Genomic DNA, 127,863 nt, shown 5'->3' with positions numbered 1-127,863 from the left:
ATTCGCGGTTTCATCAAAAGAATTCTCAAAACGATTTCAAGAACCCCGAGTTGAGAACAGCTCAAGGATCAAAAATTTCAAAAAAAATACAGTAAAAATCACTAGAGAGGCATCTCTTAATTATTCCCACCTCAAAGATCCAGAAAATCCCCAAGATTAACGGAAAAAAAAAGAAGCTTCGATCACTCTTTTTCTTTGGAGAACACACTAGTTTTCGATTAAGAGACACAGACCTAGAAGAGTTCCAACCGGATCTCGGGCGAGAGAGAGAGCGCGCGACGAGGGGAGCAGAGAAGTGGACAAATAAAGGAAAAGGTTGAAGGTGGGGGAGTGGCGAGGTACTGCGACCTTATCATCTACTCAATTCCCGAAATGCCCCCTTTCCACTAATTGTAGTCTCAGAATGGGACTCATGGTTTCAACGGCTCTGATCGTACATCCCAGATCTGTATTACGGAAACGAGCGTAACCTCAGGAATGCCGTTCTCATCTCCTGTGGAGCCCACCAACGTTGTTTGCCGGACTAACCAATCAAAACTTACAACGTAATAAGAGAACGGTGTAACTGCTTCGGGAGGAGCAACCCCGTGGAAGGGCATTTTGGTAATTTCAGGAGCGACAGGCGTCATCAGTTCGGCACGAGGAAGGACCAGCCGCCGCTGTCGGGTCCACCGGCGTGCTGCCATGGTCTCCATCTCGGTTCGAGGCTCCGGTCTAGCCCGCCGAAACCGTCTGATCTCATGGTACATCTCGAGCCCACTAATCTAAAAGCTGGACCAGTGACTCGTTTGAACCGTTTAATTAATAAAAAATTCCAATTTTCTATTACTATTACGATTCGTTTAGTGCGGCGCTGTGCATTTGATGCGACGCGTATCTCTATCAATGATCATCAATGATTATAGGCCGTCTGATTCATGGAACCCTGGTAGTGGAACGAAATACAACAATTAGAAGAGGTAATTTCGTCTTTTGGTTTGATGCCACGTCAGCACTTATGTAGGCTTGTCGTTGCGGGCAAGATGTTAGGCATAGGATTATGCCACGTAGAAGAGCTGCGACTTCTGGCCGTTGGATTTTCACGTGCGCGTTTCGGAAAGAGACGTGGCACGACAAATCCGACCCAGCACGAAAGAAGATAGCGAGGGGCGAACGGTTCAACCGCTTCCGCTTGGTTTTGGTTTTGTCAACAAGCCTGAGACAATTGTGCATCCAAATGGAATCATCAAAGTAATCTTAAATCATTAATAATTCTTATCTTGAGTAATTTAATCTTTGATCATCGTGTTTAATACACCATGTTTCAACAATTAAAGATTTCTTGAGTAACCTGTAATCATTGGCCATAAATACCAAAACTATCATTAATATATTCCATAAAAATATATTTATTAATTTATTAATAATATAAATATATTATAGTATAATATATATCATAAATATAATATATATATATATATATATATAATATCTCTCTCTCTCTCTCTCTCTCACACACACACACATATATATATATATATAAATAATTGATATAATATATTATTAGCATGTTGATATATCAATTTTTTTTCTGAATTGAAGGAATTTTTATTCTCAAATTTCAGGCCTAGATCACTCTTCTAGAATGCTCTTGGATCCCGACCTCAAGGACTTGTATTCCATCACTGGGTTTGATGGTGATTTGAGTGGAGGCAATTTGACATCGGTGCTATGTAGAATTACCATGATGCAACCAAATATCATTCTTGATCTTGGAAAAATTATTCTATACCAAATGCTCTCAGAAACGTTGAGGAGAATCATATTTTTCTACGACAGTTTGAAATTTTTGCAACTTTCAGCACCAGAGGTCTCTTAATATGTAACATTAGAAAAATGCAGTCATATGAGCTCAATGGAAAACGATTTTAAGTAGGCAAGTTGCAAGGATATCGATATATGATACGCAATAATAAATCTTATTTGATTAACTTCCTGGCTTTACAAATCCTTAAGTAAACTCTGAGAACATAGAAGTGCAACTGAAATTTTTTGAGTGAGCCATCCTAGTATGTTAAAAAGGGTTTTTGAGTTTGTTTACTTTACGGTAATTCTCCTGCGTTGGTGCCAAATGTGAAAACGAAAGCAATGCCATATGATTTCCTTCCCTTGAAAAAAAATTAATGCTTGTATAGAGACAACCTCTATGAAATTTCCATACAAGAGCATGATCCACCACGCGCCTTGCACTGTATGAGTATATATATAAACAGCCAGATGGATATCCCTTTACTTGCACTTAGTATCCCAATTTCTTAAGCAGTAGCTATTGACTTGCTGCCTCCGTGGCTTTTTTTTTTTTTTTTTTTTTGGCTAAAATGGTTGATTCATACAATTTTAGTATGAAAATATTCAAAAAAAAAATATCATAGAGCGCTATAGGCAGCTCCCTCTTTCCAATCCACAGGACACCTCCGAATGATTGGCCATATACAAGACCACCTACTTCGTTGCTCCGTTAGCCTCTCTATAAATATACATGGCCTGGAATGCCATGCCTCCACTAACCATAGTTCAGATGTCTTGAAGCAAAGGATGACACCCACCCACACTGTCGATGCCTTTCTGAATCCAACCGATCACCGTAGCCGAATCACTCTCCAGCATGATTGCTCGAGCCCGCAACACGCGTCGAGCATGGCCCCGCCCCGCCCTACCTTTGTGGTATTTTGCATAAGCACTCCAAACACTAGAGATCACCCTTCCATCAAAATCTTAGCGAGGCTATGGTAGCTCAAAAAAATACTCAAAAAGAAGTCCCTTATGGGAGACAAGTTACAAGGCCAATTCAAAAAGGTGCAACGTAGAATGGCGTTTTTGATCTCTGCTTTCTTATGTCTTCTCTTTAATTTTAATTTTAGTTCTACTTTTTCGTAAATGATAGAAACGAAAAGGTATATATATATACACACACACACGAGGATCGCGCATGGCATTTTTTGTGCTTGTGTCCTCATGCATGGATGCATTTTTTTTGTTTGTGTTTTTACTTTTAATTTAAGTTCTTTAATACATGAGAGAAGCGTGATCACTCTCACTTTTTCATAATCTTTTCGCCACATCATTTGTTTTTTTTATTTATATAACGTCCAATCATTGGTGATGATCTCATTGGCACGTAAATCTCTCAATATTAGTAGACTTGGGGCCTAAGTAATAGTACAAGCATGTGTGTCACCAAGTACAACAACCTTGGGCCTCAAGCAACAAAGGAGCAAGAAATCTATTTTATAACGTATCCATTTATTCTACTGGAAGTTGCATTGCGCCCATGAGATCAGATAGGTGAATGACGAGCCAGCGACAGAATTTGATAGATACGCGTTAACGTCAAAGAGCCATGACAAAATGTCGGTGTGGAATACAGCTAACACACAGTACCAGATCATTGTCCCTATTTTTTATACTCTATTACATACTTAGCTTCATCAAATTTTCACCTTAGTCACTTGATCCTACAGGGCCTGCATCTTTCTTTTTTTTTTTTTTTTTTGGTGCAAAATAGGAGGGGAGGGGGAGGGACCAGCCCACCCGCGTAGCAGCTCCCACTGGGCCCCCCTTCCATCAGGGAATGTTCGATACAGGTCGCAGGTTTCGCGTGCCTTCTCCGACCCGTGGGCTCACCGCCACACGTGTGGGTACGTCACCCTAGCGTCACCTTGGTACAAGTGGAAGGAAAGCATAATCGCCCCTAATTTAATCGACGTCCGTGCGTTTCGAACCCGGGCAACTTGGACGGAATTATCATCCCCTTACCACTAGACTACCACGCCTGCATCTTTTGGCCATCACATCATTTATTTTGGAGACAAATAATTTTTATTCATTTCCACAATATAATAAGATATCGTTAATATACATATCATATTATGCAATGAATGATGTGGGTGCGAAAATCGCCTTATAAAATTTTTTGGACCATATGATGATATTCGAACCCTAGACCACCTCCACAGGTAGAAGAGCACCAAACTGGTAGGCTTTGATCGATGATATGCAAAAATATTTAATGAACAACTGTGGTTTTCTTTTACCAAAAGAAAAAGAGTGAGGTTTTCTGTACTCATCAAATATATATAATGCTGTCAAGTGACAAGTGTACAGTCCAATATTCGGACTGGGTCGGAGCTCTTTTTTCCTTGCACGCGAGCATTTAACCTAAAATGTTGGGAGTTCAGAAGCAAGTCACATGTACGAGCATTCAGATGTGTAATCGACCGCTCATCTAAATCAAATGATTGAGCGTCCAAAAAGTCTTCCGGATAAACAATTTCACGTGATGATGAAGGCAAAGCTTCCCACTTCCCCTATTTCAGAAGCGTCCGATGGAGGTGACGCATTCGATGATGCTGCTTCCTTCTTTCTTTTTCTTTTGGTAAAAAAATTTGCCCGCTCAAAACAAATCATGAGTAAAACACTATTCCACGTCGTTCCCAAACCGTGGCGAGAAAGTATTGAAAAATAATGTGTTAAAATAAGATTTATTTATATATTTTATATTTTCTTATATTTTTTCAGTGCTATATATATATTTTTTTAATAGATGAGCACAACATGTAAAATTTTTAATAATAAAATTAAAGAGTGTAAAAATATAATACGAACTCAGGATCTCTGCTTTGGTACTATATTAAAATCATCATTTATCCCAAAAACTTAAGTAGATAGATAAGATAAATTTATTTATATATTCTATATTTTTTTACACAGTGATTCTAAGTATTTTATTAAAATGTTGTAGATGCATTCATGCATGCATCTTTCAACGTGCGTTCACGGATGCATGCATGTATGTGTTTTGCAACATAGTCTAAAACAATGTAGGCACATTCATCACAAGCTCGCGCATACATATATGTATGTATATAAGTATTTTGCAATCTTTCATCTTGCATGCAAACTGAATACAAAACCTAAGTCATGAAAATTGTTGGCAAGGAAGGCCGGTCTGTTTGTACCTTCTTCACTTTTCATGGAAGGCGAGATTTTGTTTAAAGAAGACGCGAGAGCTTCCGCTTGAAGCAGAAGCAACCGCGTCTGTTGGGCCCAAATGGAGGTGCATGTTGCAATCTGGGTAATAAGTGGCAACCAGGTAATGTTCCTTGCTAAATGCTCTTTTAAAACTCTTCCGTCATCAAAGTTTCAGGCATGATCTTTGGTGGCCATTGCAATGTTTCTTTTTGATGTAATAGATGAGGAATTTAGAAAAAGTTTGATAGTTGGTGCGTGTAACAAATTAAATTTGATTAGCTTAAAAAATGTAAATCTGGATTGTGAGATTAGCATGGACATTGAGATTCATTGCTTATTCGTTAAAATTCTATTTCTAGGTTTATTATACAAGAATATTTATCCTTTAGAGATTTTTTGCATGAATATCCTCCTAAATATTGATTTGCATGTATATCCTCCTAAAACACTTGTTTTGTTGTTTTACCTTTTTTTTATCCCTATTTTTGCATGTACCCACACCATTTAATGCCATTAAAAAATTAACGATTTCAAATTAAAATAAATAAAATATTCTTAATAGGTAGATGTGCAAAAGAAAATATTTATAAAGCGATCGTGATGGAGGACAAAAAAATAATTTTGAAATTTTATTTTATTTTAATTAAAATAAATATGATTCATATTAATGGTGTCAGAAGAATAGGAGTATTTGTATAAAATAAAAAATAAGAGAGTGAAAGTTGTCCTTCTTGGTAAAAAGTGAAAGAGAGTTTTTTTTGTATGATTCAATTTTTTAATTATATTTTTTTTCTCCTAATTAGTTTTCTTCCAACATCTTTTTTCTATTTTTTGTTTGGTATTTGTTCTATATTTTGGGTCAGCACAATCGATCTACTCCATGTAGCATGTTGTAGGCATTCGTTGACAATGAAAATTTTCATATATATAATTATGAACATTCTGTTAATCACTTTAGTTGAAGTTTTATATTAATTCAATCAAAAATATTGTTTAATACATCTGAGGGCACGTGAAACCTATGTATCACATTTCTTTTACTAAGAAATACATACATGCAAGGCTCAGGTCATGTTGCATCTATAGTGTGTTGTAGTTTGAATGCAAATATTTGTGAATTCGAACCAAGTGCATCGTAAGATTAACTATGTTCTCTTAGAGTTATCTAACAAACAATGAAGGGTCAAATCAATTCAACAAAGTCTGTATGAGCGTGTTTAGTTGGTTGTTTATCCATTTGGATTAGTAGGTTCCAAATCCAGGTGTCACAAATGCACATTTGTGGTTTATACTTCATCTTAAGGAGATCAAGAACAATGCCACCAATAAGACTATGCTTATTTGCTCATCAACGGGAAAGCATCAAAACAAATACACAACATTGTCCCATTTAACGAAAGAACTTCAATAGCAACAAAATAAGGAGTTTATGCAGCATGACTATTTAGTATATAGAAAAAGCTCATTCGAAAAGCTCTAAAATGAAGCTTCTTTCAAAAAGCTGTATTCAGCTTTCTGAAAAAGCTAAAATAGTTTTTCGAAAATTCTATCAAACATCTCTATTTTATATAAAAGTACTTTTGAAGGGCTATAAAGTGCTTTTTGGCTCTCCAAAAACTCCTGTAAATGAGGCCAAAACACTTTTACAACGATATCGGCAACTTTAAACTCATCCTTTGGAATACTTTTCTGTGTCCAGCTACAAGCCGTGGTCTCACGCTTTGCCCTATCGGTCTTATACATTTTAGCAGCAATCATTGGCGCGAGAGGGTCATCTAGATTTGGGTCTCAGTAAACATTTATGTACCATATTGAGATCAAAATTTTAGGACGCACTGTGACCCTTTTGCATCTTTACTAAGGTTCTAAGCTCAGTCTCATTCCATTCAACAACAACAACAAAAAAAAAAAAAAAAAACCAACCAACGACACCATGATCTAGAAGAAAACAAAAACAAAAAAAAATGCCATCACAAACACTTCAATAATGAATAATCTGATTATTTATATATATTTTGAGAAGTCATCCATCTACTTAAAAGATCCATAAATATGATATCCTTAGTATCACTTAGAGGCAGGATTTGTCATCCACGGAGTGTTGTGATCATTTGTTCATGTAATTATGACATATTCTGATCGAAAAAATTTAGCTAAAATGCTATGATGTATCAATTGCGCTTATCCCTCGTCACGCCGTACGGTGCCTACCGAGGGATATAAACGCAATCGAGTCGCAGGCTGGCTAAAATTTCCCGTGGAAAATGGATCGGGTCGCATCCAATCTCTCGTTTTCTACGATGCTTTTCCCGATGTAACTTGGAAGATCACGGGAATCACAAATCGGATGGATGCACCGAATGAACGGCTTGGATTGTACGAACGAAAGTTGACTTTGTGAGAGGCTTCGACGGGCCTATCACCGCGATATCGCGTCTCGCAGCCCTGACAAAGAGCCGTTAGATGGGTTTTGAAGCGGAAATTTCACGCGGCTCTTGGTGATCGCAGTCGAATCGCACCTCAAGAACTCGTCCTTCTTCCTCCGATCCGAGCTCCGTCCATCCTCGAGCTTGGTTTTAGGGTTAGATTTCGTCCAGAATTGCAGTTAATTGGCGAATTTGTTAATCTTTTTGGTTCCGGGGATTCTGATCGCTAAGCTCGGGTTTGTTCCTGCAGCTTTAGATCTCGGAATCGGAGGGCACCTCAAGAATTCGTCGTTCTTCCTCCGATCCGAGCTCCGTCCATCCTCGAGCTTGGTTTTAGGGTTAGATTTCGTCAAGAATTGCAGTTAATGGGCGAATTTGTTAATCTTTTTGGTTCCGGGGATTCTTGATCGCTAAGCTCGGGTTTGTTCTTGCAGCTTTAGATCTCAGAATCGGAGGGCACCTCAAGAACTCGTCGTTCTTCCTCCGATCCAAGCTCCGTCCATCCTCGAGCTTGGTTTTAGGGTTAGATTTCGTCAAGAATTGCAGTTAATGGGCGAATTTGTTAATCTTTCTGGTTCCGGGGATTCTTGATCGCTAAGCTCGGGTTTGTTCTTGCAGCTTTAGATCTCGGAATCGGAGGGTTTCTTTCTTCGGGGCATTTAGGTACTCTTGATCTCTGATGTACTGTTGGATTAGCGTTCGATCCATTCATTCTTTTTTTCTTTTTCAGATTTTTCTTGTATTTGCATGAATTAGTCGTTACGTTGTCAGATCAATGCGGCGTATGTGTGGATTTGTTGGGACTTCATTGTGTCTGCCATAATATTCGTGTCTGGAGGATTGGGTAGCTTAGACTAATATTACCTTTCTTCGAAACAAATTGGTTGATATGTTGGCCTATGAAACTTGTTGTGATTTCTTGATTTGTCTTAGAATGAATCATGTTTCTGTCAATAAATTTGAATCCTGATGGATTACCACCATTTTACTCTATGTTCCTGTTAAAGTTTGAATACTTTTTCCTCTAATATATGCATAACATGAGATTCTTGTCAAGGAATATAATTACTTCGATCGTTTAGTTAGTAACATACGAACCATAACTATCTGACACGCCTTCTAATGACTGCAGCAAGAGACACAAAACTGGGTGCTGAATGGAGAGGTTGGATTAGTTTTGTTGATTTGTTGTCCAGCTGAAATATGGATGGAAGGAAGAAGAAGAATAAGAAAAAGAAAGGCAGTCAGAGTAAAGCTGCGGAAGATGCTAATGCCAATGCAGGAGAAGTGACAATGCAGGAGCAGAACCATAGTCCGGCCACTGAGGAGAATCACCATGCACACAGTTCGGGTAATGCAGATGTTCAAATTGCCGGGGTGTTGGAATCTGACATAGAGCTGGAGAAGCATAAAGTCTACGAAGAAAAGTGTGTAAGTGCATCTTATATACAGACAAGATCCCTCTAAGTTAAGTGGAATTGATAGTGCACCAACTAGAAATTTCTAGTATTGGCTTGAGTATTACAATGCAGACAATTGATACTTCTCAATGCTTTTATTTATTTCTCGAACACATTTAGCCCCTGCTTGGATGCAGGTTCCTGAACCTGCTTGATATTTCTCACACATGGGAGTTGCCAATAAGAGAAGGCTAAGGAAATGAACAGGTGGAAAGGGTAACTCATGGTTGTTGATCCCCCAATTCCTGTATGCTCAAAAGCATGAATTTTTAAAGGTGACTTTTAGTAACTTAAGATCATGTAATCACAGTCTCCTCTGGATCCTTCTGACTTGCAATTTTCCAACATCCTCTGTTCAAATCCCATGGCACTCAGGCATCAAAATCAGTCCTTAAGAAACCAACAATATTGATATCTAGTATATCTTTTTTATCGATAACAACTATTTGTAATGAACTGTTAATCGAAGAGACCATATTCAAAATACTAGGTTATTGGCAGCACTCCAATTTCTTAAATTCTTCAACGAGCTTACTCATTTTATGTTCCATCAACTCATAATTTATTAATAGATTTATTCAGGTTGTCCTTTTATACAAATTTCTTTTGAGAGTGTCCATATGGTTACAAACTAGGCCATAGCCTAGTGGTTGCAACCCTCCTGTCAATGGAGTAGTTTCTGTGTTCAGATTTTGGCAGGTGTTACACCAATTGTTTGACTCAGTAATTCATGTTGGCACTCTCATCGTTGTTTTTTTTCACGAAAAAGAGTGAAAAAAGTGCAAACACTATTCGACATTCAAAAACCAAGTATTTTTTTTCCAGCATGTGTTTCACGCAACCTCATGATGAGGTGAAAGATGGCATTGACCACTACCATGATCATCAATCATTTTCCCTAGTAATTCAGGTTAGATTTATAATCTTTGGTCCACAATAATTCCTATTAACTATCAAGATCCCGCTCCCCCCCCCCCCCCCCCCCCCCAAAAAAAAAAGACCAAAAAAAACTATATGTTTTCTGGTTTTACCGAAGTTTTTCCAAATCCTTTCTCACAATACCAGCCTTATTAGCTTAGATTCCCCACACCTCTTTCTGGAACCTTAAACAAAACTATGAACACCTCTCAATACCGACATCTCCGCAAATCTTTAGCACAAGTGTTTGTACTATCTCCATCACTTTGTCTACAACCAGTACAAACTCCTATGCCTCTTCGAGTATGATCATTCTTCACCTTACCCTTCCTAACTTACATCCATCTCCTCTATTGTAGAAAGATGATGTTGGTAGATTAAGTAAAATGTTTTTACTCTGGATGTTAAAAGTTCTGAATATCTGAGGATTCATTAGGGGTTTCATCATACTTCAAAGTTTAATCAGTAGTTTAGGGATATTGACATCTATATATTTATTTTTTTTCCAAAAAAAAAAAAAACACAATCATCCATGTAAGAAGCTTAGGAAGGCTATATTATGAAAAAAATATCTTTTCGTGTTTAATATTCCTCAAGTCTTGAGGTTCTTGTTGTGCCAAGTTTGTAACCAAGAATGTGCATGTGTTTTGAAGCTCTGAATATGTTCTGGATATATTCTTTGAGGGTATTTCCTTTTGATTTCAAATAAATCTAGCTTGACATAGTAGTGCATGTATTTTCCCTTTTGCCATATCCTAATACATCCTTTTATATTTTTTCTTGAAATGTATGCCTTACAGGTCAGGCTACAGGAAGAAATTAGACAAATAGAAGACGGGAAGAATTCTTGGCTTCAAAAACAGGTACCGTTGGTGTGTTTGTCTTTCATTCTCGGAACAATGGTAATCAACTATTTAGTGAAAAAGTTGAATGAATGAGCATATCATATTATATATGGTTTAATCTAGATAATCTTCTTGTTTTCTTTTATGGTGCACCCCTGCTCCCTTCCCCTTCTCATCCCTACCCCTACTTGCTTCCCCCTCTCCCATTTTTCCAACCATACTGTAATAAAAGTTTGCTGATTGTCCTGAGCTATGCATATGAGGCGTACCAAACTGGACCAGTAGGAACTGAGATCGTTCAACCACTTAATTTGATCTCAGGTCAAAACAAGCATGAACCGGGTTGAACTATTTGGTTCTGCCTGGTTTCAAGGGGTTTTGGGTTGTTCTGAAGCTGAATTGGGTTCTTTTTTTTTTAATAATCCTCCCCTCCCCTCTCTCTTCATGCTTCTCGGCTTTGGGGACTCCTCTCCTCTATTGCGACTCCATTCACTAGGGTTAGGGTCCACCACCACCACTACTGCCACCGATGATAACGACCATCGTCTTTCTCTTCTCTCTCTCGCTTTGCCGCTCTCTCTCTCTCTCTCTCTCGTTCTCTCCATCATGCTGCTGCCACTATAGACAATGACATGTATCGGGGGCTGGAGATCACAGATTGAAGATCGGAGGTACTCCTATCTCTCCCTTCCTCCCCCTCCCTCTCCCTCTCTTTTGCCCCCACTCTCTCGCTCCCTTTCCCTCTCATTGGTTCGAGTATGCCTTGGGTCAATACCGTATGGTATTGTTCTGTACCAACTACTAGCCGGTGGTACAATCCCTAGTACTGGTTCTTGTATAATATAAACCCTGATTTTATTTTTATTTATTTTGGAGGTGTGGGGAGAATACTCACAAGAAAAGAAGGAAAATATTTTACTTCCATTGTTGTTTAGAGTTAGGAGACTGGACTCACTTAATACATGTACATGCATACTTTCTCACATGCATATTAATACACTTTAATGTTGTTGTTATATTAATAGAATTTTTGGCTATAACTCTAGCACTGAGGCATTTGACACATATACTTGTAAAATTTATATTACAGGTCAACTTGGAAGAGAAAATTAAAGTTATGCAAAATGAAGTAGACTCTTGTTCTCAGAAGGAGGTAGTTGCTATGACATTTATCTTGTATTTTTTTAATTTTACTTGAGAAGCATGTAGTTTGACTGGAAAAAAGAAGTGCTGAATAGGGAGAACTCAAGGCTTCATTCATACTTCTTTCTTTATCGTTTTGTTTTCCTTTTATGTGTGCTTGTGCATTTTATGATTTCTTTTACAACCAAATTAATTGCAGTAAGGAATTTGTTTACTCCCCCCCCTTTCTTCTTAATGCAGGCTAGCTTAGAGGCAAAACTCAGTGATTTACAGATTGGAAATGATTCAGTGACACAGAAGGAGGTAATTGTTTACGATATCATTGTTAACCATTTATTTATCTAAATATCGTGAATTGAATGTAGAGCAAATTATCTTGAGGTTGAGGGAGCAACCTATTATGTACATAGCTTCCAGACGCCTGTATCTATTAGAATTGTGTTTATGTATAGATGAGCCATAAGCTGGAGCAGGAGGGGGAAATTGCTGATCGGAACAAATGAAGTGAATACACTCTGGAATCATCTAGTTGATGATGAATACAACTTATTTCATAGATGCATTCTTTTTTCTATTAGTAAACTCATAGGTAGTAGCATGCTGCACGATTCGTTTTTTCAACACAATATTAAGTAAAAGTGATATTTATGGGCATAGTAAAACGTGGCAGCAATAGGATATGCTTAATCATAGAAGTGGTTGGAAATATCAGGCTCTTTTTACAATTCATTATTCTACTTGTAGGAATTCTACAAGATCTGGTCATGGTTTCTATTGCTGAAGTGAATCTAATGCTCAGGTTATAGAAGCTAAACCAACTAGATAAGAGCCACTTAGGAGATAAAAATCAGCAGGCACAGGATGAAAAAAATGTTTTGGACCATAAATAGTACTTATTTTAGTCATGTTGTTGCATAAACATTCAAAATACCCAAGATTTGTTGAGTGACTTGAGTCATTGTTTTGTTTTAAGAAATAAAGCATGGCATTGAGCCTTTCAGTGCTACACACTTCATAGTTCATAAAAAGATTGACATGTAAAACAAATATCTATCTAAAGTAACAATTGTTAGTTTCTGTGTTTATATATGAATATTTTTTATGTTTCTGTAGGACCGTGCCTTCTAGGCTCTGCAGAAAATTGTTTCTCCAACAGATGTGATGCTAATTCCATTTTTGAACAGGCCATCTTAGAGGACAGAGTCAAGGATATAGAGGCCATCAAAGACATCTGGGTATTAAAGGAGGTAATTGTTTGGATTTAACATGTCCTGTATATATATTGTTTCCCTATTGCATATTGGACATTATAAAGTTAAATATCTGAACTGGTAAGTTAATCAGCTACAGCGAGAGGTTCTTCTCTTTTTGTTTTTAAAATTATGTTATGCATTTTATTCTCTCAATAATTATATTATGCTTTTTTTTTTCTCTCAAAAATTATGTTATGCATTTTTCATTAAGTATGGTAGTTCACTTGACACTCTGTATCCTGGTTACTTTGTGTCCCTCACTTACCCCTTTCGCCCCCTTCTTCATCCTTCTTTGTACTGCCTGTACCCTTACGTCTCCAGCTCTCTTGAGTCCACTTTTATTTGCCTTCACCTCCCTGTTTCTTAATTCTGCTTGCTAGACCCTCACTTCAACCACACTACTACCACCCCTTCTACCCACCTTGGCCTCGCCCTTCCCCGCTCCCAAGCCTCCACATCCCACCCTCTTCATATAAATCCCCAAGAGTAAACAATAGGGACTGGTGTGACAATAGTGAGATCTTGATGACTGAACTGTTGCAAAGAGGAAAATTGCAGCAGCTTCCTTCCAGATCTGGTTCAGATCTGTCAAAACATTAATCCTATGCTTGATTTGCAGAGCTCCATGACAGTTGGCTGCAAAAAATAAGTTTAGAGAGCAGAGAAGAGAAGATAGAAAGGAACTTAAGGAGAACTTTGAGAAAATCTAAGGAAGAACGAAGGAGCAAAAAATGAGAGAAGAAAAGATATTAGAGGAACAAAACTAAAAGAAAAATAGAGAGGAGGAAGAAGGGAAATAAAATTACTAATGGGAGAAGATGAGAACAGTGAGAGCACGTAATTGTGGTTGCCATCTAAATCTAATAGAGATGGAAGGTTCAGATTGAGGTTTCATTGTTTTATTTGTTAGTGGGCTTAACACCGAAGCCAAACTAGAAAGCAAACACCCGACTCCTTTTTGTATTTTTGGTCTGGTCGGCCACCTGATAACTTTCCACTTTCAGTTTATTTAAGACTCTTAAAAGGAAACAAAGCTAACTTCTATTGGCATCCAATTCTTAGTGATTTGAGCATCCATTACATCTCTATACAATCCCTAAAAATCTGAAAATGGAATCCTATTGCAATCTAAAAATAATGCAACTAAATACGACCCAAAGTATATCACTTCAGGCTCAAAGTTAAGACTGTAAAAGCCCTTTTTGTTGGCCTTAGCTGCACCAGAGCTTTTGTTTTTGTTTTTTTATCAAAATTTCAATTAGGTCAACCAAACACAGAACAATTGAACTATTGGATATTTTGCTAAAAGTGTTTCTGTTGGTTGTTATATTATTCATTCACATAGTGTTCCTAAAACATTGTAGCAAGCCAAACAGACCCTTAGTTGATAAACAACAATATAATCTGGCACCTTGTATTTCTTTCAAGTGCATCTTTGCTTGTGCATTAAGCATCTGTCCTTTCAGATTCTCTAGGAATTATGCTTGCATAGTTGCTTTAATAATATCTCAACTATGCAACATTTGGACATCTCCAACTCCTCACAACACATACCAAGCTCTAGGAGGACAATTTTTTCAAACATGCATCATGATTAAGTCATCCATACCACCACCATCATGACACCTTGTTTTTAGTCTTTCTCTAAAACCTTCTAGAGATAAGCAGCACTATATCCAATAGCAACCATAGCTTTTCATTGATGGGTAAGTAAATAAAATCAAGAAAAGAAATGATGGGTTTGTTGAGCACCACTCTAAAATGCAGAAAACTAGTTATCTGATCATTGATTTGTTATAAGTCTATACTAAATAAACTGCAGTCCTCCTTATAAGTCTATATGAAAAGTTGCCTAAATCCAATTTAATGTCTTGATTACATGTGAAATTTCAGTTTTGTGAACATCTCAATCTAGATCTTGATTTCCTCAACACCCAACCTTATGGGTCTAGGGAGGATTGATATTTACACAAGTGTCTTGAAGAAAGCTTGAATCCTTTACGGGATTATTCGTACTTTCACCATGCCCTTGACTATTAGAGCATAGGTAAATGAAATCCTCTTGCAAACTGCTTCAAGCAGTACATAGTGCAAAAACTGACTGAACTTTTTCAGTTTTTGCGGTCAACTAGCTTTGATGTCATTTACTCTTGAACCCTTTATATTTGCATCTGTGAAATGAACAAGAGTATGCAAGACTTATCTGCCTGTGACATAGTCAAAAGCGAAGGGACAGAGGAGATATCTATTTGGATTTTTAGCTTCGCTTATACATCTTGTACATTGTATTACCTGTATAATCCAATCTTACCCTAATAGAAAATAAATAAAGAGATATGGGTGTTCTCCTAAAATTGGAATTGAGAGTTGTCAAGAGCTAAGTCCACTTGTCTTATTGGGGTTATATACCTTCCTGTTGTGACGATGTTGGGATTGACCTTTGCTAGTTATTTCTCTATTGTTGATTCACTATCTTATCAAAATCTTAAACATTTGGGAAACTGTTTCATATATATTATGTTATTGTACAGTTTTTTGTTAGTTTTCATCTATAGAGCTCCAAAATATCCCTATTTGTTATATTTTATTGTTTTGAATTGTTTTTGGGGCTGCCCAGACTTCGATGTGGGAAATGATTGCTAGACTGGAAGAAGCCAACATTGGTCTTCAAATGCAGGTACACTTCCACTATCTTGGTATCCTGTCCTCCTACTTGGTTATATAATAAGATTTACAATTTTCAAGCATTCTCCACATTATCATATCTTTGCTGTCTCATGCACATGTATCATCTAGTTGGTTTTTCTTGAACTTTTATTTTTTTTAACTTCTTGTATGGAAGTAATGGAGTACAAGGTAAATCTCTAGATGGAAGGCTATACATTTTCCCTTTGGGACAAAAGATGACAGTGCAACAACGAGATTTTGATATGTGCTCCTTTTCCATATTATGATACTTATATGAAATACTGTATGGACACATGCGAACACATAAGCAGAGGTGAGGGGTGAGTGCCTTGTGCTGCTACAATTCCATGGATAAGAGATTCTATTGAGGTATCATTATCTCTTTCCATGGAAATTTCAAGGATTTTAAGTACTCTATTTTGTATCTTTTCTTTATCCTTGGGTCCTTGCAGATTTGTTTCTTGATGATATTCTTCTATTCCCAAAACCACGTAATCTAAATTGATCCAACAATTGTGTCTTCTCTGCTTCATACAGGGCGACCTTCATGAGGATCGGACCTGGTTGCTCTAATGAAGTGTGCACATATTGATATTGTTGGCAATTCTTAATCTCATTAAGTCAGATTAGAGCTATAATTATTTAGGCTATTTGGTTCTTTTGTTATTCCATTAACTCATGCCATTACTTGTAGAGCTCTCACAAGTCAGCCAACATTGGAAGGAGAACATTCAACACTTAGGTTGTGTTTGGTATTGCTTCTGTTTTAGAAAAAAGAGGATAGAAAAAGGGAAAGAGAAGCTAGAAGCTACATTTTCTAGCTTGTAATAGAAGCACTTTTTTGACTTTTCTTCTTGCAGTCACTTTTTAAATGATGTTACCAAACAATTTTCTGCGAAGTGTTCCTTTGATTTAAAAGTCACAAAACCACTTAAGCAATACCAGACACACCCTTAGACTAGGATGCTCTGCTTCTTGTCAGGGACAAAGTTCCTTATGGGCACAAGCATGTTTGTATGTATAAAACCCTCGTTAATGGCTTCTTAAATAGATGCAAGTTCTGGATAGTTTTATTTGTGCAAGAGCCTTGTGTTGACTACAAGAATTACATTTATCTTGGAAATCTTTACCTGATTTGGATATGCGGTTTTGCAAAATATCTATCTAAGAATGTTTGTATACAAAACTTTTGATCTTGATATTTACTACCTTAAGAAAAATTTGTCAGCTTTGCTGTGCAGTGCATGATTCCATTCATGGCCTGGTTTGAAGGCTGGTTCCTCTGCCATTGCTTTTGATCATGCATTGACCTTATCATCTTTGTAAGGAACAAATGCTTCTACATAGGTCTTCTTTTATTTTGATGAGATGACTTTCATGGGTGATAATTTCATTTATATCTGCTTGGCAGTAAGGTATGCACCATAGCTACTTTGTGGGGCTTGGTGTTGCTTTGTTCTTGCTACAAGTAATGTTTTTTTTGTCCCTCGTGCTCGCCTAACTAAAAGCTTCCTATAATTTGATCAAGCTTAACCACGGGGTTCTTTTGTTTATGAGGGCACCATCCTAATTCCATAATCCTTCTTGATGGTAGCTTCATCAATTTTGATCTCACAGCCCCTTAATATGCAGTTCCTCTTGGCATACTCTATTGGTGGTTTTCCTTCAGATTATTCAATTACTCATATGTTACGTCAACATGAAATATTCCTTAACCTTTGTTTTCATGATTTTTTTTTTTTTTTTTGTGTGTGTGTTTTGTGGGAGGTTGTTCTATTTCACGTTTTAAAAAAAACATCTTTGCTGTATGACTGAGTTTAACTGTCAAATCATGGCTTAAATTGATGCAAAAGTTCTACTTCCGGGTTGGATGTAGGTTCACTATTCTACTTTTAGCACCAAAATATTGTGAGAACAGGATGTTAATTAAATCATGGATAATTTAACAGACAAATAAAACAGGGCCTGAGCATCAGTTTGTATACTGCCTTCTCACCAGGTTATCCATGTAACTTATCCTCTTGTCAGCTGGCAGATGTCTTCCTAAAATCTGATACTACTAGTCACTTGTTTTTTCTAGCGAGCAAGCATGTCTGTCCTTGATCTTGAGAGATTAAGCACTACTTGGTTTGCACTTTTCTGCATTATAATTGTATAGGTTGTAGGGAAATTTTATTATGTTATAATCATTTTGCCTATGATTTAATGGTATCAATCGTAAACAGTCTGTGTCCTTTGTGTTTTTACATGATATTTCTGCTTTCCACACTCATTTTCAGTATCAGTTTGTGAATCTAAAGATTCATTCTGCAATAGTTTTTTCTGTAGTTTTTCAAGTTACAAATCCCCTTATATTTCATTCATCTATTTTATTGTGGGATATGGAATTTATCAGAATGTTTTGTGGCATATGCCAAAACAATTTTCAAAATCAATAATCATCTTTTACGTAATCCATCCAAGCTTGAGTTAGCCAATCCACTGAATGCAATAATAAAGGCTGGCCGTATCTTATCAAATTGGTTGATTCAGATGTAAATCTGGAGTGATAGAATAATTCCTGGGTTAAAGCATGTTGATATGATAGAGTTCCCTCAATCTTGGTATATCTTAGTGGGTGTTTGATTAGTGCTTTAAGCCTTTAACATACAACAAAAGTGTCTTGCCATGTGCACGTCATGCATCGACCTAATAAGTTACTCAACTAGATTACTGTCTGTGTTTCTGATATGACTATTAAATAACAAAGCCTGTCAGGTAAGGGAGTTGGAAGAATCTAGAAGCAATATTCTTCAAGAAAACCATCGGTTAGTGGAAAGCATATCAGAATTGGAATTGCGGATACGACGCCTTGAAAGGGAAGCTTCTGCCTATGCAACTTCGAAAGTGATGACAAAGGTTAGTTTGCACCTGCTTTTCGATTGCAAATGCTCTTTAAGTTTATTTTGCTCTTTATATACTTGAACTTCGTCAAATCCATACATGTTTGTCAAAACTCGAAAGAAAGAAACTACTTCAGTCCATCAGAAATTCCTATGATGCAATTATTTTGCTACTCATTACCATGAAAGACTGGGCTTGTACTCTGTCCAATGCAGTGATCCACCATTGACTGGTCTATTTAAGAACACGTGCTAAAAGAAGTAAGAACTTTGTAATTGAAAGGTCCCTCCAAATTTATATTTAACTTGTGCGGGCCATCTAATCTGATTGTAGCTTGTTATGCTACATGGCAAAGTGCAAAGTGACAAGCAGTACCTTGTTATGCTATATTGGCATTTGAAACTTGAATTATATGAAATTTTGCATTCCAATTACTGAATGTGTTAACCCTTTCAAATTCTAATATTAATGTTCTGTAAATAAATCAGCCAATATAATCCTTTTTGCCGAGCAATCGGCTTTCTAAAGAGGATTGAGGGTGAGGGAGACACATGCACATGCACACAGAAAGAGAGGGGGGGGGTGGGGTGGGGTTGGTTCTGAATGGTTGACAGGGAAGGAGGGAGGAAACAAACTAATTTGATAGGTGTCTGATCTTAGGACACAAACTGTGACAAATATTTTGGGAACTGCTTCTCATTCCAAATCTATTGGCATGAAATTTCTTCTTGCGACTGCAAAACTCTAAATTGCTGGTTGATGATTATTATGAAAATTACTTGAAGTGAGTTTTTTTCTTTCATTCTTTGCGCTAATTAACTTTGTAAACTTTGACCTGTTTTCTTGAGAAACTATATCTGAAATCAGAGTTATGGTTCTTTCCTTTCTGGTTGGTCGAAAAATTATCTGAAACAAGAGTTTAGCATTTCCAAAGAAGTTTGTGGTTTTTGACATCATAACTGAATTACTTTTTTCTCTTTTCTTTTAAAAAAATAAAAAAAAGCTAAAGATGGCAGCTAAGGCCATCAGACTTCTATCATATTGCCATGCTTAATTCTCAATTAATGTGGGAAGAAGATAACCCTCACTGTATGTGTCTTTGGTGGTTCTTGTATGCTACCTGTCAAACTTTAGTTTGCCTGGCATCTATATATGTTAGCAAAATTTGTATGAAGATTATCCTCAACTACACCCCCCCCCCCCCCCCCCCCCCCCCCCCCCCCCCAAACCCCCCCCAAAAAAAAAAAAAAAAAGCTTATGAAGATAATCGTTGGAATTGGGCCTCCTTCCTAGCCGATCGCCCTCTCCTTTTAGCATTTTTTTGCTGAAAACTCCTTTTAGCATTAAAAGTAACAGAATGTCTTGTGTTTGATGCAGTTCCCTGAAGAGAGAAAATCCCTTGATCGGATAGAAGCAGCCCATGCATTAATTGAGAAGCCAGATTCCGGAATTGGGGAGTTTGCTGGAAAGGTAACAATGGGAGGTTCAGACTATTTTCTCTGTGCTGCTTTCTTGATATATTCGAGTATATTCTATTTTTCACAATAGCCATTTCTTTAAATATTTAGTATTTTTGCATAGTTTGTTGGTATAATAGTATTGGATTCTAAACTTGATCCTTTCTTTCTCAGCATCTGATTCTTTGCCAATAGAGTGTGAAATATTAGGATTGAATTAAGTTTTACAGTGATCTGCCTTAACCTTGACGTTCTGTATCACCAACAGTTCACAAGCACATATTAGATCCTTCAATATCATTTTTCCCATGTAATTTGAACTGTAGTGATTATACGAGTAAATAGTTTGTGTACATCTCAAGGTGGCCATGATTTTCTGCTCAGGTGACCGAACATTACATGGAGCCAAATCAACATGCTGCTTCTGCTGAACATTCAAACCCTGAGCTTAATCATGAAATGACCCAAGCGAGAACTTCCACAGATAACGTATCAGGGTATGGTGAAAAGATATCTGAATTAGGCGAAAAGGGTCAACCTTCAGTTGGAATTCATGGGAGATTTAACACTAGCAATGGAATTGGGGACTTTGTTGCTGATCCTGGAGTACGATCAGCACAGCCTCCGGGATTAGATGAACCAAGGATTAGCGAAGATATTGTGTCAGTTCCACTGGATGAGATCCAAATTCATGAGGAAGATTTGCAAGGCATGAAGAATAATGAGAAAGCTCCAGCGGTTCCACTCTCAGATGCCCCTTTGATAGGGGCACCATTCCGCTTGATTTCTTTTGTTGCCAAGTATGTCAGTGGCGCTGATTTGATGAGCCAAGACAATTCTTAATCGAGCTGGTCAGCTGTTTGAGATCGAGTTATTGGAAAAGAAAATTTTTTTTTTTTTTTTTTTGGAAACGATAGATTTTTTATTTGTTTTATGCTATTATAGATATTATTTGTAACACTAAAAATTGAATTTGTTGCTGACCAAGATTTGCCTTCCATGCATTTCTGAAGGTTTGTGTAGTATGGGAAAAATGGAGCTGTTATGATACCTTCTTTTGCCAGGGAGGCTGTTGAAAGACGAGCTATGTTTGTTGAATACCAGTAATGCAAGTGTCTGGATTTTCCAAAAAAATACTCGGTGGCCGCGCACACACATACAGGTAAAGAAAGATTTACTCCTGGTAAAGAACCACTAAGAAGAGCTCATATATTAAACCCATATACAATTGTACAAAGTTGTACGAATAAATGAAATCAAAATTAAAGAGTATTAAGTCTAAAACTAAAGCATTTATCGTGCAATGAGCGATCATACTCATAAACGAGGAATTTTAAGCATGCATGTATTAGTTGTCATTTTGCAGCCGCTTGTTAAATCCACTTAATTCCATAGTCTCCATAAAAATAATAATTCATCGGGGCAGAAACTAGTTGAGGGCTTTCCATAATCATCCTCCTTTGGGTCATCCGCGGCTGTGAGAGCACAAGGTTATACCTGCAGACATTCCTGAAAGCAGTTGTGTTTTAACTGTTATCAGTGTGCTCCTGTCTCTTAATAAAACTACCAGAAACTTCATCCTTGGATACGTGAAAATGAAAATTACCAATCAAATTATGCACGAATTAGTACCAAAGTTGTCGCACAACTACCAAGCCCGACGCCAGATGGAACATGTTACTGGCTCTGCACGCTCCTTTGTGCACAGCACACCATGCATAGATTCAAGCATCCTTACATAATTGAAACTCTCTAATGGAGTCAAATCAGTTGTCTTAAAATGAAATCCAGAAGCAATGCCATCTCACTCACCCCTCATGATGTTCGCACAACGGAGTCCTCAGGCTCGCCTTCCAAGGATGGCCGGCCTTTTGAGCCAAACTGCTGGATCTCCCCGATCATCGTAATCACCTCCTCCATTCTCGGGCGTTGTTCTGGAGTTCTCGCTACACAACTCATTGCAATCTGAAGCATCTGAACCAACTGTTCCTCGATGTTCTGATACCTCAACAGCTCCACATCAAAAACTTCAGCAGTCCACTCCTCCCGGACCACGGATTGGACCCACCTTGGCAGATCAGCAACATCGTCATGCCCTTGGCCCTGAAGTGGAGCTTTCCCGGTGAGCATCTCAAGGAGAAGGACCCCGAAGCTATAGACATCAGACTTCTGAGTGATCTTTCGGGTCTCTATGGTTTCAGGTGCACGGTAGCCCACCACGACCCGGGAGAGGTTGGCAGGAGGATTCATAAGAGGAGAGAGGCCATAATCAGAGACAAAAGGGTTAAGGTCATGATTAAGGAGGACGTTGGAGGATTTGATGTTTCCATGGACAAACTTTGGACCACCTTCAGAATGAATGTGTGCAATGCCATGTGCTGTTCCAAGTATGATTTTCACCCTGGAGTCCCAGTCCAGTGGAGTCCCTTCAGTGCCTCTGTTTCCTGTCCATCATCAACATGTAAGTCCAGTGAAGGGATTTAACACATAGCTGGTTATATTTACATTAACAAAAAATCTTCTGCTATACCTTTGAACTCAAATGCAAATTAAAGTATGGCTAGCTGAAGTACCTCATACCAGTAGGAGTATATATTATTAGTTCAGATCTACAAATAGGTACTTGGATAACAAACTAAAATGTAAGTCTGCATGATCTAGACGTCATTTCAGCTTCGAAATTATCTTCATTTAATTTTATTATACTAACAAGCTTCTAATTTATACAAGTGCATTGGTCCATATCCACACAAACTAGCAAGAAACTCTGAACCTAACATGCACACAAGATTTTCTAGATTCCAACAAATCAGAAAACAAGAGACTACTCTCAGGACCAAAAGAACAAGGGCATAAACAAGCAGTTTCTAACAAAGTTTTCACCAGAGTCAATGTGCAAATGACTACCTCAGTCTGCATCTAATACAATCCTAAAAATAATCTAAATAAATAGCCATGAGCTAAACAATGTAGGTAGCCCTTCCCAAATACCCCTAACCCCCCAACCCCAGTAAACATGGGTTTTGAACCTAGGCTCCAGTACAACTACTAAGAGACTTTACTAGCTTGGTAAGCTGACATCTTCAACCTATGGTTGGCATAAGGTTTGTTGGTTATGGCTATTTTTATAATAATAAGTTAGGAATTTAATTGACAAGACCAAATGGCTCGGATGGTACATATATAGGTCTTTACTAATACCATATCTTCATATTTTTGATTTTCAAATTATTTGTTTCCAACCATTAACCACAAAATTTGATAAAATATAAGCATCATTACTTGTACACATTTTTATGCCAAAGGTATTGAAACAAGATATACCTTCTTAAAAACTCGTCTTATATTCCAAATATGGCAGTATTTCATGCATGTATTTTGGGCAGCATATGACATTACACTTCAAAGTAGGTCAGATATCAGACTTAAATTTACACAAAGTAGGTCATGCTTGTTGAGAGCTGCACAAAAGCCTTCTGTACTTAGCTAAGAAAAAATTGTGTTCTGCTTATCAAGATTGCCTCCAATTTAGCAAACGGTCGAGGATCTCATGCTTGGTCCTTAGAAAGTTGCACATACATTTTGAGTCCATCAATTGCTTCAAATTTAAGTCCAATATGTGGATCTAAATGAATGAGTAATAAGCTTCAGATCTTGATGAGTGGAAGCAATGAGGAGAAAATCTGGGCTAGGCATGCCATACTTTTCAGTTATCATAATCTTTGCCAATCATTGAGAGGCCTGAGATCACCATGAAATCATCTATGGAGTGACAATCTTATTAGGTGTTCTAATCTACTTAATAGGAACGAGTCACCTCGTGTCAAATCATTTTGGAGATTTCTGTTCTTCCTTTTTGCTTAATTTATTATCAGAGAAAAATGAAAAAAAAATAGTTGGTTTTACTGTATTTGGTCCAGACCTCGAGGGGAACATTTGACAGTTAGTTTCAAAATGTGTACTTGGAAAAAAGGCAACAATTTTTTTAATTTCAATTTACAGCTTGAAAGATATCCCAAAGATTGTTTTTAGTATATATTACGGGGATTGGGAAGATTGTCAATAATGTTATTTAAAAACATATATCTACATCTAATATCAATCCTACATAAGCTAGGAGTATTCACAATCTTACTCTGGTTCATTCAAAGGACAATTTTTAGTGCAGCAAGCATTTCATAAATCAAACTCATGCACTTACATAATCTATACAACAATAACAATGAAAAAAATACAAACATCAGGCTTTTAGAGAGGCATACCATGCAAGAGGGTAGAGAAGTTGCCAGTGGGAACATAATCATAGACTAGAAGCTTTTCATCTTTCGAGTAGTAATAAGCACGAAGTGGAACAAGATTAGGGTGCTGCCCAGCCCTTTCCATTATCTCCATCTGCTGTTCAAAGTCTCTCTTCCCCACCACCACCTCCTTCAACCTCTTCACCACCACTGTTGTGCCATCCTCAAGAGCAGCCTTATAAGCTGTTCCATAACTCCCCTTCCCAAGGACTTCAGCAGAAGCTCTCAGCAGATCCTCCAAGTCAAAGTTATAAGCACAGCCCTCAAAGTAAACCAACTTATTCTTCTCAGCCATTTGAACTCCACTACTGTACTCCTCTTTAGGCTTTTCAACATTGGAGCCCTTCTCCTTCGATCCTCCGCTGCTTCTTCCATCCTTCCTCCTTGAAATGCATATAATTAGAACCATTGCAAGTAGCAGCAGCAAGGCCAATGCCCCAGCAACAATTGCAATTATAAATCCTGTACTAATTTTTTTCCCAGATTTTTTCTTATGATTTTGGGGGAATGCTGGTTGGGGTGACAAGGGAGGAGAAAATGGTGAAAATGGTGAAGGTGAAGGAAGAACTGCAGAGCACTGAGGTAGAGGTGGGCCACATAATTGAGGGTTTCCCAGGAATGAGTCATTTGGAAACTTTTGGAGGGAAAAGGGTATGGAGCCATTTAGATGGTTGTAGCTCATATTCATATGTTTTAGCCTTGGGAGTTTCAGGTCAGGGATGGGTCCAGAGAGAGAGTTGTTTTGTAGATTCAACAAAGAGAGTTGAGACAGGTTTTGAATTCCCAGGGGAATTTCTCCTGTAAAGGAGTTATATGAGAGATCAAAGGAGACGAGGCTGAGAGAAAGTGAGGCTGGTATATCTCCAGATAAATTATTGTGTTGCAGGTAAAGATATTGCAGGGAAGGAAGTGACATGATATCAGATGGGAGACTTCCATTTAGATGGTTAGATCGGAGGCTCAAGACTCGGAGGGCATCAAGCTTGCCAAGTGTATTTGCGGGGATTGGGCCGAAGAGCCCAACCCCTGGTAGCCTGAGGGCAAGGACACGAGTTTGGTCTGCTGTACATGTCACTCCAATCCAAGAGGAGCAGACTGAGGTGTTGGAATTCCAGTTGAGTTTGCGGCCATGGTGGACTGCATCAACAAATGCAAGGAGAAGTTGCTTATCAGATTTTAGGTCACCAGTTGCTGCAGAGGGAAAGCACAGTAGGAGGAAAAGAAAAGGAACGGATGGAAAAAAGAAGCATCTGCAGTTGAGGTAACCCATGCCAGTTTTCCGAATCGGAAAAAGGAAAAAGAATGGGAATTCTAACTTTCTGAAACAAAACCAAAGAAAATGACTGGGAATTTCAAGTGTTGGGCATCTTCCTCTCCTTCTGCAGTGATAAAAAGCAAGAGTAAATACATGGCCCAAGCACTAGAAACAAAGAACAATCAAATCATACTGTGTTTTAACTTAAGATATGCTCCAAGAATAGTTTTGCGCATCCAAACACACACACCAACACACACCAACACACACACACACACACACACACACACACACACACACACACACAAAAAAGCATGCCGTCACAGAGAGAGAGAGAGAGAGAGAGTTGACAAAAGCAACAAAGCAACAGGCTTTCAGCTGTCACTTGCTTAAGGGTAGGTGATAAAAAGAGACATGATTCTCTTGTTACTATTTCCTAAATCCACAAGCTAATCTCAGTTGAGTTGTTGAGTCCTCTTTCGAAATCCACTACGTCTAAACATGTCCCAAAGAATTGTCAAGAAGAAAAGGACACCACTTTGAAAGAATACCGCCCACTCAAAGAGAACCAAACTTTTCTGGAAAGCATGCTATTAGTCCAAAAGCAAAAGCTCATCTTATTTTCACTTACTAGCAAATTAAGAGGTGCTTAAAACACAGGAAAATGGAAGCTTTCCATCCCTCTCAAAAGGCAAAGAGGAAACCAAAGGCCCACCAAAACTTTCAAAGAAGAGAAGCTCAATTCCTACCCAACACTTGGATCTCACCTCGCCTACTTTTTTGTGCTAATACAGAGCAGCACTTAAATCAAGTAAAAGAAATGAAAAGGAGCTATGACAAAGGAAAAGCATCAACATTTTACTCCGCAAAAAGGAAATTATAATAAAAAGTAGGGCTATCAAATGCGCCACCTTGGTACGGCATTAGACGCACCCACTAAGCGGATATAGTAATTAATAACAAGATATTCAGAGAACTCGAAAACAACAAAGGGAAAAATTATTTAGCCTTACTAAAATGAATCCTTCAGCTATAAACCCAAATCTCACCGGACTCAAAAAAAGAAGACTCCATTTCTGGAAAGAATAGCCATTAGAGCACCCAAAGTTCAGCTAAATCTTCAGTTTTCAAAGAATTCTACTTAAACAATTAGGAACGGAGAGGTTGCAATCAAAGAAAGAAGCAAAACAGTTGGGACCTCGAAACACTGGAAATAATCAAGTACATTAATATCTACACTGCGATGAAGGTAAAAACTGATAAGGCCAGCATTTGGACTCCAAGGAACAAACCATGGCCGGAACAAGAGCTAAACAACTTGAAATCAAAACCCTATATTTAAAAGTAAAGAAAATTTTGAACCTAGAACATTCTGTTCAAATAGTGAATAAAAGTGGCTCGTGATTACTTTGAAAAAGAGCTTAAGATCAAGCTTTTACGATCTAGGCAACAAAGAAGCACTTGGTTACCCCTAAGAACCCGTCACAAACGCCGCAAGAATTCAAAGAACAGCAGGAAAAGACTGGAACTTTCACCAAACCGAGACGATAAGACAAGATTTTCATCTAAATTCGAATAAAAATTCTCAAAATTCCAACATTGCAGGCTCCAAAACCTCCCTTATAGCTAAAACCGTAGCCTCCAGTTCGAAAACCGAAGAAATCCCCGCAAAACCTCAGGGCATTCCAGTAACAATCCAAATGTTGAAGCTCAAGACCTACTATTTTAGCTGAACTCAAGGAATTAACAGAAAATACCTAGAAATTTCTCACCGGAACCCAGGCATCCCTCCAAGAACGCGCCGCTGGAGCGCCCCCGGCGGCCCGAGCTTGCACCCAGAGCTCCACCCGCCAAATCTCGAGGCTCTTAGAGCGCCGAGACCTCCAATTGAGCCGGAATCGGGGTTACACTATCTGAATGGCGCCAGTTTTAAGGCCCTTATAGGATTCAAGACGGGGAGGGAGAGAGAGGAGGGGGGAAGAGAGAGAGAGAGAGCGCTCGCGCTTTTGGCTTCGATGCCGACGAAGTTTGGAGGACGCGGAAATAGGCCGTTTTGAAGAATTAATAGGCTAAAGCATTGTACGGAATTACTAATATGCCCCTTACTCATGTCACGCGAATCGCGCGTGTTAAGAGGAAGCGTGGAACCCATGATCGGTTCCAGGGAAACACAAATAGCGGCTGTTAATTCCAGTCTTCGACTGCACAAAAATTTTAGGATTCGATAATATAATGTCAGTCCTTGGCCTGATGGAATGTAACAATAATTAAATAACCAAATTGTTGTCTCAACCAAAAAAAAAAAAAAAAAAAACCCACATTGTTTCATTATATTATTTCTATTAAAATTTATATTTATTTTTATATTCTCATAAAATACTATTTTTATACAAATACTTCTAATATAATGGTTCTCCTAACATCGTTAATAAAAATCATATTTATTTTAATTAAAAATAAAATAAAATTTTGATATTACTTTTTTATTTTTTTTGCACTTCTACACATTAAGAATATTTTAGTTTTTTTAATTTGAATCATTAATTTTTTAAATGGTGTTAGATGGCGTAAGTACATATGCAAAAACGAGGATAAAAAAGGTAGAATAGCAAAATAAGTGTTTTATGAGGGTGTACATGCAAATATTACTTTCGGAAGAATATTCATGCAAAATTCGATATTTAGGAAGGTATTTATGCAAAAAAAATAATAATTTAGAACTAATATGGAGATTTGAATTGAAGGAATGATTTCTTACTACGGCGGAGAAGTTGTATAATATTTAGTTAAATTCCTGTTAGATATGATACTCTTTTTTTTGAGTATACTTAACTTTAAATCTTTAGGTATAGACTAGTATACGGCAATCTTTGTATAATGTCATGGCTCGAAACATTTACAATTACTAATAAGACATTGCAGACTTGAATATAATAAACTCTTTTCTCAATTTTGTAAGGTTGATATCCTTATAAGAATAAACTATGAAATAAATTATATCAGTAAAATTAAAAAATAAAAGTTAGCACTTAAATTTAGAAAAATAATGTGTAGAAAATTATTTTGATAGTTTCCAAAACTACTAAGATATAAAGAGTTGTAAAGCTGAGGTGCAACCTTTTATCCTAGACTACCAAAGCACTTTTCTTGACATTACATTGTGCCTATAATTAACATTGTACAAGTTGTAAAAAATAGGTGCAGCAGAAGTAATTTAGCATCAATATTTTATGAGTTCTATGTGTAGTGCAAGAATCACTCTATCCATTACACTCTAGTCTCAAGATGCCTCACTTGATTTATGGTGCACACTGCATGGTCCAATTTTCTTTGTGATAGTTTCATTCCTGCTTTGGTTGTGGCCTCAATCTGTATTTAAATCTTGCAGACACCCATGTGTATAATTAAAGGCTAGCATTAAAAAAAGGTCCCCACAATATGGCCCCATCAATAAGTATTTCACCAACTAGTATCGCTTGCTAAGGTTTCTAGTTAATGGTTAAGTGGGTGCATGCAGTGCAAATAATAATTAAAAAATTTGCAGGGACCTCATCAACCTCAAATATTGTATAGAGTAGGGTCATCATTAAATCTGAATTGCCTTGTAGTTATAGGTACATGCATTTATTACAAGATGGCTCCACATTTGCCCCATGCTCCTACATAGACGGCGAGGTTGATGAGACCCCCAACCTGCCCAGCCAAATTCCAGAAGGACTGGCGGAGGCCAACCTCGGTCAAGACTAAGACGCAGGCCAAATACACTATCCGCCCAAAAGATGGTTCCGCAATCATCTTCTTCATCCTCCTCAGCAGAAACTTGGTGTGGGGTTTGGGACCGCAACGCCCCGCGGGCCAACATAGGTCAAATGAATCAATTGGCCATCCATAGAAGGTTAAGTATGAAAGAGAATACAATAATACCATAGGATAAACTTAAATTATGATGTTATTTTATCTATATATATTTATGGATATATTAGTATAAAAATTATACTTTATTCTATCATAATTGGAAAGACCGATATCAGTTAACAACCATTATAATGGCTTGGAGTAATTGATAAATAGATATTTCTTTTTTTTCCTTTGTTGAGAAATATAATTGGGATGCTACCATCTTTCATTTATCTAAATTATATTTATAAAAGTAAACACATAATATGTTTATGTATTATATCTAAAATCAATAAAATTATTTTTGGTTTGTATAAGAGCATTGTAGCATTATCACCATCACTAGTTATAAACCATAACCACACTCTTATATCATTAGGTTTGCTTGCTAATTGATGAATCATTGATAAAATATTAACTTGGAGCAAATAGAAAGGGGACTTTGGTTTTCTTCTCAATATACAAAATATTAACCTATCTATACTTGTCAGTCTCTGAAGGCAAGGAAAGCAAGTAACAAATTTTGTATCCATCGTCCTATCATGCACTTTATCCATGTTAAAACTTGCACATGAGACTATTTCATATATAAAAGCTGAAAAAAAAAAGAAAAATTCTTTCGCAACGTATGTATATATCTTTTGTTGCTAATAGAGAATCCTTTGCGGATTGACCTAGTCCAATTTGGGACCATATCCCATAACTGTATCTCTTATTCATTTAAGAGCATTGACTGGAGGTGACGCTGATCAAATCAAGCCCATTGTTTGGTTTTCAATTGAGCAGACATAATTGATCATGGAAGATGGAACAAAGGGGACCAATCCATTATCCACCAACCATGGAGAATTATTATAAATATTTTCTTCTTTCTAGGTAAGCTTATAGGCATGATTGGCCTTTAGTTTATGATTAGAATTTTTGGTGGTATGACAATCTTCTCTTGTTTGACAATTAGCTTTGAAATGACCTACAATCAAAAATATGCTCATATATATTGTTTCAGCTAATAAAGTGTCACTCTCGTAGCACCAAAAATATTACATAATAACAATTCTAGTTCTAGTCAATGCAAGAAACTCATGCAATAAATTTTGAACATACCTTTTGTCCTCAACTTCATGCAAATTTCTTCTTATACATGTTATGATTGGTTCAAGAAATTTATTTGACTAATATTACTAATTTGAACCATGTATTGTATCAATTTTTATGTATTATATCAAGGCTCTCAAGTCACATCATAATAGAATACACAAAACAGACATCTCCTACAATTTCATATCAATTAATAGTTCCAAGTCTACTCGTATATATAGCCTTCCAGCGAGCTACTTCTGTCAGAAAATTTGTTGTTGATGGGGAGTTTGGTTATGGTTCTCTTTTTTTTTGTGTGTGTGGATGCGCATAGAGTGTGCCCCATGTGTGTGTGTGGCTAAGGCTAGTTCTACTTTAATTTTGTAACTTTATCTAAATCATGCTTTCTCTAAATTCTAATAGGTTCGATACAGTTAAAATATTTATACACATGTGTGTATGTATGTATATATGTATATATATATATATATATGTATGTATGTATGTATGTATAAAGAATTTTTTATTTATATATCTTGATAAATATTGAAGATTACGGGCACATCCTTGTAAATTTACTATCGATATTATATTCTCACAAATTTTATATATATATATATATATATATATATATATATCTTTAAAAATTATTATCTTTACATAAAATATTTTTTAAAAAAATTAATTTAAGAAATTGATATACTTAAGAATATTATAAATAAGAATATATCAAAACAAATAATGAATATTTAATATAATTAAGTAAAAGTAGGTGAGGGGATGAGGTTATTGAGATAACCAAAAAGATTAATTTAAACAAGGCTTCATTGAATTGAAAAAGATATTTAGGGTAAGGGTGTGTAGCTTGATTTTGGGTAAGGTTGGATCGATGTTGAGTTGAGCTAAGTCGGAAAATATAAAACTAGAATCTAACTTAATTTTAAATATGGTTCAATTTCGACCCTAACTCAATCCGCGAGTCTTTCGAAAATAGATCAATCAAGTCTAATCCATTTGGGATTGGATCAGATCACAGATTGATATAATCCATTTATTATCCTAACTTATAAAAACAAGGATCAAAGAGAAAATAGGTTTAGAAATGAAATAAATTAATTAGAATAAATGGATAAATTTACACATTGTCTTTTTCATTTGAGGATAAATTATTTTATTCTCCATTGTGGATCAATTAATTTAATAATTTTTTGCCTGAAAAAAAAAAATCAAATGATTTTTACCCTCCTCCGTCTCCCATAATAACATAAAAAAAATCATTTTGGCACCCGGTCGCTTTTTATCGTGCCCAAAATTCCCTCGCTCTCATCCGACCACCATCAAAAGTCCAACCTCCTGGCGGACCGGGCGCTCCCTCGGCAGCTGCGGAATCTCTCTTCGTCCTCATGGCTCTCGCCTTGTGCTCTTCTCTCCCCTTCTCTACCTCCACCTCTTCGCCGCCCTCCCTTTCCCCCCGTCTCCGAACCTCGCCGACGGGATCCTCCCTAATTACGATCCCTTCTCCCCAACGGATGCGAGCCCGTTCCCTCCGCGCCCGCCCGTCTCTCCGGCCGAAGGCCACGGTCGCCGTCGACTCCCCCGCCGCCGGCCCCGACGCTCCCCGTAGCGGTCCGCCTAGGGTTTTGCTGGAGGTGAAAGATCTCAGGGCCGTGATCGCGGAGTCGGGGCAGGAGATCCTTCGTGGTGTCAATCTTACCATCTACGAGGGCGAGGTGGCTCCCCGTGCCTCCCTTTCTCTCTTAGTTCGTTTCTAGTAATATATCTTCCGCAAACTTTTAAATTTTTAATCCTTGGTTTCGGTTGAATAGGTTCACGCGATTATGGGGAAGAATGGGTCCGGGAAGAGCACATTCGCAAAGGTGATTCTTTTATATTCTTTTTTTTTCTTATAATTTTAATTTCGCTCAACCTTGATGAATGTCGAGACAACCAGTGGTGTTAATACAATGGCTGAAGTTGATATATTTGGATTATATAAGAACGGATTACTAATCAAAACTGGAATTTTGTCATTCTAATTAGTAATTATGCATGTAGAGCGAATTAGAAAGAGAAGAGGAAAAATGGAATAGCATAGGCTTCCACCATGTATTATTGGGCTGCGCTGAATAGTGCATGAGGCTCCATGATGCTGGTATGTTTATTTTTACTAATATCGGGCTTAAGTTAGCATTTACAAAGCGAACATTGATGGTTAGGATGAACCTATAGTAACACAGTTACTACATGGTTTGAACTTAAATTTGTTGCTGGACACCTGAATAAATTATTGCTGCCATCTTTAGTGTAGTTACTAAAGTTGATGTTAACACTGAGTTTTCACACCAAGACAATGAGGTGCACCTAATGCAGAACTCTTGGAGGAGAGCCAATCAGCTAAAGATATTAAAATAATGAACCTAATGTAAATTCTTGTCATAACTTAGTAAGAATTCCTCTCCTATAAATCGTTGCTTGTGATCCTACTAATGTACATTTGGCATTTTCAGCTATTTTGTACAACCAGAAGCGAATCTGCTTGTCTAGTCTGCAACTATGTTTCTGCATAGCTTCAAAATCTATTCATCAAATCTTAGGCAAACTATATGGCATTGGCTTTATGAATTCCTCATCATCCTTCCTTTGTATTAAGATTACACCATCCACCCTGTCATCTTGGGTTTCCTTCTGTTGATACATATGTGGTTCTTGACAAGGCTCATTAGATTCTTGATGCGTGTGCTCTTTCTTATATAGTTGGTTTCCATCTATTAGCTATAACTTGTGCAACTCCTGCACTTAACATATTCCTAACCTTATTCATCCTTGTTTTATCACACATCAAACTATGCTCTTCCCTCTCTCTCTCTCTCTCTCTCTCGCCCCCTCCCTCCCCCCTCCTTGCTGTGTGTTTCCCTAATCTTGATCTTTGTTCCGTCATTCTCTCTCATATCTCTATAGCATAGCTACTCTAATTTAATTTCATAATAATTGATGTAATATTGTGGGTCAGGGACATCTTCATAATGCTAATACTGTGATACTTATCTAATCATCTGATGTTTTTCTCTATTCTCAAGGTCATGTTAAAAAGGCTAGTTAACCAAATCAAATAGTCTCACTCCAAACCTTAAAGTATGGCTCAGATGCATCACATTAGAAATGATCTTTGAGCACTTAAAGAGTAGTCTTGTTTGATGAGACAATTGGACTTATTGACATGATCTCGTTTCTTCTTGACTTCAAGTTTTTTATTTTTATTGCTTTACAGATTTTTGAGGATGGTCTTATGTATACAGGTTCTCGTTGGTCATCCGGATTATGAGGTAATTGGAGGAAGTGTTATCTTTAAAGGCGAGAACTTGCTAGAGATGGAGCCAGAGGTAAGGTCTCATGCTGGGCTTTTCATGAGTTTCCAGACCCCTGTTGAGATACCAGGCGTAAGCAACTTTGACTTTCTGAACATGGCATATAATGCTCGAAGAAAAAGGCAAGGGCTACCTGGACTACCTCCTCTAGAGGTTTGGATTCTTTTGCATTATTGTTTGGTTCCAGTAGCTATGACTATCTTGCTCTTATTGTAGTGATTTATATTTCTTTCTTATTTTGAAACATATGAACCTGAAATATTGTAACAAGCACTGCTTTGGAGTCATCTTTGGCATACCATGACTGTCCTATATGGATATTGTGCCTCTGTATTTATCAGAGTTGATAGTTATTTTTGCTTGAATGAATGCAGGAAATGAATGACTCTACTACACAATTTATCTCAATCTAAAATTTATTTTGTAGTGACAAGAAAGCATTCTTCCTTGATGCCATGCTCTGCATGGGCTGGCTTCTGATCTCTGTTTAACCATAAAGTAAGAATTATCTGAGATGGTGAGTAAACATTATTTTGAATTTAGAGAGCCAGCTAAAGTTACCGTGCCTGTTGAGCAGATTTTCTTTTTCTTTTTCTTTTTAAATTTTCTGCTCAAAGTATTTGCATACCATCTTTTTACTAGGCGCGTCAAGGTAAGTGTTTGCTTTACCTGGATTCAGTCATGCTTTACAAGTTTGAGAATGACTGGCAAAAATATTAATACATATAGAAAAGGAATTAGTGTGTTATTTGCCTTGAAAGCTGAAGATACTGGTTCTTTGATACTAAACATTATTATGACCGTCATAATTCTGATGTTATCAATGAAGATGCTGTGCATCAGTGATTCCTACCTGTCATTGTCCTGTATAATAGAAGATTGCTAGCTAATGCTTGACTATGTGTAAAACTTCCATGTATCCTTCCATTTTCTGCTTCCTTAGCTATATAAGTGAAGGGAAGAATTTGTATCTATGAATTTTATATTGTTATTGTCTTTTGTTTGCTTCTTCTTCTTTTTTTGAATGTGGATGTTTTAATTTCTAGTTGTCGCATTTTTACAGTTCTATAGTTATGTGTCTCCCAAGGCTGCTGCTGTTAATATGGATCTAAGGTTTCTGGACAGAAATGTGAATGAAGGGTTTAGCGGTGGTGAAAAGAAACGCAATGAAATTTTGCAACTTGCGGTATGGAATCTGATCTTTGCATTAAGCAACAAAACTGAGTTATTTAACCCACAAAAAAATCATACCAATTTTTGTCTTTGACTTCTGATGATTTTTCATGATGGGGGCATCTTTTTCTTACAATGTGCACGATTACATTCTGAGGAATTGTTTTAGTATAAATCAGGTTCACTTTAACTTCAAAATCTCACTTTCCCCTTTTTCTTAGATCTCATAATATTTTTTGCATCTTTTCTCAGCAAATACCTTTATCTGTTCTCATATGATCATAGAAGACTTGTTCATCATTATATAACTTAGTAACACAATTTGGCTGATTCCACTTTAATAATTTCTTGAATATTTCTTTCATAAATACCATTTGATATGCTCCTTATGGTAAAATTATGATAATCAAATATGTAACTTGATAAATAGGCTAAAGCTGTTACGAGGAAATAAATTACACCCTTTTTGATGAGAAGGAAATAAAATGTCATTTGACTATATTACTATAACATGTTTTGGAGGAAGCGAATATAGAGAGACCTGATAGCTTTCATTGGTTTGCAAAGAGTTTCCACTACCAATCATTGATGTGCAACATAACGATGACTTCAATTTCAATGTTCCTCCATAAACCGATTTTTTTTCCAATTTTATGAAACACTTAAATTATTAGAATATAACCATCTTAATCTAATTGTAAACTAGATGATTTAACTTTGATTTATGAAATAGACATTGGTGAAAAATATGGTGTATAAAGTTTAAGTACAATTTCAACATTTTTGTTATTTGAAGAGATGGAAAGAAGACTCACTGTGCATATCTAATATTATGGACTCGTGCCAAACTCCAACTACTTTACAGTCACAATAGCTTCAAGTTACTTTAGCTTGATGATTTGAATTGCATCAGCTTGTACTGAAGTTCCCAATCTTGTGGAGTTATGATAATCCTGAGAAGAGTGTAATTGTAGCCTGAGATTTACCAACCCAGTAGTTTTTAGAAATCTCGGTGATCATTTTTCACACATCCAGTAAGTAGATTGAGTAAGCTCCCACACTGCATTCATATTCTTGGATATCTTGGTCCATAATGAGAAGTAATTTCTCTTAATTGATTTTCTAGAGTTGCAAGTGGGTACCGTAGGGAAGATGACAAGGGCACTTGGTGGGGGCACCTTTGTGCCCCACAATGGAGGCATCTGATTTTGCTTCTACTTCCAACCATGGCAGTGTTCTTTAAAATGACTCAACGCATCATGGTAAACAAACTTCGGGAGAGCTGAAAATGGAAGGAATCTGGGAATCAGAAGTTGGGCAAGGTTATGGTTTATGGATATATTATACACATTCTCTTTACAGACTATACAAGACTCCATATTTCAGTCAATACTCTTATAAGTGAAAACTCTATTGGCAAAAATTGTGATCATTTTTTTGCTTATGTTTTTATAATTATATCGTTTAAGTCTTGATACTTACCTCATTTATGCTATAATATATTCAGCATCATGTTGGCTTCCTGTGTTTTCAGGTTCTTGAGGCAGATTTAGCAATTTTAGACGAGATTGATTCGGGGTTAGATGTTGATGCACTTCAAGATGTAGCAAAAGCAGTTAATGGGCTTTTAACACCCTATAATTCAGTTTTGATGATCACACATTATCTACGCCTTTTGGATTGTATCAATCCCAGCCATGTCCATATCATGGTAAGAGACATAGATTTAGAATCAGAGAATAGCATGAATGGTTAATTGCTTATTTTTTTTACTGACTATTATTCTGTCAAATTTGTCATACCACTTTCGCGTGTTTTTTTTTTTTTTATGTAACCTGTTCGTGCTTTTTTTATACTGCTGCTACCTTTCAAAGAATGGGACTTTTAGGCTGTTTATCAAGAAAATGTTTACTTGCCATCAAGATGGTATATTCCACTTTGAATCCTATTCCTGGCATGCAGAATATACTAATTTGTTCCAGGACTTCCTGGCTATTGTGGTGTCTTAACCTGAGTTGCAAATTCTGAAAAATGTTGTATTGTCTTGCAAGTATTAGTCTATGTGTTTAGGCCTCCTATTTGCAGTATCTGAAGAATGTTTTGAGAGTTGACTAGTTAAACAAGGGCTTCAACCACTTAAGTAAACTGAACTGCAAATGCTATCTGCAAATGATAGCATATGCATCTAGACATTTTTTTTTTTCATTCTTCTGGTATTCTTGGGTAGTCCAATGTTCAGGTCCTGTACCCTCCTACATTATCCTGTCTATAAATCTTTTGCTTCTTTTCCCCCTAGTCCAGTATTCACTGTCCTGACAAACAAAGCCCCATAGCATGTGAATTGGGTCCATTTGAAATTCATTTAATAGTTGTGTGGTCTTGATCAAACAGTTGATGGTAAATTGTAGTTGCTGCATCTATGTTATTTTCTGCATTAGTTTATGGTTATATTACTATAACACAAAGCCTTTTTCTTCACCTGGATATGTTCAGGAGGAAGGCTCAATTGTAAAGACTGGTGATGTTTCACTGGCAAAACAGCTTGAGAAGGAGGGCTACAAAGCATTTTCTGTTTTGTGATTGTGAAGTTAGTATCCAAATTGACCTAGCTTATTCGTTTTCTGCCTTTTCCTGATTAAGAATTGTAATTTTTTGTTGGACTACATGCATAAAGTGATCATCTCATTTGGGTACATGATTTCAAAAAACAGATAACGTGACCATACATATTGTTGCCAGATATCACAAACCATATGTATAATGTATTTGATGCATCAGTGGAAAGAAATGTTATCTGATGTAGTGTTTAATAATTTATCATTACTCTCCATCCTTTTGAAAAATTTGATAAATTGTTGGCATCAAAATGAATTGGATGACTACATTGTGATCCACGATCGAATAACAGGAATAATGCATTCGTAAATCATTCTGTTTTCCTGAGGTATTGCAGGCAGATTTCTCCAAGTCCATATTCTCTGTAGTGTTTGGAACTTTTGGATATCAAACAGCAATCAGTAGCTACCAACTGTTGCAAACTAGTGATAATTGACCCTTAACAATTTAGCCAGCTAAAGCAACCACTTATATGACTAGTCTTGTTTAGTACCCATCAATAGTTTACCATGTGTTTGCCAAGTGTTGACACCATGCAAGAGCACCAAGCATGATGCACTCGCTATCTCCTTCAATCTCTTCTCTCCTTCAATTGTTGATTGTTGATTGTTGATTGACTGGGGCAGAATATGAAGACCATCTTTCCTTTTTCAAGTCCATATATCGGAGCACAGAGAAAAAAAATCCTTAAATTTCATATTCCTGTAATCAGTATTTTTTTATTCAAAGTCTCTTTTTTTTCCTTCTTTCGCTGCCCTGCTGGTGCTGCCCCTGAGTAAATTAATAGGCATCACTGTTCTGTTGGTTTACTTTTCATTATCTTGCATTTTGGTGAGTGAATCAGCAATGTTTATTGTAATTTAGGTAAAGATTGCTCCACTCATGATATTAAATAAAGGACAAACCACAATGGTGACTGTAATTTAACTAATGGTCACAAACCACAATGGTGACTATAATTGTAGTTTTAAGGCATTTTTTGTTAAAAAAAAGGATTTTAGGGCACCTACAGTACATTTTTGAACAAAAATAATGACCTAACAGTGGTTATTTGTAGGCTGTTATGTATATGCTATTTTGATTGTAACAGTGCAATGTTTGTTAAATATTTTGATTTGATTGTTGCAATGGCTTGAACATAAAGATCTTAGTAGTTTTTTTTATTTAGTTTACTAATATTTGATATTTATCTACCTTGTCATTTTTTATATACAAAGTAAATTTAATAAATGTAAAATGCTATAATGTTCATCATGAATCAGCAATCAAAGGATATTAAAAAGTTAAGTTTGTGCAACGTTGAAATAATGATCAGTTGTTTGCAATGTTTCAAAATCATGGTTCTTGCACAGCTATAAAAACCAAAGGAAAATAAGTGAGTGCGCACTTGGACACACATTGACTGACTCAAATCTTTCTTTTACTATAGTTTTTTTGCTCTTTGTTGGCCATGTGTTCGCATCTTTCTTTTTCAAAAAAACTTGTTTACTAAATGCACACCTTCTGTTAAAACATCTATCAAACATGAGCATAATGCATTAAAAGACTTCTATAATAATTTATAGAATTATAAGAATACACCTAGAATTGAATCTTCAGAAGAAAATCTTAAAACATAAATAACATAAAAGGAGAAGATCAGCAATTACAAAATTACAGGGGCAGCAAAACCATATCTCTCAAATAAGGCTGAAAGGTTCTGGCAGTGGCTCGAATCGATGATCGAACACAGGGCTCTGGTTGCAATTATCTTCGATGCTGTGCAGCCAATTGAAGTTCTTGGAATCCTCTTTGAGCAGAATCGCATCATATCGGGAGCTCTCATAGATATCCAGCTCATTCACTCTCACAGCACCAGACTCCCTCTCTGCAGAACCAACCACCGCCTCCCCATCCTCCGAGATGGCCAAATTGCTGTCACTGGAGATCATTCCATTATGATTTCCATCCTCTCTACCGGTCAAGTCCGACATTCTTTCATCATCATGAGGTGCTGCTTTGTCAGCAGTGGGAACAGGCAAGGCTTCTGAAGTAGTTGGGCGAATGCTCTGGGGGAAGAGAGAGGCCCCACGAATGCCCCCCATGCCTGGGCGGATGTCCTAGAATCAAATTAATTAGAATGCTTCAGCATTAGAATGTTGATGATTTCACCAAGTATGCGTATCTAAGGAGCCTCACCATATGCCTGAGAGCCATGTCAAGTGACTTCTTGGAGATTGTCCTTCCGAAACCAGTGCTTTCTGTGGATGAAGATGGCTTGGTTGGTCTCCCGACAGCACTCTCTGATGCAACAGACTTATGGATTTCAGGTAGCCTGACATCTTGCCCATTGCTGCATGGTCGTTCCTTTGGTGAATTGTGTGAGAGCCTGCCTCGATTCAAGCTCATGGAAGCTGCTGCCTCCAAATTCGGTTTTGCCTGAACTGTTAATGGCGCTCCTGGTCGCTGCTTGCTGGCAGAAGAAATGGGTCTTTCAGGCAGCTTCGTCCTGGGATTTGGTTGAACCTTGTGCAGGAAATCTGGGAGAGCTAGCGACTGTGCTGGAGGAACTCGAGCTCGCGGTCCCGGTGAACTAGGACGTAATCTGGGGGCAGGGTTTCTGCTATTTGTTGTCGGAATCCGACCGGCAGAAGGGCAGCGAGCCATAGCTGGAGCTGGTGCTGGCATTGGGGTGCGGCGATTCGGAGTCGACGGTCTGGAGTTCGAGGTAGTTGGAGCTGGGGCCGGGGTAGTAGGGTTGCGACGTGTTGGGGTTGATGGCCTGGAATTCGAACGAGCTGCTGAAGTGCTTGAACTAGAATCTGAACTAGTAGAACGAACATGAGGCCGGCCGGTCGGAGTAGAGGGTCTCGAATTTTGCAATTGTCTGGGTTTATCTCCAGAAGAGCTGGAAGATGTTCGAGTTTTGGAAGGGGTGGATGGACGTAATGGCACCGGACGGGAGGCTGGGGCCAGATTTGCCTTTGTGGTGGATGCAGTGGTTGGGCGTTTGCCAGGGGTTGTGGGTCTAGAGGTGAGTGAGGCTGAGCTAGCATTGAGGTGTGATGTTCTATTGTTATTAGAGAGAAAGCTGGGGGAGTTTGTACTAAAGAGAGAAGGACGAGTGGCTGAACTACTTCTGGTTGGTCTAGTAGATTGCCCATTCTCTGATTGAGACACAGATAACTGCATGAGAAAATGGAGATGTTGAGATCCCAGTTCTTAAAGGTAGGGAGTCCTGATTTGGTTAGATAAACAAGCATACATTTTTATCATACCAAAGGAAACTTAACAAGTAGGTATCAATTAAGAATCGCAAATTGAGTATAAGCAAGTCATGTCCCATAAGAAACAAAATTGAAGTTTAAATGTAAATTATATTGCAGTAAACTAGTTGTTACAGTTATATCGCAAAATTATAGAAGTCTTCAAGGTAACAGAGGGAGTTGAAGCATACCCTTGAAGCTTTTGTGGTAGTTGAGACTGATCTGACATTGGAACTGCTCGTTGGAGCTGTTGAGGACAGTTGATGTTCGCTGGCATCTGAAGAAGAGAAGAGAGGAGTGCCAGGGGGAGTCAGAAGCCTGTTCATTGAAGTCAGATGAAACTTGTGCTTAGCTTCCAGATTCTCTATAACAAATATATCTATGTATTTATTTATAATTTTTCTCATGAATCTATGAAGTGCAGCATATAAAAAAGAAACAGTTTGAAAAAATTAACATTAAGTTGGTAAAAAGAAACAAATTATTGTCAATCGATACAATTACGTATAAATCCAAAAATTTCAAATCTGGATTTCCAGAGAGCAAAAAACGAGAGTTATTTAATAAGAAAGGTTTGTTTTTTTTTAAAAAAAATTAATTACCAATCATAATCGCTTTTGCCAATGTCAGCCGATAAGAGATCGTCTGCTCCACTCCTCGCCAACTTTGCTGGTCCCATCGATGTCTCAAGCAGTCCTGCAGCCGATCACCATCACTACCATAATTCATTATGTCATGCAGGAATATGAATAAAATGCTTGAAACATAATTCAATCTCAATCTAACATAAATGCATAATAAATCTTTGTTCCGAATGACAACGTAATACTTCAAAAAGCAAAAAGAAAAAAGGAAAAATATAGAGAAAAATGCAGCTAAAAAAAAACAAAATCTTTGTCCATAAAAAACAAAGCAATCTAAAGAAAAATGCGAGCTCCAATGATCACGACCAGTTGCAGTAGAACATACCCGAATTATAGAAAATTCTGGAAGACAATGAATCTTGATAGAACAATGTAACCAAGATTTAATGTTATAGTGGAAGACAATGATATTTTGATGACAGAGAAATTCTGGAAGACAATTTTGTCGATTCTGAGAGAACGGAGCAAAGATTCAGGAAGAGGAAAGGAAGAAAGCATGGATCCAAACCATTCTGGCTGCTGGATTCGGTGGAAGAGCTGATCAAAGAATTCCGGCGGATCCTGGCGAAGAGATCCAAGCTCTCGTCTCCGTCCCTCGACCCCCCTCCGGCGGCGAGCCCCCTCCCTCGCCGGAGATGCTGCGGTCCGCCGGCCGCATTCCTCCCGCCTGGAAGATATTCCTTCGATATCCGACTCATCATCACTCCAGCTCTCTTGCTCGCATCCTCATCATCTTTAAGACTGGAGACAGGCAGAAATTAACATAAGATAGATTTTTTTCCCCCTCTTTTGGTCAGATCTGACTGAGAGGAAGGACAGGGGCGAGGGAGAGAGCATTAAATGGAGCAGAGGAAAGTTTTGAGAGCGGCGCTCTTTTAACTGTCACTGGCTCATTGCCGTTTCTTTGTACGGTAATTTCCCGGGTTGAAACAAGGTTTCTTGTAACGGCTATTGTGACGGTCTCGACGAGTTGTCGTTAGATTACAGCATTCCTCCGAAATCGCCCACTTCAAGTAGGCGAAGCGTTGATGCAAAAATTAACATAAAATAAATCCAATTTTTAGTCTGATATTCGACCAAGTCTCCACTTTTATTTTTTTTAAAAAAGACTATAACTTTGTTGCAGCTGTTGAATATACATTACTGGTATTTAAAAAAAGAACACACCATTTAGGTGCTATTCTGCTAAATTGGTCGTTATTATAATTAGAAGGATGGGAATCAATTAATCTTATTTTATTAAAGTATTATCTCTTTAAATCAAAATTTCTGTGTTAATTTGTTCGGCAATTTTTTATTAACAGAATGGTGATATGATCGAATAACATCATTATTTACTACTATTTTCTATTATAGCACTAATTTAAGCGATCATTTTTTATTTCAAGAGATAAGTCGAGGATTTTATCAAACAAAAGCGACCTTGGTACATGGTAGGAGTAAATGATGTGTTATTAAAATCTCATGACCAAACATTTTATACTAACTACTATATAAATATATATTATGTTTTGCCAAAATAGTTTTATATAAATAAATAAGTTTTCTTTCGGTAGTGTTTATTCAGGTATAAATGTTCCAAATTCAAGTATTGGATAGCGATTTTTTAAAAAAAATACAGCTACATCCATACACAAGAGACTGTTTGTAAATATTTTTTGGCATGTAAAGAGTTTTTTTAATATAAATTATCATCTCATTTTTTTTAAAAAAAAATAAAAGTTTAAGGCTGGACTGAGTAAACAACAATTTTTCTTTATAGCCATCAGACTGATCAACTCTGATGGATTGTGAACGGCGTTAGAGAACCCTACGGTTGAGAGGGGTAACGTGTCATGCTTGCCTCTACCTAAAACGGAAAAAGAAAAGAGAAAAAAAAGGAAAACCTTCGTTTGGACGGTTCAGATGGCATCTTTCTTGTCCAGTTGCGTTGGGCCTAGTCTTTCGGCAAGTCACGTGCGTCCATCACTATTTTTTGGCGTCTAACTCTGGACATGTTCTCGTCGACCTTAAAGAACGTCAACGCAGTCCAGCGATCACGTGGTCCAACACATCCACACCGTAGAGATCATAATCGACGCCGCGCAGCTCGTGGATGAGCTGAACCCGTCAGTCGGTTGCCGAGTCTGTAGTGGGTCGACTGTGACTTGTCAGCCATACGATGCTCGTCGGATGGTCCCTGATCGTGACCGCCATATGGTGGTAACTTCGTCTTCGTACTGCGTGAATCTTATCCGGGTCTAATCGCATTGTTGGTTCATTTCCCCAACAGCCTTGCGCCATATCACTGTTTGTTTTTTTCTCACAAGTATGCAGTTGTTGTTATTACAAATTCTCATTGTTGGGAACCCATGAGTTCGCTTCACTTTTTTTTTTTTTGGTTGAAGCTATCTCATACAAATCAGGTACAAATACATCCAAAAAAATATCAAAGAATAAAAAGTTCCAGCATGCACTGAATAATCTCCTCTCTTCTAGCCACAGGATCTTTCTAGAATAGTTAGCCACATATGAGGCCACCGAATTTGCTGCCCCATTGGCCTCACGATACACGTGCTTTGCCTACAGTGCTATTCCACCACTGATCGTAACCTAGATATCTCTGAATAGTGGGTAGTGCTCGCCCATCTCCTTCACACCCTGCTAAATTCAACCAATAACTATAGCCGAATTGTCCTTGAGCACGACAACATGGGCTCGCAGCTCACGCCACACGTAGCACATGCCAATTCAGGCTATTCACAGTTTTGCTCCGAAAACCGAAATATCGAAGATTTGGAAGCCCCAACACTTTACATACTCTCTCTCTCTCTCTCTTTTCAAAAAAAGAAGAGAGAGAGAAAGGTTATCTTCATTTAATCATCTAGATGTTGACAAAATTTGAATATATATATATATATATATAAAGGTGGTAAAATAGAGTGTACTTGTTATTTATATTACTGTTGCTATCACCGTCGTTACTATCTTATTTACATTATTTAAATGCTCGAGCATAAGAATCTAATTCCATTAGGAGGGTGGTTATTAATTTCATAAGACGCGGTTTACTACCCATTGCTACAGATGGATTGAGTCGTGGATTCACTCGGTGATTCTAGAGAGGTAGATTGCTTTCGAACTTATGATTCTCTCTTAAGTAAGGGGGAAGGCAACAGCTACAAAAGGTGTTAGGGACTTGGGAGACCATAAGATGGGATCGAATGCGATGTAATTGTCATGAAAAGAAGATCATAATAGATCTTGACGAGTCATGCTCAAGTGGACAAAGCATTCAATCCTTCTTGCATAGGCCTAGGGGGATGCATCGGTGGTAACCCTATGGATCTCCGAGGATTTGGGGAAGATGCAGATATTAAACCATTTTAATAATTAAAAGAATTTTAATGAGCTTATAAAAATGAATTTCATACTTCTGTAATATTAACTTGTCTACAATACATATAAGTTGTAGAGAATAATACAAATGTATGTATACAAAGATGACAGGATATATCTCGAGAGGGTTCTGCTACAATTATTGATTGGTTATGGGGGATAGATCGATCCGGTGACGGTCATCCATTGCTTCGTGAGACTTGAAGATTGGTCGAGGGAATAGATTTCTTTCACGCAGCTCATGTATATCGGAAGGCAAACAGTGCGGCGGATTGGGTCGCATCCTTTATTGCTTGGCATGCTGGAGAGTTTATATGGATGGGTGTTGCAGATATACCCTGTCCTCTGTTTCTGCTTCTTTTTTTTTGACTTGACATGTTGTACTCACGTTAGAGTAATATAAATGCCATTTTCACAAAAAAAAAGGGAAATAATTCATCGGCTATAGCGTATGAGACATGGATTAGCCGGTTGGCACGTAGCTCTCGTCCGTTGTAAGAGGATTTAAAACATGGATGATGGCATTTCTATCATGTAATGTAAGCTTAAAATTAGGTTTCGTTTGTTACTATGGAGTTCGATGTTGATGCTAAGGCTCATGATTAAAATGTTTGTAATTCTGCATTTAATTGATGAAAGCTAGCTGCAGCTCTCCATTCATAATTGAAAATTGAGCTGAAATGGATGCTTTTGTTCTTTATCATGTTGTTCAACAAGGACATGTTTGCACCAAGGGCTTCTCAAATTACCTTGGAAAAGAAAACCATGTAACTCGTGTCTCATCAAGCATGTGATGGAGATCTATAACGCTGTTGCAGCGGGCCAACGGAGAAGATTATGTAGAGGAAATACCGAAGCCTATCACCAAATAAATCCTCTCTCTCTCAAATATTTTGTTTCTATTATTTTTTGTCCCAACCACCACAGTCCTCTCATGCCTCCACGGTTGCTGTCTCATTATTGAATGCCTTATTTCACAGCTTGCGTTCATATCTATTCTTTGGATCTACTGTAACTATCCATACTTATCCTTGGGATAAAGTGAGAAGAAAAAATTTTGTAATTGGACCAACGATTTATCATCCTATTTATAGGGAGGGCAGGGGAGGAGGGGAGAGGCTAGTGGTAGATCTCGGAACAGACCACAACTCATACAAAAGGCCGGCCAACCAAAGCTCACCATGAAGCTTTTGGATCACCAACTAAAATCCACCATGTGGCAAGCCCAAAAATGAGCAGCTAATTTCAAATTTTAAAGACTCTCCATAGTTAGCGACACATTGGTCGAAATCTCGAGCAGCCTTTGCAATCACGCCAGCTAAATGGGTATTCGATTTATGTGCTCGAATTTTGGGGCGAGCTACTCTCAGAGGACCTTTCAAGTAAGTGCTCACAGATCCTAATAAACCATCAAGAACCTCCTCTATTTTCTGAACATCCTAACTTAGGCATTGGAGGGTTTTCCGTCAGTCACACTCCGGCAAGAGGGCTGGTTGCGGCCAAGACTCCGATGGCAGTTCATTGTTCCGAATTGTAGCCTTGCATGACTGGAAGAGTTCGTTGCCTAGTATTTCAGCATCTCTCTCGCTCGGCGCCTGGGATAAGCCGGATTCTGGCGGCAACACTATAGTTGATTATTGAAATAATACTTATCCTTGGGATAAAAGATGAAAATGTGCATTATTTTCTGCACTAAAGCGGTAAATGAGGATAGTTTTTAATCATTTCAGAAACAAAATGGGTTTAACAAGAGACATCTATAAAGCTGATTTAAATGGATTTTTACCATGCTAAGTCTCTTATCCAACCCTTATCCAGACTCAACCCAATTACTTGCATTGAGCTTTAAAGATGCTTGCTTATACTCTCCTATTATCATACCTTTGTTCCCTTTACAGCAAGAGATTTGTTCATGTAACCGGTGTACCTCTTGCAGAAATAATAAGAACCTCACCTTTTGGACAACTTTGCTGTGGGTCCTATGAATCCCTGTCATGAAAGGCATGAGAAAACATTCATCTTGGATCAAAGGCTTTTCTCCCTTGTTAGAAATAAATATCTAAATAAATGCTGTCAGGAATACTTAATTCTTCATAGCTGACCTTTGCCTATTCCTTGGCAGCCACGGCATCCCTGGACACTGAAAAGGTCCATGTTTTCAGGGGACTCATGGATGGAGATAGGCCCCCTAAATGAAATGGACATCACAACACAGTAGTTCCTCCCTCACAAGCTATCATAAATTGCAGTGGAAAAAGTAGGCACATAAATAAACATCAGATAAAGGGAACAAATTTATGATAGAACAAATTTTAAACAAGAAGCCCTGACCATCATGCTTTCATGCTTGGGGAAGTAAAATCCAAGATAACATTTGAAAGTCTCATTTGGAACCGAGATTATAGGGCTCGTTTGGTTCGCAGGAAATATTTTTCCTCCATAGGAATCATATTCCTAGGAAGAGGATACCTAGGAAAGTACTTTTGGCATGTTTGGTTGACCATGAGAAAGTGACAAATTTCCAAAGTGCTTATGTTTAGTTGACCATCCATTTTCCTGTAAAAATTATGTATAATTCTTATTATGCCCTTAATAAAAATTAGGTCTTTAATGCTTCTTTAATGCTGAAGGGTCTTTTAGGAAAAAAAATAAAAAAGAAGTGATTCCCACCGGGTGGTTCTATATACACCCCCCCTATTGCTCAGGACACCCCCCAAAAATTTAAAAAAATTAAATACTCTCTACACCCCCCCATTTGCTAAGGACACCCCTAAAAAATTAAAAATTCCTAAATTACCCCCCACCCTTCCCACCCCCTCACCTAAATTGCTCTCTACACCCCCCAAACCCCCCCCCACCCCGCTCTTCCCCTCCAAAACACCCGCCGGCTTCTCCCTTCCGCCCAAAAAACCTCGCCTCAAGCACCTCCCCGGCCATCTCCCGAGCAACGAGCACCTCGCCGGCGGAGGAGGAGGGGGGAGGCGGAAGAGGAGGACGGGGAGGCGGGGGGAGGCGGAGGGGGAGGTGGGGGATGGGGAGGAGGAGGAAGGAGGACGGGGAGGTGGGGGAAGAGGAGTGAGAGGAGGTGGCGGAGGAGGAGGGGGGAGGCGGAGGAGGAGGACGGGGAGGTGGAGGGGGAGGTGGAGGGGGAGGACGGGGAGGGGGAGGACGGGGAGGTGGAGGGGAGGAGGGGGGGGGGAGGAAGCGGGCGCAGGGGGGAGGGGGGGAGGAAGACGAGGCGGAGGGGTGATGGGGGAGGCGGAGGAGGAGGAGGAGGAGGCGGAGGAGGAGGACGGGGAGGTGGGGGATGGGGAGGAGGAGGAGGAGGGGGAGGGGTGATGGGGGAGGCGGAGGAGGAGGGGGGAGGCGGAGGAGGAGGACGGGGAGGTGGAGGGGGAGGTGGAGGGGGAGGACGGGGAGGTGGAGGGGAGGAGGGGGGGGAGGTGGGGGATGGGGAGTGTTAGGGTTTCCCAGTGCCCTAGGGCGCAGCGGAAGATACGGGATTATAAAATTTTCTTATAAAACCCATTATATGAAACCCTAATAAGCCAAGATCACCTTAATAGTATAACCAAATAATGTAGAAAATATAATCTTGGTATAGAAGAATACCTATCACGCTATATCCAATATGTCTGAAGATGTCCTAAGGTGCCCAAATGTTCACCCTTCGATGTTGATCCACACAGGAATGGGTTCAAGACTCTAGCTCCACCAAAACTTGATTCTAATTGTTCAATCCTTCCAAAGGATTTAATTGGCTGATTTTCCTTCACTTCTTCCTTTCTACCTCTAAAACATTCACTAGCCTTTTTGTCCTAAAGAAGACCCTCTTGTCTTGGGTTAGGACAAAAGAGAGAGGCTTGTAAGAAAGAAGGGATAAGGGAGAGAGAAGGAGAGGCTTTTTCTTGGATGATCTTTAGAACCCCAAGGCACCTCCTATTTATAAGAGATGGAGGGATGCATCATAAAGGGATGCATCCCATCCACACACCTCATCATGATGAGGCATGTGCCAAGAGATGCATCCCATCATGATGGGGTGCTAAGGAGAAGGGTGTATCAACTTCTTTCTCACATCTCCCTCTTAAATTCTGATGATCCAAGGGCCCAAATGCAGTGAACCAAAGCCAATGGTCCAGATCTAGGTGCCATCTAATGGTCCAGATCAAGACATCATCATCCAGGGTGCCATCCAATGGTCCAGAAGTAAGATGCCATCACCGATGGTCCAGATTCAGGCGCTGAGCAACGGTCCAGATCTTTCATCCAGAGAGCCATCCAGTGGTCCAGATTCAGGCGCTGAGCAACGGTCCAGATCTTTCATCCAGAGAGCCATCCAGTGGTCCAGATTCAGGCGCTAACCAGTGGACCAGATCCTTCATCCAGGAAGCCATCCAATGGTCCAGATGAAGGCGCCAACCAGTGGACCAGATCCTTCATCCAGGAAGCGATCCAATGGTCCAGAAGTGAAGGCCCTATCAAACCCAATCCAATTGGGTTTAACCAACTTAAAGAAAACATTAAACCTAATCAAATCAGGTCTAATTAAAGCCAAATGGGTTTCAACTCTTGGCTAACCCATATTAGGTCATGATCTAATCATATTAGATCAACCAAATCTAAGAATCATATTCGAATTTAATTTGAATCAGGAGCTAGGGTTTGCAATACGTGCTAGCATGTTCATCTTGCAAACATGATCTAATCCAATTAGACCCTTGATCAATTCCCTTGTGTGTGACCCATTGGGTTCCTTATCTTAGCCAGCAGTAGGTGCAGGTGCAAGTTGACCTAACCTGATTAGAATACCTCTAATCCAATTTAGGTTCAATTTAGTGCTAAACCTGACTTAGCAATCAGAACCTTTCTGATGCTTTGATCTAATCAAACTCTTTGATCCGATCAACCCACAAGACATGATTGACGTCTAGCAACGTATCATGTCTACCCGGAAGATGAGGAATGTATTGGACAAATCCAAACATACCCTTCAGTGGAAAGTTACTGTGCAATTCAATCCCTCAGTCATACTACATCCTGAATAAGTGCTCGAGTATGGATCAATATCAAACTCAATCACTTATTCATGTCTCTCTCAATCTTTTATATGATAATTCAAACAATGAAACATTAGAAACTCTTTCTAATATTCATTTTGCTTTGATCAAAGGCTTCGTGAATCATCATAAGATTAGAGTAAGTAGGATGTTACCTTCTCTTACTAGAAGTGACTGATTCCTTGTTGACCTACTCACAACCTTCGTACAAAATCCACCATATCCAGAATACCCCGTACACAACGCAATGTCGTGAATGAGGGTAAACCAAAATATAGCTTCAAGTGCACAAGGTACCATGGTGATCTCAGGTCTAAGGATCACTTGCACAACTCCCACTATGAGAACCATCTTTTGATAATTAAGTAAGAATCCATAAGATGTTCTCATGGCTGGTCATTTCAGTGAACTCATTCCTCTAATGAGCACCCACATCTTTGTATTAGTGTCTGACACAAGTGATTGTGAGATCAATCACCCTCTACATTGAGCATACATAAGATGTGCCAGTCTTTCCGGTAATATTGATCCCCGACTCAATATACCAATTTGACTGGGAATATTCTAAATTAGGATTTTAGGATTTTAGGTCTCACTGGTATAATCTCATCATAACCCTAAAATCAATGTCCTAATTTATGGGGTTCATCATCCAATAATAAAATAGATAAGCAGCAAATGATGAAACACAATGCCTTTATTGATATATATCGAGTGTCAAAGTACATGATTTGGAGGATTACAAAGAGAAACCCATCAAATGATTGGCTTATAGGGCATCTACTCTTTCAATCTCCCACTTGCACTAAAGCCAATCGCCCTTATATTTTAACCCCATACAATCGAGGTGACGATTGAATTGCTGCTGTGGTAGAGCTTTAGTAAATGGGTCTGCTATATTGTTCTTTGTGTCTACTCGTTCAATCTTGACGTCTTGTCTTTCGATTATCTCTCGAACAAGGTGGAAGCGTCTCAAAATGTGCTTGGATCTATGATGAGACCTTGGTTCCTTAGCTTGTGCAACTGCTCCAGTGTTATCGCAATAAACTGGGACTGGTCCGACAATCTCAGGAACTACACCCAGCTCTGTGATGAACTTCTTCATCCAGACTGCTTCCTTAGCAGCTTCACTAACAGCTATGTATTCTGCCTCAGTGGTTGAGTCAGCTACAGTTTGCTGTTTGGAACTTTTCCAACTCACAGCTCCACCATTCAAAGTGAAGATATATCCAGAGATTGACTTGCTATCATCTGGATCAGATTGAAAGCTAGAATCTGAATAACCTTCTAGTTTCAATTCTGATCCTCCATAAATCAGAAAAACATCTCTAGTCCTTCTCAAGTATTTGAGAATGCTTTTCACAATTTTCCAATGATCCTCCCCGGGATCTGCCTGAAATCTACTTACCATACCTAAGGCATAAGCTACATCAGGCCTGGTACATAACATAGCATACATGATCGACCCTACTGCTGAAGCATAGGGAATAGAACTCATTCTAGTCCTCTCTTCAGATGTCTTAGGAGACATCTTCCTAGAGAGTTGTATGCCATGTCCTATGGGTAAGAAACCTTTCTTACTTCCATCCATGCTGAACCTCTTCAGCACATTATCAATGTACCTAGACTGGGACAAACCTAGCATCCTTTTAGATCTATCTCTATAGATCCTTATACCAAGTATATAGGATGCTTCACCCAAGTCTTTCATGGAAAATTTCTTTGATAACCAAGTCTTGACCGATTGCATCATTGGAACATCATTTCCAATGACCAATATATCGTCCACATATAATATCAAGAAGACAATAGCACTCCCATTAGTCTTCTTGTACACACAAGGTTCATCTATATTTTTAATGAAGGCAAACTCTTTGACTATCATATCAAAATGGATGTTCCAACTCCTAGATGCCTGCTTTAATCCATAAATGGATTTCTTAAGCCTACATACTTGATTTGCTCTCCCTTTTGAGACAAATCCCTCTGGCTGTGTCATATAAACCTCTTCCTCAAGGTGACCATTAAGAAAGGCGGTTTTGACATCCATCTGCCATATCTCATAATCATAGTATGCAGCTATAGCAAGGATAATCCGAATAGATTTGAGCATAGCTACTGGCGAAAAAGTTTCATCATAATCAATGCCTTGTTTTTGCCTGAAACCTTTTGCCACTGGCCTGGCCTTGTAGGTTTCTACTTGGCCATCAGCTCCTATCTTCTTCTTGTATACCCATTTGCACCCTATTGGAATCACTCCCTCAGGTGCATCAACCAAAGTCCACACTTGGTTTGTATACATAGAATCTATCTCGGATTTCATGGCGTCTAGCCATCTGTCAGAGTCCCTACTCTTGACAGCTTCCGAATAGGTCAGAGGGTCATCGTTATCAATGATGTGGGCTTCATCATTCTCAATGATAAATCCATACCTCTTAGGTGCATTTCGCACTCTTTCTAACCTTCGGAGAGGAGTAGTGTGTAGTGGTTGTACCTCTTCCATGGGTACATCTGGTTGAGGATTATTATGTGTCTCACCTTGTAGGTCTTGAACTTCATCAAGTTCAATTCTTCTATCCTTGCCTTTTTCTAAGAAAAACTCTTTTTCCAAGAAAGTGGCATGCCTAGCAACAAATACCTTTTGTTCGGTAGGATCATAGAAGATATATCCTAAACTGTCTTTAGGATAACCTACAAATATACATTTGTCCGATCTAGCACTTAGCTTATGTCCAAAATTTCTTTTGACATAAGCATGACAACCCCATATCTTAAGATACTTAAGATTAGGTTTCTTTCCTTTCCATATCTCATATGGAGTGCTAGATACAGACTTAGATGGTACTCTATTTAATAGTAATGCAGCAGTTTCTAGGGCATGTCCCCAAAAGAAAATTGGAAGATTTGTGAAGCACATCATGGACCGTACCATATCTAATAAGGTACGATTCCTTCTTTCAGCTACACCATTTAATTGTGGCGTATATGGAGGTGTCCATTCAGAGAGTATACCCTTTAATTTAAGATAGTCTAAAAATTCACTAGAAAGGTATTCTCCTCCTCGATCAGATCGAAGGATTTTAATACACTTTCCAGTTTGTTTTTCGACCATACTTTGATACTCTTTAAATTTATCAAAGGCTTCGGATTTATGTTTCATTAGATACACAAAACCGAACCTTGATAAGTCATCAGTAAATGTGATGAAGTAAGAGTATCCATCTCTAGCTTGAGTTGACATAGGACCGCACACATCAGTGTGTACGAGTTCTAACAACTCACTTGCCCTTTCTCCATGTCCCGAGAATGGAGACTTGGTCATTTTACCCATAAGACAAGATTCACAAGTTCCTAATGATTCAAAATCATAAGGGTCAAAGAATTTATCTTTATACAACTTATGTAACCTTGTCTCACTAATATGACCTAATCGGTAATGCCAGAGGAGGGTATTATTAATATTTTCTCTTTTTCTTTTATTATCTTTGCCAATATGAAACATAACATTATTAAGACATAATACTAAAAGACCATTTTCCATAGTGCCATGACAATAATACTCATTAGATAAAGAAATAGAGCAACCATTGCTCTTTCCATTTATTTCGAATCCTTTCTTAAGCAACAAAGGAATTGAAATTACATTTCTAATGATTTTTGGCATAAAATAACAGTCTTCTAGCTTCAAGAACTTTCCGGAGGGTAGCTCCAGTATGTAGGTGCCAACAGCTTCAGCCTGGATGGATTCTCCTCCAGCGCCATATAGCTCGAAGTCACCTTTCTTCAGACTTCTAATTTTCTGCAGTCCATACAAAGATTTGCATATGTGAAAACCACAACCGGTATCCAATACCCATGAATTAGAATCAGAAGAACTTAATGTCATATTGGCATGTAATAAAAACATACCTTTTGATGCAACACTTGCATCAGGCTTCACACTTGCAAGAAAGCTCTTGCAGTTCCTTTTCCAATGCCCCGTCTTGCCACAGTGGAAACAGGTACCGGGTCCAGAGATTTTCTTTCTCTTCTTCTTTTTGATGCGACTCTTAGGGTTTAGTTTTTTCTTTGAACCCTTGTTGCCCGACTTCTTCTTTGAGCTCTCACCAACAAGAAGGATCGGACCCTTGTCCTTCTTGATGTGAGACTCTGCTGTTTTCAGCATATTTAGAAGCTCAGGCAGGGAGGAATTCAGTTTGTTCATGTGATAATTCACGACAAACTGCGAGAATGAGTCGGGTAGTGATTGCAGGATCAAATCCTGACTGAGCTCACTGTCCATAGCAAAACCAAGTTGACTTAATCGAGTGATTAAGTCTATAACCTTTAAACAGTGGTCTTGCACAGATGATCCCTCGATCATTCTAGCACGGAACAACTGTTTAGATATCTCATATCTAGCAGTTCTGCTCTGCTCACCATATAACTCCTTTAAGTTAAGGAGTATGGAGTGAGTATCCATGCTATCATGCTGCCTCTGCAATTCATTATTCATAGAAGCAAGCATGATACATTTGACAGTCAAACTATCATTTTTCCACATACGATATGTGGCCAATTCCTCCTCAGTTGCATCTTCCCCTGCTGACCCTAGGTCAGGGGTTTCAAGAATGTAGGAAAGTTTTTCTTGTGTGAGAACAATCTTTAAATTTCTCAACCAATCCACATAGTTGGGACCAGTCAATTTGTTTGTATCTAAGATACCTCTAAGTGAGAGTGAAGATGCCATTTTTGCAGAATTAATCTATAATTACAAAGAACACTAATATAAGCAGACCAATCATGATGACATGTATTCAATCAGACAAGGACTTCTATCTAATTGTTACTCCCACTATTTTTATCGAATGTCATAACCCTCAAGTATGATGAACGAGAAAATACTAATTTTCTTAGTGGGGTTGAGATCCAAATTCCTTATAAAAGACCTTGTGGGAATCACAACAAGCCCTTATAAGTTCAAAGGTAGGAAACTCTTTCCAATTGTATCCCATGCAATTCCCAACTTTATTCTGTCCTCTAGCACACATATAGTCTTGTGGGAATCACAACAAACTATTGTGTCTAGTTAAGTCAAACCCTTCATTTTTATACAGTCATATTTGAATAATGCTGCCCTTGTGGGAATCACAACAAGGCAACATATTAAAATATGCCATATGCATCATATGCACCAAGATATTACAATATCAATCCCTAATACTAGCCTTGTGGGAATCACAACAAGCTAGCGTAGATATTGACATAATAATATCTAAGCATGAAGGAAGGACCTTTATAGTGTTATATCAGCAATTAGCTTTTCCATGGAGGTCAATCAAATAGTTGGCCAGGTAAGCAGATGGGAGGCTCTCCTTACTTAGTAAGGTCCTAATTAAATAACCACCTGTAGCCTCTTTCCTAGACACCAACTTAGTCAATTGATTCAGAATGGCTCAGCTTAAAGCAATTAACACTACGACTTAATTATGAATTTAGTGAGGGCTTTCAAATAATAGTATCTTACTAACATTAAGCTCAACCATAAAGGACAATCAAATAATTGGCCAGGAAAGCAGGTGGGAGGCACCCCTCACTCAGAGAGTGAGGTCCTAATTAAGTAACCACCTGTGGCTTCCTTCCTAGACACCAACTGAGTCGATTGTTCCAGAATGGGTCAGCCCAAAGTTTTCATACTACTATATTGGTCTCATTGCATATTCTATAATTTAGTACTAGCAATTATACTGTGCTACAACATGAATATAACACTATCTCATAGCATAAACTAATCATGCATACAAACAACCTAGCTATCTCATAGCATCAAGATAATAGCATGTATTATCATTTGGTTAAACTGATTAAGGGTGGCTCTGATACCACTGTTAGGGTTTCCCAGTGCCCTAGGGCGCAGCGGAAGATACGGGATTATAAAATTTTCTTATAAAACCCATTATATGAAACCCTAATAAGCCAAGATCACCTTAATAGTATAACCAAATAATGTAGAAAATATAATCTTGGTATAGAAGAATACCTATCACGCTATATCCAATATGTCTGAAGATGTCCTAAGGTGCCCAAATGTTCACCCTTCGATGTTGATCCACACAGGAATTGGTTCAAGACTCTAGCTCCACCAAAACTTGATTCTAATTGTTCAATCCTTCCAAAGGATTTAATTGGCTGATTTTCCTTCACTTCTTCCTTTCTACCTCTAAAACATTCACTAGCCTTTTTGTCCTAAAGAAGACCCTCTTGTCTTGGGTTAGGACAAAAGAGAGAGGCTTGTAAGAAAGAAGGGATAAGGGAGAGAGAAGGAGAGGCTTTTTCTTGGATGATCTTTAGAACCCCAAGGCACCTCCTATTTATAAGAGATGGAGGGATGCATCATAAAGGGATGCATCCCATCCACACACCTCATCATGATGAGGCATGTGCCAAGAGATGCATCCCATCATGATGGGGTGCTAAGGAGAAGGGTGTATCAACTTCTTTCTCACATCTCCCTCTTAAATTCTGATGATCCAAGGGCCCAAATGCAGTGAACCAAAGCCAATGGTCCAGATCTAGGTGCCATCTAATGGTCCAGATCAAGACATCATCATCCAGGGTGCCATCCAATGGTCCAGAAGTAAGATGCCATCACCGATGGTCCAGATTCAGGCGCTGAGCAACGGTCCAGATCTTTCATCCAGAGAGCCATCCAGTGGTCCAGATTCAGGCGCTGAGCAACGGTCCAGATCTTTCATCCAGAGAGCCATCCAGTGGTCCAGATTCAGGCGCTAACCAGTGGACCAGATCCTTCATCCAGGAAGCCATCCAATGGTCCAGATGAAGGCGCCAACCAGTGGACCAGATCCTTCATCCAGGAAGCGATCCAATGGTCCAGAAGTGAAGGCCCTATCAAACCCAATCCAATTGGGTTTAACCAACTTAAAGAAAACATTAAACCTAATCAAATCAGGTCTAATTAAAGCCAAATGGGTTTCAACTCTTGGCTAACCCATATTAGGTCATGATCTAATCATATTAGATCAACCAAATCTAAGAATCATATTCGAATTTAATTTGAATCAGGAGCTAGGGTTTGCAACACGTGCTAGCATGTTCATCTTGCAAACATGATCTAATCCAATTAGACCCTTGATCAATTCCCTTGTGTGTGACCCATTGGGTTCCTTATCTTAGCCAGCAGTAGGTGCAGGTGCAAGTTGACCTAACCTGATTAGAATACCTCTAATCCAATTTAGGTTCAATTTAGTGCTAAACCTGACTTAGCAATCAGAACCTTTCTGATGCTTTGATCTAATCAAACTCTTTGATCCGATCAACCCACAAGACATGATTGACGTCTAGCAACGTATCATGTCTACCCGGAAGATGAGGAATGTATTGGACAAATCCAAACATACCCTTCAGTGGAAAGTTACTGTGCAATTCAATCCCTCAGTCATACTACATCCTGAATAAGTGCTCGAGTATGGATCAATATCAAACTCAATCACTTATTCATGTCTCTCTCAATCTTTTATATGATAATTCAAACAATGAAACATTAGAAACTCTTTCTAATATTCATTTTGCTTTGATCAAAGGCTTCGTGAATCATCATAAGATTAGAGTAAGTAGGATGTTACCTTCTCTTACTAGAAGTGACTGATTCCTTGTTGACCTACTCACAACCTTCGTACAAAATCCACCATATCCAGAATACCCCGTACACAACGCAATGTCGTGAATGAGGGTAAACCAAAATATAGCTTCAAGTGCACAAGGTACCATGGTGATCTCAGGTCTAAGGATCACTTGCACAACTCCCACTATGAGAACCATCTTTTGATAATTAAGTAAGAATCCATAAGATGTTCTCATGGCTGGTCATTTCAGTGAACTCATTCCTCTAATGAGCACCCACATCTTTGTATTAGTGTCTGACACAAGTGATTGTGAGATCAATCACCCTCTACATTGAGCATACATAAGATGTGCCAGTCTTTCCGGTAATATTGATCCCCGACTCAATATACCAATTTGACTGGGAATATTCTAAATTAGGATTTTAGGATTTTAGGTCTCACTGGTATAATCTCATCATAACCCTAAAATCAATGTCCTAATTTATGGGGTTCATCATCCAATAATAAAATAGATAAGCAGCAAATGATGAAACACAATGCCTTTATTGATATATATCGAGTGTCAAAGTACATGATTTGGAGGATTACAAAGAGAAACCCATCAAATGATTGGCTTATAGGGCATCTACTCTTTCAGGGAGGAGGAGGAAGCGGGCGCAGGGGGGAGGGGGGGAGGAAGACGAGGCGGAGGGGTGATGGGGGAGGCGGAGGAGGAGGAGGAGGAGGCGGAGGAGGAGGACGGGGAGGTGGGGGATGGGGAGGAGGAGGAGGAGGGGGAGGGGTGATGGGGGAGGCGGAGGAGGAGGAGGAGGCGGCAGTGAGGAGGAGGGGGAGGGGAGGAGGCGGCAGTGAGGCGGAGGAGGAGGAGGAGGAGGCAGTGAGGAGGAAGGGGGGGTGTACTGAGAAAATTTCAAGGGCAATATGGTAATTACACTAAAGGTTAGTTTGGGTATTTTTTTTTTGGTTTTTGGGGGGTGTCCTTAGCAATAGGGGGGGTGTATATAGAACCTCCCATTCCCACCTCATGGGAAAGTTACTTTCCCATAAAATATGGGAATCATATTCTCATGGAAATACAACTTTCTCATCTCTCTCCTTTGAAAACTCCAACCAAACAAGAGGCATCTCATTACTTTCCCGTTGACCACACTTTCTCTCCTTTTCCTGCAAACCAAACAAGCCCATAATTTGGGGTTTATCCCTGTCTATCCCTAGGATAAGTGGCAAACACATTGAGCTGTCGGGCAGGATAAGTCTATCCCTGTTTTCATCTCTCCCTTAACCCCAAAACCGAGTGTAATCTATACCTAAGGTCTCCAAGGATAATTGGAGAAAATGATAGTTAATTACTACCCTCAATTTGTGTTACATCATAGCTATGTAAATATTACTCAAAAATTAGTAATATTATATAACATGTTATTATTATTCTACTATAGTTAATAATTTAAACTAATTCATCACCTCAAAAAATTATCCAAACACATTCACTAATACAATGAACGAGGAATGGTGGGGTTTAGAAGGACAAACTTGTCCGGTTTCTGAAGAAATCACCTTTATCTCCAAAAAACATCCAAACAGTATTATGTTATCCTTGGTCTGCATCCAAACATTCAAGCAAGATTATTATAATTATTAGATGGAATAATCCCTTTCTTCCAAATACCAAACAAGGTTTATACTTAGTAAAGCCGGTGTAAACTGCACCGCGAATTAGCTTCTCTTATCCCTATTTTGCCTATCCCATTTCCAAACAGGGTCACTTATCCAAAAGCCATTAATTATAAAATTATTTCCATGATACTCATCTCTTTAGCTTTAGATTTCAGATTTCTAACAGCTAGAATGTGTAGCATGGAACTCTGCAGTATATATCTTGGAAGCATGCAAGGAGCTGACTGCATATCTCTCTATGTAAAGAGTTTAGAGTTGTGAGAAATATATATGGTAAAAAGTTATGATGATCTCAACTTGACGTTGAATAGGTTTCTTACAGCTCCTCACTAGTTTCTAGAGAAAATCTTGGAGCTGGCTTGGCTTTTCAGTGGTTCATGAAGAGTAAAATAAGGAGTGAAAAAAGTGAATGTTACTCCATACATACTTAGTAGAGATTTTTATTTCTCCAAGGGGAAAATATTAATTATGTAATATGATATGAAAAATCAGGTTTTATTTTCATTCATCTCTGCTTAGAACATATTGAAATACTATCATATCTATTCTTACGTTCGATCGTGAGAGATCTAAATCTATTCTTGAAGAGGTTAATAAGAGTATCAAGAGCTAAAATAGTACATCAAATAAAAGAAAAATCCTTGTTGGTGGTGTGATCATGTCATTAAGAGTTTCAGCATAGAGTGAACCCTCCACCTTACAATCTTGAGAATCCACCACCTATCTACTTATTTAGTTTAATAAGCAAAAGAAAATTCTCCAAGGAGGGTCCAATCCAAGGTTAAGGATTCTAACAAGCCAGCCCATTGATCTGTTTCCAAATATTAGAAACGGGTCGGGCTTCAGCTGGATCTGCTAAAATCTTTTTGATTTGGTAGGCTGAGACCCAAGGCCATTCCCTTCTCGGTTTTCAGATTCCAATAGACAATTAGACACTAACAAGGAGCAGAATTCTTTCCTAGATTCTAACTCTCAGCATCTTTATCTGTCCTGAAGTAGGATAAGCTCATGGCTGTGCTACCACCACTTAAGCATTTCTTCTTTTATTCCAAAGAAACATGTATCAAGTAACAACCATATCCTCTAATTTTTTGCAGAATATATCCTTCTACTACATTTGCACAGTTCATTGCTTTAGAGAATTTGGATTTGACTGGTTTTTTTGGAATCAATTTAAAAAAATATACTAGGATGCAATTTTTTTATAAGCTTTCATTGGAGCCTCCTTGATGGATGGAATGTTTCACTTTGAGGCATGCTTCTAACAAATTGTAGCAATGTTCCAAATGGCTTCTACAATATTCTTTCTAATGCTTTACCGTGCGATCCTTCAGAGTTTTTCCTGCATCCAACTCAATCCGAATCCAAGTGGCGGGATGACTGGATCGCCATGTGCTTCATTCTTGCAAGTTTTAATAGCTCTGGTGGTGTTGATTTGGCTTCACAATGTGAGAATTGCCTGCAAGAACACTCTAGATGCAAGACTGGATATTGTTTTCAGACAGAAACTGCCTGAGGTATGTCCTGGCATTGCCATTTATTAGTGATGTCTGTGACAAACAACACAAATTTCAAATCTATTGGATGTGCAAGGGGCACAGACAAATTTAATGACTGATATTTTTTAGCAAGCAATTCATGCTCCGTTGTCCATCAGATTCAGCTCTTAACCCAACTCTCACCTCTGGTGATTTGTTCTCTTTGAAGTTCTGAAAATTTAAAAGTGCCTATCCGACTTTCTTATATGAAGATTTAATAAAATTAGCTTCCAATAGCAGTCTGTTGGCATGAATTTTGATGTGCATTGCATTTTGAATTTTGGTATCTTGAAGTGATACTGTGACTATTTTTATTACTCAGAAGAATTCATTGATATTGAAATGTGTGGCACAATTTTCTCCCTGTTTTCTTTTCGTTGTTCATTTTTCTTTAATAAATACTATACGATCATTTTCTTGCAGATCCCAAAGCATGTTTTTGGAAAGATTGCCACCTGATTTGCCCATATTGGCCTTTTTATCTGTAATAGGAGATCCCTTGTGCCCATATTGCCATATCGCCTTGCTCGTTGGCGAGTTCAGGAATGGCCCATTGTGGAAATAAGGACCCTCAAAATCCTTGCCTTTGCGGAAAAGGAGACAGATCATCAGTCAGATGCTTTGCTGTATCAGTAGTTTTGCTTGAGATGCTTTGATCACTGATAGAACTTGAGGAAAAAAATTATCTATTGCTTGTGATTCCCGAACATTGGAATCAAATACTTTTCTGTTGAAACCATTTAAAGAAAACCTCTCGGTTGATGCAGCTATTAATAGTTAAAGATCAAATTAAGAAGGTTCAAAGCCAAGTGATTCCAAATTTCTGCTCTGCAGGAGCAAATAGATTCTTTCAGACGATGCAGCTGGTATATTTATAGTTAAGATTGAATGAAGAAAATCCTTCAGTGAAATTTTTCCAAATATATGTGCTCCGGGAGCAAATTAGCTCCAAAGAATGTCAAGATCGAGGGATTATTTTTAATAAACAACTACATGATTGGTCAGACTTGGAGTATGATTACAAGAGGTATCACAAATTAAATATACACGGCCGCTACAAAGAACAGACCAAGCAATTGCCTTTCACCTTGTTATGCAGAGTGAGACAAGACTGCCAATAATGTCTGGAGTTTCAAAAGGAAAACATAATTGTGTAGAGGCAGAGAGACGCTTATCTTAATGCCTTTTGTCTTGCAAAAAGTTTATCTTGTATTTATTTTCACCAAATGTGCATTCTCAAATGTTTTAGATGCCATGTTAAATTTATGCACAGCCAGTGAAGCAAACAGTAGCAGATTTGCTTGCAGGATAGAACAGAAACCATAGACAAGAAAAGACTAGTAGTATCAGTGGGGTCGAGATGTCAATATTGCAAGCTTGTTTGGCTCTCTAGATCCTAATGAAGATTAGACACAAAAATAATAAAAAATAATCAATCCCAAACATAAACTCAATGCTATGTTGCCTGTTCACATGAATTTTACTCACCTCTGAATATTTCTGTTACATGAAAGAATATTCATGATGCTTGTACCTTATCTGCAGGTTCGCACGTCTTACGCCCCTGCCGTTGTCATTGTTAGCTGGTGCTGCGCCACTTGTATCACACGGGCACATACAACTTGGATTGATCAGATCATGAAATCACAAGAAAGAAAACACGATATAGCACCATGCAGAACAAAACATTCTCTATTTTTTACCGCTGAAGATTTAGATTCATGGTGAGGTTAATGCTATATCTTTATTCAGGATTGCGTGAAAACATGAAAAGCTTAAGAAGTCGAAAAAAGCACAATATTAGGTGACCAAACTTATTTAAAGCTTTGAATGATTTAATGCCTCATGAGTGACAAGATCATTGTCTTAATGACAAGGATAAGGATAAGAAAAAAAAAAAAAACCCTTTCAAACTCCTCCGGCCTAAGCTTTTGTGATACGATCCGACATTCTGTTCTCTCCCAAAGGAGAATGTTGCTGTTTCATACCTGGGAAAAGAAAAGAAAAAAGAAGGGCACAAAAAGAATCAAAAGACACCCATCACTTCTACGAACTACCTTTCTCTAGCATCTTGGCCTCACGCTGTTTTCTTTCTTCCTCTTCAAGTGCTCTTTCTTTCTCCTCATGCTGCCTTCTTTCTGCCTCCTCTTGCTCTCTAATTGCATCTTCTTCCTCCTCCTTTTGATCAAGATCTTCAAACTCCTTTTCTGCAGCCATTGCTTTTACTATGGGGTCCCTTAGTTCAGATATCAACCCCCCACCAACTTGGTATTCTTGCTCATCCCCAATTAGAAACAGCCGCTGATCAGGCCCTGATGCCATTGGTATATCAACTGCAAGTAGTTTCATGTCGTACTGCACCAAAATATATTAATTTCAGGTTAAAATGTTATTATACAACTAAACATAGAGAACTCGAATATTTTACAGGCAATCTCTTCATTGAATGGATGACCAGTACTTTGTAGCGTATGATACAGGTTCAACTGGCACTAGTCAGAAATTGTTTGTCTAAACTGAATCCCTTCCAATGCAACCACCACCTGCCTCCCACTTTTGCGAAACACTTGATAAAGATGATGAAAGACTTAAACGAGCTTCCTTAAAGTTTAAAATATCCACACCCATCTCTTTAAAATCTTAATGCACTCTTTAGTAAAATAATCATATTTGGTGATTCCTTGTCCATTTTAAGGCATATGAAAAAAATAAAGGACAGAAAGAGCAATACTAAGGAATATGCATCTATATATCAGTCTAGACCCTCCACGTGGGATCCATATTCCCTTTAAAATTAACCTCTGTAAAGAAGTATAATCAGTGTGCAACAATAGGCAACAGAATAGAGGTCCCAATGAGCAGGCAATGGAAACAAATGCCTGCCTAACCAAATCAAAGACATTTAAAATCTAACTTCTCATTGATTCATAGATTTACTATTATTTGGTAATGTCTCAAGATAAATAAGATTCATAACTTAAACAGTCAGATGGATTTGATAGTCTGCTTAAATGGTTGTAAATAGAAGTTCGGTGGCAGAAATTCTAAATATTAATAGATTATTTTCTGTAAAGTGTTAGAGGGATGCATCAAGTTACCTGGCCTTTTTTTTTCTTGACCTCAACACTTACGAGTCCCCTCCTTTCAAATCCTTTGATGGGGAAAATGAGGAAACACCGTGCGTCACCAAACTTAAGCTTAAAGTTCTTTAGTTTAGGTCCACCTCCAGACATAACATATGCTCTCGCATCTGTCCCAGTTAGAGGGGCACCCATCACCTCGAGAATCCCAGCAGATGTGTTCAACTTTCTCATTGCCATTCTGTAAATTTTGTCCGGATTGATAGTAAATCTTGAACGAAGATACATACCCTAGAAAAAGCAAGAAGAAACTTAAATAAATGCTGGTGTCATGCTGCTATCGGGAAATGAAATATTTGCATCCAGAAATCTAGAATTTACATCTCATCATCTCAAGGTGTTACACAGAAAGGCCTGCATAAATTTGTTCATTCATACTTCTATAAGATCGAGAAACCCTAGGTTTCTTCCATGTAACAAAAATATTTTTTTCTTGCATTTATACTGGTACTTGAAGGCTCAAATTTTTGATGCCTAGGAAATATCAAAATACTTAACCACTATTACACAATGAGAAGGCCTAGCATATTCCTTGGAAAGTTACTTTAAAGTAATCAAATTTGGATCTACCAAAAACAGTATAAACCTCTAACATAAGTAATTTTAAAAGAATCACGAATCCCATCAGATTGCATATTGCTTATAAGACAGTGTTCCTCAACAATGAGAATAGAAGGAGAAATGAATAAATTTGTCATGTACACTATTAAGTAAGTTCATGTACCACGCAAGCTAAACCATCCATACTAAAAGCAAAGAAATAAGAAGACAAAGAGTTGCCAATGCTCCAGATACTTAATTGGTATGCAGATTTTTTTTTTTTGAGAAGAAAGATGGGCAAAGGCCATCAGAATTTCATTGAGATCATGAAATATAGTGAAGGTGGGATTTGTATCAACATCGAAAGACTTTACCAGCTTGGCAAGTTGGCACAACAATTTAAGATAAATTGAGAATTCAAATAATGCAGAAACCATGCATCAGGTAGACCAGTGTATAATGATAAAAGTACAAATGAAAATGGAAGGAAATGGGCATATGATGAGTGGGTCCAGGGAGCATATCTTCCTTTTGATTTTGGAGATCTGAAAGAGAGCCAATCATCCTTGGAGATCTCCAGCAAATAATGTGACCAATATTCCTTAGAACTAAGGGAGAAATATTTATGATTGATTAATATGTTAGCATACAACGTACATCCACTTCCATTAAAGTTTGATATCAGTGAGCCATCCAGAACTACTGGCACTTTTGAGTTTTTGATGAAGTTGGGGTAGTCTCTGGCATTTACTAGTCATTGAGTCCATGAAGGGGGTTGAACAAGGTTAGGTCATCGCCCAAAGCTTAGACATGAGCTAAGGAAGCCATGCTATACTAGCCTTTCAATATGTTGGTATTGTATTTCATTCTTTAAATGCAATATGTACCCAAATTCTTGCTAAGAAGGTCGATAAAATCTACAATTCAACTCAACTCAACTAAGCCAAATAAGAAAAGTTAGGGAAGAAATAACCAAATAAGAAAATTCTGGAGGAAAGAAATGTCATGAGGAGGTATGAAAGTGGAGGAAAAAGAAAAGAAACATACTGAGCATTATGACTCTGCAGTCAAACACAAGCAAGTGATAATTCACATTGTGCAAACATCCATGGAGACCATCATCATGTTCACTTTAACTTAGAATCAAATTCAGCATTTATATACTGGTTTTGAGTTGAATGTTAAAACCTATATAACAGGCTCATTGTATTAGGCCTTTCGAGTAAGGGAGACAATAATAGAAAGAGAGATGTTTCTACAAATTATATGCAAAGAAGTGGTTAAAGGATGTGGTACAGGAATGAGACAAAGGGAGACACTTGTGCAAATTGTATTAACAAATGTGTGGGTACTTAAGTTCCAGAAAGTGTGCCTGATATCGATGACAAGCATGCTAATAATGGCTAAAGAGCCCTCAACATACTAGCTCACATATCACCTTTCCCTCAGGTCTTTGCGGTGAGGTCTCATCTTGACCTGTGATTAGTCATCATGTAATCCAAACTTGACCCCAAAGGAGTTGCACCATTGTTTGGCCCTATTAGTTTGCCGTTTTTAACACCAAAGTCATCAATCAAGCTTCCAGTATTAGAGGCCCAACATAAAAATCAGAAGTTGAGACACCAGAAGCTTGAAACAATTGTCATGCACATCACATGCCAGTAGGGGTGATTACTTGAACTGTTATCAACCCTGGAATGTGTTTTCAGCTTTGGTTGATAGATGACACTCAAGAATGATAAGCAAAAGTCTTCAACAGCTCTTGTTGGCCGAGTCATTTGGTCTAGCCCAACCCTTTTTTTTTTGAATAAGCAAAAAAGTAGTAGCCACTATGAAGATAATTAGGAATAAAGAAAAATGGTTAGTATCATACAATTATCATGCAATCAACATGAGTACCGACAACGATAATATATTCTTTACAGAAATAGCATAAGGTCACATGAGATTGCAACTATTGGCCCATACCAATCCAGTACTAGCACTTGGTGCAGGCCGGTACAACACCCATTTATTATTTCTTAAAATGTTTTTAAATTTCGAGAATGTTAGGTCCTTTTTTCTGTTTCTTTATGTCAGCAAATCTTGACACATGCGCTAGGCTGCGGCTGATACGCCCAGCAGCACCAGCCCTTAAATAATTGATGACACCATAGCTTGTAATCAGGAGAGACATCATCCACTGCAATTGCACTGAGAGCAATCAGTGATCTATCAGCTCAGTAAGATGTCTTACTTTTCCTGCCTCTCCTCTCAAGGCAATATTTCAAAGCCTGAAATGTGAATGGTTGAAGTAGATCCAATTTCTTTTTCTCCAAATTACAATGAATGCACCATGCTTGCAGAAAACTGAAACAATGTAAGAGGACTCCCATCCCCAAGCTTAAAGTTAACCCATTGAGATCAGGAAAAACAAAGAAAGAAACAAAGAAAAGAGGAAGATAATGTTCCTAAATTTAACCATACCAAAAGATTACTGTAACGGAAACCCTGACACATTCACCTTTATCACCTTCTCACCCCTAAAAAAAAATCACCAAATAGTTCATCACTTTTTTGCCTTGTAGATGAAATATCACAATACTGAGCGAAGAAAATAGACCAACAGTATCTTCAAGTCAAATTGTACTGAGTGATGCTCTTAATTCAAGCTTCAATATATATTCCAGTGAAGCCATTTTACTGTAGCAGTATGATCTTTTGCTGAACACCTAGACTATCAAAGTAAACAACATGGGACAATAAGAGACCACCCCTGACTCATATTAACTGTACATGATATCAAATCTCATTTTAGACTCTTCTCACAATAACAAAAATTATCCATCATTGTGTAGAGTTCCTCAATCACTTTATCCATCTATATATTCCTCTATATCAAAGAAAAATCATGGATTGTATACACATAGAAATCCACATGTTCGTTAGACTTCTTTGTATCAAGCTTATATACGAAGCATATTTCTTTCAAGTCTTCAATACATTCATTGGCTGTGAGAATTTAAGCGTACCATGCCGTTAATGTTCTCTAACAAGGAAAAATATGCATAAATGTATAATTGATATTGTTTCAACACTTTCGGTAACACAATATGACAAACGAAGTACTCACAGCAAAAGCTACCATGGCAGTTGCCAAAGCGAGGAACCCATACTTCGCCATGCCTTCTGAAAGCCCCACAAAAGTGCTTGCAACTCCAAACATGATTCTCCAAAGTGCAATGCAGACGACTACCGCACCAGCCCCCATAAGAGCCAAGTAATTTCTCTTCCAAAATGCCTCAACTTGCAAGCCTACTGCCTCGCGATACCGCGAGAAAGCCGATGTAACAGCAGATAACGGCTTGTCGACCACCGATTTCCCAAAATTGCCATTAAATTTGACATACTTGAAACTCTTAAATGAGAAAAACCTGTACTTCAACTCATTCTCATTGATCCTGCCAAGCCCCTTGATCCCAGGAGAAAAAGATGGCAACTTGATAGGGATTCCGGAGCTCATATGCCTCGAATTCGAAAATCCAGATGGGAAATTCCCATAGGAGCAGTTCCTGCTGAAGCTATTGAGTTGTGGAGGGTACGCATTGAACTTCGGGGAGATCAAACGAGAAAAGATACCCTTCTGAAATGCGGGTTTGGAGAAAACCTCACCAAAATAAGCTCTTCTCCAGATTTCCGAGGGCGACGGATGATTGGAGGACAGATTGGATATCAGATGCCTGGAATTGAAGAACCTAGACTGGCCAACAAAAATGGGGTCCTGGGGCAAAGGCTTAGGATGGATTTCGTGGAAACAGAGCTTTTGGAATCCCTGGATGATTTGTTTGGAGGGCTTCGCCATTACAAGAGCCACGAGGGAATCGATCGAACGAACCGAGAGTTAGTGGTGGGTGGGCCGGAGGGAGGAGGAGAGAGGTCGAAGCCCGGATGGGCGTCTACCGGAGCTCGAAAGGTTAAGGCTGGTGGAGGAATTACTGTGGAAATTCCTGGATTACATTAAATTACTCTGAAGTCCTTCATATAGGAGCTTTCGGTGTCAACAATTTGCTGAATACAAGTTTTTTTTTTTTTTTTTACATACATACCCTCTGCATATTTAGATTGGCGTAAATATCCTTCCAAAAATAATATTTACATATGCATCATCATAAAATATTTATTTTGTATAAATAAATATTGTTTGAAGGCCGTATATATCTACACTATCTAACATCATTAAAAAAATTAACGATTTAAATTGAAATAATTAAAACATTCTTAACAAGTATACATTCAAAAAGAAACATTGATAAGGATATATATGTAAATAACAATTTTACAATAATATTTCTGCAATTTCATATATTTAGAAGGATATACATAAATTTATTAATTTTATTTTTCTTCTATTTCAACGTATTTTAATACTCAAATTAGTCTAGTGCATTCTTTTCAATTTTTTCTGTAAAAATATTTTTTTTTAAAAAAGATAAATAATAAAGAAAGTTATTGAAGTTCTTCACTAATCATAAGAGTATTGTACTTTATTTTTTTCAATTTATAACAACCATTACATTTTATTTAATCGAAAACAAACTTGTCATATTTATTGTTATACATACACATGTGAGGGCATGGATTAGAATATAAGAAAGAATGAGAATCTCTTAAAAGCACGTGATAGATTGTAATGATCAAACTTTAGTGCTGCTGTTATGCACATAGATGGAAGAGAATCAACTATCCCCGAACAAAGTTATAGAAGGACTTCAGAACCCTTCAAACTTATTAACAACCTCGATACTTATATAGTATAACACTACCCCTTACGTTGGATACCTTAAGCCATTTTTTTGGACCTTTAATTTTCTAGAACGAAAAAAAAATCTAGCGTATGAGATCCATCTTGTCACAATAATTTTAAATCAGCCACCTGTCTGCATAGAAGAAATTTTTCAGCTCTAAAAGAGAAATATTGCAAATCTCATAGTTATCATATTTTGTGGAGTAATAATATATTTCATAGTATTCTTAATATTTGTAAGTTTATATTTTTTTCCTGATTAAATATTATTTATTTTCCAATCTTTGAATCAATCAAACATTAGGTTAAGCTACAAACGAGCTTGATTCAGGTCTATTATAATCTCGAATTAATTTTAGCTTGATTCGAGACTATCAAACCAATGGATCAAACGTAATGCTGGCTTGACATGATATTAAGCTCGATCAAATGATTAATAAACTAAGCTTGATAAATAAAACAATCTTCATTTGTCCGAAACTCAATCAAGGTTGGCTCGAGCACATACACTAACCTCACATGCCAAACTCTGGTTGATTAATAAATCAAATCAATTCATTAACAAGAAAGTAAGATGAATTGATATAATATCTTGTGGCTTTAGAGTTTTGAAGCGTTCCAAGGCTCAAAGAAGCTGAGATTTGCGAGGAGAAAAATAATGGCATGACGCACTCACACACGTCAAAGGAAGGATGGAGAAGAAGCATTTCGCCAGTTCAGTTGAACGGTCGGCCCATCCTAATCCAGCTCGGGCCATTTAAAGCTGGAAGCCGGTTTGGGCCGCCTCATACCCGCTTTAGGGTTTTGAAGCCGTTTCGGTATATATATAGAGGGCATTCGTGTCGCCCTTAGGTTTTCCACCGCAGCCGCTTTCGCCCTCCTTCCTTCATCGTCTCAGCCATGGGGAGAAGTAAGCATCCCAATCTCTCTCGCGGAATCCCATTTTCTGATAGCTCTTCTCGATTGATATCCGTTTGTCTCCGATTGATGCGCTAATCTTTCCTGAAAGCGGGGAAATATTAGAGACGGATCTGGATGTCGACTTGATCCGATCGTTGGAGTTATTTGATTCGATATATGGTTCTATAATTCGTTGGAATAATTTATCTTTACGATCTTCCGAGTTTAATCTTTTTATATGAATTCGAGTATATGAGAACCGGTTTTCTTCGTAGTTTTCGCTCTCTGTAGCTAGGGCTTTCTGAAGCCCTAGAAATATTGTTTTGGGATTTTTTTTTATTTTTTTGGATCTGAACCTTACTTTGCTTTGGTTCTGTTATATGCTGTAGTTTCGTAGCCTTCTTTTTTTGGTATTATAGTCTTTTATTGTCTTGTTATGTGGTTTTATTGTTTCGGATGTTGTATATTTTATCATGACTATAAGATAGGTGATATGTGTTAAAACACTTTAGGATATGTTAGAGATTTGTTTGTAGACGTCGCGGTTTAAACTGCTAGAATGGAGCAGAAGTGCATTAAGTTATTTTTTTTTCTTTTTTTGTGGCGAAGGAAGATTAAATTCTTTGATCTTAAAGAAGTGAGATGGCTTCACCTCTAGTACTTGCTAGAAATTGCATGTGTTGAACATAATACTTATGAAAAACAAAAATACTGTGAAATCATGGATCTAAGTAAATGGAACCATAAACTTTACCGGACTTATTACGAAATGAAATGTTTTTTTTTTCTTTGGGTGTTTGATGGAGATGGGAGATTTTTTATGATGCCCATTTATGTTTTATGTAAAACTGATAATTTGCTGATGAACCAACAGCCAGGATTGCATTTGTGATGGAATAGATATAATTCATTAACAATATTATGAGGGACCAAATTGCAGAAGGTGGAAATATTACATCGATTATTCAACTCATGAATACTCAACCTTGGTGGATTAGTCTTTCTTTTTTGAACTAGTAGTACCCTCACTCTGAGTATGATGTTGTCTATCTTACTAAGTTTGGATGGGCAACTTCTTGTGTCATAACCTATCAACTGAGCATTCATGTAACAACATTGTGTGCTATTCCCTCTATGAATCATGTTCATTTTGTGGGCTTGTAAGTTGACCACAGTTTTCCTGTGCCTAGTGGGGGTGTTTATAAGCTTTTTTTTTTCTCCTTCAAAATACTTCCTCATATACTTTCTCATATCTGGAATCATTATAATTGTAATAAAGCACCTCTGGAAAGAACTGGATAGTTCTGTGCAAAAAAAAATGATGTGGTCTAAGTTAAGGGAATCCAGGATCTTCAAGTAAGTTCACATGATTTATTACGCTTATCGATTCTTCATGCTGTGTGAACTTTTAAATTGTAGAGTAGAAGGTTTGGTTTTGGTATCAGATCATGAACTTGTGTTCCAGTCGCTTGTGTATTAACTATTGATTGCTTTTATTTAAAACAGCTCTTTTTTATGATGTTGAGACAGTTATTCATCCATAAATTGCATCGTTAATTTCAATAGTGGTTGTACAATGTAATGAGACTTGTAACTTATTCAATTTGTACAAGTTGATTGATAATAACATAGAAAACTGATCAATTATGTGCATTGTCAGTGAACACATGTTTATGACGATAGTGTCAATAGGAAAATGTTCCCATCAGAACATCTGATCCTATATCTGCATGTTCAAATGTAATATCTAGTTAATGTTATAATCCAAAATCCTAATGGCGACTCTAAATGTTTAGCTCTTTTTACTGAACAATGGGATGGGACTGCCTTTTGCAATTGCCCGAAATTTATGTTGAGGTCGCAGGTATACATTACCTATATGCTGGATTTTAATTTCTATCTGATTTTTCATTAGAAGCAAAGTTTAATCATGCATGGATCTTGCAGTTGTTATTTGAGAATATATTATAATCTGGCTCCACACTTTCTCATGTGCAGGACCTGCAAGATGCTATCGCCAGATCAAGAACAAGCCATACCCAAAGTCACGGTACTGTCGTGGTGTTCCAGATCCTAAGATCAGGATCTATGATGTTGGGATGAAGAAGAAGGGGGTTGATGAGTTCCCCTTCTGCGTTCATCTGGTGAGCTGGGAAAAGGAGAATGTAACCAGTGAGGCTCTTGAGGCTGCTCGTATTGCATGCAACAAGTATATGGCGAAGTATGCTGGGAAGGATGCTTTCCATCTAAGAGTGAGAGTGCATCCCTTCCATGTGCTGCGTATCAACAAGATGCTTTCATGTGCTGGAGCTGATAGGCTTCAGACTGGAATGAGGGGTGCCTTTGGGAAGCCTCAAGGAACATGTGCTAGGGTGATGATTGGTCAGGTCCTTCTGTCTGTTCGTTGCAAGGATAACAACAGCAATCATGCACAAGAAGCTCTGCGCCGTGCCAAGTTCAAGTTCCCTGGCCGTCAAAAGATCATCATCAGCCGAAAATGGTATGTGTAAAAAAGAAACGCTTATAATTTACTAATATTCATGTATGTTGATAGATATGCACTAGCTATTGGCTGGTGGCCTTTTGTTTCTCTCCCTTCAAAGGAAGCAATAAACTAGTGGGGTTGTATTTATAGAAGATGGGATCGCATATATTAAAGTTGGGAGTGGAGGTGTGAATTTGGTCTAGACAAGCTGTTTACCATATAACACTTGGGATGAGCATAGCTATCTGTTTTCAAGTTTCTAACTAATATTAGAAGGCATTGTGTTCTATGGGAAATGCCATGACATTTTTTTCCCTTTGACACAGCATTTGTTTTCATGAATACTCATGTCACGAACTTATGATCTTCAGGGGCTTTACAAAATTTAGCCGCACTGACTATTTGAAGTGGAAAAGTGAGAACCGAATTGTCCCAGACGGCGTGAATGCTAAGGTACGTTTTCAGATACAGTTTAATGATCTCTAGCTCTGTCATTTCCCTGTTCTTATATTCACACGGTAACCAGTGGATTCCTTCACCCTATGCACCCATGATTCAATGTGCTTGTGTATGCTCAAAGTCGAGATGCTATCACCACTTCGTAAGGTAGCACCTGATCACTGTAGACACTTGTTAGATGCTTAGGCTGCTCCCCCAACACCCCCCCTCCCCCCCCCAAAAAAAAAAAAAAAAACACACACACACACACACACAGCCCCCCTTCAAGCATGGGAAATTTTGTCTGGACAAGATGTGATGTCAGCATGGAGTTGCTGCTATTTTTACGTGGCAGAGATCTTTTGTCAATCCTCAACCAATAATTTATAGTAATCCAGTCTTTGTCAAAAACAATCATCACAAGGTTCTTGGCGGCCTCATCCTGTCATCATCTTTGTCCTGTTTTTTCACTTTGTACCAAAAGTGGTGATTGAAATATCTTAACTGGTTAGTTCATATCTCCTTTCCTTTGATTACAAACCATTCAACTGCTATCTCACCTCATGAATCTGCTAGGGGAACATTAGTTGGATTGTAGCAAATAAATTTAGCAGAAATTATTTCTTTTGAAAATTTCAATTGCCATTTTAATTTTGCTTGCAACATATAAGGTAAATTCTGATTCTATTATTAACATTTTGGATGGTGTAGTTACTTGGATGCCATGGGCCACTTTCTCAGCGCCCACCTGGAAGGGCGTTCTTGTCACCTGCAAAAGCTTCTTAAGATCTCCTCCATTACGGAACAAGGACAAGGCTGTTGATCTATCAATTTCTGTTGTAATGTCCAAGATCATGTTGGAGTTTAATTTTCTATTTAGTGTGTTGCCTTTTGCTGCATATGACTGCTAGGTTTACCTGTTATTATGGATATTTGTTTTTTGATCCTGTGCTTGAACATCTTGATTTGTCAGTTCAGCTTTTGAACCTGCTTCTGTTGAAGTGTTATGAAATATGAAATAAATTCTGCACCTTGCTTTCTATCGTGCTTATACTTTAACTACATGGATCAGTGGGAAACTCGTGTGTGCATTGACATCTGATAGGTTTTCGCCTTTTTTTTTTTGTTTTTTTTTATGAGCTCGTTTGGTTTGCGGGAAGCATTTTTTATTCTAGGAATATGATTTCTGAAAAAAAAATTCTAGGAAGAGAATATTTGGAAATGTACTTTTGGCATGGGAAAGTGACAGATTTTCAGAGTGTTTATGTTTGGTTGACTTTTTTGAAAGAATTATGTGTAATTTTTATTATACTCTTAATAAAAATTAGGTTTTTAAGGCCTCTTTAATGGTAAAGGATTTTTTTGGAAAAAATAAAAATTGAGTGATTTCTGTCTCATAGGAAAATAACTTTTTCATGTTTCTTATGGAAAATGCTTTTTCATGAAATGTGGGAATCATATTCTCATGGGAATACAATTTTTTCATCTCTCTTTTGAAAACTCTAACCAAATAAGAGGTATCTCATTATTTTTCTATTAATCACACTTTTTCTCTTCCTTTTTCTGCGAACCAAACGAGCCCTATTAGGTAGCCTCCTCACAGTTATTCAGCAGCAACAAGTGGGTGGGAACAAAGTCTTTATGACGTTGGGACAACTCCAGGAAAAAAGTAATGAAGGTTTGGATTCTCCCACTTCTTGCTGACTGCTCCAGCGTGCTGAAGAAACTAGCTCCTCCAAATTTCTAGCATGTAACCGATTAATCTAGCATGAGCTGAGCACCTGTTTGCGATAGAAATGGTTGAAAAAGCATGCCCATTTACCTTTATCCTTCTTCTGACCCGGCCTCTTCTTTTTTCTCCTGAATAGGTGCTTTTCCTTTTTCTTTTGACGAAACCGGTTGAGGTTCTGAGGGCTCCCCGAGTTCCGCTTTTCCGGCTTCTCTCGCTGTTTCGGAAAGCTGGTCCATTGGTTGAGTGTATAAAATACTTACAATCAATATTTTATTTAAAAAGAATATTCTTATAATACTCCAAGTAAATAATAACCTTCATATTAGTAAAGACTAACGGTGTTATATAGCTTAAACCTTTTTCTTTTCTCAGATATTCAAAATAATCTTTCTAAAGTGCGGATGAGAGAACCAGACTGCTTCACACCTGAAGGGACGATTAGAGGGTTTAGCAGAATGCATACCTTCCATGTAAATGATCATAGGATAGTAGTCTGAGGTGGTACGAAGCATCTCACTTGGAATGAGAAGAAATTTTTTCGATCTTGTACTAAGGTATACGGAACAACATACCATCATTCAATATAGGTGGCTTTTGGCTCATCACACGGATCCTCTCCCAGGACCGTGAGAGTAGTTCAGTGCCTCTACCACCTGCCTCTCCCCGATCAACTTGCTTCTCTTCTTTTGACTGACCGGGGAAGATCAAACACTTCAATCAATGTGAGATTCGTTAATGCCTCACGCGTATTCCACTCGAAGGTGACTATGCTTGTGTAGCTCTTTCTGTGGCGGGTGCAGGGACGGGTGCGAATAGAGTACAGTGCTTGCTCTTGTGCCAGGCAGCTCGAGAAGGTCAAGTTAGAAAGAGTAGGAGCCCGTCTTCCAGGAGCCCTATTCAACCCACCAATTTGAAAGCTAAAAACAGAGGATCATGATTTATCACCTAGAGGCAAACTCATGAGACTAAAGAACTCCTTCAAACACATCAGAAATGCCCAGAAAGTCATGCCTAATAACACAAAGGTTTATGCAAGGTAATAAAATTTCTCTAGTATTGTAGTTTGATCTTAATCACATTGTCATGGCTATCTTAAGCATTCAGATGGAATACTTACCATCTTCCTAGGTTAATTAAGAGACAAAAGTGTTTAAGTTTTCCATCTAGAAAACTCAAACAACAACTATGATCTTGTTAGCATCAAAATGGATTGGAACGAGAATCAAGATGGCTCAAAAGTTAAACGTTTGAAAAATTAATTAAATAGAGAACTATTTTTAGAAAATTAATTTTTATGTAAATGTAAAGGGGAGGGTCTGAATTAGGTTTTGAAGGATTAGAGCATTTCCATTCCCTCCTAAAATGGGAATGGGAATGGAACTACTCCCAACCAAATAGCTGGAGTGGAAGTCATTCATTCTTCTTTCCATTCTAGAGCCCAACTCCCCCCAACAAAACTTGTTCGTAATGCATGTGTTGCGCTAGACTGATGTTATGTATCCGATGTGTTCGTTTCTTTTTCTTTGATATTCATACTTCAGAGCAACATGTAAAGAATTGGGATAAGTGAAAGAAAAAAAATAAGTTTTATGAAATCGAACTCTTTGTTTCTCTTTACTTTTTTTTATTTTTTAATCACCTTTATCTAGGATTTATTGTGATCTCTGTAGTGATGGTGTGGAAGATTGCCGGCATGTGATTGTACAATGTTCATTTGCTCAGCAGTGTTGGAATCAGCTAACTATGCTCACTGAGCTTCATCTACCCCTTACTTCTTTGCCGGCATTGATTGTTTGTTTAGCTCATGCCCAGGTAGAGAAGGGGGTGAAAGCAATGATGGGTAATATGGTTTGGTTGATATGGAATGCTAGAAATTGCAGAATATTTCAGAAGCAAAGTGCTCCTCCGCATCGCCTGGTTATGTCTCATTTTCATGATGCAAGCAGGGGATTTAGCATTCACACCCAGTCAAAGCACTGAGGCAGCTTACAGGTGCTTTCCAGCACAATTTTCCTCAAAATTTTCTTTCTTGGCTGCCTCCTCCTTTTAGGGTGTTAATGATCAGCTTCGATGCCGCGGTGCAAGGAGGTGGTGCAGCAGTAGCTTGCATTATTAGAGATGCTTATGAAATCTTTTTATATTGAAGGTAAGAATATTTCAATTTCTTCTGTTATGTAGAACTAACAGCAGCCAGGTTGGGACCATGAGTTACAAGGGGATTCACTTATAGTGGTGGATTGGATTTCTCATCCTTCTTCCTGCAGGGTAAGAATACTTTGGCTACTAAATGACTGTTCCCAACCTGTGTAGTCTTGGTCATCTAAGAGGGCCCTTAAGAGGGATTGTGTTTTTTCATTCCTTATAGTTTCAAGATAACTACAATCATAGTTCACATAATCATATCTTCAATAGCTGATATCTATATATAATAAACACATAAATATATTCATATCAAAAATTATATAGAACTATATTATCTCACACAAAATCAAATTTATTAAATATTAATTAGAATATTTTAGCTGCCAAGTGTCTGGTTCAAACCGGTGTAATCTCTCGCGTTTATCAGGAGCAGAATAGGGATGCGGATTGGTCATCTAAGAGGGCCCTTCAACGGGATTGTTTTTTCATTCCTTATAATCTCAAAATAACTAGAATCATAGTTTTACCTAATCATATTTTCAATAGCTGGTATCAATATATAATAAACACATAATATATTTATATTCAAAAATATATAAAACTATATTATCTTATGCAAAATCAAGTTTATTAAATATTAACTAGAATATTTTAGCTACCAAACGACTATTTCCAACCGGTGCAGTCTCTCATATTTATCGGGAGCAGAATAGACGGCGGATTGGTTATCTAAGAGGGCCCTTCAGGGGATTGTGTTTTTTCTGCTAGCGATATGCCCACATCCTTGCAGAGGATAGGATGGGAGTTGGTTTTGTCCGACAAATATTCTTAAAGTATCCTTCACTGGCTCTGTGTTTCTCAGAGATGTAATCATTCACTGTACCAAAAAAATAAAAATCATCTTTATCTTGGATTTGAATACTAACTGGAATGAGCCTTTATTTGAATACCAGACTTTTTGATCAGACAACTTCCCCCCTCTTTCCCTTGCTACTTAGCTATTGCTAATGCTCTGGATTCTCTATTTATTATAGATTATAATCAGGCTTCACTCCCAACATCCAAAAAATTGAGAAAGCAATGTTCAATTATGCTCCCTTCTCCTTCTTCAAATCACCAATGATTTAGAATTTTTGTTCCAAGTCTTTGTTCTTTGAATGATTCTACGAAGAAACTCAAATTTCTACACCATGTCAAAAACTAATAATTTTTTCAAGGCCATATGTAAATTTTGTATGTATTTTCTTTTCTAGCTTCTTTGTCGGAATATGAGAAGAGTGTGAAATAGTTAGACTGATCTAACTATTTGACCACAATCTTGATTATTGACTTAAGGCCAACTTCGTTGGATTTGTTGGATTCGTGGATTGGTACCCACTGACCTCCGTGTTGGTTGGGTCAAACCTGCTTCACGTCCAACTATATGTGGAATTTTGACCAAAATCTTGATTATCGACTTGGGGCAGCTTAATTGGATTTGTCTGATTCGCGGATTGGTGTCCGCTGACCCCCCTATTGGTTGGGTCAAACCTACTTCCATCAAAGAATCTATACCTATCAACTCAAGTCCCTGATTGAAATGAAAAGTCCTGAATATATGAGTTATTGGATTGATATTGCCTCCTCCATCCTCCCATCCTTTCTATTTTTTATACGATGCCAATGTGTTTCTTCTCTACTTGTTCAACCCTCTTCACGGGCAATGATAAAGTCTCTTCTCCTCATTCCACTCTCCTCTTATAAAATCACGAGCTTATCTCTTTGTCAAAGTAAGGCTGAAATCAGATCGAATATAAATCCGATGCTAGCATATCCATATTCATATTTGTTTTATTCGACGAATACAGATATGGATACAGATATTAGTCGGATGCAAAAATTCACACCTATATTTGTTTTAAACGGATACAGATACAAAATATATATCAAAAATATAGATATAAATACGAATATAAATCGAATAATTAAATTTTATGACCACAAAATCAAAGATATTAATAAGTAAATGATAAATCAAATTAATAGTAAATTAGTATGGTCATTTATTTTTATTAAAAGTATATGAATGTCATATAAAATTAAATAGAGTTATAAATGGAATCAGATATTTAGCTATGGATTGAATAGTTGTCGATTCACATCCATATCCATTTTTTTTAGACGGATATGAATACGGATATAAATATTAGTCAGTTGTTCAAATTTCTATTTATATCCAAATAGATTCGGATGGATATTATTCATTCCACTTTCATCCTTTGTTGTCCTTGTTTGTCCCTCCGCCAACTATTACCATATCTTTTCTCTCTTCCAAACAATAAAAAGCTAAGTGGGCTTAGGATCTGATAGTCATTGCCGTAAGTAATAGAGCTTTTATCTTGGGAGCTTTGGCCGGTAGATATTAGCTAAGTTGATCCCATGTCCACTTCAAATCAGCATTGCCAGCCAGCTGGTATATCCGATTATGTTCGTACTTAAGCGTTGTCGGTCTCTGGACTGAGTTAGAATTCAAACCCGACCCCATATTGGCCAATTGCCATCTCATATAGTACGGAGTTTGAGTTCATATCATTTGAGATCTAATATTCCACATAGCGTACGGATTAGCGGCCGACATAGATATAAAACGATATATCGGACCAGATCTCGGATGAGGATGACAACCACCACTGTTTTTTTTTGGTAAAAGTATTTTAAATTGCTATTTTCCTTTTTTACCAACTACTGATGAAAGATTAGGGTTTATTCGTCCACAAGATTTCTCCTTCTCCCCTTGTACGTGAAGTCCTGGATCCCGGCTTTCTTCGCAATCTTATTTGTTTTTCGAAAACTTTGGTGGGGATCGCGTCGGTGGTTCTATCTGCAGCCCTAATTCCGTCAATGGGTTGGATTTCCTTGGATTTTTGGGAATCTTGGAGCCAATTGGAGGTAATTGGCGAGATTAGGGTTCTGGAATGAAATTTGTCTTTGTTCTAGGTTAGCTAGTTGGAAAGTAGTTTTTAATAGATCTTTCTTTTGGTAGAAAGAGACATAGAGGGTTTTCCCCTTCCTTTGTTTTCCTTTTTTGTTGAATGTGCGATCAGAATCCCTTTGTTTGCATTCTGTCAGGCAACTCGAATTTGAACCGGTAAGGCATGTTAATGAATGGTGTAAAGGGAGAAAAAGGGATTTTGATGAGATATTTTTATATAAAAAACAATATTTCAGTCAATGTATCACGCATTCAACAAACCCCCATTTGCTATTCCTGATAATTATCAAGTCTGGGATTTTTATTAGATAAAAACTATAGATCTATATATTAGTTGTATTTTAATCCTTCATCAGATTGGAACTTTGGTCGTATGCCACTTAATTTAGCTGCGGGAACTGATTTGGAGTCTCCTGGTTCTGAATATCTGTTCTTCTTGTTCATAATAGCTGCTTCTTTTTAAATAGATTTTTTTCCATATGATTCTATTAAGTTCTTAATTTTGCTTTATTTGATCTTGAATATATTGTAATTCAATGAGTTCATGGAAGTATAATCTGATCTCTGTATGTTTTGATGGTACAGTGTTGATTCATCTGAGATGCTACACTTGATGTGACACTCAAATATCTCACTGGGTGTTGTCTGTCCTTTTGAATGGAAGGATCAGTTGCACCACATTCCACAAGTGCTTATGGACCATTGTTTTAGAATATCTGGTTTTGTGTATATCGACGTATAATCTGCAGTTAATATAGGAAACAGTCAATCAGAGGAGGGACTTGCTGATGCCAACACTACATCTAATCTGTAGTTTATATGGGAAACAGTGAATCAGAGGAGGGACTTGCCGATGCCAACACTACATCTTTGAGTTGCAACATACCATGTTAAAGATTTCTTAGTGATTCATATACAACCCGGTGCATTCTGAAAGGTTAGTTGCTAAAAAAATTGCAGCATTATATGAACCTCGGAGTTGGATACAAGAACAAGCATTTTCTGTTTTCTAGCTGTATATGGACTGGTAGATCTAACCTGTTTCAGGCAAAAGCAGGGTTGGATGCATTGATGTTGAAAATTATTTGAATAGATGGCCTCAAGGCCAAGAATCCTCCTACCATTCTTTCTAGTATTTGTTTTACTGCATGGTTCTGCCATTGCAGAATCTGAGAAACAATTCATCTGGAGCTCTCGGAAAGCTCCTCATAGGAACTTAGAAAGTGCAGTTATAGATGGAACTGGCAGAGAAGCCGAATTTGGTACCTCTGAGGATAGTTTTCAAGGGTTTGGTGAGAGGAAAGCTGCTAATACCAGAGTTTCAGTTTCTACAGTTGCATGGCTTACTCTTGCCATGGCTGCAGCAACAGCCTTGGGCGCAATTCCGTTTTTCTTTGTGGAGTTAGAGCCACAATGGGCAGGTGTATGCAATGGGTTGGCCGCCGGAGTGATGTTGGCTGCTAGCTTTGACCTAGTGCAAGAAGGACAGATCCATGGCAGTGGAAACTGGGTTGTTATTGGAATTTTGAGTGGGGGGATTTTCATTTGGCTTTGTAAGAAGGTATATGATCTTCTTATCCCTTCATGCCTTTCTTCCTGCGTAATAAATGATGTTGCATATTGTTCTTCATTTCAACAAATGTGCATGGATTATTATTATTATTATTATTATTTTCTTACAAATTTTTTCCAGACATTGTCACTTGGGCATTTTTATTACTTCTAACTGGTTTGACTTCTCCTCCACATCTTAGCATCCATGTTTTTCCTGTGCCTCTTTTGATATAGTCACATGTACTTTTCCTAATCTGGTCTCTTTATTCGTCTTCTGTCTTATCTTAGTCAATTCACAAGTTTCTTTCCTTATTAGTTAACCTAGATCATCATAAGCTGTGCACTTAGCTTAACCAGTTTATGTTTATATTGTTTCAAATCTATTTTAAAGACTTCTGTGTTATTCTTTAGAATCGTTGACTTTGATTTTTCACTTAATCACCTTGGAGTGGTCAATTTTCCATCACCAGCCTTCTCTATGTGTGTGTTGCTTTTATCTAGATCTCTCAGGAATTCAAATTGAAACAATCTTAATGCTACCCAACTTCGAAATAAACTCATCCCTTTTTCCATGTTGCCCTTTTGTGTAGGCATCATTTTACAATCTTTGTATTTATAGAGCTCTTCAGTTGTCCGAAGGAATATTTCTGTGACATTAAATCCACTTCTAAATCAATAAATGTGTTCCTTTCTGTTTTGCTATTATGAGATCATATATTGCTGCAAACTCAAAGATTGAATCCTGATTTTCTTCTGACATTCATACCTTTGTCCACCATGTATCTTCGCACATCTTTTACTATTACTTTCTTTACTTTCTTTACCTTCTTTACCATATTCACCCTCTCTAGGCATCTAATTTACTTGATCGTATATTTGCTTCAGTACATCTATTTTCTGTGAATGAAGCTATCATTTTGCTCCTGCCTTATGGGCTTCATACATATTATAGTGTTATTTATCTCTTTTCTTCTTCCAACTTGATAGTAATTAGCCTATGATTTATACATGTCATTTGAATCTTCACCTTGTAAACTTCATTTCTAAAATTATTCTTCTTGCTCCCACACCCTTTTTTCATTGGATGCGGCAAGCATTGTTTTTCATGCCTCTACAATTTGGTGTTGCCATGTAACATCATTTCCACGGTACAGTGAGTTAATTTCTTGGATATTTTCAACGTTATTTAGGCTAACTTGTGGCATGTCAATTAAACGGAAACAACATAAGTAACGCTTGCCCACAAACAGTGAGTCTTTAGGCAAACCTTGCTCTCATGATAATGGAATCATGCAACACAGCAATTCTTACATAGAATGCCTTGGTTTTAGCCAAAACTAAATGCAACAATTAAGATTTATACATAATTTGAAAGGCTTATTTGCGAGTAGGTTTTAGCATGAAATCAAACCTTTCAATTTTTCTTGTTCAAGCTTGACATCATCATGGTAATGTGGAATGTAATATATGTGAATGGATAAAATTGATAAATGAATAAAAAAAGATTTAACAATATTGGCTCACTATTATCAAAAGGCTTAATTATGATTATCGATATCAAAGATTGTTGAACCATGCTGAACCAGCCGGTTTGAAGCGTGCCAACCTGGCCATTTTGGGGCGTACCGAACCGGACTAGTCGGTTGTTAGCACGGTTCAAGGCCTCTCTTCGAAACAATAAGTTCCTCCTTAAGGATCCTTTGAAACCCTTGCCTCTCCTCTCTTTTCTCCTCTCGCCTCCTCCATCCCCCTCCTTACCTCCTCCCCTCTCCAATCTCTCACCATTCTCTTCCCCAAATCCAATCTCTTCCCTCTCTCCTTCCATTGCCTCCCTATTCTCATCCCGATCCTCCCTACCCATTCCGGTGGGATTCTAGGGTTTCTGGGGTGCCTAGGGCTGGATGATGGCCCCGATCCTCTTTGGACGACGATTCTATAATGGGGGGACCATGATGGGTTGTGGCGATGGTGATGCCGACTATGGATCCGGCCTCTCTCTGGCTTTTCTCCCTCATCGTGAAGCTCGGCCAAGTGAGTCCTCTCTCTCTGCCTCTCGCTTTATCTCCTTCTTTTTCTTCCTCCCTCTCCTTCCTCTTCGGCCCTATCTCTCTCCCTCCTTGTAGTTCTGGTATGCTGTGGTTTGGTAACTAGTGCCATACCGTTCTAGTCACTAGCCAATATGTTTGTTAGTACCGGTTCTACTTACCTTGATCATATTATTGGATTAAATGGCCTCCACATTCAATTCCCCGAAGAAATATGTTCTTGCTTCTTAATTTGATAATCGTTAAGTTTGATCGTCTTTATCTCGTGATCATTAGTTGCCTTGCATCTTGTTAACAGGACTTGACGACCTTCATGTTAAATATGCCTCATGAGCTCCTGATTAGTATGGGAATTATAACCTCTTCAAGGAAAGGAAACTGTGTTACTGCATTTTACCCATGTTGATGCTTTCAGCTAGTTATAAGCAAACAGAAATTCTGTGGACTGATGGATTAGCTTGTTCCCTTTCATCTATGCAACCCTCTTTTGTTATTTGTTGTAACACAAGGACGTATGTCTATTTTCTTGTTAGAAGATGAAGAAAGATATGTTTTTGCTACTTTCACACTATGTGATCTTTCAAGTCTCAACCAGTGAAGTGTGGGTTGAGAATTTTTTCCCAGCATTCTCCAAGATGATATTCTGCTCAGAAGGTTCAGAAACGACGGGTGTCAGAAGGATTAACCGGTTATGGAGACTTTATATCATTTAAGTACATAAACAGAGAGACTGAAATATGGTACATCGTACTGGTCCGAACTGGATGATACGGGGCATACCGTACCGTACTAGTTTAATATCGGTATCCGATATGGGTGGCATATCGACATTCGGTACATCAAAAAAATTTTGTACCATACTGTACCGACATTGTGCTAGTGTGGCACCGGTACGGGGTCTGGTACCGAGATGGCGAACTTTGGATTGGAATAAGAGTAATTCACTCTCTTTCCATTTAAAAGGATTTTCATCAAGTTAATCATTAACTAGAGAACAAAGTAATAAACTCAAAAGGGTTACATCAACGCTTAAATCTTGTATCACTTGTAAAAGCCTTTGTGGTTACATGATTACCCATAGAAGAAGCACTTAATGGAATGAGCATCGTTAATCTATACTAGGACTCTGATGTCACAAGTTCAACTGATTTAAAAAATTACATACATACATACATAAATGCACACACACACACACACACACATATATATATATATATATATATTCTGTGGATATGTATATATTCTTGGTAAGCACTAGTGTCTCTAATGGGGCATGGAATGTGAAATAAAATTCTACATCTTTAGAGCACCTTTATCAAGCATCATTAAGCTTCTGCTTTAGTAAGTTGTCTGTTATCTTTTCTGTATGAATTAGATGGAGCTGTATTTAAATTTTCCTTTTCAAAGTGCCTGTTGTTGGTGATCATATTTCCAAGACAATATGACCTGCATCATGTTTGTCAGTATCTGGTCCACTGCTCATTATATTACAAACAATTCCTAAATGCAAACTTTTCTTTGTCATTAGGTTTGGATTGTTTATCAATATATGTGCTAAAATAATGATAATTCTTTCTGTGCAGTTTCTTGAGCAGTATGGGGAAGTAAGCATGCTGGACATAAAAGGTGCTGATGCAAGTAAAGTTATACTTGTAGTCGGAATAATGACCCTTCATTCCTTTGGGGAGGGTTCGGGTGTTGGGGTATCCTTTGCTGGCTCAAAAGGGCTTTCTCAAGGTCTTCTGGTTACGCTGGCAATAGCTGTGCACAACATACCTGAAGGTTTAGCTGTGAGCATGGTTCTCTCATCACGTGGGGTCTCTCCTCAGAATGCGATGCTGTGGAGTTTCATTACATCGTTGCCTCAGGTAAATTGTTTACATAATTTTGCTTATGACTGGACCTCCATCAATGCATAACTAGATGTATTGATTGGAAATCTGAGATATGGCATTTATGCTATTTTAGCTTTCGTTTTTTTTCTCGGATAAAGGAGAATGTGATTTTTATCTTTTTTTTCAGTTTGACATTTTCATTGTTGCTCACCAAATTTTTTTCCCTCATTATCTTCTCAAGTGTTGCGCAGGTCTTCTGTGCTTTCTGTGATGATCATTATATCTTCATTCTTTTCATAAATTCTTCACTTGTCTTAATAATAAGCCTTTTGCTGTATGTTTGTGCTTGCCCCTAAAAATGGAATTAAATTAGCATGAAGAATGCCAAGACCAGAAAAGCCTGGGCATCATATATTTGTCATCATAGCCAAGTAAACCTATAAGCCTTGTCCTCTTTGTCAACAAACTATTATTCACAAAATGGCCATTCTCCAAGATGTTATGGAGACATAACAGTCAGAAAGGATGACTAAGAAGTGATAAAAGAATTTAAAATAACGTTATTTTGTTGAAATTAAAGTATTACCCTGTTTTATTGGACATTCTTAGCCATTATTAAAAGATATATTGGCATCTATCTGCATAATGAATATTTTCTACTCATGAGAATATCCTAATTTTTAATATATGCATGTGAGTATATGCTATGGATATTTGAGAGAATAAGTTGGGGATGCCACCTCCTGGGTTCAATCTCGACACTTCTTCAAGAGGCTGCTATAAGAAGGAATGCCAAATGGCCAAAATATGTCTGGTTATAAAACAGCTGCAATGCCAGATAACAGCCAATATGACCACTACAACATTGTTATGACAGTGACGCATAGGTCGGGATTGTTACTGATAATGATGTTGCAAAAATAAGATGCCTTGAAACTGTTATTAAGGTCATTAATTAAAACCATAATTTGGGGTTAGAGTAAATATTTCTTTCTGTACTATTTATTGTTTTCAAAAAATATATTTTAATGTATATCTCTTCCTCGTTGTAGATTGTTATCCTTGATATAACTCCTTTTTTGTTGACATCATGTCCAGCTTTCACTGCCCATAAAAAAGCAAGCTCAATCAGTTTTGGCTATGTTTTGTTCTATCATAGTCTAAGTTCTTTAGCTGAGAGAAAGTTAAAAGTTGTTCCATGTACGTTTTAACAGTTCACTGTTGTACAGTAATATTCAAGGTCTCAAATCATTTACACTAGAGACACTATTAGTAGGAAAACTTTTTTTTAAAAAAAAAATATGACACTTCTTTAGATCCAGGTTGCTTCTCTTTTCTAACATCAGTATCCGTATCTTGTTTTGTTGCTTTATGATATCGTTGCTAGCGTTTATTGCACAAGACATGACCGTATTATTGGTTGTGCATGCCTATCACTTTTTATCTTCTCTTTTTATTTTGATTTTCTCATTTGTTTCTCTTGTTTTTGTTGCCCCACAAGTTCATCTCGGCTCCTTCCTCCTATATTTTTTTGATTACTGAATATTAGCCAATGCTCCAATGCTCCACTTCACAACATTTTGGAAAATAACAAATCTTTACATGCTTCTAGGAGAAAAATCTCCATTAATTGTGGAATTCACGCTCTTTTCCCTCTGTTATATGGGAACCACCTATCTAATTGCTTATGTCAATTAGAATTCTGCCTTTTTTTTGTTGTTAGAAATCCTGTTACACCTGCCTCTTTTGTTGCTTTAGACATATCTATTTCTTTCTGCTTTGAAATCCTGCTGGCATTTGAGGAATTCTATCAACACATGACAAAGGCCTCCAAATTGTAATTATTACTCTTAAAGATGATAACTTTTGCACTAAATTTACAAATCTTTTAATCAAATCATATTTTTTACCTGGATATTGGATATTGTTTGGGCTACTTCAATTTTAAACGATAAACATACTTGAAAATGTGTTTAATATACCAACTTGCATTACATCTATTCTGCTTCCTAGTGGAAGGAAAAATAAAAGTGATGGACATGCAATGACTAAAGATTTGAAACTTTTTTATGTTTCTGTTTCTATGTTTTCTGCAATATTCTCGTTAATGGCCATTGGACTTCTTGCTTTATTCTAGCCCATTGTGGCTGTCCCTTCGTTCCTTTGTGCTGATGCATTCCACAAGGTACTTCCTTTTTGTACGGGCTTTGCTGCTGGGTGCATGATCTGGATGGTGATAGCAGAGGTTCTTCCTGATGCTTTTAAGGTAATTATTTAACTGATCAGTACATTTATCTTTATGCGCAGCATAAAGTAAAAATAGATGTGCATGACAAAGTTTTGTTCAAAGTTGCAGGAACACATGCATTTCATGATCATTGAAAACTATTGTGTGCTACTTATCTTGCTATGAGTTCTCCATGCATTATGCTTCTTCACTTGGTTTCATGTGTCATGATAATTTGCTTTCTCTTTTTCAGGAAGCAACTCCTCCTCAAGTTGCTTCTGCAGGCACGCTGGCCATAGCATTTATGGAAACCCTGAGCACAACACTCCAGAGTTTTAGCCATGGCTACAAGTAAGTTCCTATTATTTTTCTATCCACATTTTTTTAAAAAAAAGATTGTCGCTAAATCCAATATAGAGAAACTTGAAAACTTATCCTTTTTTGAATATATGTGAGTGTTTTCTTGCACGAGCCTTTGGTTCTATCCAAAATCTGTTTGATTTGTGTTGCAGCTCAGAGGATGCCTCTGGCTTTTTAGTATCACTACTATTTGGTCTTGGGCCATTGCTTGGTGGAATTATCCTCGTCACTTTTTCTCTTGCCTTCTTGCTGCAACATTCTCTTCTCACAGGCGTGGCCTCTGGCATTGCATTTCTTCTTGCTGCATGGAGGCCCCTACAGCTTCTAGTGTCTTCAAAGATGGGGTTCTTTACCCTAACATTGTTGCTCATCGCCGGTTCTGCCTTATATCGCATGTTCACAGCTAGCATCTTAAGGGTGGCTCCTCGCAAGAAGACTTCTGTCAATGACCTTGCATCTTCTGGTCTTTCAGTGAGTGCCCTTACTCTTCAATCATTCTTTGCATGCGGGGCCATCATCCTGCATGCCCTAGCAGAGGGGCTTGCTCTAGGTGTGGCAGCCCCAAAGGCTTATGGGCTTGGCAGACACATGGTTCTACCAGTTTCGCTACATGGGCTGCCACGAGGTGCAGCTGTTGCAGGCTGCATCTTTGGCGCTACCGACAGCTGGCGGGGAGCCTTAGCAGCTGCTGCCTTGACTGGATTTGCGAGCCCTATCTCTGCCATTGGAGCTATACTCGCAGGCATCGACTACAATGGACTTGATTATTGGATGGTTCTTGCATGTGGAACGATGCTTCCTAGCTTTGGCACTGTTTTCCAGCGGGCGCTGAAGTTGGACACAAGGAAGAGCACCTATGGGCTTCTGATGGGTCTCGGATTTGCCTGCTCGTGTTTAACATCCACCAGGTTGGTTTGCCTGCATACGCCCTACTGCAATTCAGCACCAGAGGCTGTCACATAGATGTGGACTGAATTCTTTTTGTTCTTGTACTATGGGTGCACTTGTGCACAGCTTTGTATCGGCCACCTGATTGCTTTGGAAGCCTACAGTCTGGAGGGTGAAACACAGGCCTAGAGAGGCTGAAAATATTAGGAATAGAAAGTTCTCATTAAGTTGATCATGTAGGTAAATACAGTAGTTCCATCAGTGGCCAAGAATCTCTGTAGTTTTTTGGATCAATAGAATGGAATTTCAGGATGGATTTGGGTGGAGTGCGGCATATACCGAGGCTTTTGTAATGGTAGTGACAGGACATCAAACACAAAACAAGCTACTTTGATCCAAGTGTCTTCTGTAAATTTAATTGAATGTAAAGAGTTAATTTCTCTTGTTTGGTGGAAATCACATTCTTGTTTGTTGTGCTTATGGCGAGATTGCAGCAATGATCTGAGTCTGACAAGCTGTGCATCTTTTGTTTGGCTGCTAAATAATATAACACAAAACAACTAGTTAGGAGTAAAGCTTTTAAATGGAATAACCTTATTCCGGACTGTTTAAGCTAAGTGGGAAAAAGATGGGGCGGCCGGCCTGAAAAAAAAAATGGCTGCAAATATATACTCGATGGAATGGTTGTATGACCAAGCTTTTTTGTTTGCCTCGCTTATGTGGTAGTTTATATACGAAGGAAACAAAGCTATGAACTTTGGCTCTTCCAAATGGGAGGGCCTCCTGCAAATCTTTTATTTACGTGGCATCGTGAGACATCGGCATCCTGACCTTGTTTATTTTTTTCTTTTCTTTTGTCTCTTCCTCCTCAAAATTGGAAATTTTCAATTCCGGTCGACTGAATTTCTAAAAATGAGATTCATCATTTTAGAGATATCAAAAGAAGAAGAAAAAAAGTCAGAACAAATGAAACAAAATATACGATAGAATTAGAATATTTATTGTATGAGGTCTACCTAATGCTAGATGCAGAGGCGTATAATAGATCGATATGAATATCATAAGCTGTTCCGTAATAAAACCGGTTGTTGCTGATACCTTCTTTAGTTTTCAGGTCTCTCGAGCTGAGGAAACTATATTATGCTAATGACATGGGGCTATTCAGGAAAAAAAGCGAGCAATACTACAGTAACTCAGAAAGATCACTCAAAAAAATCACTCAAAAAAATCACTCAGCTGCCTTGCACCAGTGCACTTCATGATGCCAATCCAAAGGGAGCAATGTGGATGCTTAAAGACTTTTCTATATGCTTCATTATGTGGTGCACTTCGTGATGAAAATTCAAAGGGAGCAATGAGGATGCTGAAAGACTTTACATGTTTTGGCTGTTAAAGCATCTTTAAAGTAAAATGAAATAGGGATGGAGAAACCTCCACAAACATATGGACACAATTGGCTGCCTGAGTATACCTCACCAAATGTTTTATTATGTAAGCTTGATTGACGGCAAGAACATTAAATTAAAACTGACTTGCTCTCCCCCTTCCCTTCTCCAACAAAAAAAAAAAAAAAAAAATCTGTGCAAAAAAACTAATTGCTCTTCAACCATGCAGCTGATTTCTAAATTTCTCTAACTACATCAAACTAAGTTCCAACTTATCAAAATTATCAAATCTTGTCGGTTGATTTTATAAATTTTAAATAAAAAATGCTTTATAGTTTATGAATTTTATAGTTTGATATGTTTTTATTTGTTTCATATTAATATTCTAACTTTTCATTTTGTCCCATGAAAGTGCCTGTAATATATGCACATGAAAAGTTTATCATAACATGATTACAAAATTAGTAACTCTATAATCAATTAATCTTTGTATTTGGCAATAAATCTCATAAAGTTATGCCAATACATCTGCTCCATTTTCCTTCTTTGCCCATAGCTCATTACTCGACAAAGAAAGCCACCAAAACCAATCTCGCAAAGCCTCCTATCACTGCTCCAATAAATCTCCCATGCCATGGATCCATCATTCTTGCCTGAGCTCAATAATTTCCTTGGCCAGAGAAGGAGCAATTCCAGTAGATTAACAGCAATGGAGAAATGCCCATGCCGGTAAGTCGAGCAAAGATTTTATTGGGAAATTTCAGTAAATAAGATAATTGTGTAGTTTTAATCTTACAATTACCCATAATTTTCACATGCTCCTTGCAGTTTTTTTTTTTTTTTTGATAAAATGGATGACGTATACAAATCTAGTATGAATAGATCCAAAAAAAATTAAAAAATAAAATATTACAAAAGTATAAAGGCACATAGGATGAGTTCATCCATAAGGTACCACCGGAGTGTTCCGCAACAAAGAAGATCATCCTAGTAGAATTTTAAAATCCTTATGGTGGGTTCTTTGGTCCTTTCATTAGAGCCTCAAGACCATCGACATGTTGCTTGTCTCGACCACCCTCGGCTTAGAAAAATCCATGCTCACTCGCAACCAGATGAACCATGTAATCCTGAGAGCTACCTCCAAATATATTACATGCAATGGTCCCAAGAGATGATTATATTATGCGATATATATACTCAAAGAATAATTTTATGTTGGATAATTCTTCCAAAGTTATAGGGCTATGTTGCTGAGTTTCTTAGAAAGAGTTGTCTCGAGTATTCTCTATCTATCCACTTGTGTTAGTTTCAGGTACATGTACCTTTTGTTGAAGATCGTTCAAGCTTTTTCTGAGAGTATGGTATGGGTTACTTTAGCGCCATAGCGCCTAATACTTGAGCATTGGCTTGAGGCATTTCCTTTATCCCTTCTTACCCTAAAAAAAACAAGGTCATCTTGTGTCCTGAATTGATTATCATCTTTGGCCTAACCTAGACTCCTCCGTCCCTCGAAACTAACAAGGAGTAGTACAGGAATATTCACATGTTATCAATTAACTACGCCTTTCGGCCTGATCTTAGGCCCTGACTCATCCTCTGTAGATGAACCTTATATATATATATATATATATAGAGAGAGAGAGAGAGAGAGAGAGAGGGGGGGGGCATGTTTCAATTTATATTGAGTTACTTAAATTATTAAATATTAGATATTGCTTCTTTAATGATTTTTCTTACAAAATGTTTCATAAACTTTCCATCCCGATTAGTAGTCTAATAATAAATAGTACTTATTCTTATAACTTGGGGCTCATCCTAGTAAAACCTCTATACTTAATGATAAAAAATGATGTGTTTAAATCTTCAATGATGCATCTTGAACTATTTAGACTTGGAAATTATAATGTAGGAGGGTAATTATAATGCAGATGGATCGACCTCGTTTTTTATGTATTTCTCTTATGTCACTATGCAAGAAACTAAAACATGTGTCAACAAAGGGCGAAAAATATAAAATAGTTAATACGAAATGATATATGTTTGAGTGACCTATTGTAGAAAATTTAGATGCTTGAAAATTTTAATAGAATTATTTACAAGATGCATGCCAAGCTCAACAACATTCGTTTTTTTTTTCTTGATCTTTATTTCTCTAAATTTTAGGGACTTCAATGATATTTTATGTTGATATATTTTCTACTGGCCTTGAGAGCAATTGAGGTTTGGAACAAAATAGGACTGTATGGAATTATAAGCTTGTTTTAAACATGTACGCTCAATATAGAAATAGATCAAAGCTAGTTGATTATTTATAATATCTACTTCTTACGTACATGCGATGCTTCTCATATGTCGACAAGTCAAAATAATAAAAATATAATCTATGATTTGAAACTAAAAAAAGATTCAAAAGCCATCTATCCCATGATTCGTAACTTCTCTGCAAAAAATAAAAAAAAAATTATTTATACTAGTAGATTGCTTAAACACATTGAATAAAATATGTAACAAAACAAACCCAAATGTGCATCATGCCCTAAAATTCCAATGCCACAAAAAGAATTCCGTAGCTTCGTATTGAGTTTTTTGTGGGCCTGTTGTTGTATAACTTGTATCTAGCACCAGATTGAGTGCACACATATAGAGGGCTGATTTCATAGGAGGTCAGTATGTCATTAAAAAAAAGGTCTAAGTATAAGCCACCCATATTCCCCCATATTCTAATAGTCCCACAAACTTGAGGGTATGACAATAGGATGCGGAGGGTATCTTTCTTAAAAAAAAAATTGGATCGCACAATAACCGCTATGAGATCTGTGCAAGCAGAAAAAGAAAGCATTCGTAGTGCTTTGAGATCTGTGTAAGATATGATCAGAAGGTCAATTATTCTCTAGTGCACAATGTACAACCCCAACGCATCACAATATTGCATATTAGCAAGAGGGTGCAGAATTTGGTGTTCTCAAGCGCTTTAAGTATTATTCATTTAGGGCTTGATAATTACCATGGTAGTTTCCATGTTAAAGAATGGAGACTTATAATAATAATAATAGAAAGATACATACATCCACAAAACTGTCGTCTTCGAGGGAGTGGAAGGAAAAGGGAGGGTGAGCCGCACCGTAGCGAAGGAAACCCCATCTTTTCTTCACCGTTAAGAGAGAGAGAAAAGAGAGGATATCGAGAGAAACAAAAGCAAAACCGCGGTGAGAGATATCGAAGACAAAATCACAGCGCATGAGCAAGAGATCTCGAATCTTGCTATTTCCGCCGCCTGTTTAACCCCAAGAACTACTCGTTCCTCGGAATAAGTTATCCTTCCCCTTCATCTCCTCCTCTTCTCCTTAATCTCTCCTTCCGACCTCGCGGGGGAAAAGAAACGATCCCTTCTAGGGTTAGGGTTAGGGTTTTTGCATGATTTATACCTTTTGCTTCTGATCGATTCCGCCAATCGGACCGATCCGCAGTCGTTCCCGGCAGATTCTTGGGGGTTTCTTGGTCGGATTTGGGCTCCGATGATGGAATCGTCCGGTGGGAACTCGGATTCCTACAGGAGCCAGAGCGCCGGCAGTAGCGGAGGTTCTTCGAGGCGGTACGGGGTTCACTTCTCAACCTCCAACTTCATCCAGGCGCCGCTGTCCGCGCTTTTGGAGTACTCCGGGATCTTGCGCCCGAGATCGAGTCACCAGGAGAACGAGAGCTTGATCACTGGTAGTGGCTTGCGAAACCATGTCTCAGGCCGGCTTGATGATTCTGCCGTCGCCGGTGCTGGCGGCGATGGGGAGGTGTCGATAAGGATCATCGGCGTTGGGGATCAGGAGACTTTGAGAGTGGGTTCCGGCCAGCCGCAAGCAGTGGATGTTCGTCCGGGGAGAGAGGGGAGTTCCAGTGGTAATGGTCTTACTGCTGAGACGATTCCGGCTATATCTGAGAGGCAGGGAGGTGATGGTGGGAGTGATGGTGGTGGGGTTGGAGAGGTAGCTTCTTCGTCATCCTCTTCTCTGCCATCATCAATGTCTGCGGTCGGTCCCCAGAACACGGAGGGTGAGGCGAATGCTACAGGAGGCAACAACAGGGATTCTTCGTACCAGAGATACGATATACAGCAGGTTGCGAGGTGGATTGAGCAGATTTTGCCATTCTCGTTGCTTCTATTGGTGGTGTTCATCAGACAGCATTTGCAAGGTATATGTTTCTGAATCTTTGCTTTGAATTCCTAGCAGCATGTCATTTGTGTTTCTGAAAATATCTGGGAAATATCATATGAAGATGAGAATGTCTGATGGTATAATGATGATTAATTGGCGCAAGCTTAGAAGTTCATTCTGTAAAGGTATTAGCCTTCAAGTCTCCCTGGGCCGTAAGTTATCATTAGTATAAATTTCTTAATAACCTATAGTCATATCATAGTTTGCAGTTCTATACTGTTAAGATTTTGTCTTTTATGTTAATAGTTAGTTATGGAGCCTTTGCACCAGGCACCCAACATATTGTTTTTATGATGGATATCATCTATAAATATAACTTGCATCTTGATGGTTCTGCAACTTAAGTCTTGATGAAATCTTATGCTACTTTGTAAGAAGATAAATTAGTTCCAGTAATTTGCTTTTGGATTTTGGATGTTATCATTCAAAGCAACAAATATTATGGTGTTATACCTAATGCTTGTCAGTGGATTTAGAAACAGAAGAATGCTGGGCATACTGAAAAAGATACAGGCCTTGTATAACTACATTTAGTTCACTTATAGGCAAAGTTAAAATTGGTTGCCAGCATGTCCCTAATATATGCCATTGGTTCCATGACTGAATCCTTGATCAGGGAGTTTGCATCAAGCAAATTATGATGGTATGCTATTCAGCTGCCAACAAAATTCTCCAGTATCATTGGTCTGGGTAATGTTGGTTCCCCGGTGGAATTGTTAAAAAGCTGCTGCACTGTCTGTCAAATTATTATAGCTGGTTAATAGCGGTGCTTGATATGAGATGAGGGGCCACTTCTCTCTGAAATCTTTTCCCCTTATCTTCTTATATATTTGCTGTTTCTCTGCTCCTCGGTCTCAAATTCTCCTCTGCACCTGCCTCTGCTTCAAACTACTAAGATTTAGACACAACTTTGAAATAGTAAAACTGTTTTGCAATTCTGTATCAGTTCAAAGCCACTATTTTCTTTAATAATTGCTATTTTACAATAGAGACGGGATGTTTCATATGCTTAACTATGAGTTGACTGTAGCCTTTTTATTGCCTAGATGCTATAAACATAAACAGCACTTTCTTATATATGTGAGGATGTTGTGAATAACATGAATGGACAACCGTCTGTTGCTTAATCCTGCTGTAATTTTCTCAGGCTAAAGTGGTTACTGTTCATGCAATCCGATCTCTTCTCACTTCCAAATCCTCATATGGTGGAGATATCTAATTATAGTTCTTTTTCTTGCTACTATTTTTAAGTTTAACCTTTGTTGGTGGACCTACAGGTTTCTTTGTCACGATTTGGATTGCTGCTGTGATGTTTAAGTTTAATGATATTTTACGGAATCAGACTGCTCTAAAGGTTTGTTATCTTCTATTTGTAAATTTCCTTTTTTTATAAAGATATGCACCAATTCCACTCTTCTGCGACCTTATATAAGCTCTATGGTATTATTTGTATCAGGATGCTTTAATAACTGTAGTACCTGGAGAAATATATGATTTGTTTTCTGGTTACACTTACCTTTTACCCCTTTATACATTTGAGAATACGACGGTGATTTGCTACCGCTCAGATTTGAACCTCACTCCTCCCACATGGAGAGATGGTGCCAACTAGCTGAGCTATCTGCTGTTGGTTCCTTTTTACCCGTTCGAGTTACATTCAGTGTGATGCAACAGTTTGTCATCATATTTGCTAATGTGTTTGAAAATTGCTTTTCAAGCCTAACACGTTAATGATGCAAATGTGATGGTTTCTTTTCTTTTCTTTTTTCTTTTTGGTTGTAATGCTTTTATACTGTTGTGATACTTGTCTGCATATTGGTGAGAAAGAATTAGGGACCTTAATATTGTTAAGAGCTTCTTCATATTTATTTTTTGGTCATTAGATGGGAACATAAATTTTCCCATGACCTAATCTAGTTATTTTAGCTCCTGATTATATTGGACCTATTTTGTAGTTCAACTGGATTGCTTTATTTGGCAGAGGGATGAATTTCCTACATTATTTGACTCCTGTCCTGATATTTAATATTTGTACTTTCCATTTCACTTCAATCATTATTGATTATGCAGTTTATGCATTTTACTCAATCCTTTCAAAGGAAGTGGCAATGCTCGTACAAGGAGTCTTGCCAATATTCTTACCAAAAGAATCTTGTCTAATGTGAAGTTATTGTACAAGGGTCTCTTTGCCTATGCTACAACAAGGAGCAATTATAAGAGGGAGCCAGCACAAGCCTTACCATTTGCAAGCTAGCTTAGGGAAAACCTAAAAATTGCACAACTCTAGTCCCATCAACATATTATCAAACTTTTCACCTTTTTCTAGAATCCCAATTCTCTTTTCCTAGGCAATCAAACCACAAAACAATATAAGATTACCGTTCTTTCGCTCCCCCCTCCTCTCTCCCTGTTTGCCCTCCATCCTCTCATTGCAGCAATATCACAAATTGAGAGCACTGCAAAATGTTTCTTTGGTATTACACTGTTGATCCTCTTCAGTAGCATTTGGCCATCATAGAAGGATGACTAACTATCTCTCACCCATCCTTACTTTTTGATTGTTTTCATGCCATCAGGATTATCTTTAAGCAATTAATCAAGTGATGATGTCTTGGGCTTATTAGGAAGCCCTTGTATTTAGAATCAGTATTTAAACCCAACTGGAACTGCTTTTCATTTGCTCTTTGGCTTATTTGAGCTTTGAGTTGAACACAGCTTCCTGCATTAGAGGTTGTCTTGCCTCATTGTAAAGACTCTTTCCAAGTTTAGGGGAATTTTGTGATTGCATGAGTTTGAACCACAACCAATAAAGTAGACCCTCTTACTTGTGAATTGGCAATATAGGTACCTTGGTAAGTTCCTTTGCCTAAAGTTGCTTTGGCCCAAAATATGACGTCAATAACTAGAGCATCCATGTCCGGTGAAAACCTGTTCAACAGATGGAGCCTTTCCAACTCTGGGTCATGCTCTTTAGCTGATGGGAAAAGGCTTAGGTGTAGTGTTGGTGATGATGAAATTTAAACCTCATGCCATAGGCAACGCTAAGAAGTTAAGAAAGATATAAAGAAATGAATTTACGAATATCTGTTTAACATCTCATCTTTCTTGGTAAAGTAAGGTTTGAAAGTGTTGATATGGTGAACATAGTTTAGGATTCTAAGATTTCATATGTACTTGCTAAACTAAGTCTCTATGAAGTATATCAAGGCAAGGGAAGAATCGGGTATTGAAATGGGAAAATAGTTATTCTGGAAATTTTAGGAAGCATGAGCCCCTAGGAAGATTTAATTCATAAATTATTACAGTACTCACGAATTGAACAGGCTTATCATCGACTAGTTTCAAACGGATCATTGGGTTGAGAATGGCTTCAACTGGAGTCATGATAACAATAGCTAGGGGATGAGCATTGGAAGTATTTTGAAATTTTGGTTGTAGGTCTCGGAGCATAAACCCATGGAAACAGTATTCAGCAATCCTGAATAATTGCCTTTCTTTAAGAGGCTAGAGGAAAGGTTGGGGAGGCTGTATTCCAACTCTCTGTGGACCGCACAATCTAACTGCTGATAGTTTCTTTAACACATATTTCAGTCACCAACAATTTACCAAACTTCTGCAGCTGTTGCTGTATAGAACACCTAGTCACGCCCCTCAGTCTTGGCTCGTGTTCATATTATTTTCGCTTCCCTATTGTGACTCAAAGGCTGATGCTTTTACAAATCACTTAAATGTATTTTAAGTGGAAAGAAATCAACATTATGGGGTTATTGAGTCTCTGTTGTGTATGCTTTTATTATAAGGTAGAACATGTTTTAGAGACATTGATATATCTTTTTTTTTGCTGGGACCCATCTGTTTCTTGTTTCAGGATAATGCACTAATGAAATTACACTAAACAAATGATCCTATGTGGATTATATCTGACAATATTATTATTCGTTGATTTCTGCAGGGGGAGAGAAAAATCTCTGTGCTTATTGGGATTACATTAGTTTTCATGATTCATGTATTTGGAGTCTATTGGTGGTACAGGAATGATGACCTTCTGTACCCACTGGTCATGCTTCCTCCAAAGGAAATACCACCTTTTTGGCATGCAGTTTTCATCATTGTGGTGAATGGTATTTACTTTACTGCTACAAATGAGTATTTGATTATGCATGCAACTTTCTTCCTGAAGTTTTATGTGCTCTGATAGTATTGATTTCTGAAGACATGTAATGAATAAAATGGGTTGGGAAAAAAATTACGTTTTGGATAGTTTCATTCATAGTGTTTTTGTTTCAGCAGTAAAAAAATACTTTACTCTTGCTTTATCTTGCATTTGCTATTTTTCTTGCTTTATAGTCTTGGAAAATTTCTTGGATGATGCAATTACATTTGACCATATGTTTACTTCCAACCACTGAAACATGGAGTCCTGTGTTAATTTGGACTTATTGGAACTTACTTTTAGAGGTATCTCATTTAGTGGAATGTCTGGAATCTTTTAGTTGTAACATTTTTTCTTTATATATCAATTTGTTGTTGCTTATTTTATTCCTTTACTCATTTCTCCTTTATCCTATCTCCCACCGGACATAGTATATGTTCAGTCAAGATGGTTTCTTAGGTGTAATAGATTGGATAAGTGTCTGAAATCTACTTCAATGGAGAGGAAGGGAGAGGGAGAGGCAGAGGGAGGGAGGGCCGCTAGAGGGGCCGGAGCAGGGGTTCCGCAACCCCTATTTCGTTCGAAACAAGGGTTCGTCGGAGCTCCTTTTTTATTTTAAAAATTTTAAGTAAAGTTGGCGAGGGGTTTGCCGACTTCACTTAAAATTTGGGCTCCTTTTTTTATTTTGGAATTTGGGTCTAGAGGGTGGAGCCCCTGCTTCGGCTCTTCGAGGCCCCTCTGACGGCCCTCCCTTCCCCTCCTCTCTCTTTTTCTTTCCTTTGCCCTCTCTCCCCACTTGCCGGTTTATCGTCTTGAATGCCAAAACCGACACAGTCCGCCGCCGGCACGGCTAGATACACCCCGAACCAGGCGGTTCAGGATGGTTCTGCATTTCTTGCTTGGTCGTGTCCTCTTCTTTTCTGTTTTGGAGGTTCACTTGCACACCACTTCACTATATCCATTTGCTTTCTCATCACTTTTTTGTTCTGCACTCGGTCCCATTAATGTGTCTGTTCCACAAGTTTTGACAATTATTTCATGGACAATGGTCTAGGGGTTGGGATATGCATTTGCATGTTTTAGAGCCAATTGGATGCATGACTAAATTCAAACAGATGACTTGAACTCATTGAAATACAAAAATACCTGTCCGGTCAAGCGTGATTTATTCTGACAACTAGATGGTTCTTACCCAATTTTGTGACTTTATCTAAAATAATTATATGGTATAGTTTGGAAAGGAATCCCAAGTTTAAAACTGATCTAGGTGGGATGGACCATTGGGAATGCAGAATCAATTTGTAACTATTTTATTACCGGAAGCGATTAATTGCTCTTGTTCTCTTCCACAATATCTGAGGTTGTAAAACAACATTTTAAGATCTTATATAAGGTTCAATGGCTTTCTATTGTTTGGCTTGTATGGCCTTTGGTTACTTCATGCAATGTTTGAATTAGAGGAATGGGGAAGTGCTCTGTGAGAATCAATGAGGTTGTCATTCAATGAGTGTATTGAAGTGATATGATGTGATCACAATGTGCAATACATGCAAATCTTCTGAACATTTGTAGGGGCAGTTTCTATAAAGCTGGTCATGATTGTGAAGGAAGGTAAATCCTTGAGCAAATGTACAAGAAAGAGGGATCAAGGAGGGGTCTTTCCAAGGTTCACTGTCTTGGTACTGAACCTCATACTGGTGCCACACTAGCACAGTGTTGGTACGGTACGAAATTTTTTTTTGGTACGCTACTCGTATCAGATACCAGTACCGAATTAGTATGGTACGGTACAGTACGCCCCGTACCGCTCGGTTCGGGCTGGTATGGCATACCATAGGTCTTCCTCTCCTCCTTGACTAAATATGCACGTTGAGTCATCAAAGACTTAACTAATTTAAAGGGACTCAGCTGAACCTTCGCCTTACACTACCATGACTTTCCAAGGAACTCTATCTTTGGGTTAATATAATGGATTTGCATGCTTGGAGAAAACATATTTGGCGACTTGAATTTGGGTGTCTTGGCTTGTTGGACAACTGGCACAATAAGGCACACTATTGTACTGTGCGGCACTCCACATTTTATATTGATGGCATTTTTGACAGTGGCACTCGTCTCCTTAGCAGTTGGAGTCAATTTTTATATCACTTAATGGTGTTAGTAGTTTTATATGACAAATTAATTAATATTGCATAATCTGTGATAATATGCAAGTTTGCATATTGCATCTTGCCATATTAGATTCTTCAAGGATATTGCCTTCTTAGTCATGTTGAAAGGGATATGTGTAGGGTTGGCAATTGTGTCGGGTCGAGTCATATACAGGTAGGGGTGGCAAAATATGACCCGACCCGCCAACCCGATCCGTGTTCGACCCGCCATAAACAGGTTTGGGTTTGGCCTAAACAGGTTCGGGTCGTAAACAGGTCGACCCATTTAACCTGTTTATTAATTGGGTCAGATACGGATTTTAGATGTTTGACCCGTTTAATCTGTTTAACCCGTTTATAATTTGATGCCCACAGATTTTTTTTTTCCGCTTGCTGGGAGTCTGGGACTAGAGTCTCACCCGTTTTTTTTTTTTGTTTTCGTAAACATAGTCACAGTGGCACAGAGTCTCTCGTTTAACCCTTTTTTTCAGCTCTATCTCCAATGGAAGATCTCCACGACTCCATCCCCTCCGGCTCCGAGCCCCACCTCCGCCACAAGCAGTGGAAGAACCCTCCTCCTTAGTCGGCGATCACCCCCGCCACCTCCGGTCGTCCACGGACCCCTGAAAGCCCCTCTCCACGGCCCTGACGACCCCCGCGACGCCCCCGGACGCCGCCGACCAGAAATCGAGTGGCGGGGAGAAAGTACCGGGAGAACTCAAGACCTCTGGGAGGGCGGAATCTGAGAGCACGAGGGCGGCGGCGGGGGCTAGGGTTAGGGTTTCGGGCCCTCCCTTCTTTTCGTTCTCCTTCTTCGGCCCTCAAGACCTCGAGCCCACCCTAGCGGCTTACGGTTAGGGTTTGGGCGTCGACGGCGGCTGCGATGAGAAGGTATGAGTTCTGCAGCTCCTCAAGGTTAGGGTCGGGCCCTCCGCCGGAGTCGTTGTCTTGGGTACCACCGGAGTCGTTGTCGTCGAGCTCGAGGTACCGCTGTCGGGCAAAATTTTGAATGGGAGGAAGAGAGTAGGGCGACCCACCAACGACCGACTCCTTGGAATCCTCGATCATTGGTGGAAGAGAGAGGAGTCGGTCGTTGGCGGGTCGGCGGAAGGAAGGGAAGGCGGAATCGCGGAAGTGGGTTGCGGTAGCGTGAAGAAACTAGGGCTGGCTGCCCCAATTTTTTTTTTTTATTAAACAGGTTAAATGGGTCGGGTCGGGTTACCCGTTTAATAAACAGGTCGGGTTCAGGTTTTACAATTTTCTGACCCGACCTACATCTGACCCAACCCGATTGCCACCCCTATATACAGGTCAAGTTTGGTTGGGTCAAAAAAATTCTAAACCTATACAATAAATAGGTCAGGATTTAAAACTTGAATCCGTTATGTTTAATAAACAGGCAACCTAACCCGACTTGCTTAACTTATTTAATAAACAGGTTGGGTCCAATAGCAAACATGTTTAACTGTATAACCTGTTTAACACACTATTAAGACTGGTTAACAGTTAACCTATTTGGCATAACAAAGGTGGAGTCCACAACAATATAATGCTTAGTAACTATTAGCTTCTTGTTATATCTAATATGAAATAGAATCCAAGACCACCATACTCAGCCATGGCACAAAATCATAGATATTAACTTAAAAACACATATGGTGATAGTAAACACATTATAGTAAGATAGTTTTACCAACTTAGCTATCCAATAAGATAATTTCTTGCTGCTAAGAAGAGCCTAGAACGAAAGAGGCCCAAAGGCGCTAGATCTCTCCCTTTGAAGCTAGGGGTGGGTGGAGAAACAAGCTTGTGACCATTGGTCATCTTGATTGGCGACAGGAGAAAGGGAAGAAGAGATCGCATATAGGATGGATCGCCTCGAGATCTCAGAAGAGGAGAAGCGGAGGAGGAGGAGGGGAATAGAGGAGGGAATCGGAGTTCATGGCTACAAGATTAATAGTGTGGAGAGGAGGGTATGGCCTCTAGGTTTTGGTTCGATCTCTCTCTAGCTCTACCTATAGCTTGGGGAGCTCCGCCAAGGGGCGATGAGGCTGAAGCAAGGAGAATTCTTGGAAGAGTTGAGGTTGATTGGAGGAGTGACAGGGATAGTGGACAATGCTCCTCTCTCTAAGAAACCCTAGCCCTATCGTGGAAGATGGAAGAAGTCTCTAGAAGTCAAAATAAGAAAAAGTATAAACAGATTTAGAGCTGGGGCAGTCGAGTTCAGGCATGGGTGCTGGTTCGGTTTGTATAACTTAGGTAGGTAAACGGGTTCGGTCAAACATGTTTAACCCGACCCAACTTGATTAATATTAAACTTGTTATGATCCTGGAACCTGAAACCGACCTGTTTAATAAATAGGTCAAAGACAAGTCGACCTATTTACAACCTAAACTTGTTTAGCCCAAACCCAAACCTGTTTATTGCAGGGCAGATACGAGTCGAGTTGATGGATTGGGTCATTATTTGCCAGTCTTAGATATGTGCCATGTTGTCAAACTTGGTTATTTTCCCCTTGCTTCTGTGAATGACTTTTTTTTTTTCCCTCTATGCACTTAACTGGCTTTTCAAATATTTTATAGGTTGTACATATCATTGATTTGTGAATTTGAAATCATTAGATAATACTGTTATTATGCAATCTGCAAATCATGTTGCTACAGTGCTGTAGAATGTGTCTGAGTTTAGTATGTATTAAATGTGCAATTTTGTGTACAGACACCAGATTGGTCACTCAAATGAGTTAACTTTCGAGTTAATTCAAAAAATGTAAAAATAATTAAAAGTATTAAAACTATAAAAAATTGGAGAAAATAGTGAAAACAATGCTAATATTAATACTTCTAAATGCATGTGTAGTTATTCATCTTACAAATAAAGTAAGATGACAATTTGTATTGCAACTATTTGTTAGCTGTTGTCCATTTTCAAAACTCACAAAGATTGTTGTAGAAATTGAGATGGCCTTCGATCTTTTTTGGTCATGTCCAATGCTTTCTGCAGAGGCAAGGGGTGGTAAATCCCCCAGCTTCTATTTTAGTGCTAATAGAAGTCCAGGATAAAGAAAGCAGCGGAGAACAACAGAAAAACAGAAAAGCTTCATCTGTGAAGGGTAAGAGAGACGGACTGGACTTAAACTAGTTGGTATTTTAGATTTTTAGGGTAGGTTAGACATTAAAGATGGAGTGGATTTAGATATTTGTCTGTAGATTTCAAGTTGCTTCCCAGATAAATCACCTATCTATTGAAAAGCTTGACCGATCCTTTTGCGATAAATCAGGCATATCTGATTTGAATCCTGTTCCGTGGAATGCTGATTCCTTTTCTGTTCTGACTAGGATTTTTTACCGATCCGGTCTGGATCGGGAGATCCGTGGTTCAAAACAGCGAGTTTTTAAACCCTTCATGAATCCTTTGGAAGCACACAAGTGGTCTCTTATCGTAGATATTTTTGGCAAAGATGTGCTATCTATTTTTCGTAAACATTATTTTAATTGAGCACATCCTTATATCATTTTAATGTAGAATTTTTTGTCTAAAGGTTATTGCTTGTTTCTTAGTCACAGTTTTAGGATTACTGTCTTTGGATCAAGTAGCTACTTTTCGACAACTGTACTTTCTAATGTTTTAGCTATGTTATTGTGATTCCTCATAAGTTATGACTTCCCAGATACTATGGTGCGCCAGGCCGCTATGGTTGTCAAGTGTGTGCTGCTGATGTACTACAAAAACAGCAGGGGCCATAACTACCGTAAGCAGGTAATCTGGTTGTCTTATGTTTTATACTGATTTAAATGTCTCTAGGATTGTTTTTTCTATTTTTCTTTTTTAATGAAAATTTAGATGTTGAACGGGAAATCTAAGAAGTGAAATTTAAAAAAATTACTAAGTGGAGACAATGATAACCAACATACTTTGCTTGCACAGACACCAGAATGGACTATCATGATTTGCTTATCTAATTGTGTAGGGTTGTGAGATGCTGTCATACTTAACTTTTCAGCCAACATTTAATATAGTCAGTTTAGATTGCTTGGTTTCTTAAAGGGGCTAAGAGGATAGTCTAACTTATCAGTTCAGTCTGGTTTGGCATTTGGGGCCAAATATGCCAAGGTGTTGGTTGTAACAAATGTAACTGAAGAGTTGAAGTTTTGGAGTGGTATTGGTGTTTCACATCATAAGGTTATGAGAAGGTTTTTGACAATGGTTTCTCTATAACTTGGATTGGGTTATAATGTTCAGTATTAGGCGGAACATGGCTGCAACTTTGTGAATGACTTGGACTATGTTTGTTTAAGAGGCAGTGTTGAAATGTGGTGATAGTGGACATTAACTTTGTACGATGAATTGGAAGCTTGTTAGGTGATAACTAGTGGAGCAGACCTCTTATTTCTGTGATAAAATAAGTATTAGGTTCAGTATCTGCAAGCATCATTGATGCGAAAATGAGTAATGGTAATTTGTTTATCTTAATGAAAAAAGTAACAACCTCATGTCGTGCGAGGTTATTACATACTTCTGCTGAATTTGTATTACAGTTTCCAGTGCGGACTACTTATCCTCATTTAAAAAACATTGTCATCCACACGTGGAATTTGTCATAACTGTTTTTCTCCCTTTTGAGCATAAGAAATACAATGAAATGTAACTTATTATTTAGAAATTCTTTGTCGTTATTGCTCGTGCAATGTTAAACATTAAATTCTTTCCCTTCAACAGCTTCAGGAAATGTGTTGGTCATTTATTTTCTTTAGACATCTGGAGCACATCTTTCATGGGTAAAAATCATAACACAGCATCTATTCCTTGGATGCCTCATATATCATCCTAATTAGGCTGCCTCCAAAACTTGGTTCTTATAGTTTGCAGTTTTATGATGTTCAGATTATGGAGGTTGTTTACTTGCAAGAGTACTCGATTATGATACAATGATTGTAATAGGCTTATGCAAGAATATCGATAATAACTCTTTTTGTTCAAGCGGAATTGATAGAAGTATTTCCATTTCACAAGACAAAATCATATTGGAACAGTATTGCTTTTTCGATTTTATTGTTTATAAACCTTCAGACAAGACGTACTAGAAAAGGTAGGCATGCCAGACAAATTCCACCTGTTTTATGATAATCTTCAACCTCTAAAACATAAAACAAAAGAAAAGATTGCTTGAATCTGTCAATTTTATATAATAATTTTGATTCGAGTCCACATAAAAGAGGACTATATGTGGTCTCGCTCACTTGACAGTCAACTGTTGATCCATTGGCAAGTTGTTATTTGCATCTAAGAAAGCCAGAAAATTGATTTAGGCATGTCATGATGCTTCATTTCAAAATATTTAATAAATTATCATGACAACTTTGGATAAACAAAATAATGATAACTGTTCTTTATTCCATTACTGTTTTTGTCGAATAAAATTGGTCCAGCAAAAAAATAGAGACTGCTAATGTAAATCTTATGAAATGATTCATAGTCTTCATGTTTAGTGTAATACATGAATATCAGGGTCCAGCTTGCTGTATTCTGTTTGTTTCCAATTTTCTGAGTCCTTTTTGTCTTATTTGAAAATTTTCTTATCTGCATGACATGGTCTGCGCTTATACAGTTTTCTGCCAGTCTAATATCAAAATGTATGAAATGAAGGCTTGTAAATATTTATAGCAGATGAAACCTCGTAAATTGTGATTATCCGTTTGTTTTTTAATTTTAAATTTGTCAGGGTTATTATTTTGTTCAAAAGCTCGATCCAAATATCATGTAGGTTTCATTTTTGAAACTTGTTAACAGTCGATGGTAAGCTAATTTGTTGAGTTACTTCCTAATTCTCACAGGGTCAATTGCTAACCCTTGTGGAGTATCTCTTACTTCTGTACCGTGCTTTATTGCCAACTCCCATTTGGTACCGATTCTTTCTAAACAAAGAATATGGCAGCCTCTTTTCATCTCTCACTACAGGGCTCTACCTTACATTCAAGTTGACATCAGTTGTTGAGAAGGTACAATATTTTCTGGTTTTTATTTTTTCCCTGTTTAGATGTAAGGACCTTTTTATATTTTGTAACTCTCAAAACTTTTGAGCCAAGTTTCTAGCCTGGCACAACGGTTTTGCCTTCATAATTAGTAATGAAATGTGGTGGAAACTTCTTCGTGTGTTCATTTAGCCTGTGACTTGCAGGTTCAATCATTTTTTACAGCACTAAAGGCGTTATCACATAAAGAAGTGCATTATGGATCTTATGCAACAACAGAACAGGTAATCTGTTGACTTTTATATGTACTCTACCTAAACAGCAACTAAAAAACCTGCATAATCTATATGTGATGACTAGGGCTGGCTTTGGGAATCATTCTTATTCTTTATGGCTGCATTGGTTTAGGGTGAAAGGAGGGTTAAATGTAATAAATGCCGCTTCAACCTATTTATTCCTCTCTAATCTACTAAATGCTAGAAAATTAGCTAATCATTCGGAGAGCAAAGTCGATATTATAAAAGTTGGTAAAGCTACTTTTCCACCTAACGGAATGGGAACTATTCGTCCCTATATGATGGAGTACTTATTCTGGAGTAAAGTGAATGAGGAGTTGGCCCATTTTCTGGAGTAAATTATTCTGCGACCAAAGACAGCTTAAGAGTATGTTTGATTGTTTGGAAAGCTTTTGATATCGAAAAGATTTTTCCAAGGAAGAATCTGGTCAAATTTAGACAACCAATTTCTATGTTATTTTAGTTTTCCCATCATCTAAACAGATGGCAAACTCAATTTCTCCAAAAACTTCAGTTTTCCAATGCCTTTTCCAAGCAACCATACATTCCCTAAATGCAACATCTTGAGTTAAGGATATGCCGATCCATTTCCTTACCTTTCATTCAGGTTTTCATAGTCTTATTATCTCATATCACTATGACCAGTTTATCATGACGTGGAACCCATTTTTCAATCAAAGCTTCCTCTGTTTGTTGTTAGAAATGAAAACCTTGTCTGACATTATAGCACCATTTTGTCCTCTTGTTGGTGCAACTGAAAGCATATTTCAATGCACTCATTTCACCATTATCCTTTATCTTGCCATCTGTGCTATGCTTATCAGATGTGCTTGTATCCTTTCTATATAGCCAGCAGTGCAATGCTTTGAAGTACGATTGAAGGTTGATTTTAAAAAAATTGAAAAGGTGATCTCCCTTTTTGAAGTTTGCAGGTATACCTCTGTGCACTTATGAAAAGAAAGCTTGTATACATAGAGCATGAAGGTTGAGAAAAACAAACTCACCACATTTGTGGACCATAAGATAGATGGGGGTGGGACTTCAATTGCTAATATCCTAATGTACCCATACTTTCTCCATTCTACTTGGCATTGGAGTTTTCTTACCGATACAAATCCAATGGTTGCAGACATGCTCCTAAATCATTTATCTTCTCTTAGCTGGCATTTCAAAATCTCATTTTTGGTTATTGTATTGTTGCTTATGTTTTTTCTTACTTAGAAACATTATGCGATTATAGAATTAATAAATTTAAGTCTTTAATATGTTCTAGGATTTCTTTTAAAATGCCTCTGCCATTCATTGAAGGATGTTAAGGAATTGTTACTGTCTTCAAAGAGTGAGGTGGGTGCCTTCACAGGTGAACTTATTAGGCCCTTAGCCCATTGTGAACAAATCACTTTCCAAGATAAAGGTGTGGTTTGATTATTATTATTTGCTCACGTATGAAGAGCAAACACTGTTATTACTTCTCCAATCAGCAGGATAGGCCTCATTTATTCTTTCTGTAATAAGTTGCAGTTTTTAAAAATGTTTGTCATTCTCTTGATTTAAAATAGATTAACCATGGATCAAGTTATTGTGCACCGGTGCCTTGCCGAACTAGACTGGAACTGTACATACCATGCATGTCATGTTGTTGTGTCGGTGCTTGGCATGCTCTGACACAATTGCATTCCAAGCACTAGCGTGGTACCTATCATGTTGTCCCATGCGTTCTGACTGGCATTCTAATCCATGATTTTAGGTAGTAAATGCTACTTCAGTTGGTTTGTCAAGTAGATAAATGAAGGTTCAAGAATTTTCTATACTGCCCCTGCATACCTGTCGCATCCTTAAGTTTGCCACAAATCACGTTTGGATATCATGAAAAAGGTCCAAATGATGCTGTAGATGACTATCAAAATCTTGCTAACAAGATGCCCTAAAAACGTTGTAGATGTTAGAGATTAGTTCTGTTTTTTGAGAGAATCTGCAAATTAAGAGTTTTGAACGGTAGATCTTTTTATACTTGAGATCATGTTTGTATATGTAGGTGATTGTCATTTAAGGGGAAAGAAAAAGGTTAGCCAGAATATGAAATTTTAGTTGGTCAAGTTTGAGGTGATGGTGTGTATAAAGCTAATTATCTCAAAAAAAAAAGGTGAACTGAAAAATTCCGGTGACTGGGGTAGGATGGATACCTGATCTGCTTACAGAATACATAGTTTTCTGTCTGTCTGCTTGCTGTTACTAAGAGAACACAGATTTTTCGAAATGCCTACTGTGGATTTTGTAGGACAAATGACACGTTTCTTGCAAAGAGTTTGGAAATTCATATCTACAATTAAATTTTGTTCACTGATTGAGTAATAGCCATATCTATACCTAGGCTGGCAAACCCTTGTGGCAATTTAACTATTCTTGTTGCGGAGGAGAAGTAGGATTTTTTTACTTGTTCATTTATTTATTCCCTCTTTTTTTTTTTTTGGGGGGGGGGGGGTGAGAGTTGTGGTGCTGTGGGGTCGCATTTAAATTTCAGAACTGGTGATATCTTAAAGTTCTATTGGCATCTCTTGTAGTTTTATAAGGATTCTGCCATTCATTCACATGTGATGGAATTAATGCAGGTTATTGCAGCTGGTGATCTGTGCGCTATCTGCCAGGAGAAGATGCATGCTCCTGTTCTGCTTCGCTGTAAACACATATTCTGTGAAGATTGTGTTTCTGAATGGTAGCATACCTGAGCTCGTCATTTCTTGTCCGCTTGTCCAACTCTCTCTCTCTCTCTCTCTCTCTCTCTCTCTGACACGGGCGTGGGCGCACACCCACATCCACACACCCATCCAGGCACTTCATTTTCTTTTTTGCATTTTGTTTCTAGTTCTACTACAAAATCCAAATAAAAATGCCTTGATTTCCATTGAACTAAAAGAACTGTAAACTGTTACTGTACCAAAATTTATATTCAGCTCCATTACATGAGGTCCCTGTCACTATGCCAAAATGGAGCATTAGATGCCTTGCATAATTATGCTTAAAATTTGGCTAGATGACATGAAGAAAATGTGTAAAAAGCAGGTAGTCCTTAATTGCTAGTATGACTGCCTATCATTTTCTCTAGGCATAAATGAAAACCTACGGTAATCTCAATTTGTTAAGACATGCACACATATTTGGGGATGGCTCTTTTTCTCCAGGAAACAACCAAGCTGGTTGTTCTTTGGGAACTAATTAACATTTCCTTGTATATACATATGTATGTATGTATGTATGTATGTATGTATGTATGTATGTGTATATATAGATATATGCGTCAGTCGAGTTTATCTCCGCTAAGATGTAGTTAGACCAATATTGGATGATGGGGTTCGAACATCGATGATTCAAACCATTGGATGTGATCTATAATTTTTAAGATATTTACATACCAAAATCGTGTGATTTGCGATCACTAGCCTATGCCTCAATTGTTCAAAAAACATGTATTGTTTCGTTAAATTTAAGCTATCCATTCTTTGACCATCTGATGCATAAGCTAGGGGTCTTCGTGATTGTTGGTATGTTAGCAGTTTATCCACTTGACCACATCCTAGTCTACCTCTATATGCATATGTGTATATATGCGTGCTTATCTATGTGTATGTGTAAGGAGTTGGACTATACACTTACATGAACTTTTTTGAAAAAGGAATCTACGATTCAAAATCAATGGACTATTTAAATTCAAGATCCAAATAGTCGAATATAATCTACACTACAAAAGTTGCTCCTACCTACAAAAGTTTAATTCACAATACTTTGTGAGAAATTTTAGTTGCTTTCAGGATATCACTTTTCTTTCATCTATTCTTGTAAGAACATTACATTGGACACTTTTCATTAACCATTTATGCCTCTTGCAGGTTTGAGAGAGAACGCACATGCCCACTGTGCAGGGCATTGGTCAAACCTGCAGACCTTCGCTCGTTTGGTGATGGTTCCACAAGCCTGTTTTTCCAATTATTCTAGGTTACACTGGCAGCAAACTCAACTGATGACAAAAATGTCGAACTCTGGTCTGAAATGAGCAGGATGACCACATTCCATGCTTTGCTATGTGGCGGAATCAGTGTCTTTGCTGGAAGCGTTACCTATGAATGCCACAAAATTTGTTGCGACAGCTGTTGTGTCCATATTCCTCTGTACCCAATCTATATAGCCCCTTGTTGGGAAATTTTAACAGAAACAGATGGAGAAGTCCAATGCCGTGTATATGAATAAAAATGTAATTTTTATCATATTATTGTTGAGTGAAAAGTTCTTGATGTATAAGCATCTTTTGAAATTACATGCTTAGAGTCAATTTGTACAGATTTGGTGGTGCATGATGGGGATCATGGAAATTTTGCAAACTTGCTTCAACTCTCTCTTTGCAGATTCTGTCAAGAAGTCTAGTTTTTAAAATCTTACATTACGTGGCTCAAGCAGATAAAGACTTTCAGTCATTGTCCTAAGTGGAGTTGAATGTACAATATTTTTTTCGATTGAGCACGTATTTGATCTAAAATGCATGTATCTTGTCTGTAGTTGGATGGTGGGGAAGTGGGGCCCCAATTGCAACCGATCAGGCAAACGTCAGCGGGAAATTGGACTCCCCGATGCAACGAGTGAACGCCTCGGCAGCCTACCTGGTGACGGTTTTTGAATTAATCTTTAGCCAAATGGAGGAAGCATTGTAGGTGATGCAATGTGTAGGGGAGGCCGGCCAAATCATGCAGACGGCAAAGAGTTCAACCAGCGGAATAATGCTGGTACGAAGAGGATGGCTCCCGGCAGCACAACCAAACCATATAGGTCAGTTGGGATGGCCCCTTGTCACTTACCCACCTGGATTTCGAAGGGACATCGGCCTTCGCTTCTTGATTTACCATGCTCTGGTTTCACGAGCAGTGGCTCAATTTGCCCAAGGGCCTGGGCTCCAGCCTGGATGGGGTGGGTCCCTTCTAGTCGCGGTCGAGAGAGAGAGAGATGAATGTTGTGAATGAAGAAGATGCGTCCTTCGACACCTCGGTTCCTGGGCAGAGCTGCGGGCGGCCTGAATAGGTATGTGTTATGCGCAGTGAGTGCTTCGAATGAGTTCAGTCTTACTGGAGAGAGATTCGACCACTGTGATCAGTAGGGTCCAAAAGAGCTCGAGCAGTTATGAAGGAGTTCACCCCCTGCTTCGCGATATTTGGGAGATGGCGAGGCAGAATGTCACATTTCCGGTCATGCATGTGTATCGTGAGGCCAATGGGGCGGCCGACTTGGTGGTGGTATATATTGCGAGCCACTCAGAAGGTACCCTATGGATTGGGGGGAGAGAGATGCCCGGAGTACTTCGGGACTTTTTGTTTTCTGATTCTACTGGGTATATTCGTATCCGTGATGTACGAAATGCCCGTTTTAGTAACCCAAAAGAAGAAGAAGAAGAAGAATAAGAAGAAGATGCACCCTTGCCATCCGATAAGATATCTGGCTCCTGGTTTGACAGAACCGTAGAATTAATTTGAATCCATCCCAATGGAGGGGTTCCAAACAAAGCGATAGGAAGAGATTACCTGAAGATAAAAGAGAGAACCTCAGTGCCCGTTATGAGCAGGAATTAACGAATTTGGATTCTGAACGGTTGAAACAAATTCTTCTGCCAATACCACAGTCCACAGCATATATTTTGTTCCATGCTGAATGCAACATACCATATCAGAGGTGAGGGGCAAAATCCTAAATATTGTAATATTGGGCCTTTTCTGCAAAATAAATAAATTAAAAGTGATCCATATCTGACAAATAAAATGGGCAATTTCAGGTAGCTAAACTACAGGTATGCTGATATCTGTTTGATGACTTGTAATGAAATGCTCAAAGAGGGCTTGCAAACCTTTGCTTTAGAGAAACAAACAACCATAAAAGTATTATGACAGCTTTGGCTGTCTATGTTGCGTTTTGGTTTGATCGGCTGCACAATGGCGAGCATCCCTGACAACAAGCCATATGGGCCTGTTTACCTGGTCAAGACAACCCAGTCATGCCGCTGAAACTTACCTCCATCAGAGAAGGAACTCACATCAATCCCCAAGTAAGCAAACGCCGAGCACTCAAGCTGTCTATGACTAGGGGAAGACGAAACCATTTTCAAAAAGTAATGCCTATCATACGCCATAATAACTTGAAAATTGTCCCAGACAGGCATATCATGGCAATATCTAACACTAACCCCTTTTTTTTTGGTTCTTCTCATGTTGCAATGATAGAAGCAGAAGCAATATCTGCAGAAAACCCAATATTAAAAACAATGATTAGAACAAAAACACTGGAAAATTAGATCTATGAGAATAATCATGATATGTTCGTGTAAATTATTTAAAATAGAAAAAATGTCCGAAAGGAACAGGTTAACATGCGGTTTCATTTATCGACTGAAATTATTGCTGCCTGCTGTCGGTTAGAGAGTATTTAATACATGCTGAACGGCAAGCACGGTGCTGCTCCGAATAATTGGAGTTGAAAGTAAGTCGAGCTATATTTTCATGTGGAAGTAGGAAATAATTAAGATTTATATTGAATTTTTTTGAACTTGAAAATTATCAAAAATCAGCCTGAAACACGGTAGGAGAAATAATCATTGCAGTTTTGCCCCAAAACGTTGGATGGGCAGCAAACGAGATTAATGAGGCGCACTGGAGATTTCATAAGTGCCAGGAAGCCGGAGATCTTCTCTTGACGCAAGGAGTCATTTATGGTAAGTCGTCGTAAATAAATGACTGTCATCGTTGCGTGGATGAGAGCAGAATGCCTACCGAAGATTTTATATGCGCCAGGGAGGAGATCTTCTCTTGACCCAAAGAGCTATTGATGGTAAGTCGTCACAAATAACTTGTGCTCTCTCCGGTGCTATTTACGGCTTGACCCACTTGTTCTCTCCCCGTCCAATGCACTAGTTCTCCAACTCTCTGACGTTTCCTCTACCATTCTCTGTACGTTGTCTTCTACTTTGAACTCGGCAGCTGGATGTCGAGGCGTGGCGGTGGCGGCCGCCGGAGAGGTGGTGATTACTATAGGGAGGCGCAGCTCAGAGCTCCATCCTCCGGCCAGCGGGGAGGAGGCAGAGGACGGGGCGGTAGAGGCGGAGGAGGCAGAGGACGGGGCGGCGGCGGAGGCAGCCGTGGTGGCTATGGAGAAGGATACACTCCGCCACCCCGAGCACAGGAGGAGCGCCATAAAATTCTTTGATGTAAAAGGTAGAGCACGAGCAGTGTACAAGCTTTTCCTTCCATCGTAAACAGGCATCCGCCTGCCTAAGTAGGTGGGAGTCCTTATATAACGTCGCAAGCTCGCTGATTGCTAGTCCTAGTTATCGATTCTGGGTTGATTGAAACCTAATCGATCCATGAAAACAAAAACTTGGATCAAATAACTAGAAAGGGCTTTAGATGTTTACACCAAATTAAAAAAATAAGAATAAAAAAAAACGCTATATAGAATGAAAGAGGGTTGGGGGAACAGATCATCAGAACACGAGGATAAGAAAAACAGCTACTTTCACATCGAAGATTGGTTCTTTTGCTGCTGCTTGCGGGTGCTCTACCCGTTACATCAAAGAATTTCTTGGTAAAATTGCCCGACATCGGTCGAGACGGCAATGTTAGGTTAGTCAGGCTACTGTTTTCACAACCCTTTATTTTGACTCGCGTCTTTCTGTGATGGTTTTGAATGGTTGATTGGTTATCTAGTTTGGCAGCTGAGAGAAGGAATACGATGTGACGGGATAACCTTGTAATCTGTAAGGAAATATAAAATATATAAATAAATCTATCTCATCCTATTAGTTTAAGCTTTTAGGACAAGTGATGATTTCAACATGGTATCAGGACAAAAATACATTTATGTGATGCCTCGATTACGTTGGCAGGGGAGGCATTCTTTGTAATGGTCTATATTTCATGGTATTCTTTATGGAAAGGATGAGTCATTATCTTGTGCACCTCATCGAACATGCTCTTTGTTTCCTTGGCTGTGGCACCCTTTCAGCCCTCGGCAAAAAGTTGAAGCGTTAAAAACTATCTCGAGTATCTAAAACAAGTTTTGAAGGTTGACATTGTAAATAACATAATTTTTTTTGGAACTAGAAAAATAACACTTGTTCAAAATTTTGCGGAGGATTTTTTTTTTTTTAAAAACCCATATTTACCAACTCATATGTTGGTTTTGATCAGCTAGGCTGGTCTGTAGGTGCTGGAGTTAACCCAAGCAGTACAAAAATCTATTGATTGGGTGAGTAAGTGGTTTGCACTTGACATAAACCAAATTTAATTTGTGTTCACCTACTGAAGTGATTCCGAACTAAGATTATATAATAGTTTCTATATACAGGGGACAACGGGCAATAGCACTTATTTGATCACATCCTTTGATTTGGTCATCACTTGTCAGTCCAGAAATTTTTTTTTTTTTGTGTGCGTGTGTATTGATCCGACTGCTTCACAAAGCCATTGAATAAATACACTGAGTCGCATCCATCATCAACCTATGTCAGAGGTAACCCAATAATATAGAGGAGGTATCCCAAAGATCAGATCCATTGTGATCAGCCATATAGAAATCCACCCAATCAGCTGTCCAACTCGCCTCTTTGAAAATACGCTTAATTATGTATAAAGTGATGTTCGATTTAAGTCTCTAAATATCCATCATCAATGGATGATTAAGCTCCTAAATGCGGAGCTTGTGTAGAGATCCAGGAAATAACTATTCTCGAGTCCCCTTCTAATACAATGTTATCTACCTTTAGGCGAGTAATGGCATATGCCAAGCTCTCCCTTGCAGCCCTTAGTTCAGCCAATAGGACCTTTACATCACACAAGGAAGAGCCTCCTGCTGTTTTGGAATGATAAAGCTTGCTCCACCAATTTGTCCCTTGTTCCTTACACTGCCATCATTGTTGATTTTTAGAAAATTAGAGCTCTAGATTCCTAAGTTAAGTAAATCACATGGGAAGCAAGATTGGAATAAGAGAAACTCTAGATTTTCCTAACACCCATCAATCCCTCCAATAAATTGGCCTGCATAAAGTCCAAGGAATAGTGTAGAGCTCTCAACACAACAACTCATGGGCTTTCATCAGTATTCTCAAAGCGTCTCTTATTTCTAACTAACCATATATGATAGGAAATATAGAAAAATGAGACATGCCTAGGATCAACATATCTTCTAAGGCTGTCATCCTTAATAGACTAGATAAAATTATCCAAATTCCAAAGGCGTAAAGATAACAACAAATAACTGCAAGCTTGGCTCCAAATCTATACTACTATGGGACACTAAAAAGCACATAGTCGATGGATTCTTTTGTTTCTATACACTAATCACAATGAGGTGGTAATGGTATGACACTACCTCTACTATGAAGAGTCCTTTTGCATAGTAGTCGACCTCAAACTACTAATTTTTAGAGAAAAAAGGACCACTTTTGAACGAACACCTACCTTCTAGATATCCCTCTGCCGCTCTGAAGAACATTTAAGAAGTGTACAAGTTCAGTGACGCTAACTCTCTATCCACTACGGCCATCCTATCCAATTCTATCAGCTAAGCCGCCCAAGGGGATCACTAGAGAGAATATGTGGGAACTAAGCTCACCTCCAATTCACTGCTCAATGAATGTTCTTTCCTACGTCCTTTCTCCAGCCACCATCAAATCCTGAACCACTTCACCTTTTAGAGTCTCATAATTAGTAGCTTAAGGATAACATACGAGTAGAATTGTAGGGATCCATGAATCGTTAATTACGTTATTAGTTCTCCCAACACCAACTATCCGTCTAAATTTCAAAGCAAGCACAGGTGCAAACAAGTATATTATTTTCCAAATAAATGAACAATTACAGTATTGAAAGTTGTTGGCCGAGCTTTAGCTCCTTCATTTTCGTCGGTTCAGTTATTCATTTTATTCACTGCAACTTGCCACGATGCTAGTCGCTCCAATCAGGGCAAAGAATTTGTTAGACAATAGTGTTTCTATGAAAACTAAGCTGGCTTCAAAGATTTTCTATCGATATATCCTTATTATTGGTGGGAATTCTGCTCTTGAGTGGCATTATTTGTCTAATCACCTAATTTTGCTTGATCAAAGTGCATAAACTTGCCAAAGTGATAGAATGAAGCTAGTGACTAGCATCCCTCTCCAATAAAAAAGTAGATAAGTTTGAAAGTAAGGAAATTTGTAGGGCTAGATGGACTAGCATCGAGGGTGGCAATAGGATACCTAATCTTCTTACCAGCTGATGTGAAATCAAATAGCTTTAGATTGGACAAAATTTTATTTGGGTTATAAACATGTTGACACGACTAACTCATTTATCTCTAATTGAATACAGTTACTTGTGGAGGTAATGTTTAAACATTTATGTATGGCATTATGTTTGTTAAATACGAAATTAATATTTAATATCGGTTAAAAGTTTAATCAGGTTAGTGATGGGTTAATCATGTTAAATTTATTTAAGCATATCAAGTTAGTTTACTAGATTAATGGTGTCATTTATAACATGACCAACTTGACCAATTTATGAAATGGATTATAGAGGTTGGGTTAGGTTTCAGTTGAATTATTTATCAAAGCGGCTTAGTCTGTTGTTAGTCTTGATAATAAAAATAATATTTAGTTTTAACAAAAGATTGGTTGAATGCCAAAACAACAAAGGGCGTTTGGTCTAGTGGTATGATTCTCGCTTTGGGTGCGAGAGGTCGCGAGTTCGATTCTCGCAACGCCCCGAATCGAATTATTTGATATATTTCGTTTTTAAAAAAATTGTTTTGTTTCTCTAGACTCTTGCTATCTTAGCCAGTATGAACTAATATATTTTGAGAAGTTTCATGTCAGTCTTAAACTTTTTTCTTGACAACTCTTGTTACAATTTTCTAATCACCTAATTTTGCTTGATATATAAATCTATTCCCTTTTTTTCAGCATTCATTCCCGACTAAGAAAAATCTTTATAACTTTGAGTCCATCACTGTGTTGGTCGGCTGAGCAAGCTAGCTTAGAGATTAGGCTTCTAAACTTTGTGTGGCTCTTCTTTCGTATTCTACTTCTTCTTATTATTATTTTGCATTATTTTTGTGAGAGGCCAGGGAAAGCTCCAATATGTAACTAAAAAAGCTACCACCAAAACTATCAGCTATAACCAAATCCAAAGGCCAAAAGCTGACACATTACAGAATCTCATACATTACAGATTATTTCTTGGAGGTCTCAACCATTTTATATAAATGGTTCATAAAAGCTCTCAAATAAAACAGCAGCTCTAGTCTAAAGGCATAGGTAATCGGGTACAAGCTCGTAATGAGGGACGTGATCTTCCTCGTGAAGGTAATAAAATTATCCGTAAAGCTAGCAAATGAAGCCCTGAAAGAAGTACTAGAAATAGTCCATAGCATAATTTAAGCGAAAATGAACAAATAGGAAGACATCATCCCATCAAAGATAAACATGCCTCTTATCCATATTATTTTTTATTTCTAGGGAAAAGGTAGGGAAGGCCACCAAGTCAACAACTCCTTTTTGTTGATTTATAGCGTTTAATATATATACGGAGGTCCATTTCTCACCGGTGGCTTCTGCTTCTCCCATAATGTTTTAAGCCACCATCTTGAGTCTTGATTCTCATTTACATTACTAATTATCAGTTGGACAAATATAATTAAGCATGGTTCCAAGCAAGAAAGCTTCATGACCATTGCCTATGATTCATGAAGTGGACATCAAAGCTTTGATCTTCCTGCAGAGGAGTTCTCAATGACGAGCATCACTTTACCAATGGCCTTTCTTTCTTTGATAGCAGCAAAAGCAAGATTAGCCTGCCAAAAAACAGGGGCAAAAGAAAATGAGGTGAGTAGTTGCAATGATTATAAGAAAGATTTATCAGAAGTAAAAATGTAAGGATAAAAGAAATATTATCGTAGCTATTCTGCCAAAAGAAGAAAAGGGTTATCTACAACATACTTCATCACAATTTGAAATCATTTAGGATACACAGTTTTGTCCTCTTAATGAAGGTGGTAAACTAGTAATGGCTTTTTACCATTTTGTGATAAAAGGGATAATAAAGTCCTTTTATTCTGTATTTTTCTTAGTTTACCAGATTGATCATGACAATAAACTATAGCAACAGTACCACCACAAACGCAACAGATTTCACTAATATTTTGCAACCAATGAGTACCCCTGAGTTGATGTTGATTTATGAATACTAAGATAAAACTTGATTAATTTGATTTGTTGTTCCTTTTTCCGAGGTGAAGGCACTAGCCAACAACTCTGTGTATACACTAGATTCTATTATTGCTTAACCAAAAGTTCCTTTAAAGACTGATGAAAAGACGATTGTTTTAGACACCAGATTGAGGCAGGCTTGGCTAAAGGATGATACAAAAAACCGACACAGACAATGATTCCTTCTTGGAGGACTAGAAAAGTTAATATGGAAGTCACACTTATATGCGAAAAGAAAAATAGATTCTATGGGGCAACAAAGAAGGCTTTAAATGATTGGATGGATTCAAGCTCAAGCCCAATTCGGGGATGAGGATTATAAAAATAAACAACATGTTATATGATATACTACAGTTATGTTTTTAAAATGCAAAGTACGTGATCACAATCAAGTTTTAATTCCAAATTTTCTTGTTCAAAAAAATTATCCAGTGGATTTATTCTTAGTCCAGCAGTATCACAAGACAGTAATACTCTTGTAACAATGATCTACACAGATGACATCACTCATAACATACCATCAAGATTTAAAGCAAACATTAAGGATATGCTATATAATCATGAATATAAACCATAGAAGTATGACATTCAAAGGGTAAATGATATTAAAAAGACTACCATAAGCACATCAAACTGCAAGCATGCTTCTTCTGAAAGACTATTCAGTCATATTAGTCAGACATTGTGCTTGAAATGGATGTACAGTTGACTTAGAAATAAGAACTGTTAGCTTACGCTGAGCATTATGCAGATGCAGAAACAAAATTAGAGTAGTAAAAATTATGCTGCAGCCAAGACTGTAGGTTTAAAATAAGTTGCTGACCTCTGACAGACTATAGGTATGAGAGATGTGGATGGTTATCAGGCCCTTCGATAGCCAGGAGAGCAGTTGCATGAGAGAGTCTTCAAGGACATGGGGTTGATGTATTTTGTAGCTACCCCAATAGAGTCCATGAACCGTCCAGTTCTAGCACATTTTACACGCCATTAAGTTAGCATCAATCAAATAAAATATTATAGGCAAACTTTTGTCCAAATTTTATAAATATGACATAATTTAGTTTGTATGAGCACAAGAACAAGAATAACTGCATAATAAATCATAAAACTTAGAGATGAGCAAAATAGTAAACCATGAAAAGCCCTCCACCTCCCACCCCCATGGCCAAAAAAGAGGAGAAGAAAAAAAAATAGCTTTATTCAAACATGCACCGCACCTTGTATCCAGTATTTGTGATTGGTTTATAGGGACTACCTTAACAAGAGCAATATTAGCTGGGATAACTGGAACTTCACCACTTGCAAATCCAATGACCAGAATATGTGCTCCCCAGTTTAAAAGCTTCATGCTTTCCTTCATAAGTTTGCCCCCAACTGGGTCATATAGAACATCAACGCCCTTTAGACCTCTTGCCTTGAGGAAATGCTTCACACTTTCTATAACATTACCCTTGCCCAGATCAACAACATGATCAACACCCATCGATTGGAGAAAACGAACCTTTGCGTCTCCCCTGAAAATTAAAAGTCATTCCAAGTTATAGTTTCTCTTGATATGAGAGAAAAACAAATAACATTCTGAAAGCATTTTTATAAATGCATGTATTAGTCAAATACCTAGCAACAGCAACAACCACTGCACCACAAACTTTTCCTATCTGTACAGCTGAGAGTCCAACACCACCAGCTGCACCAAGAACAAGCAATACCTGCAGTGTTGTCATGTTCATTAATATTAACAGCCTAATTATGAGGATCTTCAATTTTGTTGACCAAATGCAACTTATTCAGAATTTATCTATGCAGGAAAAAATAAGATAGCAGTTTCTTGTTTGTCTGAAATGTAACGGTTGATCCTTCTATCCTAAAGTTGCAAATATACTCGTGAACCACTGAGCTACAGGCCCAAATAAATATATTTGCAGAACCTGAATATATTTTTTTTTTTGGAGAAAAGATTGGACTAGGTCCAATCCAATTCATTAAGATAATGAACAATAAAAAAAACCACAGCTGGGTCAAAGCGGTCCACTGACAGGTCTGCGAACTGAATTTATATGATTGCATAAATCCTTGGATACACATCAAAAACTAAAGTGAAGGGGAGAAAGATAACAATTCATAATAAGCTGAGATGTTAACTAGAATCCACTACTCTTAGCTTATGAGATTGAAAACACTAATGCATGCTCAAAAAGAAAGGTGATCCGAATAACCAATAAAGCAAGTACCTTATAGCTGAAGCACAAATACTAGCATCTTTTTTAATTCTGGAAATTCCAATTTTATCCCATTAATTCGCATCAAGGGGTTCTTCATTTCCAGTGACATAAGTGGTCAATTTTCTGTGAAAAAACATGCTCTGGAAATAATTAAATTTGAAGGCTGCACCCGCTTCAGAATCTTGCATGAAACTTCTGTCCATGGTGCCATACTCTGGATAGAATTTGCTTCTTTGCATGTGGTGGTTGTGTATAACTAAGTCCAGGAGCATAAGAAATTCTCTCAAAAATAAACTTGTTACAGCAAAGAAAACACCATCCTTAATGCATCCAAGATGCTACCAAACAAGCAAAATATGTTCATCCCACAACAATGTTCTACGTGTTCTTAGAAAATATTAACTATAGTCAAAAAATTCCAACAAAAACATGCCCCTGGTATAAGTGAAGGTCAAGAAGGAGAATTGAAACTAAATTCTACCATGCTTTAGTTCAGGAAGATGAAAAAGATCGCAAACTTCGGTAGCTCGGCTATCAAGTTATTATATTAAATCAGTAAAAGAATGAATAAGAGCAAAAGATTGGAAGGACATACCTGACCAGGTTTCAGCTGTGCCCTATGCACAAGTGCTACATGTGAAGTACCAAATGCAACAGGTAGAGCACCGGCCGCCACCAGGTCGCATCCATCAGGCACTAAAAATCTTTTTCAGCGATGGACAGTAAACGAATAAGTCAATTACAATTAGATCCATCAGTAGTGATCAATCTTCTAATTGACAAGGTTATTTTACCCATTGTAAATTGAAAAGAAAAAAGGGGAACTTTGACCAAACTATTCAAAAGAAAAGAGCTAAAGAACAAATTTTTATGCCTCCTCATGATTATCCATAGGCATTTTCATCATCAGAAAATACTCAACACACAGATACTCACAAATCCTTCTCGTCGGCCACAATGAACTCGGCGAAAGACCCGAGGGAGGCAAAGGAGCAAACTTTATCGCCAACCTTGAACCTGGAGACGCGATCTCCGACGGATTCGACGATGCCGGAGTAGTCGGATCCAGGGATGAAGGGGAGTGGGGGCTTCTCCTGGTACTTCCCGAGTATCGAGAGGTAGTTGGCGTAGTTGAGGCTCGTCGCCCGGATCCGAACCCTCACGGTGGTCGGGGAGGTGAGCTCAGGGACGGGGTGGGATCCCGAGACGGAGATCGGGGAGGCATCGGAGAGAGGGACGGTCGGGTCTCCGAGGTTCCGGCAGACAAGAGCCTCCATGACCATGAGAGCGAGGGGTGGAGCGGTTTTAGGAATTCGTCGGGACCGGAAGAGGACTCGAGGAGAGATTAATCCTCGCGCAGAAACATCACATGCACCGTATAGTAATATAAACATATGACGAGGGGTTATATGCACGAATGGTTGCGATAGGTAAGAAACATCACATGCACCGTACAGTAATATAAACATCTGACGAGGGGTTCTATGTAAGAATGGTTGCGAAAGTACTGTAGGTACGCGATATCGGCAATGCCGTAGCAGATTTTATATTAACTCAATAAAAATGACGCGTCTCACGTGGCTAAATTTGGTATAAAACGTAGAAGCTACCTGAATGAGACTTCATATAGCCTCTTTTATTTTAACTCAATAAAGATGTACTTGAATGTAGATCTTCGTTCTTCTGTGGAAGGATTAGAACATTCTACAGACTCTACAGGAGATAACCAAAAACCTAATTGAATGAGACTTCATATAGGCTCTTTAGGATTTTAATGACCAAACTCTGAGTTTGTATATGCATATCAATTAGGAATAGAAACAGCAAAAACTTATGCTGTTTTAGTATTGGTACGTGGATATGTATAGTGAGAACCCGTGCGGGCGTATATTTAGTCTCACATCAGTTATTCGTCGAGAAGATTTTGGGTACTTATACAGAACTAAGGAATCCAAAGAATATCTTTCGACTGGCCTTTTTGAGTAAGATCTTGGGTTGTGACAAATGGTATCGGAGCAAACTCAACCCATAGCCTACATGGACTAGAGGACACTGCAACACGGGTTCATGGAGGTTGACCACAGGCTGATCGTGGTGTTTATGATTAGATTTGAATGAATTGAACTCTTAGCCAGGACTGCAACACGGGTTCATGAGGGCTAACCACAGATCGATCGTGGTGCTTATGATTAGATTTGAATGGATTGAACTCTTAGCCTGACAAGGGCGTCAGGGCTTGAATGGAGGGAGTATGTGAGAACCCGTGCGGATATATATTTAGTCTCACATCAGTTATTCGCCGAAGAGATCTTGAGTATTTATACAAAACTAAGCAATCCAAAAAATACCTTTCGACTAGTCTTTTCGGGTGAGGTCTTAGGTTGTGACATGTACATGCATATATGTGAATAGAAAAACATATGTATGCTCAACTAGGGACTTGTGCATAGGGAAATCTGATAAAATTCTTCTTATTACATGCCAACGAAATTCCCGTTACCTTTTCTATAGCAAGGCCTTGAAGTAGCCCTAGTTTGAGTTCTTGCAGTGATTGGGTTCTGATTCAAGGATAGGATTCATAGTAACATGAATCAGAGTGGCATGGAAATAAATGTTGCAGCAAATGGAATTCTGCTGCTTACAATGTTAGGTATTCTATTTCAGTTAATGAGGCAAACACTAGGGTAGTGATACATGTGAATAGTTTGCTGCATATGAAATTAAAATACTTGTAATGCTAGGCTAGTGATCCATGTGGAAGACTTGCCTCTTGGTAAGTGATAACATCTGAGGCAGTTAAAGATGTTGCCTTGTCAAATACCGTATCGACACAGCCTACATGGTATGAATGCAAGAATGAGAGGGTAATCTTGCATTAAGTGCCAAATGAATTTTCAGGTAAAAGAATGAATAGAAACACGAATGGTGTTGATTTAAGCCTGGGACATAGAAAACCAGAAAACAGAAGGCAAACCCAGAAACTGCTCTAGTGAGTGGTACATTCCTTCCTGGAATTTGGCAATCATTGTTGCATATCAGGTTTTCTCACTGTTTTTTGTTTATCTAAATAGAGATAATCAGTCTATCATTAAGTTGGTCGTTAATATTACTGAATATTGACTGGCATTAGGATCAAAGTGTATGAAGAAGAACTTCATTCGAAGTCCTTGGGCAAAGAGATTTTTTTTCTTATCTCTTCAAGACAATTAATTTCAGATGCTGTAACATTACTCTGGACTTTGAAGTTTGACAATTATCTTTTGTTTTTTGTGCAAAATAAATTGTTTCATTGCTAATTAGTTTTCAAAAGAACTAATAGCGGAAGGCATGGCATATTTACTAGATTAAAGTAGCATAATAACCTATGCTTGGATCAGGTTAACAACATACTCAATGATTCCTCTTTCACATTTTCGTAATGCAGAAGTACTGATTGCTGCCCAGTGAAATAAAATTAGTGGAGACTTCAATAACCATCACCTAGTTCTCACATTAGCAAGCCACTTATCAATATTTTCTTTTACTTTCAAACAGAAAGTTATACCATGATTTCTTGGACCAACTTGCTGTGAATGTCATGCTTCCTGCAAACAAGAACACCCTTGTAGTAAACTTTAGCTTCAAATATGAGACTACTGCAGAGAACTTCACAAGTAACTGTCATGACTGGGAATGCTACGTTGATCAAGCTAGATCAGGATTCCTTGGCTGTGACCCTCATTAGAAACTATTGATGTTAGGGCCAATATAGAAACTATTGCATGCATGGCTAGTTGTCAACTTCAACAAAATCAGTAAATCTCTATTTTTCCTCAAAGAAACATTCGGTAATGCTGGCGAGATCTTGAAAATTTGATGAAAAGAATGACCTTATAAATTGTGCCCATCTTTTCCTTTCTGACTCTCTTTTGCATGTTTTCTTGGTCATCCCTTGTTACCTGCACAAAATCCATTGGTACATGTGCTTCTTTCTTGTTTTGCTGCTCTTCAAGGGCTAATGAAGAGCCATTATGGTATTAGTTCCCTTCCCTTAAAAAAACAAAACAAAAAACATAACCTGATATTTACTTTAAAAGGAAAAAAGAAAGAAAATCTTATTACTGCTTCATGCATTACTTCCTATTAAAGATAAATCAGTTGCACATTTCATGCTTTTTTCATGAATGTTTCTAGCTTCTTTGTTTTGCATAGTGTCCACATAGAGAAAAAAAAAAAGAGTATAATAGCACAAACATGATTCTATGTAGGAAGTGGAACATATATAAAGGCAAAAAATATTCATTTTTAGAAAAAAAAGACCACCCCCCAACTTGAAATCAGCAGGAAAAAAAAAGGTGCAACACCTTTAAGCCCAGTACTAATCTGTACCGAAGAGCAATATGGGGCTGATTCAGGCTGGTTCAGCCAGGAATCAGTCTTTCGGGGTGCCGGATACCGGTTCCTAGATGGTACAGTATGTATTGGCTGGTATGGGATGATATACCTGGCTCCTCAGTCCAAGATAGAAACGTTGAATTGCATATTACTTCTACATGGCTTCTTAGCCCATAGCTCCATAACTGGTGATGGTGTTGGTAGTAGTAATTGATAAATGGCAGCCATTTTGTAGGGTGTTTCTTTTATGTGTTTTCTTGGTCTTGTTTTATGATTTTTTGGCATAGATGATCAATGTAGGTATGTTTGCCTTACTGTAAAGAAAAGGAAGTGTATTGATGAAGGTTCAAAGCTTATGATAGGCGGAGATGTGCCACAATTTTGAGAGCCTCATATGGCCAATTTTGCCACAAAAATCATAGTGCTTGCCACATTCAATATAGTTTATTAGGTTAGAAATTAGAGACCGATGCTTATAATGCACCCACAAATGAACCCCAAAAAAGAGCCAATCCCTACCTTTCTATGGAGAAGGCCATGTCATGCAGCCATGAAGGATCTAAACTATCTCAAAGCCATTATAACTGTTCGACACCTGTTCGTCTAATCAGGTAATGCTTAGCTTTCCTTGGATTTCACTTTTAACCTCAGATTTCCATATCTTGCATTTTACCTATTGAAACAAATGTGCTGAGGTGAAACATTTTCTCCAATGTTAGCAGGTTGTATAACTGAACTCATTCTGCTTATGCTCAATTCATCTGAAGCTCATTTTTTGAATTGATACTGCTTATAATGGTTTATATCCTAGATATACAATTCCTACCTGAATATTAGTCAAAACTGGCGTGAGAAGAATTTTTATTTGTCCTTGTTGAAGCTGTTGCTGAAGTGATCATCTTATACAGTAAACGAAATCACACTTTTGGAATTAAGATTCCTATATTGGATTTAGAAACTGCATTTGAACTTAGATTTTGCTCTTGCTTCCACTTTGTCTGTCACTTCGAACTCTAGGCTGTATAAAATCTGTTGAACTGCATTCTTGATATTGCCTTGATAATTTTCTTCAAAAATATAACGATTGATTAGATAAACACTACAGAAAAATAGCTAAAGGATTTGGTTTTAGAGGAAGTCATTGCAGGAGTTAAAAGGAGTTGCGAATCTGCTTTGATTCCTAAAGCATCCAGTAAGCATCCTTAGGTGGTCATAGTTAGTCCATCCACATGGTCTTTTGACTTTTGAGTCAAAGAATCCATTTATTAATCTCAAATCTCATCTCTGAATCTGACTTGTCTAAAAAGAGAAATAACATATTTAGATGATTGTCATTATTTGATGTACAAAGTTGAGATGATGATATCCAAATAGAAAGAGAGGATAGGCAAAAGGAAGCTTGCTTTTATCTGCATCTGTTTCAAAGTTGGAACCCACAAAAGTCATACACAAACAGGTCAAATTCTACTTTGCGCTGCGAAATAGATTCAGAGTGCTTGGCCTGAATGGGTGGCCAGAGCTAGCATACTCACCGAAGCCCAAGGTGATGGAAGATGATGTCTTTGAAGCCAAGTGCGGACGAGGTTCAGGACCTGCCAACCCTTTCTGTCCCAATGCTTTCGACTCGCTAAGTCGTGACTGCCATGACGGCAGAATGGGCATAGATGTTCGTCCCGGTTGCTCCAACCTTGAGCACTGCCCTGTCTGAGTCATTGAGCTGAGAACAACCTGCTTTGGTTCTTCAGTGGTTCTTGTATGAGCTCCCCCACCACTAAGAACTGAATTGAAGCTTCGGTCAGGTTCAGTAACTTTGCTTGAACTTGATGCCGAGATACTCTTGCTCCTCTCCAAGAATCCTGG

The 127,863-nt window shown here is 38.1% G+C and overlaps 9 protein-coding genes and 1 non-coding gene across 24 annotated transcripts; 6 read left to right on the top strand and 4 right to left on the bottom strand.

Moving 5' to 3' along the window:
• The first annotated feature begins 7,431 nt into the window (after window positions 1–7,431).
• LOC103722175 lies at window positions 7,432–21,108 on the top strand. Of its 7 annotated transcripts, XM_039132971.1 has the most exons (13): window positions 7,432–7,591; window positions 7,687–7,774; window positions 7,871–7,981; window positions 8,055–8,099; window positions 8,569–8,867; window positions 10,615–10,677; window positions 11,750–11,812; window positions 12,043–12,105; window positions 12,987–13,049; window positions 15,673–15,732; window positions 18,501–18,641; window positions 20,004–20,096; window positions 20,468–21,108. In XM_039132971.1, exons 5-13 carry the CDS (start codon window positions 8,640–8,642, stop codon window positions 20,924–20,926), a joined length of 1,233 nt encoding a protein of 410 aa, XP_038988899.1. In that variant the 5' UTR covers window positions 7,432–7,591; window positions 7,687–7,774; window positions 7,871–7,981; window positions 8,055–8,099; window positions 8,569–8,639; the 3' UTR covers window positions 20,927–21,108. The 7 variants fall into 7 exon arrangements, with proteins under 7 accessions (XP_038988899.1, XP_008810853.2, XP_038988898.1 ...); XM_008812631.4 differs by lacking the exon at window positions 7,687–7,774 and having other exon boundaries at window positions 7,871–7,958; XM_039132970.1 differs by having other exon boundaries at window positions 7,687–7,958.
• Window positions 21,109–21,256: 148 nt separating this feature from the next.
• Window positions 21,257–27,666, bottom strand: LOC103722177 (probable inactive receptor kinase At5g58300). 6 transcript variants are annotated; one of them, XR_003388545.2, is made up of 5 exons: window positions 27,409–27,666; window positions 24,346–25,760; window positions 21,896–22,527; window positions 21,690–21,816; window positions 21,257–21,592 (listed from the first exon to the last, which is right to left on the bottom strand). XR_003388545.2 is itself a non-coding variant. In XM_026810427.2 (4 exons), exons 1-3 carry the CDS (start codon window positions 27,420–27,422, stop codon window positions 21,899–21,901), a joined length of 2,058 nt encoding a protein of 685 aa, XP_026666228.1. In that variant the 5' UTR covers window positions 27,423–27,666; the 3' UTR covers window positions 21,669–21,816; window positions 21,896–21,898. The 6 variants fall into 6 exon arrangements, 3 of the variants coding, with proteins under 3 accessions (XP_026666228.1, XP_008810858.1, XP_008810859.1); XR_005514542.1 differs by having other exon boundaries at window positions 21,265–21,592; window positions 21,690–22,527; XR_001880288.3 differs by having other exon boundaries at window positions 21,265–21,580; window positions 21,690–22,527.
• Window positions 27,667–31,903: 4,237 nt separating this feature from the next.
• On the top strand, window positions 31,904–37,991 carry LOC103722178 (ABC transporter I family member 6, chloroplastic-like). Its single transcript, XM_008812638.3, has 7 exons — window positions 31,904–32,340; window positions 32,437–32,487; window positions 33,907–33,933; window positions 34,027–34,128; window positions 35,039–35,161; window positions 36,683–36,859; window positions 37,642–37,991. The coding sequence occupies exons 1-7, from the start codon at window positions 32,014–32,016 to the stop codon at window positions 37,726–37,728; spliced, it is 894 nt and encodes a 297-aa protein (XP_008810860.2). The 5' UTR covers window positions 31,904–32,013; the 3' UTR covers window positions 37,729–37,991.
• A 1,304-nt stretch (window positions 37,992–39,295) lies between these two features.
• LOC103722179 (flocculation protein FLO11-like) lies at window positions 39,296–42,512 on the bottom strand. 2 transcript variants are annotated; one of them, XM_008812641.4, is made up of 5 exons: window positions 42,162–42,512; window positions 41,612–41,705; window positions 41,201–41,286; window positions 39,943–40,929; window positions 39,296–39,863 (listed from the first exon to the last, which is right to left on the bottom strand). In XM_008812641.4, the coding sequence occupies exons 1-5, from the start codon at window positions 42,162–42,164 to the stop codon at window positions 39,444–39,446; spliced, it is 1,590 nt and encodes a 529-aa protein (XP_008810863.1). In that variant the 5' UTR covers window positions 42,165–42,512; the 3' UTR covers window positions 39,296–39,443. The 2 variants fall into 2 exon arrangements, with proteins under 2 accessions (XP_008810863.1, XP_008810861.1); XM_008812639.3 differs by having other exon boundaries at window positions 41,201–41,327; window positions 42,162–42,509.
• Window positions 42,513–62,728: 20,216 nt separating this feature from the next.
• LOC103722180 lies at window positions 62,729–68,590 on the bottom strand. Its single transcript, XM_008812642.4, has 3 exons — window positions 67,721–68,590; window positions 64,027–64,299; window positions 62,729–63,283 (listed from the first exon to the last, which is right to left on the bottom strand). The coding sequence occupies exons 1-3, from the start codon at window positions 68,447–68,449 to the stop codon at window positions 62,975–62,977; spliced, it is 1,311 nt and encodes a 436-aa protein (XP_008810864.2). The 5' UTR covers window positions 68,450–68,590; the 3' UTR covers window positions 62,729–62,974.
• Window positions 68,591–70,023: 1,433 nt separating this feature from the next.
• On the top strand, window positions 70,024–74,256 carry LOC103722181 (60S ribosomal protein L10). The gene is made up of 4 exons (XM_039132968.1): window positions 70,024–70,301; window positions 72,290–72,791; window positions 73,148–73,229; window positions 73,926–74,256. Exons 1-4 carry the CDS (start codon window positions 70,292–70,294, stop codon window positions 73,998–74,000), a joined length of 669 nt encoding a protein of 222 aa, XP_038988896.1. The 5' UTR covers window positions 70,024–70,291; the 3' UTR covers window positions 74,001–74,256.
• Window positions 74,257–79,663: 5,407 nt separating this feature from the next.
• LOC103709722 (putative zinc transporter At3g08650) lies at window positions 79,664–89,446 on the top strand. Of its 2 annotated transcripts, none has more exons than XM_039132966.1 (6): window positions 79,664–79,770; window positions 80,645–81,620; window positions 85,242–85,526; window positions 87,631–87,759; window positions 87,974–88,071; window positions 88,233–89,043. In XM_039132966.1, the coding sequence occupies exons 2-6, from the start codon at window positions 81,153–81,155 to the stop codon at window positions 89,041–89,043; spliced, it is 1,791 nt and encodes a 596-aa protein (XP_038988894.1). In that variant the 5' UTR covers window positions 79,664–79,770; window positions 80,645–81,152. The 2 variants fall into 2 exon arrangements, with proteins under 2 accessions (XP_038988894.1, XP_038988893.1); XM_039132965.1 differs by lacking the exon at window positions 79,664–79,770 and adding an exon at window positions 79,777–80,016 and having other exon boundaries at window positions 88,233–89,446.
• A 3,993-nt stretch (window positions 89,447–93,439) lies between these two features.
• On the top strand, window positions 93,440–111,512 carry LOC103709708 (RING finger and transmembrane domain-containing protein 2). 2 transcript variants are annotated; one of them, XM_039132967.1, is made up of 8 exons: window positions 93,441–94,538; window positions 95,839–95,915; window positions 98,514–98,682; window positions 104,536–104,624; window positions 106,700–106,864; window positions 107,044–107,121; window positions 109,743–109,846; window positions 111,018–111,512. In XM_039132967.1, exons 1-8 carry the CDS (start codon window positions 93,869–93,871, stop codon window positions 111,121–111,123), a joined length of 1,458 nt encoding a protein of 485 aa, XP_038988895.1. In that variant the 5' UTR covers window positions 93,441–93,868; the 3' UTR covers window positions 111,124–111,512. The 2 variants fall into 2 exon arrangements, with proteins under 2 accessions (XP_026661479.2, XP_038988895.1); XM_026805678.2 differs by lacking the exons at window positions 109,743–109,846; window positions 111,018–111,512 and adding an exon at window positions 108,407–109,275 and having other exon boundaries at window positions 93,440–94,538.
• Window positions 111,513–117,834: 6,322 nt separating this feature from the next.
• Window positions 117,835–117,906, top strand: TRNAP-UGG. Its single transcript has one exon. It is a non-coding gene; the product is annotated as a tRNA-Pro (tRNA).
• A 706-nt stretch (window positions 117,907–118,612) lies between these two features.
• On the bottom strand, window positions 118,613–122,972 carry LOC103709721 (quinone oxidoreductase-like protein 2 homolog). Its single transcript, XM_039132964.1, has 6 exons — window positions 122,566–122,972; window positions 122,225–122,333; window positions 121,025–121,116; window positions 120,663–120,921; window positions 120,231–120,374; window positions 118,613–118,992 (listed from the first exon to the last, which is right to left on the bottom strand). The coding sequence occupies exons 1-6, from the start codon at window positions 122,910–122,912 to the stop codon at window positions 118,897–118,899; spliced, it is 1,047 nt and encodes a 348-aa protein (XP_038988892.1). The 5' UTR covers window positions 122,913–122,972; the 3' UTR covers window positions 118,613–118,896.
• Between the last annotated feature and the right edge of the window lie 4,891 nt (window positions 122,973–127,863).

This window comes from Phoenix dactylifera, chromosome 13, assembly GCF_009389715.1.
Source record: "Phoenix dactylifera cultivar Barhee BC4 chromosome 13, palm_55x_up_171113_PBpolish2nd_filt_p, whole genome shotgun sequence".
Classification (NCBI taxonomy): Eukaryota; Viridiplantae; Streptophyta; class Magnoliopsida; order Arecales; family Arecaceae; genus Phoenix; species Phoenix dactylifera.
Note: the sequence above shows the minus strand (reverse complement) of the source record. Positions and strands in the feature narration are given on the sequence as shown.

Bases quoted from the DNA above. Each gene is read 5' to 3' on its own strand.
- LOC103722179 (XM_008812639.3), bottom strand. From the start codon at position 42,354: ATGATGAGTCGGATATCGAAGGAATATCTTCCAGGCGGGAGGAATGCG. The intron at 41,706-42,161 runs GTTTGGATCCAT...GATCGGCTGCAG, and splicing joins CGAATCCAGCAGCCAGAATG to GACTGCTTGAGACATCGATG. The intron at 41,328-41,611 runs GTAATTAATTTT...TTCAATGAACAG, and splicing joins GGCAAAAGCGATTATGATTG to GCTTCTGACTCCCCCTGGCA.
- LOC103709708 (XM_039132967.1), top strand. From the start codon at position 93,869: ATGATGGAATCGTCCGGTGGGAACTCGGATTCCTACAGGAGCCAGAGC. The intron at 107,122-109,742 runs GTAATCTGTTGA...GAATTAATGCAG, and splicing joins CTTATGCAACAACAGAACAG to GTTATTGCAGCTGGTGATCT. The intron at 109,847-111,017 runs GTAGCATACCTG...TGCCTCTTGCAG, and splicing joins GAAGATTGTGTTTCTGAATG to GTTTGAGAGAGAACGCACAT.
- LOC103709722 (XM_039132965.1), top strand. From the start codon at position 81,153: ATGGCCTCAAGGCCAAGAATCCTCCTACCATTCTTTCTAGTATTTGTT. The intron at 87,760-87,973 runs GTAATTATTTAA...TCTCTTTTTCAG, and splicing joins TTCTTCCTGATGCTTTTAAG to GAAGCAACTCCTCCTCAAGT. The intron at 88,072-88,232 runs GTAAGTTCCTAT...TTTGTGTTGCAG, and splicing joins AGTTTTAGCCATGGCTACAA to CTCAGAGGATGCCTCTGGCT.
- LOC103722181 (XM_039132968.1), top strand. The intron at 72,792-73,147 runs GTATGTGTAAAA...TATGATCTTCAG, and splicing joins ATCATCATCAGCCGAAAATG to GGGCTTTACAAAATTTAGCC. The intron at 73,230-73,925 runs GTACGTTTTCAG...TGGATGGTGTAG, and splicing joins CAGACGGCGTGAATGCTAAG to TTACTTGGATGCCATGGGCC.
- LOC103722175 (XM_008812634.4), top strand. From the start codon at position 8,640: ATGGATGGAAGGAAGAAGAAGAATAAGAAAAAGAAAGGCAGTCAGAGT. The intron at 15,733-18,500 runs GTACACTTCCAC...AAAGCCTGTCAG, and splicing joins ACATTGGTCTTCAAATGCAG to GTAAGGGAGTTGGAAGAATC. The intron at 20,097-20,467 runs GTAACAATGGGA...TTTTCTGCTCAG, and splicing joins TTGGGGAGTTTGCTGGAAAG to GTGACCGAACATTACATGGA.
- LOC103722180 (XM_008812642.4), bottom strand. From the start codon at position 68,449: ATGGCGAAGCCCTCCAAACAAATCATCCAGGGATTCCAAAAGCTCTGT. The intron at 64,300-67,720 runs GTGAGTACTTCG...TGCTTTTTCTAG, and splicing joins CTGCCATGGTAGCTTTTGCT to GGTATGTATCTTCGTTCAAG. The intron at 63,284-64,026 runs GTAACTTGATGC...ATTTTGGTGCAG, and splicing joins TCAAGAAAAAAAAAGGCCAG to TACGACATGAAACTACTTGC.
- LOC103722178 (XM_008812638.3), top strand. From the start codon at position 32,014: ATGGCTCTCGCCTTGTGCTCTTCTCTCCCCTTCTCTACCTCCACCTCT. The intron at 32,341-32,436 runs GTGGCTCCCCGT...TCGGTTGAATAG, and splicing joins TTACCATCTACGAGGGCGAG to GTTCACGCGATTATGGGGAA. The intron at 33,934-34,026 runs GTAATTGGAGGA...ATGAGTTTCCAG, and splicing joins TTGGTCATCCGGATTATGAG to ACCCCTGTTGAGATACCAGG.
- LOC103722177 (XM_008812636.2), bottom strand. The intron at 22,528-24,345 runs GTATGCCTCTCT...GATGATGGACAG, and splicing joins CTTCTCTACCCTCTTGCATG to GAAACAGAGGCACTGAAGGG.
- LOC103709721 (XM_039132964.1), bottom strand. From the start codon at position 122,912: ATGGTCATGGAGGCTCTTGTCTGCCGGAACCTCGGAGACCCGACCGTC. The intron at 120,922-121,024 runs GTATTTGACTAA...TTTAATTTTCAG, and splicing joins GTGGTTGTTGCTGTTGCTAG to GGGAGACGCAAAGGTTCGTT. The intron at 120,375-120,662 runs GTAGTCCCTATA...AAAATGTGCTAG, and splicing joins CTAATATTGCTCTTGTTAAG to AACTGGACGGTTCATGGACT.